Consider the following 121,896-nt stretch of genomic DNA (forward strand, 5'->3'; position numbering starts at 1 on the left):
TGTTTGTTTGTTTTTTAAATTAATAGGTGTGTTAGATTTGCTTGTTTTTGCCCAAACGTGGGTTTTACAGCTGAACTGTTTACTCGATTGTTTAATGTCGGCCAAAGAGATTGTGTGTTTGATTTGCTTCAGAGAAGCAGAGTGGAGCTGTAAACGTCTGTAAAGCTGTTCAGGTCAGGTTGGTGAAGCTGGACAGATGAAAAGTGTTGATAATAAAATAAAAAATAATGTCAAATTGAACCTGCTGTTTGTGTCCAAAGAGCAGCCGACCAAATGTTAACGGCCCTGTTACATCCTGGACTTCCCACATTGTGACCGATGGGCCAGAGTCCAGACACAACAACCTGTTATTGCTCTTCCACAAACAGTTGCAGCTCCTTTTCTCCATCCTTCATCCCCCATTTCTGCAATTTTCTTAAGTTTCAGTTTTACTTCAATCTTCCCCTCCTGTTTCTGCTTCACCTCAGATTATTTTCCTCCTTTTTACCCTTTTCTCTCCATCATCTATCCCTCGTTTTGGTTCACCTTACTCTCTGCCGTCAACCACTTCAACACTTCTCCTAGTTTCACTCCCACTTGTCTCCCTTTTTGTTTTATTCTTTACTGATTATATCCACTGCTGTCATTCCACCTGATAACCACAGTCTCCTCTCTCTCTCTTACATATCGACAAAAATGAAAGCTCATCACCTCCAACTATAAACCCTTCGAAAACTTCTTCCAGCTTACCCCACCGTACTCCACAATATCTGAATCCCGATATCTTGCATATGAACACTGGGCTGTCATGATTGAAGACCAGCTGACGTTTAAAGATCATGTTGCCTCCGTCTCTCGTTTGTGCCGCTTCGCACCGTTAAACGCGAGAAAAGAATCGGGCCTCACTACACATGACATGCCACCCAGCCGTCTGCGCTCATCTCCCACCTCGACTCCTCCGACGCTCCGCCATCCGGTCTCCAAATCTGTACTGTGAAAATGTCCAGACGTCTTCAATCAGCCTAAAAGAGTACGATGTTCATGAAGCTCCACCCGCAGCTGCCTGCGTCAGATTCAAATCTTCGATGTTGGCCTTCAAGGACTTGCGTTACGACTCGGTCACTCCGGTCATGAACGGATTGTCGGCTAGCACCGTCCTGAAGTGGTGTACGGTTCAGACTCTTGACAATGCATCTACCAGAAGCGAGGCTTTCCTGTCCGTCTTCCTCAAGAAACGCTTGAAGACCCGGTTTGTCAGAACATCTCCTACTTTTAGCAACCACTGAACTTGCCTCTTTGTCTCCCCTCGCTTGCTACTCCGTCAACTCTGACAGAATTCACATTCAGTACAGAAAATTCAAAAGTACATTTGCTTTGTCTCGTGCTGTTGGCAATCTGATGAAAACACTCATGGTGTTTTTAACCGCGCCTCAAAGTTGAAACTGACGGTGGAGGCGCAGAACTCTCCCAGACGTCTAGAGGAAAAAATAATAGGATATTTTACAACTTTATTCTTGTAAAAGTACAAGAATAACTTTGCATGAGAATAAAGTCACTTAAGAGAATAAATTTGAATTCTAATGTATTATTTAGACTTTATTCTCAAAATGGGCTTTATTGTTGTATTTTTTTTTTTTTTTTTTTTACATTTCTAAGCGTAACCCTAATACTCTATCATAATATTCCACAGTAACATTTCCTGGGTGACAAAATGAGTTGTCAGCAAGCACTGCTAATCCACCTCATTTGCTTTTGCCCTTCCTTTTTAAATCTCTGATTGGGCGCTATGAACCTGAATATCTTCCTTTTAAGTAGCTTATTGTTACCTCTGATATTAACCGCGTAACGTCGTCCCTATTGGCAAATCCCTTTGGCTGAAAGCGTCTAAATATATAAACATCTTCTCATTTCCACTTGTGTTACCTCTTGTTTAATCTCGGTTTCTCTACTTGTGTTGCGTCTTTGTTTCTTTTCTTGCTCACATTCAACCTTTGTTGCTTTCTCCTGCCGTCTTATCCTCTCAACTCTTTCTCATTCTCTGCTTTTGATTTCAGCCCTTAGTTGTTTTTTTCCCTCCCAGCCTCCGTACCAACAGAACAGAGTGAACCTCCTACATCTTTCTTCCCTCACCTCCATTTGCCTCCTCCTCTCTGGATCTCCTTTAACAACAGTGATGACTCATGCCGTCCCCTGTTGCTCCTGTGCGTTGCCATGGGGACACCCCCACCTCTAATTGACTCCTCCAGGGGGACTGAACGGACAGACAGAGACGGCCGACTCACCGGAAGGTAGAAAAAAAAATCAAATAAATCCCTGATGTCATTCTGTATGGGACGTTTAGCGCCGCAGCTTCTTTAATTTACTCCCTTAACGAGGTGACTGCTGTTTTCCAGCAGGTCGTCTTGAGAAGCCTAATCAAAGAGCGGCCGCTTCCCACCAGGGTGAAGAGCACTTTGTTAAAGCAGGACGGATTCTAAGAGGCTTATCAAAAGCTGATTTCATTTGAGAAACGCCGCCAGGACAGGTGCAGGGTGAACAAACTCTGAGGAAATAAAACGCACTAAAAAGCCTTGAGCTTTTATAAATACCTTATCCATGTCATAGTGACTAAAAAAATATATATATATTTTAAAGCTTTGAAAAATTATTTCTTACGCCTTGAATTTTTTTTTTTTTCGACATTATGTGGAAACTTAAATCCACACAATCGCACCGAAAATAGCAATCGCCACAGCAGAGCACGGCGGTGGAAGCACCATGACGTGGGGAAGTGAAGCAGTTCCAGGCAAACCCGGAAGAGAACCTGCTGGAGACTGAAAAACATCATTAGAGTAAATGGCATTGTTAGAATGGCCGACAAAAGAAAAACAAAAAGTGGCAAACGTTTAAGATCGATGGTGTGGGTCTCCATCCAGACTGACTGAGCTGGAGTTGTTTCCCAAGAACTACGTTCAAGCTGGTTGTTTGAAACTCTGCACCATCACCTGCGTTTCCATTACAAACCTGCACAAAACCGATATTCTGCTAATGTTGGATAAAACACAAAAACAATTTCACAATTGAGGTGTTTCCATTTATTGAGAACATCAATTAAAACCTGAATAAGTTATAAGTTAACAAAAAATAAAATGAAACCTGCTGCGCCATCCTCCTCCTACCACTTCCTGTCATCTTCTTCGTCTTTTCCGCCACTACTAACATCCGGTTGTTGATCATGCGACTCGTGCGAGGCTTAAAAAAAGTTTGCTGATTAGACTAAATTTGGCCGAAAAACCACCTCATTCTGGCGAAAACGCTTTCATCAGTAATTTTGTTAAATTGTCATTAAGCAGATTTATTTTTGAAAACGTCAAACTGCGCAGCGACATGATCAGTGGGAACGCTGCTCTGAAACGCGTTAAAGTTTGTGTTTGTAACCTGGTAAAACGATCAGAGATTCTCTGATGGGTGGCCATCAGAAAATGTCACACAATCCTTTAACTGTCGGCAGCAACTAAAGACGTAAAACCCTAAATTGAGAAATTTCTCCACATCTGAGCCAGTTCCTCTCAGTCTCCCCTCACAGCCGCTCTCTCTGTTATTATAAAGTTAAAATGTTTTTGTTTTTTTTCTCCTCTTCGGCCACTAAACTATTACAGAGTTATAGACAATGATGGAAAAGTAAAATTATTCTTCAGCCTGTTGAATTTCATTAAAAGCTCCCTCTCAACTTTTATCTCCATCCTTTGTTTCACTGGAGCATAAAAATTTTATTTTTTTTATTTAAGAGGCAATTATGTCTTAAACTCTTGACTTTCATTCTGTCTGGTGAATTAACTGAGGAGGAGGAGGAGGAGGAGGAGGAAGCATTAAATGGGAGCCGCTGCTCGTCATTCTGATGAGTTCTTTCCCCTGGACAGTTTGACGTTAAGTCATGCAGTCCTGGCACCAGTCAGGGTTTCCTCACGGTACTTCATTTAAATGTACGGGAGAGGAAAAGTTTTTCATTACAGACTTCACACACAAAACAAACAGACATTCAAATGGGAGGCTTTAGTAAAATCTTGACCGAGCGCTCTGTAGAACACGCAAACATGGCGTATTCTACATCCAGAACCGTGTTTCCTGATCCGCTTCGTCTCATCCCTTAGATCAGGGGTCTCAAACTCCAGTCCTCGAGGGCCGCTGTCCTGCAACTTTTAGATGTGCCTCTGCTGCACCACACCTGAATAGAATAATTAGGTCGTTAGCAAGGCTGGGAGAACTGATCTACACAAGGAGGAGGTAATTAAGACATTTCATTTCAGTGTTTTGTAGCTGTGGCACATCTAAAAACTGCAGGACTGCGGCCCTCAAGGACTGGAGTTTGACACCTGTGCCTTAGATGATCGGATGAAAATACAGATGGTGTTTTTACGGCTCCACAACGGGGCTGGAGCTGATGCTGCAGGCACAGAACCGCTGCATATGTCTAGGGAACAGGACTCGATTCAGTTCACAAAAACTTTACCATTAATGGCGTCTTGATCAATGTATCTTCAGAGTCGTCGACGATGTCCTGGATGATACTATCGGTTGCTAATCCTCATCATTTACTTTAAATCTCTGTGTAGCTAAACGGTTAGAAACCCGGGCAATGAGATGTTGGGACTCGAGTTTGTGATTAGGGCGGCTGAAAAAGAATATTTTCGTAATCAAGTACTCTATAGAATATTTTTGCGATTAATCGAGGAATTGGATCTCTCTCTCTCTCTTTCTTTCTGCGCTATCCAAATCGTTCGCTCCAAAACCGTCATGGCGCGGTTCCGGCAACAGAAAATCTCTCGTAGTCCAACCATCGCGCCACGCAATTCAACAATGCTTATCTGCCCCAAACTCTGACAAAACGCCGAACAATTCAACCTCATCCTGCTGGCACTTCACAACAACTCATAGGCAGAAGTGAGAGCGCTGCCCACCACAAATAATGATCCAGGCGGAACACGGTGCGCTACATAATAAAACACAATTTAACGAAGCTTCCAGGCAGATGTTAGTCGAGGAATTTTAATAATCGACCTACTCCAATCATTCGAGGAATCGTTGTAGCCCTAGATGTGATCCTTTGGACGGAAGAGACGGTTTGAACCTCCTCCTCTCTCTGGTCTGCATCCGCGGAGCCTCATTTCAGCTCCTCTCCGTTGCTTTGGGGTTGTAGTTCAGTTACTATCTGAGCTTTTGAGATGCTAATCAGCTGCTCCCAGTGGTAACAACAATACCTCGTGGCCGTGGTTACGCATGGCACGGCCAGGAACGCAGCAGTGGATGGAAAAACCCATTTGGCGGACCAAAATAGAACAATGATTATCTTCTCTGGAATTTGTTTATCCAGATTTTTCCAATGGAGCAAGCGGCGGGATCTGGTTCCAGTGCGACGAGGGCGGGCCTCAAGGAAAGAGTCGACCAAGTCAATGTCAGAGGAGCTACAGCAGATGAGTGGGCTCTTTTTTTCCCCCCACCTTGAAATTACTTTTAAAAACTCAGTTCCTGTGTATGACCTCTCCTTAGACGTATAAGAAAAGGGGCGGTCCAACAGAACAGATGGAGACACGGATTAGATTTCAATGCAGTTTAATTGATGATCACCAGGCTGTTTCCCTTTTACAATGGAGCTGCAGTAGTTCTAGTTTTACCAGTCAGAGTTAAAGAGACAGAGAGATATTTGATATTGCACATAGGAAGAAAGAAACTGAATCAAGATTAATACAATGCAATCCCCCCAGCATCCCCAAAAAGAAAAACAGAGAGAGAAAGAGAATCAAACAGAACTACCAATACAGCGTCTTCTTAACAACATGTTATAGGGCAAACAATAAAAGCACAGCCCGAGATTATATTACTGTAATTCATGTCAGTACCAGTTAAGACAATAAGCATTTTTTTTTCTCAAATATACCTCTTTAAAATAGCGCTGTCTTTTTTTTTTTTTTAATTATTATTATTATCTTCATGTTAAACAGTTACATTCAGGATTATAACTAAATAAATCACATGCAGAGAGATTAGATGGACAGATGACACCAGATGCTGTTTCTGAAATCTCCTAGCGCAGCTATGGACATGACCCGGAACCGAAAGACGCACTTTGTTCGTCCTTTCTGTAGCTTGACGGTATTTTTGTGTTGTTTCAGGAGTTTGTATGAGCTTGTCACTGAAGTTGGTTTCATAAGACAGGGTAGTTTAGTTTTCTGTCAGGTCTGTTCGTTCGGAGCGATCTGTAAAGGTTAATAGAACCATGTGGCTCTTCTGTTTCCGTCTGTATGGGTTTGGAGTCTGCATGTGTTTCAAGTCATATTCAGGAAAAAGTTGCAGCTGCAGTTATTTATCTGTTATTTATTTTTGTGTAGTTCACATGTTTGTAGTGGGAAAAGAAACAAGTTTAAAGGTTTTGTTGTTCCTGAACCAGAAAAAAAAAAATCTATTGTCCACCTTTAATTTTTATCTAAACTGGTGGGGAAAAAAACTTTTTTTTTTTCCCTTTTTCTTTTGCCCATTTTTGTTTTTAATCCAGCAGCATTCATGTGGTCGTACCAACTCTACATTCAGAAAAAGGAAACGGATCTCCTGTGCAGAACATTTTACCTCCTGTGAGGGCGAACAGTTCATTATTGAGCATTTCACAGCATTCTCTTGCGGCCTGGAGAACCCCAAGGCCGAGTATTTGGAATCTGCCAACTTAAAACACAACATTTTCACAACAAATCATTGCAACAACTCAAACCATCCATATTACCTAATGCACGCATTGAAAAAAACAACAACAAAAAAAAAGCAGCTTTCTCTTCCTAACTGACCACATTTTCAAAACAAGCAGTGAAAACGACCTTTTCTCAGACATTCAGGTATTGGTTTTGACCCGTCACTACGCCCTCCAGTAAACCAGCTCCTTCCAAACTAAGACAGTTTGTTTGTGCGTTCCCAGCTTTTTTTTTTTTTCTTTTTCTTTTTCTTTCCCCCCCCCCAACCGGCATCAAAATAACAAATTCATCAACAGCGGGATAAAATAAGCTGTCTTTTTTTCCTGAAGCATCACAAGTAGAGACAAAGGTTACAATGAATAGACATGAGCTTCTGCACCAGCCATCTTTGATTTACGACTAAAGGACAGCAGATGGAGCACACGGGTTTGGAAGATGAGGTGTGCAGTGCTGTCATGAGCCAGTTTTACAGCAAAAGAAATTGGCGCTGGTATCCTGCTAGCATGAGGTAGCAACGATGCCTTGCCTTCTGTGGAGTCGTTTCAAAATTTGCAAGCCAAGAATAGTTTCTTGTTCATAAATTGTAAAAGCCTGTGACAACAACAAGGTTGCTTAAATAATAGCTCTTGATGGCAGCAGAGGTTTTTGATCAGGGTGATGTGGCTGTCCACCCAGGGTAATATGGCGTGGGGATGCCTAAAGCACATAACAAAAAACAAAAAAGTTTTCTTGTGCTTATTTGCTTATCCAGTCAATGGAGAGTGGGGACCCCGTAGTGTTCATGCAACGCCAGAAAGTTGCTCATACTTTCTGGCGTTGGTTGGTGACAGGTTTTTAAATTGAAAGGTTAATTCATTGTTTTTAAAAGACCTGTTATCATATTTGATCATAGTCATTCAAAACACTTTGATCAAATCTATTGAAGAACATAATTTGCGGTACATGAAACTTTTTTATTACATTTGTGAGGACAGTTATCCTTCCAATGCTTTTGTTGGCGTCAGGATTCCCTTTGACTGAGACAAATCTGGAAAACATGATGCATAAAAATTCAACTTGTGACGCCCAAGGCTATCGCCACCAATGATTTTACTTCCTGGAGGGTTACAAAATGAAATACTGGGTTTGCAGAATTGTTTATATGGAGTTTGGGGGCTTGTCCGGGGTGACGCTAGAGCCAGTTCAAAGCTCAGGATTGAATCAATCAACAACAAATGATAGACAAAAGGACAAAAATCTAAACAAAGGAAGGCAAAAATATTGGCTGAAATGTAATTCTTATTTAAGCAAAAAAATAAAATTAAATGCCTCTTTAACTCTCCAAACAACTTTCATATCCGTTAAAATTATGCTATTCTGAGAAATCTGCAGTGCTCTAACAGAAATGTAATCGCCTATAAAGAAGAAAAATCATTTAGTGTAATTAAAAATGTCCGGCCTATGCTCACACACACAGTCCTACACCTAACACATCCCTGCATTTCAAAAGCCACAGAAAAATCATTCATGCTCAGGCTTTATAACATTTCCTGGGAATTACAACACGCGGTTATTTTCTACAGATTTTGCTCCGTGTCGTTACGGTCGGGGGGGAGGGAAGGTCTGGTTCTTGCATATTCTTTGACTCTACAAATGAATTATCTCCTGTGACGGCACTGACAACTTGCACCTCCACGGCAGACAAAACTCAACATTTAAACTCTCCTCTCCCGCTTCAGAAAAGTGCGTTTGTATTTGGCCTGACGTTCCTCTCCACGACGACGTGGATCCAACCTGATTTTCCCGGGTTCAAAAGTAAATGATGGGCTGGAAACTTCAGCTCTTTTGTTTTAGAAAAGTGTGTGCAGTCAACTCCGTACGATATTTTCCAACTGCGGCTTCAGTGTGTGTTGAATCATTTTTTTTATTTGAAAATTGTGTCGGTTTGACTCGCCCTTGTTTGTGGCTCTACTTCAAAATGGCTGACACGTCCCTAAAATATCCCCCGCTCTCTGAAAGCCCCACCTAAAGGCACGTAGAGTAAGAGCAGCCTCCCACAGCACCCTTCACACATTTGTTTTTCTCGTAAAATAAACCCAATCATACAAATATTGCAGTTTCCAGCGCCATATCGTTCCCAGTGATGGGGCCGCGCAGAAGAGCTTTGCTACATTTGTCACAGGTCACCGCCTGTCCCCCTAAATTCACTTTGCTGTTGTATTGACAGAAATGGCTTAATGTGACTGAACATAAGGAGACGACGACAATGTTTCACCTTCTTCTCACTTCGTTTGAAATTTACTGCGCTGATAAACAATAAGTCTTAACGCGTACTGGAGAAATACGGCAACAAAGACAACGGCGTAGATTTAACGAAGCGTCACGTGAATCACGTCGAAGCGTTCCTCTGCCTGCCGCCTACACCGAGTTCACTTGAGCACGGACAGCCGAAGACTGAAGTAAGCTGTCAACGCCCGAGGGTTGACTAAAGAGAGAATTAACCCTACGCAGCTCACGGAAACCATCAGAGCTACAAATGCAAGCATCATGCAGCGGATAAGCTGTGAAAGCCGAGAAGAAGAAAAACAGTTTCAAACAGAGCCGACAGAGGGCGGAACCTCCTACAACTTCAACCACAGAGGACGGGTAGGAGCGGTTTTAGTCACAAAACATCTATTTGTGTCGTTATTAAGATCATACAAATGCTACTGAGCTGAGAGCTGGATTGGAAAAGGATGCGTTGTGTTGTGGAGAGACAAGAGAGCTTTGAATGATGTGTTCATGGTAACGGTGGCTGTGCAGTCTGTTAGCAGGTCACTGTTTAAGCAAGTCATGTTGGAAAATTCTGATTTCATTTAGATCTCAAAGGTGTTTTTTTGGGGGGGGAGCAGATTTCCAATCGGTGCTTGTCAGTGGTTGGGTTTTTAAATGCTCTTGAATGGGATTGAAGCTCAAAAACCGTGTCAAGGTCAGCGAAGAAACTCACAAGCGTTATTTTGCGCGCTAACCCCAACTATTACAAATCACAGGCCTAGGAGTTTTCAGCGACTGATCGATACAGTAAGAAGCGTTTGAAGGAGCGTCGAGCGCTGCTTGCTCTCGCTCAAAATCCGGACGATGAGACGGGCGGTGGTGATGGAGGAGTGGGTCGGGGGAAGGATGGAGCTCAGAACTCGATCTTGCAGGCGGGGAACGACTCGTCCTGCATGACGACGGTGCTGCTGGAGGCCAGAACCATGATGTTTAGGTCCTGCTGTCTCTCGTGGGTCTGCTGGTACCAGTCCCGGGTAACCTCTGTGTCATGAGTCGGTATCACCGTCACCTGTCACAGCACAATTGGGTTGTTTAATGAGAGCGACAGGAGGGAATGTTCGGCGCTTTGCAAAGTATCTGGATGTTTTAGTCAAAATTACAACCAATAATTTCAATGAATTAAAATGTCCTTGAGTCCAATCACTCAAAATGCAGCTGCAAATGTCGATATCTATGGATTAGGGATGCACTGACCCATATTTTTCACTTTCGATACTGATACACATATCTGGGGTTTAGCATCGGCCCATAGCGATCCGATACAGGAAAAACTCTGCTGAATTGAATTACATTTTTTTCTTTTTCAACACAGACATAAATGCACTCAATTACTGATTTGTTTGCTAACTCTGCACCAGAGGATCACCCTGAAATACACCCATAGCTTCACAAGCTTGGTCAAACATGTAAAAACAACTTCAATTTGTTCAGTCAGTGCAATTAGGAATATAACGGATAATGCAAAAAGAAATAGAGAAAATGAAACAAAAACAATAGGTTTGGTCAAACATGTTAAAAATAAACGGCCACCAAACTGCTTTCAGAAAGTGCAATGAAGAATTGTAAACATAATGTAAAATAAATAATAAAGCATGATGTCGCTCAGAGTACAAAGCGTAAAATTAGACTGAAAAGATCTGCCCTTATGGATCAGGCACCGTGTCACCGATATTCGATCTAGAATATTTTTTTAATATCAGGACCGATACAGATATTAATATCGGATCAGTGCGTCTCTACTACAGACTGAAGGTATTGTCTCTCTGAGATGGGCTCAATAAGCTTTTAGCAAAAAAAAAAAAAAGGTTGTCATTTCACTTTCAAGTTCAAATCATGCTCTACTCTGTTGGTTTATCACATAAGACACTTTGAGATTTGAGGCTATTACATGACGACATGTGAAGGAGTTTAACTGTTGTAAACACTGCAGTCTCCATGTGTTCATGTGAACATGTGAAGGTTTCAGGTACCTGTAAATTGGAGCCCCACTGAGCTTTCCCCTCCAGCAGAGCATCCAGAACTCCACGGCTGGGCTCTCCGCTTCCCGGGTCATTCCCGCTCACCACGTAGTACGCGGCCCGCACTCTCTTGAAGAACTCCTGGTCCACGTTCTTGGCACTGCAGTGGTTGGGCACATAGGCCAGGTCTACATACACGGGCGGTCCCGGGGGAACAGCTGTACTAGTTTTCTGGGAGCTGTTTCCTGGATATGAGGGAAGACACACAGTGGTGGAACGAAGGAGAGCAGCTCATTTATCAACTGAACTAATTACTTCCAATTTGCACATAAACCTCAGCAAAATACGTCATATAATCTACATTACTACCAAGCCAATGAGACTTTCTGAGTCACTGCAGCCAAATAGACAACTTCCAACCTTTTGAGAAGTTTAAATTTAAACATTTTATATTCAACCAATAAGATTCTCTCTGACAGGAAATGAGACGGCCATCTCTCAAAAGATCATAAAACATAAAAGTAGTATACATTTTTAAAGGAAAAAAATATAAAGTAGCCTTCTAAAATGGCATGTCAAACATTATTTATTTACTTCTTAATGTCAATGAAAAAATCCTTATTGGGATTACAGCGTCAGCTTCTGATTGCTGACCAGCTTTTACACATCTTTGGTGATGAGCTCCAGGGTTAGAAGACCTCCATACATCACCCTAATCTTTAACTCACTGCATACATTCTCTGGTGGTTTCAAATCAGCACTGTGGCTGGGCCACTCTGAAGCATGAATGTCACTTCCAGTCAGAAGACAGATATTGGTCAAATCTAAATCTGTTGGAGGTATAAATAAGTTCGAGGTTCATATGTGTAGAAATAATTCTGTTATTCTATTTTGTGAATGCTGTATACTTCCTATATGTGTTTATAAACAATAAGAGTACTCTTTGAGTAACTATTTACTGATGATAGTGATAATGTATTGTAAAATAAACATGTTCTTGCTTTTGAGTGCCAAATGAAAATGTCTGAATCAAACATTGCTGTGTAAGGCAGTTAATCTGACTCATTCACAATGAAAACGAGACGGGCATCTCTACAAAGACCGCAAAAAATGTAAAAGAATCCGTTTTGAAATATGAACTACTTTAGTTGTTTATACATATTTAAATATAAAATGGCATGTCAAAAGTATAAACCCTTTGCAGTTGCAGAAAAAAAATCACAGTATTATGAGGTTCTTATAGTAGAAGCTTGAAAGTCTTCTGTTTGTAAAGATTCACTGAAGACATACTAAAATGGATGTTGTTGAAGTGTTTTACCAAAGACTTCTTCAAGAACCCTTTTATACTTCACAGGGTTGGTGTAGCAGCAATCTGTGCTTACTGATACCGAAAGACTGCTGGAATAAGTTGAATGAAAAACCAGTTGATATAATTTTGCCTTTAATGGCGTGACAATCGGCACTTCACAATGTAGAGAGTTTCGGGGAAAGGTCTTGTGTCCTAATTCAGTACTTTGAAATCACAAATCGGATTTACTTATCAAAAGACATGAACAGAAAACAGTATTCAACTCTGCCTGGGAAATTATTTGTGCGTCCACTATATCTAACATAACATGTGAATCAGATTTAAGTCAGTCTGGGATCTGCATATTTTTCATGGTGATGCTATGTTGAATGAAATGTGGACTTTAACACACCTGAACTGCTCTTGATGCCGTTGACCAACCCTTTCCCAGGGTTCAGGAGCTCACTCCTCGAGCCTTGCGTCTCAGACATTTTGATCAGTCTAGAGCTTCTGTCTGTGTCCTTTCTCCTGAGGGAGGCGGAACGAGGTGAGCCGGAGTCCTTGGACTTCACCGGAGTAGTAGACCTCTTCCTGGCATCACCCTTACGAGCAGGAGAGGCTGACTTTGGTTTGCCCTTTCTGAGGCCTTTCTTCTTCAGAAGTTTCTCTGTGCCGCTGTGGTCGTTGAGAAGAGCCTCTGGGTCGACCATGCAGACATCTGGATGGGGCGGATGGGGCAGGGGGTCTTTTATAGGGGCCGGGAGGGGATCGTGGGGTTTCTGAGACGAGCGTGGTGAAGATCCATGGTGGCTGCTTCCAACTCCAGAGGCAGATTTGTCCACTGGCAGATGCTCTGCATCTTCATCAGAGTCCAGATTTCCCTCAGCAGTTATAGATGGACACTCCTCTGTTTCCGGAGGGACATCAGAGTCTGACTGTGAAGGTAATGACTCACTGACTGACGTCGGAGGCGTCTCTTCCCCGGCTAATGTGACAGCCAAACCAGAGGACATTGCTCCCGTCACCTGGTGTGTCCCCTGTCCAGCTTCACCATGGTGACTCTGAGCGTGATGGCGTCTGTGCTTGTGCGACCTCCTTTTCACTGAGTGTTGCTCGTGCTCGTCCTCGTCTCCTTCCTGGGAGCGGTCACTGTGTCCGTCCTCTTCACCCTCGTCGCTGGAGAGGTGGTGAAGACTGGGGTTGATGAAGGAGGGAGAAAGCTCACCCTTGCGGTGTTTATACTCGCAGGACGAGTAAGCCTCAGGGTAGGCAGAAGAAGTTGCTCCAGTGTTCAGGTCAAAGGGACGACCAGTCTTTATGTCTGCTTTGCTAGGTGCTTCTGTGTGGTAAGAGTCTGACGTAGTATGAGAAGTGGCCCCCCATTCCTTAGTTTCCTCATCTGCTACTTCGTCTCCATCATCGTAGTCTGGTGGAGGGGTGCCTGGATAGTCCTCAGGCCTCTGCAAAAGCTCCCAGTCTGATAAGCTGCTCTTTCTCCTTACTTCTAACCTCACTGATGGCTTCTCTAAGAAGCTTTTGTCCTCCCATTTTTCTGCCTCCACTTGTTTCCCAGTTTCTATGTTTTCGCTCACCTTAGGGTCAGTTGTTTCTTTCCTATCTTCTATACTTCCATCTTTACAAGTCTTTTCATCCAGTTTCTTCTCTTCTGTCTTCTGTTTGGTGCCTATGTCGCTAATTGTTTCTGTCTTTTCATCTTTTCCACTTATTTCTTTTTCCTCTATATGGACGTCTTCCTTCATATGTTCAGTAGCTCCTTTTGTCGTCTTATCCTTTAAATCTGTTGTGGCACATGAGGTTTGAGTGGCTCCAATGTCACTTGGTGGAGTTACTGAGGCTGCATGTTGAGTTGTTTCTGTTGTCACGGCAAGTTGAGACTCGGTACTGGTAGAGGTGATGGTGATGGTCTTTTCCTCTGTGAACTGAACTGTACTCTCTGCTGAATACATTTCAGTCTTTGAGGAAAAAGCCTCCTTTGGGTCAGACACTTGGATTTTTTGACATTCAATGCGGCATGGCAGGGTGCTGTCCTCCAGTTCAAGTGTTTCAGGCTCCTTGTTCTTGGACCCCTGGTCAGAGGAGTCAGCCCTTTGGAGAGGAGAGACATCAAAGTGAATTTCTGATATAGATGGACTGTCGGGGAAAGCTACTGGTTTTATGTTTGGTTGGGAAGTTGCAGGGATGGAGGTTGATATCTCAGTACTCTGCTTTATATCAGCGTTTTGCTCTTGATCCTCAGGCTTCTTGGGAGTGGCAGATGAGTCCACAGACGATGGCTTGGACATTTCTCCTGCTGGCTTTGTCATCACCTCCAGGTATTCGTCCCTCTTTAAACCTCCGAAACACGAGCCTGTGGACGCCGCTTTAAATGGAAGTTCCTCCTTGGCCAAAGATACCTCAGAAGTTGGTTGAGGTAAAGTTGCAACTTTCTCCTGGTTGAAAAGAGCAGATGTTGAGGCAGAAGATGAGTAACTGTATGATGTAGAGGAGTATGTTGAAGAAGAGTTTGTTAGGGTGGTGTAGGAGATATCTGATGAAGTAGTTTCATGTTCTGTCATGACGTCTGTGCACTGAAGATTTCGACTTTGGCTGAAATACCTAACGTCACTTGACTCGGACTGTCCAGAGGCATCTGGGAGGCCAGAGGTTTCTTTCTTTTCCACATTCAGCCCAACTTGGCTGTCCTCAGAAAAATCTCCAGATTTGCTCAGCCCACTGTCAGAAAGCGGAGGACTAGATGTAGGTTTGGGCATTTCCTCAGAATGACCAGATGTCAAAGAGCAGCTTATCAGTGTTCTCGTAGATGTTGCTTCTGTTGTTTCTTTTGTCACAAACTGAGACTCTGGTGGATGTAAAATGTTGGTGTCATCTTCCTTTAGCGCTTCAGATGAAACATGATCTATAGGTGGCGACCTTGTTGTCGGATCAAATAAATAATCTACTTCGTCTTTGTGTTCTATTTTTGTTTCATCAGAATGTTTTTGAGTATCTTCTGCTGTGATACCGCCTTCATCTGTTTTAGGTGTTCTGTCTAAATCTTGACTTTTTGTCTCAGGTTTTGAAGCTGTTGTGTCTCTAATTGTGCTCTCCTGTTTGTCACCTCCATCTGTTTTGCCCATGTCTATGACTTGTGAAGCTGAGCCAACATCAGGAGTTGTTTTACAGGCTGACTGCTCTTTGAGGAAACCTGATTCAGACAACTGGGACATTTTATTTGAGTCCTCTGTCTCCTCCAACTTAGTGCTGTCATTAGAACCGCGTCGGCACATTTCTTTTTCTGACTGCTCCCTCGCTCCCTTTTCCATATCTATATCACTCGACATGTCCTCTTCTTCCTCCTCTTCGTCTTCCTCGTCATCATCGTCAACACTGAAATCCTCTCCCTCTACCAGCAGCCTTTTGTCCACGAGGATTTCTTTTCTCTCTGGAAAATGTAAAGACTTACAAGGAACAGAGCTGCTAATTTTACTGAAATCAGATGCCAGGACATTGTCATCGATATCAGCTCCCACACATGCGGCTGTAGCGCCGCTCCTTGAATCAACTGGAGGATCTTGTCTCACTGAAGACGACATGCGTTGAGGTAAAATGTCTTTTTCTGCAGGTGAATGCCGACCAGATGGAGAGCCATCTTCCTCCTTCGGACGATCAGAACTTCCCTCTTTATATTTGAATGACCCAGCATACTTTTCTTTCTGTTCTTCCGTCTTCTCCTTCTCTGTGATTTCTCCAAATGTTCCACCGGTCGCCCCTAGGTCTGCGTGACCCCTTAGAGCTGAAACCGTTTCCTCTCTTAAAGAGATGGCTGCAGGCTGAATGTCAGCAATGTCACCCTCTTGTGTTGGTTGTATCTGAGAAGTTGAAGCACCTCCTTCCATCATTTCTTCTTTCTCTTTCTCTGATTTTTCAGGTTTGTCTTCTTTGGTAGTAAATGAGTATGACTCGGCAGCTTGGGATGTTTTGTTGTCTTGCATGTTTGTGGAGAAATAGCTCTTGTCAACACAAGGTGAATCTGCTCTTTCTTCTCTCTGACTCTCTTCCTCTTGGCCTTTCTCTCTGTCTTCGTCTCTAGGGGAGGCACTTCGGCTGTGGTGGCTGCTCTTCTCGCTCTCTGTGAGGGACACCGGGCTGTAGTCGACTCTGCTGAAGGACAGCGGTTCTTCTTTGTACTGATCATCTAATAGAAACATGGCTCCTCCACTTTCTGCCTGGCTCGCTCTTCGGTTATCATCAATGCACATATCAGAAGTGGTATCAAAGCCTGGAGAAATCTCAGCATCTTCTCTTCTCTCTGGATCTTGGCCTTTAGGGATGGGCTTTTCATCTGGATCATACTTAGATGCACCAAAAGTTTCTGTCTCATCTCCGAGGCTTTCACTTATAATCTCTGTTTTTAAGCTCATTTTTTCACTTGAATCTGTTTTTACACTGCTGGTGGTGTCTCTAGCATATTCAGATTCTTTATCAATCAGGAAATATGAACAGGGTTGTGACAGTCCTGGAGATACCACCTCCCTTTCTCCTTCCATCTCCCGTTCTGCTTCTTTTGCTTGTTTCTCATCTGGCCTGTTCTTTTCTGAGCCACATATACTTGAGCTCAGCTCAGACGGTATGCGTTTCTCTTGTTGGAATGTTTCGTCCACACTGGACTGGCTCTCTGTGCTCGAAAGTGTGCTGCTCCTTGGTTGGCTGTCGGTACTAGATACTGTTGACAACATGGGCTTTGTCTCAGTGGCTTGTGATGCCGGTTCTGCTTTGACAGCTGCACTACTGCAAACTGCTTCCTCCTCCTTTGATGTAACAATATCAAGAGTCGACTCCGGCTTGGCGAGTGGAGCAGCTGTGGTTTCTGTTTTCACAACATCTTTGTCAACTTCAGGTGCAAGTCTGCTTTCTTCTTTTCCAGAGTCTTTGATGTCCTCATCCAGGGAGGGTTCCTGCATCGTCAGAGTGGGTATGATCACCGCGGGAAGCTGAAATGCAGCAGGCGTAGTTTGGTCACTTGTTTGGGGAGTCTGCGTTAGAGTCACACACACAGAGGAAATATCATGGTCAGATTTTCTTGACTCTACTGACAAAGGTCGGGAACCCGCTCCTCCCATGCAGATGTCCTCCTCTTCTTCATCCTCTCTGTCTTCATCTGATGACTGGACCACAAATGCAGGTTTGTGATCTGACTTGGGGGTCAACATTGCTTCTCCTGATATTTCCTGAGAAGGTTGTTTGATGCCTTTGTCCTGGTCTTTCTCCTGCACTTCCTCTTTCTCCCATTTTTCCTCTTTAGTTTGATCTGCTTCAATGTAGTCGGGCTTTGCTTTCTCTGTGACATCGACTTTTATGCATACAGCATCCTTTTCTTGAACCATCTTCACATCTTCAGCTGGTTTTGGTTTTTCTTCCTTAATGTCCTCGGTCTCATAAGTGTAGTCCTTCTCTTGCTCTTTCTCCATTTTCTGTTCTTTGCTCAGCTCGGCAACATGCGCATCGTCTTTTTCTCTCTCCATCCTCTCTTCTGAACTAATGACCTTCAATTCTTCCTCTTGTTCTTGTGGCTCCCCTTGGATTTCTCGGAAAGACATACCAATGTCATCTTTCAGCACAAATCCCTGTTGTGTTCCTTCTGAGAAAGTTTCCTTCCCTGGATGGATTCCAGACAGTTTATCAGAACCTTCTTCAAGTGCATTTTCATCACCAACACTTGTTTCTTTTTTATCATCCATCTTGGATTCTGACAGAATGGGATACTTATCGTTCTCCTCTGTGATGCTAGTTGTTGGAATGTGCGTCTCCTTGATGACCTGACTCTCCTGCTTCATTTCACCTTTTTCTTCTTTAAGAGCTTCAACCTTAGATGACTCCTTGTCTTTTGTGTCAGAGAGTGGTTCAGTGGTGTCCTTCATTTGTTCTGACATGAGTTTTTGGTCAGTAACGTCCTCCTGGGGTTGTTTCACAGAAACATCTCCTTTATCCTCCACCTTTCCATCCTTAGAAATTTCAGCAGCGTCCTTTTCTTTCTCCTTTTTATCAGTAACACATTCAATAACATCAATCTTTTCATCCTCTTTCTTAACCTTAACTACTTCAACATCAGGTTCTTCTATCATCGTCTTATTTGTCTCCTCTTTGTCCAGTTTTAAATCTGATGCACCATCCTTGGTTTCAACCTTCTTCTGCTCCTCTGCCTCTGCCGTTTTTTCAGTTTCCTGCTCTTTGCTGGGTTTCATGTCAGAAATTGTGTCCGTAGCTGTATCTTTCTCCTCCTTGGAGTGCAGGATATCTACACCATGATCGTGAGCTGTCGCTTGTTCTTCTTTGGACAGTTTGATAGGGATTGCCTCCTCTTTCTCTGCTACTGTCTCTTTTGCTCCCTCTGCTGTTCTGTCAACTCCACAAAGATCTTTACTGACTTCTTTGTCTTGTTCATCTCGTATCGTGGGAGTAGCCTCATTACCAACGTCCTTTGGGGTTGCTTCATCTTTGATTGTTTTGACATCTGGTACATGCTCACTTATTATTGCGTCGTCTTCTACTATTGGAGGTGCTTTGACAGCAGATGTGACATTTTCATGTGCTTTCTGCTGCTGCTCTTCTCCTGTGATGGGTCTTTCAGGTTGAAGCGTCTCTTTTGCTTCTTTGCTTGTTGTTGTAGTGGAGGATTCAGCATCTTTACCTATATTTTTAGGCACTTTGTCCATTTTGGTAACTTTGACTGCATCTTCAGTGTCTTTACTTTCTTTGTGCTCTCTTTTTTCTTCAGTTGTTGGCTTACCGACAGGAGTTTCCTTACTTGGTTCCTTTTCCTCAAACGTACTGGACTGAACAGCCATAGTATCTTCTATCTTCATGGCCTGCTTATTGTCTTCTTCTACCGTAGGTTTAAATAGGGATGCATCATCTTTGAGTGTAGTTAGATCCTTATTTTCTTCCTGGCAAGGCTCAGAGCATGGAATATTTTCCTTCTTTGAGATTTTCTCTTCCTGTTCAGTTGCTGACCTGTCTGCAGTGATCTCTTGACTCACTGTTATGTCTTTCTCTACTTGGGTGTGGCTGAATGTCAAGATTGCATCTGTACTAATTTCTTGCTCATCATCTTCTTTCTTGGTAAAAGGGGCTTTGTGTGCATCACTAATTTCTTCATCTTTTTTCGTCTCTTCTTCTCCTTGATCTGTAAGGGGCTTAGTGGGTGACACATCTTGTTTTACCACTTCTTTTTCCTCCTCCTGCTCTTCTTGTAGTTTGATGTCTGAGTCTTTCTCCTTTTTCGTCTCTTCTTTGGAAGACTCAGAAAATAGCACATCATCTGTCTTTCCCTCCCCCTGGCTCTCTTCCTTAACATCACTGATATCTGATGGCTGAACCTTTTCAACATCTTTTTCATGGGTCTTAATATGAAAAGTATCCATCTCTTTCTTCTCATTATCTTTTAAAATCTCTGCATCAGAAATATCACCCTTTTCCACCTCTATTTCCTTTAAGTCACCACCAATTTTGAGGTCAAGTTTATGCTGTTGTTTTCCATCTTCCTCTGTCTGTTCATCTTTGACTTGTTTGCCCTCAGAAGGCACAGCTTCTTTCTGTACTGGCTCATTGGTTTTGGTCTTATCTTTTTCTGTCTCTTTGTGATCATATTTAATAGCTTCCTCAATAGCTCCAGTATCCTTTGCTCCTTCTTTAGTAGGTGTAGTGTCATAAATATCCTCCTTTGTGGATATTTTCTCTGCCTTCTCATCCATGACGGACGTCACGGTTGAAACCGATTCCTGAATGACAGATTTCTGATTTTCTTCTTCCTTGGGTTCTTTGCGACCGGGGATCTCATCCGTATCTTTTTCATGCACAACACTGGTGACTTTAATAGCACATTTATTGTCATCATCATCATCATTGTCATCATCATCTTTTTTATCGTGAGCTAAGGAACTACTTTTCTCCTCTGGGAATTTACTTGACCCAGGCACTTTAGGTTCCTCCTCTCCGGCACGGCTGAAAGGATCCTCTTTGTCAGATGATGGGAGGGAATCCTCTTTGGCCCCAACAGGTAGTTTAGTTTCTGTTAAAGACGATGCAACTGCAGACATTAATTCTGCCTGTTTTCCTTCTACTTTTGGCACTGACGTAACATCTTTTTCTGTCTCTTTTACCACTACAGCCTCTTTAATGTCCCTTTCAAATGATTCATCCTCAGATCTTCCAGACATTTCTTCAAACTGGCCTACTTTCTGTCTCTCTACTTCTTTCTGCTTTTCACTTTCCTGGTCATCCTTCATTTTGGTTTGGCTGTCCTTTGTGGTGACTTCTTCAGAAAGTGCCTCCTCCTTAAGCAACTCAGAATCCAGGAAAACAGTTGTCTTGGTTTCTACTGGAGACTGATGAATTGGAGATTGAGCAGCACTCGAGGGTCCGGACTGTGGAGGAGACGCCATTTTCACAGTGATGTCATCCGGACTGAAGCAGCGCTCTTCGCTCTCTGAGGTTACTGAGTCAGATCCAAAGGGTCTTGTAGGCACAACAGAGGAAATGTCTTTAGGAGCTACTGCATCGATGTTTTCCTCCTCCACTGGTAGATGGTCTGGTTTGATGTCATGGCGAGTCTTTTCTGGAGATCTACTGCCAGAAACCTCCTCGTTGTCTGTTTTTTTGCTCTGCAGTATTTGAGATGCAGCATAACCCTCTTGAAGTTTTTCAAGAGAAATGTCAACGTTAGGGGTTTGGTCTTCTTCTTCCTCTTCGTCATCTTCTTCCTCCTCCTCTTCTGTCTTGTCAGGAGCTTCAGTTACCATCTTGTCCTCTGCAATAGGGAGCTGTAAATCATTAGACGGAGACTTGGACAGTTTGTCCTCTTCTAAGGAAGGTGGTGACAGACTTCCTGCAGAGGGTGGCTGCTCTTTGCCTTGGCATGTGCTTACTGCCGTTGAAGAAGAAGCCGGGGTCTTGAGCATTTCCTCAGCATGGGGTGCGACAACAGATGCCACTGATTGATCGTCCGCAATAGATGTAGGAAAGGAGGACATTTTGTCATATTCTGTGATGGACGTTGCAGAGGACACATGCTCCTCCTCTGCAAGGGGAGCAGTGATGATGTTGGTGAAAACAGAGACTTGCTCCTGCACACCTGGAATGAAACCTTTCTCTACCATGGCAGCTGCCTGCATCTCTCGCATTCCATGAATGTCCACAAAGGAATCCGTCTGATCTGGAACAGAGATATCGTAGACACCAACGTCATACTGGAGGTGAGGGATTCTCTCTTCTGCCTCCTCGTGGATCTCCTCATCAGAGATGGTCTGCTCTGTCTCAGAGTAGCCAGGGATCATCTCGTCCTGGATGTAGAAGACGGGTTCAGCTGCAGCGGCTCCTTCCATAGGCACCGCAGAGGGAATCTCACCTGTTTTGTTTTCGGCCTCATCTTCAGGCTTGACTTTGATCTCTTCATCTGCTATCACGTCTAAGTCCTCTACCTCTTCCAGTTCAGGTTTCTCCAGCCCCTCTTCTTCTTCCTCCTCCATCCCTGCTTCTTTTTCCTCCTCTTCTTTCCTGGATGGAGTCGTTTGGAACTGCTGTGCTGTCAAAGCTTTGTTGGACAAATATTCTGATTTCTCCATTTCTTCTGTCTCGTGTTTCCTGTCAAGTCCATCGTCCTTTGCCTCTGTCCACTTAGATTCATCTTCATCCACACCTATTCCCATGTCCTCCTCCTCTTCTTCCTCCAGGGCTTTCTTTTCTGCAGCGGGGGACTCTTCCTCCAACTCTTCCTCATCCTGAGATGCAGCTCCCTCATCCTCAAATATTTGCGCTTCTTCTAGTTCTTTCTCTTGAGCTGACTCTTTGTCTTTCCCTTCAGCTTTTGCTTCTGCATCTGGAGCTGACGCTGCCTTTTCAGGGGACTTTGGTTTCTGTGGGATTTCTGAAACTGCATCTGGCGCTTTGGCCTTCTCTTGGATTAGACTTTCTGCTATTGGCCCAGGGGAAACCTTATCACTCACAGGTAGCTCTGCTGATACAGCTTTTCCTTCATCTTTTTTCAGTTCTTCGAAATCCTTGCTGAGGTCTTCAGGTGTGGATACAGCTGTTGTACCCCCAACAGCAGCTTTTTTCTCACTGGGTTCGGGTTTAACAACCACAGGCTTTACTCCGTCTGCTTTGGGCTCAGCAGGTTCAGCCTTTGTGGCTTTGCTTTTTATTGTCTTGGTTTTACTTGACGCTTTCGCTTTATGTAAGGTCTTTCTGACTTCGGGTGTGAGAGGTTTCAGGTCAGGTTTGGTGATTTTTCTCAGCTCAAGTTTGGATCCATCCTTCTTCTTGTCCTCTTTGGACTTGGCCTCTTTCTTGTCATCTTTTTTGCCAGAATCATCTTTCTTTATTTTCTTTATCTCTTTCTTCTCTTTGTCTTTCTTCTCATCCATCTTTGACGCCCTTTCCTTTGAATGCTTTTTCACAGTTTTCTCTTTCAGTTTTTTCTTTTCTGGCACTTCAGTTTTAGATTTTATTGTTTTGGTTGGCTTCTTTTCCTCTTTTTTCTCTACAATATTTTCCTTTACAGAGTCACTTTTTGCTTCTGTTGCATTTGACACATCATCCTGTCCATCAGTTTCTTTCTTTGAGGTCTTTGCTGTGGTCTTAGGGGAAGATTTGAGACTTTCTTTGCTATCTGTTCTTTGTTTTAACTTTGTTTGTTTAATAACCGATGGAGGAGCTCCTGAAGCAATGTCCTTTTGCGTGGCTACAGGATACCTCAAGTAGTCGAGATGTTTTAGTTTTTCCAGCCCCTCTAAGATCTTGTTTTGTGGTGCATTCCCAGGGAACAACACTCTGATGATCTTTTCTGTAGGGCTGGCAGGTAGCCACACAACTAAGGCTGTAACTGATGTCAGGTAGGGCACAGATATTTCTCCTTCCTTCCCACTGGGCAGCACAATGCCAGTTTTGGCCTTGCTATTGCCAGCCCACTTCTGCATTAAAAATTGCATCTCTTTGCTATCTTTTACTGGGTTAAGAATATACATATCTAACCTCCCAACTCCCATCTTATGAAAAAGTGTAATGGGCTCGATGGTGTTGCTGACCACTCGATACAGGGGCTCTGGCTTGATTCCTAGTTTACTAAGGTACTGCAGAGTAAGCGAGGCCTCTTCGATGCTGCGTTTCACTTTGAGATTAGACTCTGGTAAACGGAGCTTCTCTGGCACGTTGAAGAAGACTACACCAAGCTCTGGAGAAATCAGGTTTTTCATCCAGTCGCTGTAGTTTGTGGAGCCTTGTGACTGCTCCTCCTCCTGTTCTGCGATCTTTCTCTGAAGAAGCCCATTGATACCCGGGAGGTTGTCGGCGCCGATGTGAGTGAGCAGAATCGAGTCGATGCGGTCCAGGTGACGGACCAGTTTCCAGAAGCAGGATTTCCTTTCAGAGCCTCCGTCCACTAGGATGTTGAAGCCGTTCACAGCAAAGAGCGCCGAGTCTCCCCGTCCTCCGGGAAAGATGTAGCAACATGGCTTCGACAGTTTCAGGAAGCCTCCGGAGGTGGGGGGCTCTAGCAGGTCGAAAGGCGAGGGGACATCTACAGTTTCAGAGACATACTCTGTGAACTCTGTGACACCCTCCATCTTGGGGAGAACAAGCTCTGGGTTTAGCTTGTACTCCAGGAACTCCCGCAGGGTCTGCTGCTGTCCCACGGAGCTCCAGCCCACCTCCCCACGGCAGGACACGGTGAGTGTTGCCTGCTGCTTGGGGGCTGCTGTTCCCAGCAATTCACTGACCTGCAGAAAAGACACCAGAGCATATTGTAGTCAGTGTTGGCATACATTAACGCGGAAAATTACTGATAGACTGCTGCATCCTAAATGCACAAAGGAGCATTACCGCAGGTGCTTCCTCCCAGCAGCTGTCGGACTCTATAACCATCACTCCTCCCAACAAACTCAAAAAGTCTTTACACATGCTGGAGTTTTCACAATCACCCACTCTGTTTTTACCTATTTTCTAAATAACATTTTCGCTGTTATTGCACAGCTGTTTTTCTGCACTGATATACTGTATTCTAAATTGTCTGTCTTTTGAAATGTTAAATACAAGTGTACCTTATTTACATTTTTAAAAAAGTGATTATTTCTTCTTTGTTCTTTGTATTGTAACGAATCTAAAATTAATAATAATAAAAATAATAATTTTAAAAAGTGATCCAACGCACTTGCACATCGCTTGAATTGTGAGTCTGATATGTCTATTCTTAATAAATGCACAGTTTTCCTGTTACATTCTTGTACAGGGTCTGGGAGTACCAGTCTTCAAATCTGTACACAAATTCCTTATTCAAAGGATTTATGTCTTTTTATTACATGAGCATACTATAACTTAAACCATTCCATTGTTATGTCATCCCAAACAGCGTGGTCTTGCCACCACCTTGCTGCGTGAGGATGGTGTGTTCAGGGTAATGTGCAGTAGAATTTATTCTGCTATAATACGACAATGTGAATATTTTTGCATATGACTAAATGTCTTTCAGTCTGCCAAAGCCGAGACCTTTTATTTGTGTTCTAACAGAGTTATTTTTGTTTTCATCCTGGGACGCCTGTCCTGGTCATATTTCACAAATCAAATATTTAATTTAAGGTAGATTGCGTTCATTCAGCTGATAGTTGGTGCTGAATGAATCTGTCCTTGTGTTGATGTAGGATATATAGTCTCACCATCCAGACAGAATAATGATAAGTTTGGCTCCTGTTGAGTTCGCTTGCTCCTTTTCTCCGTTCAGCCAGTGTCCCTCAGAAGGAGTCAATTAAATGCGATGGTGTCACCATGGCAACGCAGAGGAGCACCAGGGTCGCTTTTCCTTCCAGGGTCGCTCTGTTTTTAGCTTCATCCGTCATCCGATCAGTTTTCTGCAGCTGATTTGCCCCCATCAAGAAGAACTTCCCCATAGCATTATGCTGCCACTACTGTATTTCAATGTATTTCATTATACTATAAATTATACTGTATTTCAGGGCATGTGAAATACAGCTGTAGCAAGGTCGTCAATACAAAGTAGGGCTAATCTCTTGACTGTATTGGATTAATTAATTATTGATTGAAAAACAAAAGATGTATTTTTTTTAGAGAATTTGAACCAGGTGAAACTTAAACTGTGCCACTGTCTGTCCAAACTGTAGGGTTGGGCAGAATGTATTTACAAAGTTCTTTGTATATTTGTATATATTTTTTGTACAGTTTTGACTTAATTACTGCTCTGAATATGTTCTTTCAGCAAAAAAAAAAGACTAAAAATGATTAATTGATCACTAAATTAGTTGAGGATTATTTCAATAATTGTTTCGGCACGATTAATCCGATTAATCGTTTCAGCCCTGTTACCATGGACTTGCTATTACTTGAATTTCTAAAAGTTGTACAACTTTGAGTTGGCCTATTGCATAAAATCTCCCAAAAACACGTTGACGGTTGAGGTTGCAGTCATAAAAATGGTGCAAACGCTGCGACAGAGACTCACTGAAGGATCAGCAAAGATCTGTGAAAAGGTCTGATGGGTGAAAACTCCGGTCTGGAGAAGAAGGCCACCGTGATCCGAGCTCTGGCCGCTCAAGACCAGCAGCTTGTGTCCTGCAGAATCTGTCACGAGAGACTTGATCTGGGGTGAAGAGAAAGAAATGGAGAGAAAGCGACAGTGAGGACAGTTAAAGAAGTAGTGGCACGATAACCGTGTCAGGATTAATGAGATCTAGCAGAAGCGTCAAGAAAATTAGGAGTGCTTGGTTTTGTTCTAAAACTTCTTCGTCGTCAGGAAGAGTCCATCTCACCTCTGATACAACAGTGTCGTCTGACGGGTTCACAAGCACCACGATCTCTAGGACATCACTTTTATGGTGCAGAGTCCGCTCTCCTGTAAGATGAGAAGCAAAACATGGCGTTATTGTTTCAGGGTGACAGACCGGAAGCAGCACAGGCCTGATGGCGAACAATCTGCCTGGCAGGTTGTCAGACCTTAGCCTGTGTGGGGTGTAGACTTCCTGTTGGAGCACATCCAGCCATGAGTGTGAGGAAGATTTACTATACTGGCATTTCCACCTTATGTGGGGCAATCCCTATAAAGAGGCAATCAACCCACTTGTGCCTCAGTGCTAGAAAAGAAGCAGGAAAGAGGTCACTGGTTGGTTACTCCACACCAGAAAGACGTTTACACACTTTGCATCCAGTTAAACTGCATATAATTAGAGATGCAAATCTTTCAGTGTGTAGCGATTCGAATCAGAAATGATTTCCAATTCAGAAACCAATTTTTCTGTTCAAACCGTCTTATGGCACTGACGAGAGGAGAAGACAGTGGAAACAAATAGAACAGTTATTTAAAACAATTCCATAATGTTCCACATACTGTACCAAATTCAATCAGTTTGAGCAAAAATAGGTTTGTGCACCAAATTCTGTAACTTAAATTACCAGCCTTAAGCTAATCTGGCTGCCTGGCTGTTTCTTAACCCTCTTGTGGTCTTAGCGTGATGCTAGGGAGAAGCACAGCAAATCTCACAGTAGGACAGCAGGTGAAGCGGGGGAGAGTGTCCCGTCAGACCGCCAGTTTCCGAAACAACACACAAAAAAACCTTGTAAAAGTGCGGTTCAGTGAACCGCGCACCGGGTAAAAAGCTGGCAGTGTCCAATGGACCTGTCTCTTAAGACCGCAGGATGGTTAAATAAAGTATGAAAGCATTTTTCAAAATGCATACAGTGGGCAAGGCGTCCTTCTATGGTGACCAAGTGGATGTTAATGTGATATCCAGTATGCGACCAGCAAAGTTGTACAATTTAAACGTATTTTAAAATGGATTTTTCAGCATTTTGGATCGATTTGGAATTCCCAGGACTAGCAATTGCGATTCTCTATAGAATAATTTTTTTCTGTACCTCTCTATAGCTCTCTATATAGCTATTTTAAAAACTTCATCCCTTTAGGGCTAAAAGAGTTGAGATGAAGTAACCTTTTTAACTCTCCTAAGCTTCAGCACAATCTAGATATTAAGAAGAGTTCATTGACGACATTCAGCACTTTCCTTGAGTTGGCAGCTCTAGAGTTTGTCTGAAATGTCTATTCTCAGCACCGATGTTGAAAGCATGTTGTATATTATTTCATCAGATCGGGCATTTCCAAAGAGCTATAGCTAATGATGACAGCCTGAGAAAATAAAAAATCAGTCTTTTGAAAAAATGAGGACAATCAGCAGTTTGGGGCTCACTGAACCTTTTCAGAAGTAATTTCATCCATGAAAGAAATGATTTCGCACTCAATCGGTTACCGTCTCTGACTTATGAGTGTCTCAATAAATTGCAGATTAGCAGATGATTATCACTTTGCGTTTGTCTGTCATACAAAATCCTAATTAAATACACCTTAAAACCATCATGTCTGACAAAAAAAAAGATTTTTAATCTGCTGGCTTGTGCATAGCGTGGTTAATGAGAGCTGATCTAATCACAGTGATGGTCAAAGAGTGAACAGAAGAAGCAGGACCTGCAGATACTGATACTTCAGCAGAAATAGGGCCACAGATGTGTCTGGTTTCACAGTATGTATGCTTTTAAAGCAGGGCTTCTCAAACACCATTAGACTCAGGCCTGGGACCCCCTTAGCAAAAAAAAACAAAAAACAAAACAAGAATGTGTCTTTTCTTACTTTTTTTTTTTACTATTCAATAATTATAAAAAAAATCTTAAACATAATGCTGCATCATACTTTCCCGTGAGTTCTTAGGTTTCCTTCAGCAGAGTCCTCCACAGCAGGGCTGCAGGACGGCTCCTTCTGTCTGTCCCTTGTCAGAAACTTGTCCATTTCGCACTTGCTAGCTGTGCTTGTCATGCTAGCTTGACGAACAGAGCAGCTTGATAAAGAAATAAATTATATTTTATAATATTGATTGGAAAACAGAGTATTTTATGACTAAAAGATATAATAAAAAATGTATGATTAAAAAAAATACTACTAGTTAGTATTTTTATTCGTGCATTTTTCTTTCTCTTCTTCTCTCCAACATTCTGAGCCCCTGATATCGCCCCCTGCTGGCTCCCACTTTGAAAAACACTGATTTAGACAACAAAGACTAGAAAACCGGAAGAAAAAGTTCATCTTTACGCGCCCCCCGGCTATGTGAGGATCAGTTCATTTTACCCCAGCGACAGAATGGCCCTCTGACTCCCTGATGTGCTTTCTCAGGTGAACTGAGGGAGAAGAGACCGCATTAGCTCCTGCTGATGGCTGCCTGCTGGGCGGCTGGGCTGACTGGTACAAGAGGACACGACAGCAACAATGGCGCTCTGTCTGAAACGCTGCTGTTTCCACCAGCCGTGGCCACCGGAGGGGACTGACTGCTCTCAGATCAGGTTCATATTCACTTCCACTTAAAATGAATGCGCCAACACACTTTCTGTGCAGCTGAATAGCGACAGAGGAGATCAAAAAGGTCTGGTAACGTTGATTTCTTAGTAACCGGGCTGACAGAGCGGCAAACAGCTGCGTTTTGAATTGAAATTATATTTTTAAAAGTTATTTTTAAGTTAAGTTAAATAATAACGGTTCAATATTTTTAAGTCATTTTTTAAAACTTTTTTTCTTTATGAAATAGTTTTTTTTAGATAATTAGTGAGTTTTTTTGAAACAACTCTACTGCTGAAAATGTAATTAATTGACCATCAGCAGGTGCAGACCATGTCTAATTCTGTATTTATTTATTATATAATCTAAAATCCTGCGATTTAACAGTTTAATTTATTGGTAGAGACTTTATTAATATGTCTTTTATATATACTTTATTATATTCAATGGGGTATATTTAGTTACTGTGCTGTAACAAGTGAATTTCCTCACTGTGGGATTAATTAAGGACTTTTCAATTCTTTTTCATAAAATTGGAGTTTTAGTACTTTGCGTGTTAACACAATGCCAAAGTACAAAGACTTCAGCAATGCAATTGTTGCCATCCATCAATCAAAAGAAAAGCATCATAAGACTGTTATTCCAACTTATTTGCCGCCCGTCACTCTGCCAGTAAATGAATAATTTACAGTTGGAAAATATTTAAAACTGGTGCAAATCTTCGTAGAAGTAGACACCACAACAATTTCTCTCCAGGTTTAGATCACGCAACCTTCAAACCCAGAGCTCAACGTCAGAATCATCACCAAATTACAATAAGTACCTTCAACATCGAAGCTTCGGCTTTCTGAACTAACTTCTGAATAACAGGGTTGTGATGGTAACAAGGGCTGAAATGATTCCTTCTTACTGAATCAGTTGAAGATTAATTGCATCTACTACGATTATTCGCTAACTGGATGATTCACTCTAAAAAAAACAAAGGCTATTTGCTTAAAGAACAACATATTCGTAGCAGTAATTAAGCCAAAACTGTACAAACATGTACACATTTTGCATTTAAGATGAAAGAAAACGTCTTCATCTGTAGATATCTTTTACCCAGATCTCCTCAGGTGACATTTTTAGCTTCAACCAGTTCAAATTCTGTAAAATAAATTCCTATTATGCTCCTTTTGCTATCCAATTAATAACTGGCTTATCCAAAAAAAAATAATGAAAGTAATCGGTCCTACACTATATTGATGTTGAATCGAGGAGAACATGTTGACGTGAAAAAATATCCCGCTTCTGGAAAGCTTTGTCTGTCTTATTATAACAACTTTGGTGGCGCGCATGATTCTGGATGCGATCTGCCCCGCTTCTGTCAGCGGCTGTGAGCTGAACTCTTCGCTGTCTTCCCGGCGTCGCCCTCAGCCCCGCTCGCATCGCGGCCAGGCCCAGAGGAAGAAGGTCGTTCGTCAGACGGAGCTGGGTGTTTGTGCTCATTTTGGCTCTTCCTCAGCTGACCCGTTTGATATAAATACCCACGTCTGAACTCCCAAAACGAGAACGCTTGGTTTTAAAAAAAAAAAAGAAAAAGAAAACCCAAAGCTGAAAGGGAACGCTGGCTGAAGGAGGGCCGGCCGTTGCGCTGCTCCAGATAACGCGCTCCAAAACGAGAGCAGCGGGGCGCGCGGTTCAAGGAATTTTAAGACCTCAGGTTAAAGAAATTCATCCAGATGCTAAATCTAGAGTCACCAGAGTCCCACCATCTAGGGCAGAGTTGAGATGTTCATCGAGGTTTGACTGACTGAGACAAAAAAACCGGATGATCTAGCAAATTCCAGATTAAAATGCAAAAGCTTAATAACAAAAAGTAGGTTGTTTTTAAATGTGAAACAACAGAGGTTAACGATGCATCTCATTTTGCTAAAGTGACACCAATGTCAGCACGAGGTCAAAACCTGTGCGGCTGCTTTAATGTTAGCGTTGGAGTTGCACAATCAGGAATATTGGAAAGGTTATTTGTTGCAGGTAAAATAATGACTCGTTCAGTTTGCTGATAAATGTGTTTCGCAGAGGTCAGGAGCAAAAGATTTATTCAAATGATCTCAGCTGCCTGGCAGTAAATGCATTTTTTGGACACAGCGACTTTCCGGTTGCAAGAGGAAGCCTCGCGTTCGGGGCGTCCGAAAGTAACGCGTGATGTCATAAGAAACTTGATACACTTTGAAATATGTAGCAGGTTTAACTGAGATTTAACTCATCTAACAAAAACAAATATTAAATATAAAGTTTAGTGAGAAAAAAACTGCTTAGAATATACAAGATTAATCATGCAACGGCAAAATTTAAGACCTATTTTTAATGTTTAAGGCCAAGTTACTTAAAAAAAAAGAATTTATTACATTTTAAGGATTTGATTTTAGATACAGTACAGACCAAAAGTTTGGACACACCTTCTCATTGAATTCAATGGGAAAGTGTGTCCAAACTTTTGGTCTGTACTGTATATCAATATAAGACACTTTACGGAGGCACAGACACCTTGTAAATATTACCTCTAGCAATAAAATCATTTTTTCAAGTATAAAATGGAAGGCAAGAAATGAATGGAAAAACAGTGTCTGCTATTTTTACCCAATCGACAGTCACGTTGTGAAACACGGACACAGAGATCTTCACCTAGAACAAAATCAAATATCCAGAGGGCGCTTCTGGATGTCCTCCTGCTTTAGCAGTTTATGTTCCCTAAGGTTAAATCGCATAAAAGTGAAGTTAAGTTAACCAATCTGTGAGTCAATGGAGTTGAACTGATGGCCTTTTACACCCGTCAGACCAATAGAGGTTGACTTGGGGCCGACATGAAAAACTTATTATCCTGTTCCTAAACTCATTTGCCTAATGTGAGCTCATTCCTCTGCTAGGACGGCTAATATTGTGTGTGCTTAGAGATAAAACAGGGTAAAGTGGCTCGGAAAATTAAAGGCGCTAATACAGACGTGAACGTCTCCATTTTCATTTCGGCGGCCCGTTCCTAGAGGACGGCAAGTCGAATCTATAAGTCCGGCTGGTTGTTTTTTTTGTTGTTTTTTTTATCTAGAAGTGCTGAATGAGTCACAATCCAAGACGAGCATGAGGAGCACTCACAGAAAAGTAATTAGTGCTACGTAAATGTTTCTAGTTGTTTCTCATATACATATATCACTTTCACACGTCTCACATCCCCGGGTCTGCTGCAGCTGCTCAGCTGAAACCATAAACACCACATCCGTCCGCCGTGATTGGCTCTCGTCTGATTATTGTCTATTTATCTCATCCGCAAGTAACAAAAACGGCCAGATTCTTGGGACTGCAGCTGATTCACAACAGCAGCAGGAAGCCGACGCTCCTGACGCTAATCCTGGTCCTGTGATTTAAAACACTAAGCTGCTAAGCCAGCTAAAGCTCTGCTATGTCAGTAACAGCTAGCTGTCGTCCTCTCCAGGAAAATAAAAGATAATAGCATACTGAGACCCTGCTGAGTCGGTGTGCTCGTCGGTAGTGTCAACAAGTTACTTAGTTCATTTGAGTAATGGTTCCTGGAGATCACCGTCTGATTAATTGATTTCTTCAAAATGACGTAAAAATAACAAGATGTCACAAAAGTCAAACAAAAATGTAAGAGAAATGTGCAATGTTTTCACCTTTCTACTCCGGTTTACATGTGTTTCTGATTTCAGCTTATTATTCTTTCCCCCCAAAGTGACTTAGGTATGGGGCGGGTTCCTAGAGCGCCCTGACAGCACTAGCTTCTGGAAGCTAACCCCCATTGCAAATAAACACCGTCTCTTTAAGAAGCTCCTGCTCTTTCTGAAACTCCGCCTTCAGGAAGTCATCAAAACATGGCTCCTCTATTAACCCTTTAGCAACGTTTTTAACAGAGTTTCACTGAGAAGTAGCTCCTACAATGAGCTCAGCAGATGCTCAGTTCCACCATTGTTTGCTAATTGCTGCTGGCTAGTCTGAAGGAGCTGAGTGGGGGAGTTGCAGTTTATTCTGCAGCTGCGATCTATTTTTATTCGTAGCTACTGTGTTTCGTCTCATGATCACTTGGTAGACTTTCTGTTGGGTTCTGTTCAAACATTAAGACTTTTATTTTTTAACTTGCTTCTAGTTGCTATAGTGACATGTGCTTCACTGACGATACATCTCCAAAGATACCTCAACACCAGTATGGATATTACATATCACATATATGTGTTATATGGAGGATTTGATGGCTGTCACGATAAATTGCTCTACTTACATGTGGATGTATACAGTTTTTTTAACAATATATTCGGCCGCCAAAATGGTAGTTTTTTGTAACTTACCAGAATGGGAAGACGCACACAAAAATCACAATTAATACAAGACACACCAGAAATCTATTCAACTTCTAAATCCTTTAAAAAAGATTTACATTTTAAAACAGTGAGCAGATTTAGATAACTGTTCCTTTACATTAAGTCACGAAGCCGGGCTCTGCCAAAGCCCCGCGTGCGTCGTTATCTCTATGTAAGCCACTGCCTCATAAATCCGGACAGGAGTCTCAGCCTAAACACTGTCAAGCACTTTGCTAACTTTTACTGTCATAGGTGGAGAATTTTCCACCTGGTTGAACAAAAGACTCATTATCAATCCCAGAACAGAAAGAAAACGAGGGAGGCGAGGAAAAGACAGGAGAGCAAGAACCGCCGTCGAATGAGCGGTGTGCTATTTCAGGAAGTTTGTGTTTATAGGAGGATGGAAAAAAAAAAAATCAGAAGTTTTCCAGTTTCAGAATGACTGAACATCCCCACGTTTCTCTGAGTTCGGGCCCTTTTGGCCTTTAAGAGCTAAATGTTTGTCCCTCAGTGTCTGTTGCTGCTGGCGCCAAACATCCACACACAGCTTCACGCTCACATCTCTATATTCATCACGTACCAAAGCTCAGCCATGTTATTACACCAGAATGATGTCATTGTTTTGCAGTAATTCTTTACTTAAAAAAAAAGAAAAAAGTTCTTCAGAATGAAGGAAGATAACGCTTATGCTTGCCTTTCAAAAATAAATCTTAAACAGGCGTTTACATATAAAAACCATAAAATGCTGTAGTTTAGATTATTCATTTGCAAATTTAAAGTAAAGGTCTTGCTGACCTAAAGCGTAAATGCGCTCTTCAAAATAAAAGCCCTAAAATGTCAAAGGAGATACTGCACAATTAATAAAACTAAACCAGTGACACAAAATTATGTTGGCCCTTAAAAATAAAGCCTACAAATACTAAAACCTGCCTTAATATTTGATAAATAAAAATGCAATTAAATTTTAAAAAAGTATTATTCCATTTCTAGTTTCTGCATTAATAATCAGCTAAGAATGCTTTTTGTAAATGTTTTACATTTTTTACTAACTTTTTTCAGTATATGCATGTTTTAACAGAACATGCATATACTGTATATAGGTATATATATACAATATAATTATATATTATACATACATATACATATATATATTATACATGTACTGTGTATGTATGTTCTGTGTTCATATTTAAAAAACAAGCTGAAATAGTTATGAAAGATGGTTGTCAGCCTTTCAGATTAAAGTTTATGAGTTAATCATCAAAATAAAAGCCTTTTTTTTATTATTCATTGTATTACTGCAGTTTTATCTTTGTTATGTGGACCCGCACCAGGTGTGATTAGTTCCAATATAACTGTGATGCATGCTTTCCAAAATAAAAGTAGCTTTTTATGGTTTGTTCCATATTCCTGATGGGCTAAACACGTAAAGTGATGTCAGGCCCGACAACTCATGTTTTATTTATTATTCCCACCAAGTTAAAGAAACCATGACTTCATGAATTCCTCTGGTTTAATTTTAAGCTTTGAAGGAACAGTAAATAATTTGAGCCACAGCAAGAGAAAACACACAGACCAACTGGGCTTGACTGACCGCCGTGAAAGAGAGGAGAAGCATGGAGATGCAGAAAGGGAGCTGGTAAAAAGAGGAGAGGTGGGTAGAATGGGAATATTGGCAAAGTGTCATGGTCTCTTAGAGTCTGGGCCGCCGCATGCCAAGAATGACATCACCACCAGTTCCTCACAATATCTGGTCCTCACACAGTCTGAAGGCCCAAAGAACGACTACGGAGGGAGAAATGACACAACTTTACTTCTACTGCCAAACAAACCCAGAATGCATCAAATCTATTTTAACTTGGGGATTCCAGCCTGTCCAAAATGGATGTCTTGATGGTACATCTTTAAAAAGCGTCTTTTCAAGATCATCACCATTTTGGTTCACCAGGGATAAAAGTGTCAGTTTTATCTTTTAACTCTTATTACTCCAAAAAAATAATAATGCGTGAAAATCAAAGTTACTATTAATTTTCTACCTAATCAAGGCTAAAACACACACATAAAAAATATTCTACTTTAGAGGGTTTTTTTTAAATATTACATATTGTCAGTTTTTCACCTTGTTGTTTTTTTTTATTTTACAAAAATGGTGTAAAAACATAAAGATTTAGAAAATATAAAAAACGTAATATTTCTGGATAGGTCTGAAGCTGATGAATAGATTTAATGTGAAAACTTTGGGGGTAAAAAATGTAATATTACATTTTTATAACAGTCTGAAAAGATGTACCATTTTGGAACACGAAGGTGTAAAGTGTTTAGTCAGTTTTAAGAATCCCCAAAGGGTTAAACGTTAAAGAAAAAAATATTTATTATCAAGACCTCACATGAAATGTACATTTCTAACATTTCTCTTAAAGGGGCAGTATTGTGAGCTTCACATCCTGTTATATTGTTATTCTCTCATCAAAAACATACCTGGAGTGTTGCTTTGATTCTTTCATGCATGTTTGAGAAATCCTTTCATCTCCATGGCAACCATTCAGCTGTGCAAAACGCCTGGTTGGACCTAGCCCCGCCTTCGAGGACAAAGCTCCTCCTTATTGGAGAAACTTCAGCAGCTGAAGTTTCCAAGCTTCTGCCTCACAAAGCAGCCCTCCTGCTCTCAGCTCCTTCAGACTAGCCAGAAGCAATTAGCAAACACCTGGTGGAACTGAGCACCTGCTGGGCTCATTATAGGAGCTACTTCTCAGTGAAACGCTGGTAAGAACGTTGTTAAAGGTCAACAATAGGTGGAGGTGAAGGTGGTGTTTCACAAAGAAAATAAGTTTCTTAAGGTGACAGAGCCCCAATTTCAAGGCGCTGAATTACAATGTCAAACTTCTTTTAAGTAATATTTGATATATACAACATTTTTACAAGAACTGAAGTTAATATAGTTATTTAATTGTACTATAAAATAGGACTATTTGCCTGAAAAACATGTAAACCTGCCCCTTTAGTATTCTTTTCAGGGGAGCAAATTCCAAACATCATTTTTTCCCATATTTGGACCGTCTGCTGTAGCTTTGTTTTAACCACAATGCAATACACAAGCAGACACGCCGGTTAAAAGGACAGTTCTCATTTTCATGAGGCAGAATTGTTGTAAACTGGCTGTCAAAAACACATCGACCAACAGAAGGACCTCATTCATCACCGCGACAGACACAAGTCGGGGTCTAAGGGTCGACCGCATCCAGGCGAAGGAGAGGACGGCTCTGAATAATACCTGTCTGACCCCCGCAACACACACACACACACACACGCAAGGACAGCATATTCTATCCTTCAGTGTTGGGAGACCTAAAAACGGTGGACGGATGCTTTAAGAGAGAGTGACAGAACAAGTGGAAATGTGCAGGAGATGCCCTTTAAAATCCGTAGGCTTATATACCGGCAGGATGTTTTTTTTCTCCTTCGGTTCTAGTCGTCTGCGGCTCCTGTGAGAGACGTGTTGGCCTTCGGTGATTTATTTCCAGCTTTAGGTGGCGTTCGGGGTGCAACTTTATGTTCCTGGCTTGGTTTGCTTGGTAATAACTTATTCTAAAAGCAGGCAGAGGGGCTGATCAACTCTGACACAAAGCAAAGCCGTAGCTCACCCTCTGACCAGATGAACATGCTGCAACGAAGCCCGTTGGAGCCAAACGCCAAATGCTTCTAGATACACAAATGTGTCATAAATAATTAAAAGAACAAAACGTAAGTAAGTTTCAAACAGACTTTTCCATTGTTTTTACTGCATATAAGCAATTATAAAATGCACTTTTATTACTCGGAGGACCCTTTGAAGATATGAAGGCACTACTTTACATAGAAAGTAACTTATCTTCTACTGTAAAACCAGAATGGACGAGCATATTCTTGACAGAAAAAGACTTTTCTAAGGGAACTATGTTGAATGATTGTGTAGTAGCTAACGGAGAACAGAAAAAAAGATGGAGTCAGCACTGTCATTTTCCTTTTAGACAGAATATGTGGGTCTCACACTGGAAGCTTGTCTCCAAGGGAAAGAGTAACCTGAGACGTACTGACAGCCATGGCTGTAGTTTGTCAGGTCAGAAAATGCTTTTTTTTCCCAGTAGTTTTGACTTTTGAAAACATTCTCTGTCAATGCCAAACATCTGCTGACATAGGGTAATTATATTATTGAAGTTAATCCGTAACTTCTTTAACTTTCCTTCAAACAACAACATGTATATCCAAAAGACTAAAACAAAGCATCCAAAACAGAAATGATAGCCTACTTACAGCCGTAAAATCACACGTGGCATTCCTCAAGGGCGTGTTCTCAGTCCATTTCTATTTCTAATCGCTGTGCTTCCCCAGCTCAGTTTACAGAGAATTACAACATCTCTTTCTGTATAAACTGATGACGAAACTTCATATCTGCATCACATGATGACAGTGCTGAAGAGTAGATTTCTGCAATACTGCATATTTTGGAATCAATGCGATACCAAGTAAATACAGGGTCTGTATCGCCTTTACCGATACTGATACGTCTTGGTATGTCATCAGACTTTTGATCATTAGGCATTTTGTGTTTTGTTTTTTTTTCCTTTGAATTACTTTGCTTAAACCTACAAAGTCTCTATGTATCTACAAAATACTTTAATAATATAGTAACATGATTTTGTTATTTTTTCCTAAAAAAAGTGCAGATTATTATCATTTAAGAGCTAGTCAAAACAAATTTTTGAGGTAGAATTGAGAAACAACAGTACAAAAATACAATAACATTTCAAGATCTGAAACTATAGTATCAATCTTGGCACGACAGTATCGATCCAATACCGGCTTAGTGTCGGTATTACCAATATTTTGGATTGATCCGTCCACCTCTACTTTACAGTAACACATTAAGAGTATCCACAACAACAGTGAGTGGACTGCAACCGTGAATGTTTCAATATGGAGTCGATACGTTCAAAATAATTACATTTTTATACTTTAAAAAAAAAAGTTTCTTTGTTTTGATCAACTTGTCAATGATTGTGTTCTATAAGATGGGGATACATTGTCAACACACAATACCGCAGCTTCTAGTCGTTAAAATAATGAAGCACCGATGCAAAACAAGCTGTGATGTCTGCGGATTTATATCAATTTGTCAGCTTACCTCTGAAAAGCAGCCATGCAAACAAAGGCATTCAGTTTTAACGAGAATTCAGATTATAAATCACTTCCAGCTTGCCAGACCAGCTGCACTGCTTACGGTGCACAACAAGCAGCGCAGGCCACACTACGGCCGTTTACCGATTACAAATGTCACCGACGCTTATTGCCGCATGGATTTTCTTAAAGCAGCGTGCTGGAATGTCAACGGTAAATGTGAAGTGAAAAAAAACAACAAAATAAATCGGTTCGGCTCGGCCCATCCCTTTGAGGACTGGGTGTGTCGGGGACACTGGATGCACCGACATCCCTGTCAGCATACGGCTGGGGGCTTTGGGAATAACTCTTGATGAAGAGATCAATATCAGCTGCCGCTCTGCACCATCTGAAGGGAGCAGCAGCAGACATCGAGGCATCGACCCCATCCCCACCCATTGAGGCATTGTTACCCCCCCTCGGCTCGGCTCAATATGGCCGCACTCAGCACAAACCGGCTGTGTGACTACTCTCTCTGTGGGCTCGGTGTGTTTATCTTTTGCCTATCAGACGCTCTTTCTGCACATTTCTCTCTGAATCAGATTTATAGTTTGTCATTTGTTGTTGTCACCGTTTTGTGTGTAAAAAATGAACCTACATGGTTGACTTTTGAGAGAAGGGGTAGACTTTTTCTTCAAACTACTCATTGTGTCATGCGACGTGCTCATTTTAAGCCAGTAAATAAAAGGAATAAACAAAAATTTTACTTGGGTTTTGCATTTCACAGTGTCTCAAATTTTTGGGGGGGGAGACTATGTGGAAATGTCTCGCTGTCCTCGCCCCCCACAACGTGCCAGCTGTGCACCTTGCAGTTTTGGAGAAAACAAATAGTTTCCCCAACCGTCTCCGAATGTAGAATCACAGAAGGCGCAGAGGGCACACCTGGGCCTTTCGCAAAAATGAAACCGTCTCTCCACTGTCAAGAAGACGGAGAGGGGACATCTGCGGAGACGGCCGGCTTGTCATGCAGAACGCAGCGGAGATAGAAACCGCACAGGCCGTGACAGAGCTGCTTCACCGCCTCACTGCTGGATCTTTTCCTCTGAAAAACACTGAGTGATCTCAGCTTAGAGTAGGTGGGGTGAGGAGTAGTTAACGAAGCAGCCCTGCTCCACATGAATTAAAACACTGTGTGGATTTTTTTTGTTTTTTTTCTGCACATGCGTATCTTTTCTCCCTCTCTGTGTCTGGAGAAAGGCAGCAGAAACAAACAGGGAGGCGCAGAAACACTGCAAAGACACCTCACTGCTGCATTCTCCGAGCCAGAACCGCCCTTCTCCGCTCTCCATTGTTGTCGACCAATCCCAGGACTGTTGGCTCCGGCAGCCGCTCTCTCTGTGCCCTTCTGGGCTTTCAGACAAACTCGACAAAGATATAAGAGACATAGTTTTGATGTTAAGGCAGAAATATCCAGCTGTAATGGTCCGTTTCTTGCTTTGACAAAGTTAAGGCTATCGTTGATTTAACTATGACAGCTTTTATCTTATCTTGGAATAGCAAGGCATTGTTTATGGTAACTAAGTTGTATGTTAGTGTAATTTCATACCTTGTATTTCGGTAGACTGAGGAACAAAGTTGTGACATTTGTTAGGTTTTCAGCTGCTGCGCTTCTCTTTCAAATAGTTTCCCCAACCGTGAACTGTCACCTTTTGAAAAACCTGTTCCCCTCCTTGCCTGTGGTGGCGCTGCGCCAAGAACCTCTGAAGGAATCCACACATCAACATCTGAAGAAGACATGAGCGCAAATTCCTTCTTCACAAAATATAAACAAAATGGTGTAGCATCAGATTTTAGCGGTTGTAGGATTTCTCTTTTGTCTTTGGCAAAAGACTGGTAGCCATTTCTCCCGCTAACGTTAGCCTCGTACCTTTGCTTTGGTTGTATTTACCCAGAATGCCCTACTCTACAGTCCGCTTCCTACTTTTGGAGCGGTCTCTAGTCCGGTCCGCTTGGCGTTCACATATACATTCAAACTGCATCAGATTTCACTTCAACCAAATCTGTATCTTGGTTTGTATTCGGTGAGTTTTAAAAAAAAATTTTATTTAGTAATTAAACCTTTGAGAGATTAATACACGCTTCCATTAGCCCTTAACTTGCTGACGGCTCAGCTGAATATTGAATCTGGTCCTCTCTGCTAATATACTTTAGGCTTTAAGGGAAGGAAACACTGTAGCAATATCAGCAGCTCAGAACACTGAAATACTCCACTAGAGCCCACAGTCCAAATAAAGGTGAAATGGCTGAGATTAGTGTTTTTCCTCCCAGGCTGCATCAGAAGCAGTCTAGCTTCACGGCACAGTGAAAATATATAAGGGGTTTGTAGATACAAAGCTACTCAGAGAACATAGTCAACCAAACAGAGTCTGTTTTTTCACGTTTATCTTAAATATTAAGACAACTGTTCAAATAGTTCTATTTTTTTTCCTGCGTGGAGTTTACTCTTTCTGTGACTAAATTCAATCAAAGCACAACAATGACTGTGAGAGGCAGACAAAGGGTTGCCAGTCATGATAGTAACGCTACTCACACACAACTTTACCTTTTAGCTAAGAGATATCGCAACGACACAAATATCTTTCTTACGTCATTTAACACCTTGGACGCTAACGTATAGATGATTTAGGAATAGACTGACATATTACCCCAGAGAAAAATGAATTGAAATGATGGCATTCTCAAAACAACATAAAATGTCTAAAAATGTGAAAACACCTACATAAAGACATTTACTTATTTTTAAATTGGGTCAAACAGATGTTAGCATTGATTGGACCGTCTAGCCAAGCCTAATTTTTTGTATCTGTATGATTGTAGTCTACAGTTTTAGTTTAAGCTAAACATATTCTTTTAAAAATCTAATTTTTTACATTCTTTCCTGGGCTAAGTATAAACAAAAACTAGCTAGTTAGATTTGTTCCAAAAGATTTTCCTCAAACTTTAGACGCAAGTTAAAAGTTTGTGAAGAGTCGCAGTGAAGAGTTGATGTGGCTAAATCATTAAGCTAATATGCTAAGTTAGATTTGTTGTGTACGCCAGCCCTCTCTGCAACTTTAAAACTACATTAACATGGAGAGTACGTCCAGAAAGAGGAGTCTTTCAACCATTTTTAGTAGCAAATCTTGCGGCAAAAGCTTTATGCAGAGATATTTCTACAAACAGAAGAAGGTGAAGGATGCTACAAAAAAACAGCCTCAACCTGGAGAGACAAAGCTGAGTCCTATGACAGTCGCAGTGAAACATCTTACAGACCAAAACTCTGATGCTTCAGAAGGATTTGAAAAGGTAAGTAAAGCTCCTGTGTCCTGGAAGTAGTAAGCACGTTGTACAGCATGAGCACATTTTATCCATTTAATTATTAGCATCACAGGAGTAGCCCTGTGATAGCGTCACTCTGACTTTTGTAGAAAAAGAAAGGAAAGAAGCTCTTTTACAAAACAAAACTTCTGTTTTCCTATTAATTGTAGTTTCAATTAGGATATTATCCTGTTTTGCTAAATAGGAAAGGCTTACTGAAAAGCCTTTCTAAATGTGTGCTGAATTGCCTACTTCTAACAGCTTTTGCCTAATTATTACAGCTAAAATAGTGTCGCTCTAATCTTCCATTCTTCATGAGAAAGAACCACATGCCTTCAAAAAGTAAACAACCAGCCAACTCATGGGAACATAAGATATGACATAGGGATGGACAGTTACTGTATCCTTTATCCTTACCATGAAAAGTAAAATACTGTGATAATTATTTATCCTGTGCTTATAAGTAATAATGTTTGCAAACACCCAACGTGAAAGAAAGACTGGGATTGTTTTGACTTTTGTCCACTGCAGTTTCCATGAGAACATCAATAAGTACCCTGTTTACTTTTCAAGATGCCACTGAATTCAATAATTGTGTAATATTTAGCTGTGCAGTATCATTACATAATTTAACCTTTGTTCCAAAGTAGCCGTTTTGATAATGGATAAGAGTTGTTTTTACCTTTTGAGATCACAGAAGTCTGCTTTGGTCTTGGTTAGTATATCAAACGAGCTGATCGCAATTAGCTGCTAGCTTTAGCCTCTTGGTCCACGCAGTCTGAACTTAAACTGTAAGAAGATGACAAGAGGTTTTTTTGTTGCATGCAAGATGTTCACTATTCATAACTTATTCTTTTACTGAACCACATTTACAAAACTCTACACTATTTCTTATGATAGAAACAATGAGTTTTGTAGCAGGTAAACAACATGGAGACATTGAGCAGACAACTCGGTGAGGTCTGTTCCTTAAAAAGTTTTTTGTTCTCCTGGTCCTTCTTACAATGTAAGCACTGCCGAACACTGCTGCCAGTGTTTGGAAACTCAGTTTGGCTGAGGTGATTCTCTTGTTTCCACTGGGCAGGAACTCGGCGTCTGGTGGCAACATGGAAGCCACCGTCAAAGTCACAACCTTCCCGCTAGATGTCGGCCCCTGCTCCGGGGTCTGTGGAGTGCAGATAATGGCCTCCAGACTTCTCGGTTTAACTGACAGGTTTAAGGGAGGAGAGAGTCTTATTATGTCTGTATGTGAAGAGCTGTGGGGTAATTATATTTGTGCAGTGAGCAGAGGCAGTAGTACTCCTAGCAGTAAACAAACTGATTAGAGAACTTTGTTACCTAATAAAGTAGTAACTTTTTTTTTTTCTTTCCACGGCAAATCAGTGTAACTTCTGTAGTGTTAAAGATGCCGGTTCAAGCAGATTCCAAGTGCTGCATTTACATAATCTGGCTGGTTTACAGATTGGCAAGCCGTCTAATGGCCCCATTCAAGTGTTTACCCCATGACATAAGACGGCTAAGACTTTAATGAGACGACCTAATGAAGAATGAGAACAGTCGAGGAGGTCCGTAGTCTCCAGCTATGACAAGTGGTCGTAGGAGAGTCGTGAGGGTGGCAACGTCTTTGTAATGGTCAGCGGCTTCACCAGTTGGATAGTAAAAAGTGTTGTGTGTGCTGGAAACCTTGTGCTCGTCATTAACCCCTCAATTCCTCTAAATCACTTCCTCAGACGCATGTAAAGCTGGACAGCAGCTAATCTGTCACAACTTCCATGTTCTCTTTTACAGCCCATAACTCCTGTAGTTTCAACAAAAAGCTCCTGCTGCAGTTCAGTTAATTGTGGGGAGCATGAGGCCACAACAGGTTGCAGAAAATGTTGAAGTGGGTCTGCCGGGCCAATCTGACATAACGACATAAGAAGCACCAAACGGCACAGGGTTCGGTGTTTGTGAGAGCGAGGCACATGCAGAATAGAGAGAACAAAAACTCGGTGTCTTCAAATTTATACATTCTGGTCTCCCAAGATGCCAAAACGACAAAAAACCTTTGCAGGTACACCTACAATTGTCTCTGTGTGGACGAGGTCTTGAATTATCAACTGGAAAAAGGAAAAGCAGATAATTATTGTTCCTTCCTTAAACCACTTTTGATCATGACTGACCAGTGCACTTTGGCTACCCTAGTGGTTTTATAGAAATAAAGTTGATTGATTGATGCAGATCAGGAACGACCCACAACAGCTGCAGATGTCCTGAGACAATCGTCCAGCTACCACAATGTGACTCTAGTCAAACTCAGTCACATTCATATGCTTGCCTTTGTTTCCTGCAAGTAAAACATCAACTTTCAGGAAAGCTGCAGACGCTTTAATCGTGTTCGCTTGCATAGAAAGTCCTGTTCATTTTGGGGAGGTGTGAACGCACAAGCGAACTCAGCTGCAGACCAAAAAGGCCGGTTCGGTTGAAGTGAACTCCGGCGCGGTTCGAATGCACATGCGACTGCATGCTGACCGAAAACCGCTCCAAAGGCAGGAAGTAGACTACAGCACACGGCATTCTGGGAAAATACAACCAAGACAACACATAGTCTAGCGCTAACAAGAGAAAGGACTAAAGGTATTTTGCCAACGATGAAAGAGAAATCCTACAACCATTAAAATCTGACGCCACTACATTTTTGTTTACATTTCGTTCAATACCGCTCAGCGTCTTCTTCAGATGTTTTATGGTCGTTCTCTTCAGTGTTTTTTGGTGCAGAGCCGCCACAGGAGAGGGATCAGGTTCTTCACAGAATTTGGTTTGTTAGACATGGTGCAAGAGAATGTTATGTTACAGTAATCAATCCTGTGTTTTAGTTTAAGCTGCCAGCTAAACTAAAACATGGATAAGAGAAGCCTGCAAACTGTTTCAGCATCTGCAGCAAGGAAGGAAGGGGCTACAGCTAATACGGAAGGCCCTTCCTTCTTGAAACTTTACAAAACGTTTCAAGACTTTTACGTCATTAGAGAACTCATTTGTAGAGATTTTTTTCTATTGTACAGAGAGCTAAATGTTACTCATTTGAGTGAAAAGTGAGGTTTCACAGAGCGACGTGAGAATAGGCCACAGCAACACATAAGAAAAGTGACTCAGCAACATCTCCTGCCAACAGGTGATGCTTCAGCGGCCATGTTTGAAAAAGACACAGCCATTGATTTAATGAAGAGTGGAGAAAACCCTAGCATGTGCTGCCATTAACAAAACACATCACTTAGCGTAACATCTCAAAGTAGCACTGTCAATGACACTGAGTTTAATTAGAAGCATGTCAGAATAAAATGTTTGCCTCATCAGTGAACATACTGGCATAAACAGGGCCTTTTGTTGAATGTTTAAGAAATATAGTGCATCACGTGACAAAATGCCCCTTTTATCCTCTTTCAGTTCTAGATTTAATATTGTCTTTTTCACACATTTTAATATTATTTTCATTTTCCCTGGCAAACGCAACACAGAGTAAATATTTTATGGAAACTCTACTTTGATCCAGTCAAATTAGCAGTTCAGAGGATGTCAAAAATGAGACAAAGACCAATATTGCAAAACAAACTAACATTTTTTCCCCCTCATCAAGTCTTCAGAGAATTTAACAGTCCGGCTAAATATGTTTACTTCATCCATAACCAAGACTTTTAAGCTGCATCATAGACAGGGATGTAGGGATACATTCAGTGCAACAGATGAGGCAATAAAAACTATTAGGTTCAAGTAAACAAAAGAAAACAATATTACTGGATAAATTTAGAAGTGAAACAAAACGTTTCAATAATGTCAGAGTGTTTGAAGTAATCCACGGTGAGTGAGGAATTCGCCATGCGTTGACATACAGTTGAAACCAGATATTTAAATAGAACGAATAAAAAGACACATTTTTTTCTGTCTGACGTTAAATCAGACCAAACGTTTCATGTTTTAGCTTAGTTTGAATTACCAAAATTATTCCTATTTGCTAAATGCCAGATAAATTTGGCAAGAACATTTTTTGTAACTCATCATTTGCCTCTTTTGTTCACTTGTCTCGCAATACTTTCTATACTGAATACTGAAAACGCTGCCACATGTATGACTTGGGCATAATGAGGCTTTTTCCATCCAATTGCAACAGAATCATCAACTGGTTTGATTTTTTTTAAAAAAGCTTTATTGTTGGACTTTATCAGCATAGCTCAAGAGTTACATTCTTTCCTGTTAATGTCATAAATGTCAATTATAAATGGAATAGGGTGTCAGGCTTAAAGCAGACACCTTTATGCTAAATTCACCAGATAGTTACATGTAGATAGGGCCAGATACCATAAACACTTTCTCCTTTGGTTTAATGTCTTTTTAATAAAATGGCAGAGAAAGTTCTGGAAAGAGTTTGCAGCAGAGATTAGCCGGCCCATTCCCTTCCATGTTTCCGTCTTTGAAACGCTAATACAGCAGAAACGAGAGGACGAAACGAAACAAAACATTTACGTTTTACTGTCCTGGTAATGGTTATAAAGGAGTGCTGTCCATCACCGTTATTACGGTATTGTTTTTATCAGTTTTTTTGTTTGTTTTATATTTTTAAGGAAAGTTAAGATGTTAGGAGCTAGCTAAACTAGCTAGTTAGCCAAGTAACTTGAGGTGTCACTGTTTTCAACAAACAGGTTTATTTAAATTTTGTAAGTCTGCTGGTGTTTATTCCATATTTTACGTCAGTTTTTTTGCACTTTGTGCTGCAATTACATTTCTAAACGACCTAGTGCTTCAGCTGACAGACTAATTTATCCCACTACGTCTCTGTAGCTAAACAACATCTGTACTGTAACAACTGCTGTGTCTTCAAAACCGTAGTCAATAAATATCACAGTCAGTATGATTGTATCTGTAATATTAAGTATGTCACTTTAGCAGCAGCAGCAGAAATTGAATAATTGATGCTTTCCTGTTTTGAAAATAAAAAGCTAATCTCATAAATTTGTGGACAAAATGTTTGGGGCCTATTCGCGGTTCAGTAACTGATTGGCTGAACCCCAAGAGTGAAAATAAGGAAGACTGTAGATGTTAGCTTCTGTGGTAGTGCTAATACCATTTCCACTGTGTGTATTAAAGTAGGTTAAGGTATGCTTATTGTTTGAACTATTAAGCATTTTGAGCGTTCTTAGAGAAGCTCTCAAGTATTTGCAGCAGGTTTAAGCTCTTTACAGGCGGTTTTGTTCCCTAACCCACATGAATAACAGCGGCTCACTACAATAATACCATGCAAAAGTTTTTTTGAGTTTTTCTTTTTTCCACGTTTACCATACTGAAAGAATCTCATTTTGGCTTTTGCCTAGTAAAGTACTGACATCAGGATAGAGATTCCTGAGACAGACAAAAAAAAAAAATCAGCATTTTTAATTCATACCAAACCTCCTCTAATCCTTGTCAAAATAAAATTAGACCTCTACGTTGGAAGACAATTTTTTTCTGGTCTATTTTTAGCCAGAATGTAAAACAATAGGCAGATTTTCTCCAAGAAAAACACCACGTCCAGAACTCATTCATTCACAGTTTTACATGAGATTAAAAATAATCCTGCACACAAACAGACGTTCATTTAGATCCCTAACAAACACACAGAGTCTGGGTCGAAGCACCTTTTGCTGAGTCACTGGAACCGTTCGGTACCAGCAGATCCTGCAAAGGAAACTGGAGCAGCTTCATTATACGACGATAGCTCAAACGCACAGAAGATGGAACACTGACTAATCTGGAAAAATAGCAGCTTTGCTTGGCATCAATCGAACTCTTGCAGACATCCCTATACTCACACACACACACACACACACACACATCACAGACGAGGATGGTGCAACAGCAGCATCCTCCTCAGCATGAATGAATCATCAGAAGAACAGTGATCTGTTTTGGAGTGCATACGATGGCTGCTTGCTTATTTTAACCAAATTGCATACCTCCCACCCTCACGCTCCCACACACACCGTCTCTGTCGTCTCGCGCTGCACCCGGGTCCGGATTTGCACAGTCATTCGTCCTGCCCCGGATAAAAACAAGCGCAGGGAGAGCGACTCTGTCGTTCTGTTGCCAGCGTGCTGCATGGAAACCATGGCAATGGTACAGAGAAAAACACCAGCGAGGGGAGGAGGAGGAAGTCAATGAGTTCATCTGCATCACCTGGATGGGAGTTATCTCCAGAGCCACTCCGATGCCTTACGGGGACCTGGGCTGTGCTTTGATATGCGGGGCCCCATTTTCAGTAAATTTCAACAGCCATCAGAAACCAGATAATGCCAGTTTTCACTGCCAGTCAGCAATAACTGAAAGAAGGCTAACCTGTCCTAATACTAAATTAGGTTGTTTGGAGATATTTTCCGTCGGGCTTTTTAAGATGACACTGATTCCAACCCACAACAGCGTGTCCGTTAAGCAGATGACTGTAGGTTGCTTCGGCGATGATCAACTTTTTGATTCTTGAAGATTACATTTTTCACTACTTGGATTTCCAAAGTTCATAATAGCTCAGTTCGCATTACAAATGTGCGCAAATCTTTAGCGGTATTCTGCTAATGTTGGAAAAAACACAATTTCACAATTGCGACGTTTCCATTAAATAAGAAATGAAATTAAAATCACAAGTGAAGAAGCTTGTTTATGCAATAAGTCATTAAAAATCATGACTTATGATGGCAGCGATGGATGTAAACAATTAAATGAGATATAGTCAAAATTCAGGAATAGCGCTAGCGCTCATCATCTATCAGCTGTCAGAAGAGACATCAGCGTTTTATGCAGGCAATGACAAGCCCCGCCTACTTGGCAGCGACTACGTATGCGGTGTTTTGGGGAAATCGTAGTCTGCAATATTAGAGAAGAACTATGGATTCAACACGTTCGAACGACAACTTCTTATGAACTATGTGATGCTGTGAGGCCTCTGCTGGAACCAGCTGCACATTCCCCGAACCTCCCCCCACCCCAAAACAAAAACAAATCATCTTCCTTCTACGACTTCCTGTTGTCTTCTTTGTCGTTTTTGCCAGTAGTATCGTCCGGTTGTAGATCACGTGACTTTTGTGATGCAGAAAAAATAAAAATAGTTCCATTGCAATTTTGCATAATACATCTATTTTGACACGGCCAAAAAAACCACCTCATACAAAAGATAAAATCTTTTTTATCAAAAAAACATGAATTGGTGTGTTTCCATTAAGCAAGTTTATTTTCATAATTTTGCCCCAATTTTATGGTAAATGGAAATGTGGCCAGTAATGTCAGCATGTCTGATACCGTCTTGTTTGACGAGCGTTGTTTAACAGCTTCTCTTTATTTGTAGTTTGAATTCAGGTCAACTCTATGGCGGGATGTTCGGGTCAAGCTCACATTTTATTATTTTATTAAGAAAAAAAAGTCATATTACCAGAATAAAGTTGTAATATCCGGAGGATAAAGTCGTACTTTTAGTAGAATTTGTATGAGAAAAATCAAAAGACTAATATGAGGAATCCTGAGCATCTTTGGTATGAGTTTTACATATATATATAGTATTTCATGTTTTAACACATCAGCATCAAATTATCAGATGCAGGACTTTGAAAAAACTCGGCAAATGACTATTTCAAAGAAAGATTTACATAAACTGAGTTAGTCTCAGCAGGTCCTGGTAACTTTATTGAAGCTTTTTTTCCTCATTAAAACAACTTTTTTCTTCTAATCTTGAGATTTTTTTTTCCTATTCTGATTTTATTCTACTAATATTGAGACTCTTTCCCCTCAATTTAACAAAGAATCCTCGTTGCCTGGCCCTAATACTCCGCCATACCACTCAGAAGACTGAAATAAAAGCCCCTTTTTGAAAAATAATTTCTGTCATTTGGAAATTGTTTTTTAGAATGGAAGCAAAGAAAATAAAGAGAAATTCCATTAAAATTGGAAATCGGATCTGGTATGGAAAATATCTGAAACTTTAAGCCACATCACCCGGCCCTTTAGGTTCTACCTGAGCAGGTAGCCTGGCTAATTGACTAATATGGTCAATGTTACAAAAAATGATAAAATAATATGAGATTGTTCTGCTGGTGTTGATATTCATCACTGTAAACACATCACACTGCAGCTAAGTGAATTTTATTTTATAAATCAATAATCTAAATAACTGTGATAAACAATAGATTTAATTTAATATATTGTTCCAATAATCATTGCGATAAACGATAATATTGTTGTTTTGAGACCATTTTCCAGCAATATATTGATAACAGCATAGTAATGCAAGTTCAGCCTCTCAGTTCTTTAACTGTGTGAAGAAGATTTAACACTGGAACTGGAAGACATTTTAAATATCTAAAATAAAAATACAACCAAAAACAATAAATTAACATGGAAATGAAAACAACTTACAAAAGAAACAACAAGTAAAATAGATAAACAAAATTGATCTTCAAATAAATAAATAAATAAATAAATAAAAATCATCACAGTGGAAATTATTGAGCTCATTTTAATGTGATTACTTGATTTCTTGCTTATTGCTACAGGCTTAATTGAGCCCTTTATGTTTTAAATAAAAACTATCCAATCAGTTATATGCTGCTTAAAATTGTATGTAAATACCATAAAACCATGATAATAGTTTAAATACTTTTTCTAAAAAGTTTTTTATATATATAAAAAAAGAAGGGGCTCAATCTTCAAAAATTTTACTCCTCTATTCAAAGTTCTGACATGTGTTTGAGAAGTCCTTCACTCCGGGAGAGCGCTCCCTGCTGGCCTGGAGGAACAAAGAAAGCGGCTCGGTTTGCTTGCGCTTTGGGCCGACTCTAGTTATTATCTCTAGTCTGTTCACAGTTTATCTAGTTTAGCTCACAGTGAATACAGCTGGATGGACTCATGTCATGGAATCAAACAGAACGCAGTCAAAAAAAGCACTCCAATCAAACTCCGTTGTTTTTAAATGGCTATATTTTAAAAAATTTAAAAAAAAAATCAGTTGTGCTTTACTAAAAGCTTCCATCATTTGCTATGGAATACGGAGGTATCCAGTATTTTCATAGGGGAAAAATAGGTTAATTACTGTGTTTCTCCATCACCTGCATTAAGTGGATGAAGACGCGACCTGACTAAATCCCTCTGGTTGGCTGAACCTTACTTGCCCGTCCTTATGTCAGGCTAGATTTAAGAGAGCTGAGTGTTTAACGACTTTGTGTTGTCTCATGCCCCAATTTCTTCTATCCAATATAAGAGAGAGGAAGAAAGAAAAAGAAAAAAAGGAACCTCCACTGCGCATAAAAGTAAAAGAGATGCTGGAGAATGTTGCGCAACACAAACAAGCGAAAAGAGACCCGACTGATACGCAGTGCCGGGAGGACAGACGTCATGTCTGTGTGCAGAAAATGGGAGAGAAACCTGAGCGAAAAGAAAAAAGAAAATTTGCACAAAAAAAATACACGCAGCTGTCGTCCCACACGAGAGGCTGTCACAATAAAGGCGGAAGAGTTTCTACGTACCGTTCTAGATGACGATGAGCCACTTTCAGCGGAGAGTTGTGTGTGTGTAGAAGCCGGAGAGAAATGTCGCCGTTACGTGTGGTTGTCAGAGTGTGTGACTGTGTGTGTGTTGGAGACAGAGAGAGGGAAAGAGAGAGAGAGAGACAGTGTGTGGGGTGTGTGTGTGTCAGGGTAGAGACAGGAGGACAGAGGAGATTTGGCAACATTTGGAGAAGAACGCAGCGTAGTGGTGGAGCGCAGCGCGCCGAGATGCGGCAACATCCGTCTGCAGGCAACCGAGCAGCGGCGTGTGGAGCGACCAGGGAGGGGCGCGCCGAGCACACACACACACACACACACACACACACACACACACACACACACACACACACACACACACACACACTGCACCAGGAGTAACTCATTCACTGCTGGGCTGTAAGCGCGAGACTCACAGAGTGGCGGCGTTTATGCGCGACGACGTTATTCCGTGTGCATCTGTCCTCACTTCCATGTTAATATTAAAATATTAGCGGCAACGAGCGTTGACTGTAGCCGAACGCAGTGCAGCAAATTGCTCGGTGAGTACGTAAACTTGAATCTGCAGTGAAAGAGGACTGTGCGGCGTCACATGACTATTAACACTGGATAATTGATAATTGATCATAATAATAATAGCTGGACTTCAGGGGAGTATTTTCTCATAATTCACTAAACACACTTTAGCAGGAAGGGGGTACGAAATGGATTTTAGTGGTAAAACGGGACCAAAGATGTAAGTTTCAGTTCCCACGTTTCTGGGAGAAAAGTCCACTTGCCGCCGCTGTGACTCAGCAGCTCGCTAATGTATTAAATTCACTGTCTATGACAACAAGGCCATACAGGACAGAACTGAAGGAGAAAGTATAGAATCATTCAGAGAATTATGATTCCCACAATTACGATTTTAAAAAGAGGCAGAATTATGTAAAATTGATTATTTAATTTTTTTTTTTTTTTTTTTTAGCTTTACATCATGCTATAATGTAATTCCCTATCAAAAACACCTAGAGTGTCACCTTGATGTATTCATGCACACCTGAGAAAACCTTTAATCTCCATGGTAACCATTCAGCTGTCCGAAATGCCTGGTTGGACCTAGCTCCACCTTAGAGATGCAGCTCCTCCTCTGAGCTACAGTTTCTAAGCTTCTGCCTCACAGAGCAGCCCTCCCCCCGCGACTACAACCGCTCAGCTCCTTCAGACTAGCCAGCAGCAATTAGCAAACAGCTGGTAAAAACGCCGTTAAAAGGGTTAATAGAGGAGCCGTGTTGTGATGACTTCCTGAAGGCGGAGTTTCAGAAGGAGCCCAATTTCCCAATTTTAAGGCGTGAAATTACAAGGTCAAATTTCGTTTAAGTCATATTTGTTCCTATTTGGTTTAACTGCCAACAGTGCATGTCTCTCAGCAACCAAATATTGTCATGAAATGGTGGTGTTGAGGTGGTGAGGCAGACGCAGATGGAACCAGGTAGATGAATAATAATGATTTAATGACGAAAAAGCCAACAGAAAATCCAAAACCAGGCAGCACTGCAGAGCGGAGACCAGGGCTCAACACAGGTAGCACTAGCTATACGGAGGCAGGAACCACGGAGAGACAGCACGCACAAATGAGACAGGACACTGAATTGACAAGGACCCGACGAGGAACAAGGAACACAGGTGGAGTTAAATACACAGCGGGTAATCACAGAACAGGACAACGAAGAGACTCAAGGACACAGAAAACAATAAATAAATACACATAAAAACTCAGAACATGACAAATATGACTAATGGTAATATTTGGTTGTTATTAGGTGACATAGTTGCAAAGGGTCAAGAATAGACCCTTTGCCTAATAGTCAATAGTCATTAGTTTTCCCTTTAGCAAAGAAATTTGTTGAAAAGTGATTTCAGTATTTACTCGTCGTTTTTCATTATCTGAAAGTGTGACAAAAACATTTGTAATGTGGACAATACAAGACAGCACAAGGCACTCATTTAGCACCTTTTACTTGTCTATCACATTTATTTTACTATGATTAGTTTGCACATGAGTAAGTATTTACCCTAAAGCCCCAACAACAAGGCAGTGCAGACACCTGGATGACGATAAGGCCACTCTATGAAGGCACGTTTTACACATGAAGGCACATGTTTCAAATTCAAGGCCCACCGCAGCTATTTGTTTGGCCTTCTAGAGACTAAAAGTTGTAATTGTCAAATCAAAGGAGCTGCTCTTACAGCACGCAGTCACCAGATGCACACTTTCTACCACGCAGTGACAGCAGCCTGCCACCAGAGGGTAGTGTTGTCACATTGACATTCATCTAAAGGACTTTTCTTTTTAGCAAGACCGAAGATTTTTCTTACAAGACTGCTGTCTGGAAACTGCAGGTATTTCCAGATATTTATTGGGGAAAAGTTCCACGTTTATACGGCACAGCCGAGACACCTCGGGTCAGCTGTAGTTGTCATGCCAGGCCGCTATGGGGCGCTGTGATTTTAGCATCGTCAAAATGCTCGCACGCTTTGGCACAAAAGCGGGAGGGATGGAAGGGCGTGTTACCGAAAAGCTGCTCTCCCAGACCGAGGACTGGGACGCATAAAAGAGAGGATGGATCGCAACGAAAATATTACAGCTTCACCGAAAACCAGCTCCGTGTAAACCGTGTAACTTACCGTAGAAACAAGTAAGTTATACTAAAATATCCAAGAAGAAGAAAAATAGACGCTGAAGAAGATTGAATAAGTGCTTGTTCGTGCTTCTGGAAGAAAGAAAAAACAAACAGTGTTTTCTGTTTCAGGGAAGTATCAGCTTACACTGGGTTACTGTTATCCTTACTGTTAAACGTCAGAAGAGGAGTTAAATAAGAGCCTGCAGATTTTATTATGTACTCTTCAAATGCAGAGACAGCTATTTGTTAATATTGTAACAGCTTGTTGATGGGTAGTTTCATCAATACATTTGGCCACTACCGGTCCTTTGAGGACATTCGTGATCTTGATGTGGCTTGAAATTAAAGCAACTTTTGAGTGCAACTCCTGCAACGAGGAGTTGAAGCTGATCAACATTCTGACACGATGTTCTCGTCAGATGACCAGCGTTACACGAGGTTGTATTTAAGGCAGGTCAAGGACTAGATGTGCACATCGGCGCTCTAGTCTCACCTAAAAAAAGCTTCGTCATCCCGCTGTTCGGAAAACGTCCTCCCACCGCACTGTTAATTACATATTAACAAGCCAAATTACTATCACGCTGTGTGACAAAGTACAGCAGCCCACCGAACTTCTCCTAAACCTCTCAGCTGGTTCACATCCGACTAAGATGATTTATGTTTAAATATTTATTAATTTTACCTCTTCCTGCCACACTGATAAATGATGATCAATTATCTTATACTAGAGTGTACTTTCTTTAGTAAGATGTCCTGCATCTAAATAATAATTGAATGCTATTTTGACAGCTTTATGTGTGTGCGTGTGTGTGTGTGTGTGTGTGTGAAAGCAGAGTCATGTGCGTACGGCGGCACCACCTGCTGCGCTGTTGTATCCGGCGATGCAGGAGGGCCTGTGAGCTCAAACACAAAACACACTTGGTCTATTTTTCTGCTCCCTTTTGTAACCTGAATGAATCCAGTCAGCTGATTGGAGTCCATTCGGTGGACGCCGACGCCCCGACCAACCTTGAACTACCAATCAGGAGAAGCCGTGAAAGGTCTGGTTTATATGCGGAGACAACTGAAAGGTTATGGACAGCAGGGTGAAGGAGGTCGTTGTTCTCTGTAAGTAACAAATTTATAGAACATTAAAAAAAAAAATCATACAGGTATTTTTTATTCCTGATTAACTTCGACAAATCAGGAAGAGGTGGGCTATCTTGTGCACATTTACCTGATGTTTAATAATTCATAACTTCACTTGGATTAACAGGCGAAAGTGGCGTTTTAAAATATCTTCGTGTGGTTTGGCCTGATGTCACATCCTGTCTGTCTCCAAAGGGAAGTACTGTATTTCCCTTTCTTCTTTCCCTGTGAAGTAGCTTAGCTCGAAACCGTCCCCGGGGCTATTGTTACGAGTGAAGAAATAGCTAATTATGGAAACGGAGAATCTAAATCTGTTGCCAAGCACCATATGCAGATCTGCATTGTTTCTTGTCAAACTTCTTTATGTGCTATCCCTTTATTTTCTCCACCCAGCAGGTTCGGTTCGCTCCCTCCATATTTTCCTCGTCCTTCTCCTTACATCTCAGTACGCAGCGATGACAAACTCTGGGGTCAATATCAACGCTTTGCATAATTGAACTCCTGCCTTCATTATGTATGAACCACAGTGGAGGGAAGCATCCATCACTTTTCCTTTCTTTCCTTTGCTCTCGTCTTCTGGGTGAAGTGAAGCTCATGTGGTGTTCAAGCAATGGAGGGAAATCAGGTCATGGATATCAGAGGGTTGCTAGTTGAGGATCCTTTAAAAAAGAGGAGATGTGCTCCTACTACGGCAGATATATGTATCGCGATACACGCGATCGATACCTACAGAAAATACGATAGGATTTTGATCATTTCACCAAACTCCGATCCAGAACCGCACAGCATTGTGGGAGATGTAGGCTTAGAAAATAGATCTTAGATCGATACGCTTTAATTCCACCATGTGGAAATTTATGTGTCGCAGCACAAAAAAAAAACAACACAATTGCAATAAACAACAATCAATGAAATCATAATAGAAAACAATATAAAATAACTAAAGGCTACTCAGCATCTATGGGTGGACATTTATCATATCGTTTATCATTTATCACAATAAATGTCTTAAGATTTTATATATTGTTGTCACAATAAATTCCAATCAATGACAAAACCCCATAAAACTGTCTGCATTGTCAGGATTTTACTGTTTTTACTATTTTTCTCCACTGTTCAATAAAACTGCACCAATGAATACAAATGAATTTGAAAATATGATTACTACTCTACTGCAATTTACTGATACAAGTTGCACTTCTTTATGTGGCTGGTGAACTAACAAAGCTTATTACACGTTGAATGTTTTTCTAGAGCAGAACTTGGGTTTGTGGGGCTGCGATTGCTGTGGCATACTGTTTCCTAAAAGAAAACTAATGAATATTTCTCATTGTCAATTTTGTTCTTACCACAATAGTACCACAAAATATCACGATAAAACTGTAGCTCTATTTGAACCACCAAGAACATCATGTGTAAAAAGTAGTTCTTTAAAAAGAATCTGAAAAAAATAAAATGAAAAAAATAATGTATAAGAAATAACTTAAGAAACTATGGTGCTGCACAATGCCTAGATGAGCGAAAACAAAGGCAGTCGTGGTAGGGAGTGGTACAGATATTTTAACAGTTTATCAATGCTTCATTACCTGGTCTAAGTGTTATGCAGTCTGAATAGCCTGTGAAATCTTTCCTTCCTACACCGTGGGTGTATCAGTCTGCTGCTGAAGGAGCTGCTTAAGGCCTCCATAGTCTCATGAAGGGGGTGAGAGGAGTTATCATAATTGCTTTCAGCTTACCTAATGTTCTCCTCTCACCCACCTCCTCAATGCAGTCCAGAGTCCAGAACTAAAGGCTTCTGGCTCTTCAACCTCTCACAGTCAGCTAAAAAGGTTGGTGGTATCAACGTACTCATTTACTCTTTGGTTAGCTAGCAACAACTTGCGAAGTAGCAGTTTCCTGCCCTTTTTCTCTGAACGGGTCAATTTAGCTAAAACCAGAAAACAAAACATACAAGGAACTTTTACCCAGTAAACCAAAGAGATCGCATAAAGACACATCCAAAGCCAGTGTGTAGTACAGGAACAACAGCACTACGCTTTCAACGGATCAAAGACAGCAAAGTGGGGAAACTGCTCAATAAACACAAAATGATTTACCTGAAACGCCCCAATAAAAAGGTTTCCCTTCTCCAATGAGCGGTCCTGGGTTGGAATTAAAAAGTACAAAGTGTCAAAAAGCGTAAATGCATTTTGTAACAGGAGGCTAACGAAATGTTTTAGTCCACATGGGGAGAGCGGAACCATCTCAAAGAGATTACAGGGGAGTAGCACATGATGACAGTGCAGTTTAGGCACAGATGGATTAGCACCAGTACACACGCACGGTGGCCAAGACCGTACAGCAGTTCAATAGGACAACTTCCACCCAGAACAGGCTTGGCCGTGGTCGACCAAAGTGGCTGAGTGCCCGTATTCATGGTCATAGAGGTTGTCTCATTAAAATAGACATATGAGTGCTGCCAGCATTGCTGAAGAGGTTGACTGCTTATGGTTTATGCAGACAGTCAGAGCAGAACCATGTCATGCAGACAGGTATGGTTTATGTTTAAACCATACCTCTCATACCGGATCAATTTGGTCTCCATGGCTTTCATCCCAGAATGAAGTCTCTTCTGAAGATGATGCACAAGAAAGCCCGCAAACAGTTTGGTGAAAGAAAACAGACTAAGGATTACTGAAAACATGTCTTATGGTCGAATAAGAACAAGAGAAACATATTTGGTTCAGATGGTGTGAAGTAAGTGTAGCAGCGATCAGGTGGATTGTACAAAGAGTGTGTCTTGCATACTGTCAAGCCTGGTGGTGGCAGCGTCATAGTTTGTGGGCAAACTGTGGGGAGCTACAGTTTGCTGTATAGTAAAAACTTTTGTTCTATAACAGGTTCGGTTCACGTGTCTTCAAATGCCATTGTTTGTTGAGAGCCACCACCCATTTCCATTCCTCTTGGGAACCATGCATGGATGATCAACAGGGGGCATTGCACAACACGGGAGAAGAGCATAGTAGCAAGATGGAGGACACCTTGCGCCTCTGTGGTCTTTGTTCACTGCCGTATTTATTGTTTCTTTGTCCCCAATTTGACAGGCCCATGGGGTGACACAACTGATTATGCCACTGTTCGCACTGAAGAGCCAGGTATGCCTAATGGCACCAGATTTGGTGTTCAGGAGCCTGGTTCTGGTGGAAACGCAACACGTTTGAGTACTGGAAAGGGTTCCAGTCCGCGATGGTGGAAAAGCCCTGTGAGGGAGTCCAACATGTTGACCAACCCAAACGCACCTCCAAGATGACCACCACCTTGCTAAAGAAGCTGAAGGTTAATGTGTTGGAGGCCAATCATGTCCTCTGACCTAAACTCTATTGACCACCTGTGGGATTTTCAAACAGAAAATGAAGGACAACAATGTCTCTAACATCCACCAGCTCTATTACGTTGTTATGGAGGAGTTAAAGAGGATACCAGTGGCAGCCTGTGAAGCCCTAGTAAAGAGCCCAAGAGTGTTAGGGCAGTGCTGGACAATAAAAACAAAATATTGTTTTTGTGGCCAGCAGATTAGATTAGATTTTCATGGCTGCAAGTGGAGTTACTTTGAGGGAACAGCAAATTTATGCCCTTGTACAAGTTGTACACTGACTACTTTACATCATAGCAAAGTTTATCAAAGACCGTAAGTAGATGACAGAGGATTTTAATCACAAAACAAACAGACCTGCAGAATGGCAAAGGTGTGAAATGACCATGCATTTCTCTTCCGACCAGATTTCACCATGACGGTGGAAAGCTGCGGTATTCTTGAGGTCCATTCAGTTGGTGTCAAGCCTCAAAGTCTGCAATCAAGTGGAAATGATTTTGAAAGAACAAGTCAGTTATAATCGCTACAACGAAACCCTCTCTTGAACCGGACATGAAATTTTTATGTTCCGCTAACCGAGGGAAAGCAACAGCACTCACAAGCTCCTTGCCCCGCTCAATGTCGCAGGGCGCAGAGGGAGCGTTTGCTAGAGAGCACAGGACAAGACAATGTGCAAGGAGGCAGAAGAAGCAGCGTTTCCTCACTTGTTCCACTAGCAGCCGGGGAAATGGAAACCAAAAGCTTCTCACTGGTGGAGTGTGTGAACATAAACACAGTGTCAACACAAAAGCAGTGCGGTTATGAGAGAGGTGTCTGGGGTTGTAGATGTGTTGGGTGCATCATAAACCACAGTCAAATCAAACGATTTGGCACAAAGCGAGGAGTAGTGTTCATAGAAACGTATCCTTTGCATTGTTTATCTTACAGACCAGATCAATGTGGGTTTCTAAGACGACAGATGGTCAATCGTGACGCCTAAGTGCTAATAGGTCGGTGCCTGATTGATTTCTTTAATATGGATGGTAATGGGAACTTTGTGGCAATCAGAGAAATTGATTTTTGGATCCGTTAGTTGTATTTATTTCAAGAATATTTGTCGTCTAAAAAACCAAAAAGAAATTACTATTCAGTTGTCATGGAAATAGTCTACAGTGAAGGACATTCAATACAACTTCTGGCATGCCCAGGTCTACCTGTCTAAGCTAGTTCACCCTGAGATAAGAACACAAAACCCACAAAGAAGTCTCTGGAAAGCTTAAGGTCTCATCATGGGACCTGATGCAAACCCTTGCTTCTTTCAAAGTACATTCCTCCTCTACACAAGACTTCCTTTGGGCCCCACAGGCAGTCCAAATATTTTCCCAGGACAAAATGTATTTTTGTTCTTATATTTTTGTACTTGAAGATGTTCTGTTTTTCATCCCTTTTCAAATAATCTCTTTTTTCCTTTTTCTTTTTTATGGTTTGTCAAAGTGCATCTTTAAGTGTGAGAGTGTTTAAAAACCCTGCCTAGAAAACAAAAACTCAGACCAGATCCGAACGTACAAAATAAATTAAAAGTTAGTTGTTGTTAAGCCTGCATTAATGAACTGCCTTATTTGTTCAGTATTATTACTTAAGTAAGGCTTTTTCTAGGCTTTTTTCCTTTTTACTTTGTATGATTATCACAGCAGTCCCACTGTTTCAATTGTAAATAAAGCAGAGTGGATCGGTTCTGTTAGTACTCCAATTTCTTTTCGAGTAACCGAAAATGCAAGATGTTATAGTACAAAATATATAGGCTACCTAATAGTGAACTAGCTGATGTTTTGTCTGACAGGACGACTTCAGGTGTATCAGGAGGAATTTAGCAGTAATGAAGATACTGGGCTGTAGCCTGTCATTGGACGAAAGCCCTTCAACGTTCCCAGTCATAACGTCTGCGCCGGCTTGTGCTCAGTCACTTTGCTCTAAGCGGTCCAGATGAGCCGCTCGGTGATGAAGATTTCTCCTTCCATTGCTTCCAATACGGAAGACGGAGACACCATTTGTCACAGGAAGTAATATTTCAGCAGCAGAGGGTGATTCGCAGTGAGAGTAAAAAAGAACAATGGTGTCATTAAAGTGAGATAGATAAATGTTAGTGGACCTGTAGCAACTGGCGGTTCTCCAATTTTGAGGTTTGTCCATCAGTAGGTTACTTAATTGAGACTGTCTCTATGTGTGTGTGTTTGTGTGTGTGTGTGTGTGTGTGTGTGTGGGTTCATTACAGTGTTTTACTGTTTAATACTTAACAAGTGGCTTTGTGCTTGTACTGGTTCCTTTAGCAGACGATTTTACTTAAAACAAGACATTTTCCCATGTTATAAGTGAAACAGTCTGCCAATGGAACCAGTACTTTTTCATCAATATTAAGAAATTATTTACTTAAAACAAACTCCTATATCTTGCTGAAAAGCTACTTTTCAAAAATACATTTTTTTCAAATAAAAGTTAAACTGCACCTTCAACAAAGGCAATAATTATATTTAACCAACCGCAAAAAACATAGTTTTGCCTTATTTCAAGTGCAGTAAGATATTTGCACTAAAATCTACACCAAGTGTTTTTGGTGTAGATTGAAACACATGCACTATGTGTTTTAATAGTGCATGAAGCATACTGCTGGTAAATTATGTTCAACACAACTCATATATTCACACATCCTATTTACATTACATGTAGCAGACATACAAATACTAATCAGAGTCCAATCAGACAATAAACATTAAAAAAAACATTAGCATTAACAAGTAGTTGAGTGGAGCCCCAGCATTTGCAAGCCACAGTTAGCCGCAAATAGCTAAAATACTCAAAACTCCCTTCTAAAAACACGTATAGCTACTTATTTTAATAGTTCAAAAACAAAATAATAGGCATTAATACACATACTGAAAACTGTCTTAGAGTTACAGCTTATACTAACACAGTCTTCTTTATCTTTGGTCTTTGGGTTACCTTCGTTGGCGCAGACAGAGTGTCTGCATATTGCAGCATGTGTTATCATTGGATCATTGTTTGTGACATAGAAGTAGCAGTTGTATATGTTTGTTCTTTTTTATGAAATTACTTTTATTATCAATTCTGCATCCAGCATCTCTGCTGCAGAATTTTTCAACATGTCCAATAGTTTGTACAGGCCTGGCACAGGCGGAGATCAAACTACAGGTACAGGCAAAGTAAACGTTACAGCAGGGACTGCACACTCCAACAGAGGCGACTTGGTAATAAAACCTCTCAAAAATCCACCATTCACTTGGAAATGTTCATATAATCCAAACATTGTTTTCTCCGCTTGTTAATTTTGAGATCCGTGTGAGAGAATCACCAGTGGACGAACTTTTAAATCATCTTTTGAAATGATGAAACTGAGGCCGAGTCAGAACCAGAACGCATACGAGTTTGAATGACCGAGAAGGCAGTTTGATTAGATATGACGTCGGTATGATATCTGACACAAATTTGAAGTTAAGCACCTTAAGAGCTCGGCTGAAGATATGGAGCTAATGCTTTGGGATGAGCGTTTCTAAAGTCGACGCTCTCTTTAAAACTGAAAACAAAAGACGGCTCAGAGGAATCTGGAAATCCATCTCCTGCACCTTTCCTGGTTTGCTAATATATCTGTGATGATGTAAAAATACGGTGCTCTGGAAGAGTACACAGCAAAATGAGTTTTTTTTGAAAAAAATTTCTTATTTCATGTAAAATATTTTTCATTAATTGTCATTAGTTTATAGAGTTTAGTTTTCAGTTTAGTCTATAGTGATTGCTTTGCAAAATCGACAGAGTAAAACATCTACGGGGCTGATGTACATGTACCGTATGTCATCTTCTTCAGACTTATTGACATATTTCTGCCCTATGCAGAAAGGGATTTTTTTTTTCCCCCATCAAGTTTTAAATGTAAAACGATGCATTTAGAGCAGAAATTGCAGCTGCATGAATTCTTGATGAGGCTGCTCTGGCTGTGTTGGAAGAGGAGATAAATCACGGCACAGCTGACGGAGCACTTGTGGAAAACGAAGAGGGTGTTGTCCAGAACCCTGCTGACGTACCGACACCAGATTTTATGTTGATGTTTGGGAGAGAACAGCCTTAAAAACAAGTGCTTGGATTTCTACGGAACGTTTTAGAACGGTCGAGAAGACGGCTTCATCAAGAGCGAGGTGTAAATTCTAGTTACGGTCGAAACCAGACATTTACATACACCAAATGATTTCCAAAATTATTTTTATTATTATCCTAAGCAAATAGAAGTCCTGTTGGTAATTCTAGTTAAGCTAAACCAAGACGTTTGGCCGGATTTAACTTCACACGGTGAGAAAAAAGTGCGTCTGTGTGTTTGGTGTATGCAAATATCTGGTTTCGAATATGTTATTCATTGAAAAAATACACTTTTTATTGATTATTTTCTACTTTACTCTCATTTCTAAATGATTTCTGTGCTGTAATAAAGGGGAAAAGTTCAGAGAAAATCTCTTGGGTCAGCATTTTTATACGCCAACAAATCTGCTGAAACTACAGTTGTGTCAAATGTGACATAGTCTGTAAGTTCTATGAAAGTTTGTGTTTTTCTAACATATTTGGACAAATTAATATCTACTTTTTTAAAAAAATTAATAAAGCTGAAAACAAGCAATAAAACACTGCAAACAAAACAACAAACTACCGGTAACTCGGGGGCCCACATCCTTGTAACTCCGGCCCTGCATACTGGAACATTATTTACCTAAAGCCACAAATCTATAAGCATATCTGAGATGAAAACAAGACACACAAACTAGTGAAAAGGTATCAGAATATTATGTACATACTGTAAGAGTATAACAGGCTGACAGCCTCTTTCTACTTATCGTAACAACGTTATAAACATGTCCGCCTGCTGTCGTACCAATGGCGGCCATCTCATCCTCCGCAGCAGGAGAAAGCGCTTGTGTGATTCATAAATCCTGAGGAGTCTCTGATAAGATGTATATGTCATTTTTGAATGATAAAAAATGGAGTGTATTGATAGAAATGATCCGATTTCAATCATATCTCCAGTTATATACCATGAAAGCTGCCCATCCTCCAACAACAACCTTAACTTCACCTTGATTAAATCTAATTTAGGCCTCTTTAACCTTTCATCTCTCACACCTCTAGGGCCTCCTGGGACTCGTCCCGCTCCAGGGTCGCCACGGCAACAGCCATAACCACTATATCCCCTTGACACAGGGAGCAAATTGGGTCCACCAGTGATTGTGAAACTTTAATCAACCCCCCCGAACCCCTCGGGGTTCCTCTCTCTCTGTTACCGTCAGCGGGCGCCATGGAAACAACACTCCGCCACGTTCCTGTTCATAAACGCCACCGAGGTCGGGCTGCAGGTAGCCGATGTTCATCTTGGAAGTGATGAATTATTTGTTTATTCGGCTAAAGAGCAGCGCTTACATAATCGCCATAAATCTGTAAAGCCACAGCGATCCGTTAGGCTCCTTTAAGCATCGCTGACGGCCAAAATTAATCAGAGGAATTGAAAAAGTTCCCGAGCAACGAAGCTCTTTATTCAGCAAGCGAGCGCAGACGACGTAGATCAACCCGGAGCTCTTCAAACACACGACTGCTTCCAGTTGGCTGCAATGTTTCTTAACTGAATATTTATGTGAAGTCAAGGGAAAATAAGACATGGTTTTCATTTTGTTTCCCCAAATAAACACTTGAAGAGTATGGCCTACTTCTTAATTAAGCTCCTTTTACACTGCTACCCCCACACAAAACTAAAATCCTGTGGAACCAATCAGAAGTCATCCAGTCGTCTGCCTGAACATGTTTTAATGGCGGACAGTCTAAGCTGAAAGGCTGGGGAGAGAAATGGTCAATAAATCTGACCTTCACGACAGAGTAATACTTCATTTTGTTTAATTGGATTTAACTTTATTTTATAGTTTGTTTCCTTTATGCAATACTTGTAAAACGTTTGACAGGACAAGCGTCTTGCGTGCGAATAAACGTTGATTTGAGGTACGAGCTGCGATGAAACGGTCCAGATTCATGCGTTAGAACGGCCCAGTCAAAGTCCAGACCTACACACGACTGAGAATCCGTGGCAAGACCGTAAGGTTGGTGTGCAGAGAAGCTTTCCGTGCTTCTTTGTAAGCTCCGCATTTTGTTGTAATGAAACTAAAATCTGTTTTTATTATCGTTATTGATCCAATGAAGCTTGAGCTGTTTTGCAAATATGTGCACAAATTGTGAAAAAAAATAAAAACTTGTTAAAAAAGAAGGATGACGTTTTACCACCATTTTATGTTTTTGCACTATGACATAAACACCAACAAAATCCATCGAAGCTCATCGTTGCAAAGTGACAAAATGCAAAAAAGGGTCAAAGGGGGGCATGAGTTATTTTTAAAACGACTTCTGACAATTACTATAACTACAAGAAAACCTGTCGCAATAATCAACAAACCAATAAATTGGACCATATATTGAAAAGATGATTCGTAGGTTTTGAAGGACGATTTTGTTGCAGAGTCTTCACAATCGTAACGATTGCTCTGGGTTTATTCTCACATATTTTCTCCCTCTTCCCGCCCCCGCCTCCCCCCGGCCCGGTGTAGGGAGAGCAGGAGAAGGACTTGATGCTACTTCACTTCAAAGGCTGTGGGACCTTTGGGACGCTCAGAGCTCCCTTCTTACCACAAACCAACAGGAATGTTCACCAATCTGCTCAGGAACAACTCTAAGGAATCGCTGCACTGAAATGCTAACATAACATTGCTATGCTAACATGTGGTGAAATATTAACGCTGCCGTACGTAACTTTCAATAAAAAAAGGAAAAATTTCTGTGTTGTTTTAGGTGTTTGTTGAAATTGTCACCATGCCGTGACGGTGTAATACAAGACAGGTCATCCGTGGAAAAATCCCAGTGCTAACTAGAAAGAGCCAATCAGAGGCCAGGAGGACGGCCTTAGCGCTGTCAATCAACCTCGTGTATGTGCTGCTCACACATTCTGCTGTTCTGTCTGCTACGCTGCAGCTGCTTCACCACAACGAAGTCTAACGCTAGTTAGCATAGCATATTGACAGCACTAACACCCTCCCCCTGGCTCTGATTGGTTGGATTTGACCAATCACATTGCTGTCATTTCTTCAGACAGTAATAGCTCTAAAAGGAGGTGATGGGGATCTTCCTTTTTTTTTTTTAGCAGGTTATCTGTCTTATATTATACTGTCATGACACGGTGACACTTCTATCAGACATGGGTGAAACATATTTTGGTAACTTACATACTGTTTTTATTCACGCCGATTATATTTGGATTTTCCGCGCGCTCTCACAGGAACTGACGAGGTTCTGCCCTGCGAGGCATTTTCAAAAGATTAGCAGCCGGTGAACAATACAAATATATTAATGTGCGCATAGGAAACAGGTCTCTGAACAAACTAACCGTTAAAATCAGGAGCAAACTCTGAAACATGAGCACATTTTACTTCTCTTTCATTCACCTGTTTTCAGGCAACACACTAACACATAAAAGTACAGTAGTTCTGTCTTAAAACACGTCTCTGAGCTAAATCCAAACACACACACACACACACACACACACACACACACACACACACACACCTGTGAGATTAGTGTGGGCGGGTTAACCAGAGTAAATCGCTGACACTAATCCAAGGCCCGTCTCACCCGCTCTGTGTGGGAGCGGCCTGAGCGCGGCTTTTCGGCCTATAGAGACGGAGAGCGGAGAAAATATGAAGTCATTGCTGCATTACACGGTTTCTACACTAGAGGGAGGGCAACTCTTACTGTAGAGCAGGGGTCTCAAACTCCAGTTCTCGAGGGCCGCAGTCCTGCGACTTTTAGATGCGTCTCTGCTGCACCACCTGAATAGAATAATTAGGTCATTAAGGCTCTGGAGAACTGATCTACACAAGGAGGAGGAAATTCAGCCATTTCATTCCAGTGTTTTGTACCTGTGGCACATCTAAAAACTGCAGGACAGCGACCCTCCAGGACTGGAGTTTGAGACCCCTGCTTTAGAGGAAAGCGATGACTGCATTTCTCTCTGCGTGGCTCGCTCCACCGATCAGCAGTGTCGTCACTCTGACTGAATGTGGCCATTAAAAGAGAAATGATCACAGTGGAAAACTCCAAGAGGAATTTCAAACCTGAGATCGATCAACTCCGCCGGCGCGCTTCTTTGGCTATATTTGTTTCTGCTGCTTTGCAGTAATATCTCCATGTGGACGCACCACGGAGACTAAAGAAGTTAGAGGAATAAATAAAAGAGTGTGTCGGTCGAGTTTCTGGTTTAAGATTACATGTGCAACCTTTTAATGTCAATACATGCCGACCACACTGCTGAAATATGGCCTGGTGTTTGGTTTTTAGTGTCCAAAGTTTTATTTTGCAACGAAGGCCAAAACGCTCGTGGGTCACGAAAAGCTATCTTTAATTAAAAATACAAAAAATAAACTTCTTGCTTATTTTCTGTAACTAACTGAAAATGCAAGATTTTATTGAAAATAACAGGGGTCTTTAATTCTTTGTTTCAAAACATTGTCACCTTGTTAAATAATTTAGGTTATTAAAAAAAAAAGATGACTCTTGCTATTATTTTGAGAAGGTAGAAAGAAAGAGAATCGGCCGTACAGTTTCAGTCATTTCTGCTTCTGGCAAAAATGCTCCTGGTTCTACTAAGTAGAAAATGAAAATAAAAGTAGAACCAGGTTAATAAATGAGTATTAGCCGGGTTAAAATGTCACCTTGAACAATAAGAAAATTGTTTATCGGAATCAACCGCTGGCGCTTGAAGGCCAGAATTACTACATTCTGGGTAAATAAAACCAAAACAAACACGGGAGTTTTGCGCTGGCGGCAGAAACGGATCGTTGTCTTTTACCAAAAACAAAAAATAAATCCTACAACCGCTAAAATCTGACGTAGCCCCATTATATTTTATATTAGGTTTACATTTCATGAAGAAGGAAAATGCGCTGATGTCTTCTTTGGAGGTTTTCATGTCGCTTCCTTCAGTGTTTTTTTGGCGCAGCGCCCCCACAGGTGAGGAGGGGAACATGTTTTTCCAAAAAGTTCTGGCATGTATTTACTGGATGGAACGTCTCTCGTTTCATGATGCATCAAACTCCTACAGACCATTTTATTCTTTACCCGGTTTAAATGATTCTGAGTAGTACCGCAAAACCTGAATGAAAAAAATGTCAAGAGAGTTTAAAACGAAATTCTGTTCAGAAAGGACTGCCTCTAATTTCTCTGCTAAAAACTCTCATGATTCAGGTGGTAAATAACTTCGGTGAAACAAAATATTCCTCTTAACGCCTTCATCCACATTTCATCTAAACTGCCTTTTGAGAGAACAACACACACACACACACACACACACACATGAAACAACAGAAACCAAGGACAAGCTGACAGAGATATCAAATCAATGGCCTCAGCACAGATGGAAGCTAATAGCTTAGCATAGAAAGTGATGGGAGCAGAAAGAGTGATGATAGGCAGAAAGATGTTTAGTCTGACTTCGTTACTTTTTCTTTTAGCAGCTGCTTCACATTTACATAAAGGTTCAGCAGAAGTCGCCTCCAGTCTGTGAGAAAGTCCAGTTCGTCTCTCCGTCGCCTGGTTCTGAGACCCAGCCGAGCCGACGGTGGGCGTCCAACGCTGCTGGTTTCCCACAGTGGACACTTCTCTGTCGCCCCAACGGCAACAAGATTCTCTTATCCAGTTCTACGCTGCGGCCGATGGATTTTCCTCCAGCGTGGCGATATTGATCTGGGAGGCAGATGGGTGATCAAAGATAATCAATACTGTGAGTCTCCATCGTGGTTCCGTCCACCTCAGCTATCTGCAGAGCTAGACAGGAAGGATCGGCAGCGGTCGCTCCAATCAGACGGAGACGCCACGGCGTGACTTTTAAAAACAGAATCAAAAACAAAAAGAGTAATCTGTTAGGAAAGCAGAGTTTGAATAAAGTGGCGTTCAGATGAATCTTTTACACCTTAAGACGCAATAAGTGGATTTAGGTGGAAAAAAACTTTTGCAAACTCGTTGCCTGATAAAAAAATTTAAAAAAAAATCAAGTTTTCAAAACTTCAAAGTGTGAGCATGTGCAAGCTGTGCATCTTAAGTTAACACAACTCCACTTGATCATGTTGAGCTGGTTCTACTAGTACACATAACTCTACTGTTGAACCGAATTAGTTTTTGGGTTTTTTTAGTGTTCATTAAATTAACTGATTAACTAACTATTTTAGTAAATGTAACTTTTTTTTCAATTTTTGTATGTAACCAGGTAAAAAGAACCTCATTGAGATCCAGATCTTGTTGTCAGGAGGAAACTGGGCAGAAATCAGCAACAAACGACAACCTGGTTACACAAAACGAAAGCAAATTAATTACCAAACGGTTTGAAAGCAATGACACCGACTGATAAAAATCACGATGCAACTTAGGTTGACTTTAATAAATCTGACGAAGCTGTGTGGTCTACATTTTCAGCTTAAAACTACTTTATGTGATAGATTAAAAAAAGCACTTAAATTAGTTGCTGCTGGCGATAGCACGATGCATTGTGGGATAGATGCATACCCCTTCACATTACTTCAAATTAAATAAATCAATTTTTAGGATCTCTATTTATTTAAAGGAAGTGGTTAGTATAATTATGTAAAAAAATTATTTTAAAAAAAAGCAGTTAAATCCAATTAATTCAATAAAAGTCACCCAAAAACTCACTGGACTATATATAAACATTAACAATGCATTAATGTCCCTTGTATAGTTTTCACACAGTACATAGTGTTACTGTTGTGTTTGTTGCTTACATATTTAAAAGTGTTAAACTCGTGTTGTCTAAAAGCTCTTTCAAAAACATGCAGCTCACTTTTTTTCTTTTGGCTGAAGATGAATAAAACCTTTTAGGAAATAAATCCTTTAGTGAGGTGAATCACAATTCGTGTTGCCATAGCGACATTTTTCTGGACTCCTCATCACATCTGTCAGGAGGAGGCTCGCGGTCGTTGGATTTTATTATCCCTGCAGGGAAATTCTGGGGCCCAGGTGCCAGTTTTCCTAACATGGTAATCACCTTCAAATGAATACTCCGCGACAGAGACCAATACGAGTAAAATGCCACAACTGTCCGAAATAAGTACCTTCTAAAACGATTGTTAAAGGGGTGAAATACATTTAAAAAAAAATTTTTTTAAAAGGTGGGTAATCAGGATTTTAGCAGACAATTTTGATTTTCTCCTAGAAACCAATTGAAGCTCAATTGAAGAAACTCTGCTTTAATTAGAGAAAGAGAGAGAAAAAATGATCAGGTTGGTTTGGTTGTTATTGAATGAAAATAATATTCAATAACAAATGAGGAATCATTTAGTTCTGCTGCCTTCAGGGACCAAACACAGCCTGATCTCACCATTCAGAAAGCCACTTTCCTCATCAGCTGCAAGCAATTTCAACTCCAACATGTAAAGCATGGATATGTGGAGCGTGAGCGAGCTGTTTGTGTCGGCTGTGGGCCTGCCGAAAAGCATCATGGGAGTAGCATGTTGGTAGAATAATGCAGTAGTAATCGTACAATAAGTCCTACATGACTTGCCGTACAATTAGGACTTATCGTAATTGTGCAATAAGTCCTAAACAAATGGGATATATTTAATCTTTTAGCAAAACAGCATCAAATTTATCCGCAGAAGAACTTTGAAACAATTCTTTAAAATAGACACAGTAGTTTGAACAAAGAATCACCTCAGATCTAAATAACTCTATCACAGCTTTTTTTCTAGTAACTTTACGGCTTTCTTCTGGTAATATTGTGTTAATATGACTTTATTCTTGTAAAACAAAAAGTCTCTCAGTCTGGGCCTAACACTGAGGGAAAAAATATCAGATTTTACTGTTCGACTCAGTGACACTTTGCCAGATTTAACGCGGTTCTGACTGAGGAAAGCGGAGGAACACAATCAGCTGCTGTAGCCATGAGTCACTGTGACTGGGAGCAGAGTGGGAGTGTGTCTCCACACAGAGGAGTCCACAGGAAAACAGAAAGGACGGAGGGTACCGGTCAAATGTTTGAAGGAAAACTTCTGTCTGCTTTTTTCAGTCTTTCTGTTGGACAACGTGTAAGTTCAGCCTCTTATGGAGGAAGAGAGGGTGTGAGTTTTTTTTTTTTGAGTTAGACAGGTGTGTGACTGGACTCTTTATACAGTCCAGTCACTGTAACACCGCTGTTACAGTGAGGAGAAGACTCCAAGCTGGCTATTTTCAGTATCAGGGAGGCGTCTGAAATGAAGTCAGAGGAAGCGCAAAGAGGGCAGCTAGCCAAAGGGAAGCTATTTTCTACGACATCTCGAGAAACGTCTGTGGCACAGTCAGGCTGTGAGAGAGAAACACTGAACAGAGACCAGCAAAGTTGCTACTATATGTTTTCTCATTGGGAGCTTTTCACACGTCTGTTTCAGGACAGGCAGGATTCAGAAATGTTTACCTATATTACCGTCTGGAAATATCAGAGTTAAGATAAATTGCCTACATTTTCTAGGGGAAAACACAGCCACTACTATTTCAGTAATGCTAGCCATGCTAAGCACAATAAATGCTAACACTAGGCTATCTCTAGTTTTAACCAAACACTGAGTCAAACATTTTGGAGGTTTGAGAAGAGCCATACTTCACAGGCCACCACTTTCAAACATACAACAACCTCCTCAGACTTCACTAAACCTTTTTCCAGAGAATGCTACATTAAGAAAGCTAATGTCTCTGGTTTCTGTTCAACACTTAAGTTCACACTAGAGAGTGCGTTTTTTAAATTTTAGATAACATAGGGCTGTTTTTCTTCAAAGTAGGATTGGCTATACTGCTCTGAAAGTCTAAAACTGTCAATGTGAGGTGAAAGGTCATTAGTATTACATCTGTCATTAATGTAACTTCTTCAATATTCTGCTAATGTTGAAAAAACACAATTTTGCGATTGCGGCGTTCTCTCCTGTGTGGGCGCTGCATCAGGAACCACGAAATGAAACAACATGACAACCTCTTAAGAAGACACTGAGCGCAGCGTCCTTCTTCACAAAATGTGAACAAAGATGGAGAAGTGCCAGATTTTAGCGGTTGTAGGATTTCTCTTTTGTGGGATCTTCAGTAGGATTTCTCCCGCTAGCGTTAGGCTGTCGCGTTTGTTTAGGTTGTATTTACCCAGAATGCTTCCTGCTTTGGAGCGGTCTCCAGTCCGCTAGGCATTCACATACGCATTCGAACCGCACCAGAGTTCACGTCGACCGAACCGAGACCGAGGTTTTTAGGCGGATCAGGGTTCGCTGGTTCGTAACCAAGTTTCATTACAAATTCCCACCTCCTCAAACAAACCGGTCTTTCTAGGCAATCAAACTAGAGTTTGATTAAAGCGGACTAAACAGGACTGGTGCGAATGAACCCAACGTCTGTACACACAATAAGTCCTGAAAATCATGACAACAACGGATGAGATTAATATTTCAGCCACGTCACCAGCCCTCATCATCAGCCATCAGAGACGTCAGCGTCTTACTCAGGCGTTGGAGTAACAAGGCCCTCAGAGTGGTGAGGTTTGGGAAACTGTAGTCAGTGATTTTTACAGAAGAGCAATGGATTCAATATGTTCGAATGACAAACTCAGCTTTTGATGAATCATGCGATGCGTGAGACCTTTTGTGGAGCCGACTGCACATTGTCCAAAGAGGTCGTTGCCTATTGGCTCAATCCTGCTACATGCAAACTGGCAAGACTAGCGAGACGCGAAAAAAGTGTTTCCATTCCAACTTTGAGAAATACACAAATTTTGATATGCGTATTTCAAAGTTTACCACCACATATTATCGAGGTTTTTTTTATTTTATTGCAGTGTTTCAAATAAGCAAATTTATTTCCGTAAGTCCAATATGTGCAATTTTATGGTGAATGGAAGCGCAGCATCAAAAGTACAATGAGCATGTTGTAAAAGCACATTTTCCCCAAATTTGACAGGGCTGGACAAGAGAAAAACATATGTGCAAGATTGTAAGATAATCGCTCACAAACGTCTACCATGTTTGGGAAAATTTGTGAATTTTTGACTTCCACTAATGTTCATCGAAAACCAACCCTAGTTGTCAAGCGTCCTTCGTGTTGGTTGGTAATTAATCATCATATGGTTGAACTGAACTATTGATATCTGAAATTCAAGACCTGTGGAAGGAGAGAAGTTGTAAAAATTCACCCAGCTGAACAGATGTGTGAAAAAATGCTGTGTCATTTACTGCAGCTTCTGCATAGCAATGTCTTTCCAGTGCAGTTACAGTCAGTCCTGAGTCTGTCGTCACGCCTCTGAGTGTGTGTGTGTGTGGGGTGTGTATGTGGGTGTGAGATGGGGTGCGAGTGTGTGTGTGAAAGATCCCATGAACCCCTTATCTGACAGATGATTCAGCGTCTTTAGTATTTTCATAGTGCTTTCTGAGCCTTGAGTTATTCCTGTAGACAGAGAGAACACACCCAGAGACACTGCAGCGCTCATTCAGCTGTCTACTTGATATATGACACATGAACACAGTCAAAATACTATGAAATATGGTGAAAATGGATCAAAATGTGACATTTTCTTTCATTTTCCATCATATTTGTTGGCTTTTTCAACTAATAATTGTGGGGCGCGGGGGGGGGGGGGGGGGGGGGGGGGGGGTTTACAAGAAAGTAGCCGCATCTCCATTACAAATGTGCGCAATTTATGTCAATATTCTGTTACTGTAGAAAATAACACAATTTCGCAATTCACAATCAAAAATCACATTTATGATAAGTAATGATAAGTCATTAAAAAACCATGACGCGCCATCCTCCTCCTGCCACTTCCTGTTTTCTTTGTCGTTTCGACCAGTAGTAACATCTGGAAACTGGTGGAAAATCGCAGCTTTCTTTCCGAAATACACTAATGTCGATACAGACGACAAGCCACCTCACCCTAGCGCAAAACTATTTTTATCGAAAAGTGAGTTTTATTTATTTTGATTGTTGTAATTCCTATTTGCGCAAATACATGGTCAATGGGAACGGAGCTAGCAGGCTGAACTAGTTTACTAAAACCATTCCTGCTCGGACATGTTGGCCAGGCAGGTGCGCCGTCACCTTTTCATTTACCTCACATGGTGCTAATAAATATAGAAACCCAGGTGATGACACTCTTATATCACTTTCTCTATCGCTTCCTCCAGGTTTAAAGATAATAAAGTCTAATTACAGCCAGCGCTCCAGCTGATCATTTCCTGCCGCGTAAATTTCTCACCCAGAAGTGATGTGATGTGAAAAAACTGAGACAAGCTCCGCAGGACGATCAGCAACACACTGGAACCAACAGGATAACAATAAAATGATGTTCCAAACTCTCAACATGAATATTTCAGAAAGTCAAGACAAAACCAATCAAATGTATTTGTGGGACACATTTGAAGCAGGAATGCACCGATCCACATTTTGCAAACTCGGTGCAGAAAGACCCCGAGCCGGGAATCAAACCCAGGACCTTCTGGCTGCAAGGCAACTGTGCTACCTACTGCGCCACTGTGCAGCAATAAACACAGACGTAACGGCACTTAAAAATGTATTTGATAACGCGAATACATCGGTATAGCACCGAGAAATATGCAACTAGCTTCACAAGCTGGGTCAAACATGTCAGAACACAATTCCTTTGTTCAGTCACTGCAATTAAGAGTCAATGCAAAATAAATAATAGAGAAAATGGAGCTGACAAAAACAATGTTTGACTGCCGTGGTCTTAAAAATAAACTGCAACAAACCTTCTTTCAGGTGGTTCAGAAAGTGAAATTAGGAATTCAAAATATAATGTTAAAAAAAAAAGAAGATAAATCATGACACTGCTCAGAGTTAGACTGAATAGATCTGTCCTTCGATACCCAATCTAGAATTTTTATGAATATCGGAACCGAAACAGAGGTCAATAATGGATCGGTGCATCTCTAATCTAAAGTCGCTCTCTTTTATTTAATGAGGGAGCGGAACAGAAACATGGTCTGAATTCTGATCATGTAACAATGTCGTATTTCAAATTGGATACTTAGACACAGATTTAAAGCCGCAGACGGTCGCTCTGATATAGATTTCTGATATATTCAGAAAAATCAAAACATTCAACTTCATTTTCATTTTGCATTTTCTGTTTCTATTTTTACTTGCAAAACTACATGAAAACCAAACGAAATTTTCGCGCTCGTAGTTTCTCACATAAAATCCCCGCAAAACACATTGACATGTTTGGTTGCCACGGAAACATGTGGAAAAGTTCAAAAGGTAGGACAACTTTTGCTGAGAACTTAGGCTTCTTGCTGAATGCCATTACTAAAGTTGTCTTATTTCATTTCTTGCTGCTTTCCGAATCCACCAGAAAAAGCAGCACTAAGTGGTTTCCAGCAAGTCATCACCAGTTCCCCAGCTTACAGGGGGGGGAGGGAGCACATCCAACTGACCTCTGACCTTGGAGGAAAAATGGGCCGAGTGGCGAGTTATAAACAGCGGCAGCTGCTGGTCAAGGTCGCAGCACTTCAAATTGACGTCCCAGGATCGAATTCCTGCAGGGAAGGAAAAGAAAAGAGCTTTTAAGGTCAAACAAAGTACTGAAGGGCAGATGTGAAGATAATAATAATAAAAACATCTCTGGGATTTTTAATGATCCTGAACAAAAATCCTTTGCAGGTTATCAAAGAAGCCGCCTTTGGTTTGTTGTTTTTCTATACACGAGGTCACACTTCACCATCTGTTGCTGCAGCTAATTCACCTTCCTCCTGCTTCCTCCCTTCAACACTTTAATGCTACGAGTTACAAAACTAATCGTTTCCTACAGTAATTAAAGACCTGAGCAAGCTCCATTTCTCACACTGTGACGCCGTGCTAAGAAAATGAAAAAAATGAAAAATAAATCACAAGAATAAAGTCACAACATTACGACTTCATTCTCGTAATGGTATGACTTTATTATTGTCATTTCGTTTTATTTTCTGCTATGTATGGTCTTAATACTCTGCAGCATAGAACAACTTTGTTCTCATATTATCATGACTTTTATCCTTATAATTTTATTACTTCATTCTCATAATTCTATTACTTTATCCTAATTTTATTTATTTTCGCTAGCATAGCCCTAACGCTGCAGTATTGAACGACTTCTTTCTCGTAGCACTGTACCTTTATTCTCTTATTTCAATTTTATTCTTGTATTATTTTCACTTTATTCTCATAATATTACAACTTTACTCTTGTAATACTGACTTTATTCTCATATGACTTTATTCTTGTAATATTTCAACTCTACTCTGGTAACATTACAACTTTCTTCTTGCGGTACCACGACTTTATTTTCGCATCAGTTCAACTTTATTGTCATATGACTTCATTCTCGTATTATTTTATCTTTATTGTTGTACAATTTTATCCTTACAACATTACGACTTTATTCCCGTAATTTTATTTTTTGGGGGTGTTTTTTTTTCTTAGAATTACCCTGATATTCTGCCTACTAAGAATATATTTGATTACAAATATCAGCCTATCAGCAGCAACGACATGAGAAATCAGACGTGACTCGGCAACGCACAACCACCAATCAGACCGCTCCGTTTCTAACCAATCCACACCGACACGTTCTTCAGAAGTTCACCGAGTCGGACGCATTTCATCCAGATCTACTCTGCAGATCTCCAACAACGGCAAAAACGTGCAAATATGACCTATTTCAGGATAGAAACGTTGCACTTTGATGTAAAAAAAAAAAAATTAAATAAGTAAATAAAATCTTTCGTCTGTGGGTAGCAGTGTGTGTTTTAAAACACCTTCAGCCAAAGCAGAGCGAGGTGTGAAAAGTCACAGTTTCACGTCAGCACATATGCTGATGGAGGAGCTTTCATCTTCTTAACTTTAGAACCACAGAGCTCATTCTACATGGAGACGCTCCGTGTGCGAAATGGAGGAAATTCACATTTTCTGATGTGATTTGGTCGAAATTATCAGGAATACTACTAAGGCTTGTAGGGTTTAGTAGAAAATGGAAACATTATTTATTGTTTATTGTGCTTTCTGGGGGCTGCACAGTGGCGCAGTTGGTAGCACTGTTGCCTTGCAGCAAGAAGGTCCTGGGTCCGATTCCCGGCCGGGGTCTTTCTGCATGGAGTTTGCATGTTCTCCCTGTGCATGCGTGGGTTCTCTCCGGGTACTCCGGCTTCCTCCCACAGTCCAAAAACATGACTGTTAGGTTAATTGGTCTTTCTAAATTCTCCCTAGGTGTGAGTGTGAATGATTGTATGTCTCTGTGTTGCCCTGCGACAGACTGGCGACCTGTCCAGGGTGACCCCGCCTCCCGCCTGGAACGTAGCTGGAGATAGACACCAGCAACCCTCCCGACCCCATTAGGGACAAAGGGTGAACAGAAAATGGATGGATGGATGTGCTTTCTGGTTTTCAATGAGTGTTATTGCAGCAGCTGCTTAGATGGTGTTGAAAATTCAGGTTACTTCGGAGGTGTCACAAAGTGTGTGACACCTCATTTGTGTCCCGACTACGATTCATACGAATCCAAATTTGACCCGTCTAGAACAGGCGGTTGATGCCAAAATCAGCTTTTATATAGTTTGTTAAACTTGGTTAAATATTAGCAAGCGTTTTGAAAGAAAGTGACCTGAATTCTGTTTTTATAACGGGGAATAAGTTAGTTCAGCTGAGAAAAAATGTTCAACACTAGATGCTTTTAATACAACAAATGTGCAACATCTTTTAAAAAAAAATTAACTGATCTACAATCAATAAAATCCCCCTCCTGCAAAAAAAAGAAAAGGAAAAAAGTTGGACTATTTTATTTGCTTAATTTTAATTATTTTTCTTTGACTGTGAGTACTTTGTTCAGATTTTTTTTAGTCATTGCATGTTTGGATAAATAGTCCCTATTTGGATGCTGTGAAACTGGAAGCACTTTACCTCTTACTTTTTTCTTTTTTTTTTTACCTTTGGACCGTTGCTAAGACTCTGTAACTGTGGCAACAGGGGATTGTTTTTAAAACTGGGAGCTGTTAGCAAGATTGTCTAGCAGAACGAAGTTCCCGAATCATAGGCTGCGTTCACACTGCAGCCTGATTTTTTGTCAATGCGTGGCCGTTCACGCTTCCAAATATATGAGACCTGTATCTCCAGTGTGAACGGGCAAACGACCTGAAGGTGTCGAATTACTTTTTTTTTTTTCTTTAATTCAAAATAGGGTCACTTCAGGCTGCAGTGTGAAAGCAGCTGTAGACTGGGGTTACCTCCCACAATGCATAACGCTAAGCTAATCAGTTATTCTAAATTACCCTTGGATATAAGTGTGTGTCTATGTACATGCATAATGGATGACTGTATGGATTTCACATTGGTTGAAACGAGCACAGCCAGCAGACGCCCAGAACCAAACCGTACCGCATTAGGAGTTTCCAGTTCACTATTCTTTATTGTAAACATGTCCAAATTTAAAACAGTAGGAAAAAGATCCATAGTCGAAGAACCTCTATAGCATCGGGCAGAAAGATTCATACCTCATACCAGATTTTAGGCCCATTGCTACCAACAACTTAAAAAAAGCAAATTCAAAATTACTTTACTTCAACAGCAGTCAGTCATGCAACAAATCTGAACAGGCCTCTGACGGGAGATGCAAATCTTTCCCAATTTTTAGCGTCACGATTCGATCCAGACACAATTTTCAATTCAGAAACCAATTTTTCTACTCAAAACAGCCTAGAGATTCTGTTTGAATTATGCGACTGACAAGAGGAAAAGCCAATGTTGCACAGAAAACTTTAGCTTCAGGAGGCTTGAGGAGCCAGCTAAATCTGTGCAGACTGTTACGTACTCGGTGTGTACGTAAAAGCAGCTCACACACACACACACACACACACACACACACACACACACACACACGCCGAGTCATTCTGAAAACACCAGGCGGGGTGAAACTATCCGTGCTTTAATAAGCTGAGTGGGTGTGAGCCTGCAAATACACGAGCTGATCCGTCAGCTCCCAGGGGTCCGAACAGCAACGCGGAGGTCAGGGGGGACGGAGGGAGTCGGTGTGGCGTTGCGCCGCCATCTTACACCCTAATCTGGACCAGAGGACAAGCAGCCTGTGACAGCGGCTCCGCGGGAAATCGCTGACAGGCGTTTTTTCTGGAAATGCAAGCGTTTAAAAATCCATGCAGTTAACTTATAGCAGGTGTCAGGCTGCGTGAGGAGGAGCAGCGATGAACACAGGTCTGTGACAAAGTGGCATGTCTTCCTTTAACCCTGTGAAGATGACTTTACAAGAAGAAGATTCTGGTTCAAATATTCTGGGATATCCAGGGTGGGGCTGAAACGATTAGTCGACTTAATCGCGATGAATTGATTATCGAAATAATCGTCAGCTAGTTTAGTGATCGATTAATCGTTAGCTGGAGTATAGGTTCTCAAAAAATGGTTTTGGCTTCACCCAGTTCAAATTCACCGGATTTTGTGATAATTTGCATCATCATCGCACTTTAAACCTGTGGAGACAAAATTACAATACGAAAATTGTATTTCAAAAATTCTGCATTATCCAGACCAGGACAGAAATGATTGAAATAACTGTCAATTAACTGAGTATAGAGAAAAAGGAGTTTTTACTGGAAAAATCGACATATTCAGAGCAGTAATTAAGCCAAAACTGCACAAAAATATTTAGACATTTTGTGTTTAATATAAAAGCACTGTTGTTTGTAAAAATGTTTTCCCCAAAACTCCTCAAGTGGCAGTTTTAGCTTCACTAAATTCACAAAAGGAATGACATCCATCCATCCATTTTCTTCCGCTTATCTGGGGTCGGGTCGCGGGGGTAGCAGCTTCAGAAGGGAGGCCCAGACTTCCCTCTCCCCGGCCACTTCTTCCAGCTCTTCCAGGGGAATCCCGAGGCGTTCCCAGGCCAGCCGAGAGACATAGTCCCTCCAGCGTGTCCTGGGTCTTCCCCGGGGCCTCCTCCCGGTGGGACGTGGCCGGAACACCTCACCAGGGAGGCGTCCAGGAGGCATCCTGACCAGATGCCCGAGCCTCAATTGGGTCCTCTCGATGTGAAGGAGCAGCGGCTCTACTCTGAGTCCCTCCCGGATGACTGAGCTTCTATCTCTAAGAGAGAGCTCAGACACCCTACAGAGAAAACCCATTTCGGCCGCTTGTATCCGCGATCTCGTTCTTTCGGTCATGACCCAAAGCTCATGACCATAGATGAGGGTGGGAACGTAGATCGACCGGTAAATCGAGAGCTTCGCTTTTTCGCTCAGCTCTCTCTTCACCACGACGGACTGGTACAGCACCCGCTTAACGGCAGACGCTGCACTAATCCGCCTGTCGATCTCCCGCTCCCTTCTTCCCCCATTCGTGAACAAGATCCAGAGATACTTGAACTCCTACACTTGGGGCAGGACACCCCCCCTGACCCGGAGAAGGCACTCTACCCTTGACATGTTATTGTATTTTAGTAAATAAGATGGGGGTTTTTTATATTTGAAAAGGAATTTGTGAACATGGGCTGGAAAGTGAGCAGATCATGACTGACATAATTGTTTGTTGCGGGCGGTACGGTCTTCTGCCACAACTGATAAAAAGGTTTTGGACCTCAAGGTTTGACCGTGGACTTAACGATCTCGCCAACGACTACGGTCTCTAAATGGATTGAAAATGGCCGTCGAAATGTCGTTGTTGATGTTCATCCCCATGGTCAATCAATATGTACCGCTCCCGACCAAAAACAACCAATCAGAGCCAGGAGGAGCAAGGTCTTAACGCTGTCAATCACCCTCATGTACTCGCTGCTCAACAATGGCAGCGAAACAATATATTGTTACAAGAAAACCATGGGCATGCTAACTAGCCTGAGCATTCCCAACAGCATCTGCTAGCTGCAGCGCCACACTGAGTGTGATTGACAGCACTAAGACCTGCCTCCTGACTCTGATTGGTTGTTTCTAGCACTTGGAGAGGATGGAGGAGACTCTACATAGTGACAGTTTCAACAAATATGTAAAGAAAAAGAAAGTTACGGACTACAACTTGAATAATTCATACCCAGTGAGTTATTATAGCTAGCAGCTCTTCCTAGCCTCAGAAAGAATCTGAAATGGACAGAACACAGATCACTTTTGTGCCTCATTGTAATGTACTCAACTTAAACTTAAAAAAAGTGCTCCCTCTTTTGTGTACTTTCTACAAACTTTGGAAAAGCTTAGAAGGAGTGGTGTTTTTCTTGTCTGTGAACATTGGTTAGAGGAAGAAGTACACAGTTGGGTAATATCTTTACAGTCCTCTCAAACAATAATAATGCGGTGAAGCCACGCTTTATCACTAGCAGTACAGCTAGGAAATAACAAGCATATTTTGTAGCTCGTAGCTCGAATGATAGCATCACATTTGGTGAAAATGATTGCTTTAGTCCCATGGTGCAATGCTGCAGCAACTGCCATCCTGTTCAATGCGTCAAACCATTTGTCCCCCGCTGATGTTGCCCAGCTCCAAACCTTTCCTCTCGACTTTTAATCCCTAAACGCGCAGCAGTTGAACGCGAGCTGCCAAAAAAAAAAAAAAGCTATTAAAAAAAAAATAACAATAATAATAATAAAGTGCCTTTAGAGCTCCGTTCGGGTCCAGCAGTACTCACCCCGCTCTATCTGCGCTCTGGCGGCGTCCAGCTGCTGCTCCGTGCCGATCTGCCCGATCACTATCAGCGTGTAGTAGCCGCTCCGGTTGAACGGCAGCCCGCGTCGCTGCCTGCCTCCTCTGCGGCGGTGCTGTAGCCTCTCCTCGGACCCCGGAGCGCCCGTGTCCTCGTCCTCCTCCACCACCGGGAGCGCACCTCGCGCGGGCATCTCCATGGCAACAGCCCCCGGAGCCGACGCCGGGGCCGACTCCATCGCCATGACAACTGTCGTGTGTGTGTGTGTGCGTGTGTGAGAAGGGAGGCGCGTGGAAGGGCTGGAGGAGGGGTGAGGAGGGCGGCGTGGACAGATGCAGAGCGGTGAGGGAGCGGGCTGGAGGGGGGGCGCCACAGAAAATCACAAATCAGCATTATTTCAAACAAGTTTTTAAAATAATGTGTTGATATATGTATATATATATATATATAGGTCCACTTATAGGTGCCATATATATATATATATATATATATATATACAAAAAAATAAAGGGAACACTTAAACAACACAATATAACTCCAAGTAAATCAAACTTCTGTGAAATCAAACTGTCCACTTAGGAAGCAACACTGATTGACAATCAATTTCACCTGCTGTTGTGCAAATGGAACTTTGTACAGAACAAAGTATTCATTGAGAATATTTCTTTCATTCAGATCTAGGATGTGTTATTTGAGTGTTCCCTTTTTTTTTGAGCAGTGTATATATATATGTATATATATGTATATGTACTTCGTTCTTTTATACTCGTGTACTAGTTATTTATTTATGTTTGTTGCTGGGATTCTTGAACTGGGACCTAAGTCCAGATTTCGTGCCATAAACTTGCCAATGTTAGCTGGTATGACAATTTGTAAAACTTGGAAACTGTCGAACTGGGCTGCAAAAAAAATGATGGCAATCCACTTATAGGTGAATTGTAGGTCTGACTGGCTAAAATCCCTCCACACATTCTCACTATCAAGTGAGAATGTGTGGAGGGATCGTCCTCAGATCAGGTTACAAACTGCACTTAGTTTGTCCATATCAGGTTTTCAACAATTTCAAAACTTTGTTCAATGGCGTCTAATACGACCTCTCTTAAATTCCACAGACGCAAGCTTAAAGGGGCAGTATTATGTGTTTTCCAGGCACATGGTGCCATTTTATAGCATAATCAAGTAGCTGTCAACGCTCTAAAAATCTCATATATATATACATATATATATGTATATATTTATATATATATATATATATATATAACTTAAACATATATAACTTCCCAATTTAGCACCTTGAAATTGGGCCTCCATCTCTTTCTGAAATGGTGCGTTGACACCAAATGCGTTACGCGCGTCAAAAATGCGTCTCATGCTTCAAGTTTGATGGTGTGCACTTTTGGTGCGTTCACACCAAACGCATTTTGAGCATCAGGCGCATCTGGTGTATATTCAAAGTCTATGTGGAGGCAAGTGGAGGGAGCGTCGAGGTGCGTTTTGAGCTTCTAGCGCAGCGCAATTCGAATGCACCAACAGTCAATGTGGAGTGTTGGACGCGCTTGACGCATCAAACGTCCTGAAGGGTTCAAATTGCACCGCACTAGACGCTCGAAACACGCCGCAAAGGCCCTTGACGCGCCCTCTATGCGTCTCCACAAAACACGTTTGGTTTGAACTCACTGAAACTCCGCTTTCAGAAAGTCATCACAGCATGGCTCCTCTATTAACTCTTTGACAACACTTTTACCAGCGTTACACTGAGAAGCTGGTCTAGTGAGCTCAGCAGCTGCACAGGTGTTTGCTAATTGCTGCTGGCTAGTTTGAAGGAGCTGAGAGGGGGAGTCACTGTGGAGGGGTGCTCTGTCCCTTTAAACAGGAGATGGAGGAGGGAGGAAGATGGAAGAGGGGGCCAGAGGGAGGGACCAACACACATGTTGCACAAAATGAAATCCCACAGTGGGAGCATTTTAATAAACTGTGACATTCTAGATGAAATGCTACGACTGCTTTAAGTAGGATTTATTATTAAACCTGGATCAGACTGCCAGGCATTAGAAACGCCCTCAGTCTTCATTTAGGATTCAGACGATGTATGAATGTAGCCGCTGCTGCGCGATGAATACACAGGGCTTAATGATGGGGAGAAAATTGGGGGAAAGAAAACACTCTGTCCTGACTTCAAATGTCTTTTCACGCACACTGAGGGACACACTGACAAAAGAAGAAAGAGACGATGCATGGGACTTTAAATAGCCTCCTGGCTCTCAGGAAATGAGCCCTCATCAGCTTCTCTCCTGGCTGATTTGACCTTGGAAAAGTTCGGCTTCCCTGAATAAACCGCCAGCGCCACACAGAGAGGATGAGGATCGGAAGTTGCTCTATTCAGTCATAATTTTTCTAACAAAACAGGGGCGACAAGGGAATGTTGAGGACGTATGTTTAATTAATATGTTTGATTATGTCTGATTTATATATATATATATATATATATATATATATATATATATATATATATATATATATATATGTGTGTGTGTGTGTGTGTGTGTGTGCGTGTGTGTGTGTGTGTGTGTGTGGGTGTGTGTATAAACTATTAATATGCAGAATAGATGGTCTGTAAATTAGGTATGATTCATCAACTTAGATATTCAGCTCAGCTGCTTTTGCAAGAGCTCCGTGGAAAGGCAAAAATAAACAATCTATAAAGTCCTGCTGTAGCAGTATGAAGATACCTTGTATGGATTTTTTTTCTTTGCCTCAGTCCTTTCTTTCTGTCAGTGAGTCAGCACTTCGCTCTGTGGGAGCGGCATTGCACAGCAGTGCTGCCATCTAGTGGTGGCGGTGTGTATGAACGCTCTGTCCCAGTGGAGCTCTTAGATCAGTGGTGCCCAAAGTGGGCCCTCGAGGGCCGGCGTGTTTTAGTTCTCTCCCTGGTTTAACGCACCTGGATCAAATGATGGCTCGTTAGAAGGCCTAAGAAGAACATTGACCTGCTGAAAAGGTTGTTACTACCAGCAGGGAGGGAACTAAACCATGCAGGATGCCGGCCAAAGAGGACCGACCTTGGGCACCCCTGTTTAGATGATGTAACTACAGCACATCTGTGGGTTAGCGCTGATTCACCACAGCATACAGCGACCTCTGGTGGCCACCATTAAGGCCACTGTACAAAAAAGGGACAAGTTCCGCCACAAAAAGCTCTCAAATTATTAGATTGATCTAATAAATTCATAAAAACATTTTTTTTTCTGAAATACTTCATTTTTTTCAAAAAAGTATTCTGAGATTTTTGAAGCAAGTTTTAAACATCTAAAACTTAGAAAATGTATGTAAAAAACAAAATCTGCAAAACAAATTTCTAGGTTTTGAGAAAGTAAGACATTTTCTTGTCAAAATACATTTATTTTCCTGAAATTTGTAAAAAAAATAAATAAATAAATAAATAAATAAATAAAAATAAAATAAAAATTCTAAAAAAAAAAAGTTTTTTGTGCCAAAATTCCTTACGATGTCAGAAACTTTTTTTTTAATCAAAATTTGTTTCTGAAAAATATCTGAGATACTGAGATTTTCATATTCTGAAATATAGAAATTTTTTTTTCTTTTTTTACAAAAATGATCTAGGCTTTCAGAAACTAAGAGTTTTTGTTCCAAAAAAACTTTTTTTTTTTTTCTCAAAAGATTCTTTTTTTTTCTAGAAACAAAAAATGTTTTTTTTTGGACAAATTCTCATCAAAAATTTTGAAATTCGTGTTGTGAAAAAAGAATTTACAAACATTTTGTAGTTTTGAGAAACATGGAACTTTTTGTGAACATTTTGAATATATATATATATATATATATATATATATATATATATATATATATATACATATTTATTTTTTTCTCAGGAATTTTTAGATGTCTAAATCTTAGAAATGTTTTGGTCAAATATCCCTTTAAAAAGACTCGAAAAGACTTGAAAGGAGAAGGACTCCTTTCTAAAGCCATATTGAGAAACTTCAGAGTTAACTAATAAACATTTTTATATTGCAGGGTTGTCTGCAAGCTGCAATTAATCAATAATTATCTATCAACAGGGGGGGGGGGGGGAAATGCCTTTCTGCCCAGAAAGCTGAGCAGTCTGAGTGATGGTTGTGTCTGACATGCAAGAAAAAAATAGGAGTGTACAGGCCGGAATGACAGACAGAGAGCTGAGGTGGCAGGTCTGGTTAAATTGATATTCCTCCACAGACTCACAGCAGACACCAAGGTCACAAAGCTCTGGCAATGAACAAAAAGTGTTGGAAATATTCTGAGTTACAGCAACACGGTTAAACATGATGCTCTGATCCGTTTCTCGGTGGATGACCATTATGGTAATATACTGTATGCACTTAGGGTAAAATGAGGCTTTGGATATTATCTCATAACCCAACTCTGCTTTAAAGAGTGGGGATTATACAACGTCATATTTGGGTCGTTGTAGATAATAATAATAATAATAATAATAATAATAATAATAATAATAATAATAATAATAATAATAATAATAATAATAATAATAAATGGAAGAGTAAACTCTCAATTAATCTCAGAAATTTTCTAGAAAAAAAAATGCTGAGTTTGAAAAGTCAAAGATTTGGTCGAAAATACTGAAAAATCTTTAGATTAATCACAGAAATTGATTTTCAGCTAAGAAAATGTTTGACTTTTGAATCTCAGAAATGTCCAACTTTTTGGCAGAATATTTCTGAGATCATTCTGAAAATGTTTGGTGAAAATTTACTCCTCTTTTTTCCCCCCTATGTGCAATGGCCCTGGTATGTTGTACTATTATATTTCCAGGCACGAAGAGCCATTTTGTAGCACAATCATACTTTGTATCGAAATAAAAGAAATTTGACTTCACATCTGAATTGGCTGCTTCTTTAAAAAAAGCTTCTCCTCTTTGACCACAGCAATGCTCCTCCGTGAGTTAACATGAGCGACGTATGGTGAGCTAATTGATGCTAATGCTAGCATGGAGGCGCGTGGGACTTGCGCTCTGTGGGGCGGGAACTCTACGTCAACCACCTACGTATGAAACGCCGCTAAATGACTACTACTACAAAAAATTAATAACATGATATAAAGTTTTAAAAAAGTAGACAGATAAACTTGTGGCAAATTCTAAAGGCGGGGTATTATATAGCTTCCTATTATTTACTCGTACTTTCCTGGTCTTCATAGAAATTTTTCAGTTACAATGTTATGTGAAAAATAATATGGCATGGATACTTTTGGAAAGCAGTTTAAACAAAACCTCAATTTTAAATGAGAGCAAAGCATTTTTATTAGAGACAATATTTACTATTGAAATACAAAAGGGACAGAGTTGTGTTTTCCCAGAACAATTCATCCATGTCGAACAAAATGACGAAAAATCAAATCTTGTATCAGCCACTCGTTTAGTGGAAGAAAAAAACAATTAGAAATCTGCAAATATTTAGAAAAAAAAAATACGTACAAAAGTTACATCTCAATTGAGGTTTTTAAACACTACATTAAATAACACACACGCATGCTTTTTAATCTAGGAAATGTGAGAAATGTACAGCGGACTATATGAGCTGCTGTCAGTGCAGCTGGGAATATTTCATACTTTTCTATAATCCAGCCAAAGTTGCTTCAAAAAAATGGTGAAATGATGCTTAAAAATTAATAAACATAATCGGAAAAATCAATCCTAAAGTTAAAAAAATAAATCGCATTAGAGTCTGAAACTACGTCAAGGCTCTGGCAACTCTGCTTTCTGTTGCCAAGTTACATTCATGTAAAACCCCCACAGAGCAGAGCGAGTTTGCCGACCGATTCAAAATCAATATGTACAGTAATGTCCATGTTGAAGCAAATACAACAAAACACGACTTATTTTCCATAATTCTGCAGATTCTGAGACAAAACACAAGTCAGATCAATGACAAGACAAAACACTTCATCTCAGTTATATTCACCCTGCTCCCACACGGAACCGGCCTGACTCACACACACACGCACACACACACACACACACACGCACACACACACACACACACACACATAAGAGCATTGTCAAGAAAAGGCATTGAAACAACATATACAAAGCAGAGACATGCTGAAATGGACATTGTTAATCTTCTTTTGTGTCTTCCTTTCTAGTTTTCATTTGATGAGTGACTTTCCACTCAGCTGCTCTTCTCGCCCGCACACACACCCACACACAGCTGGACGTCGTCACTCGGCTGCAGACGTAGAAACCAGAAAATACGGTGAGCGTTGATTTGAGGCTCAATCGGCCTTTTAGTTGTTTCCCTGGAAGGTTCCGCGGGCGGCAGCGGACGCTGCTCCGGTGGCTGCCGTCTGGAAGCCCTTGCTGGTGACCACGCCCTGGGAGAACTCCTGCTGGGCCTTCTGGAAACTGGCCCCGGTGCGGCGGTACAGGCTGTGGACCTGAGGACGGGAGAGGGACGGCTTAACTGGAGGTACAACATTAATTACGTAGCTACACAACAGAAAACCTGCATCGAATCATTTCCTCAGACTCCCCATTTGTTGTATCGTTTATCGTTTATCATTTATCGTGAAAACTTTCTTGCCATGATAAGATATTTGATGTATCGTTTTCATGAAAACATTTATATATATATATATATTTATATATATATATATATATATATATATATATATATATATATATATCAGTAAATTTGAAATATACAATTAAGTACAGTCTCTATGTGCACATAGAGACTGTGTCTCTAACTGGTGTCTTGAAGGTTCAAATAAGAACAGAATTTGTTTGTGGAGCGATGAAGGGTGTGGATTGCAGTCCCAACCATACAGATGCCTGAAAAAATTATATAGTTGATTTAGTCATCATTTATCGCTGTAGGTGCGGCCTCCTACAAACGCGTTAGCACTGGACAATATCACGATAAAATTCTAAGTCAGTATCGCCCGTCCCTACCTCCAATCTGCGGCGCGAGGCAGCGGGGAATGTTTGTGTTGAGGGACGGAGATCTCAGCTACTGACAAAAGCTAACGTTTCCATAGAAACCACCATGGAAATCTGTTAAATCTTTTCACAACTTTTTCATGACGCTGTTTGTTCACCAATGTTTGTCAGAATAAATCGTATTCAGTCTTTTGAAAAAAAAATTTTTCTGGCATTTTTTTTGTTGCTTTGTTTTGTTGAGTTTCTCCATATCGAAAAAAGTGATATTAAATCTGCGCCTGTCCAAATATGTTCCAACAACATGCGGTTATCGTATGGTGGCCTAGTTCTTTTCACCTGACTGGAAGTTGTTCAACAATGGGAAGAAATGAAACAAAAAAACAGCAAATACGACACAAATGCAATTTTTTTTTTCTTCCCCGTATGCGACCAATATCCGACTTTTTCCTGGCAGGCTGAACGGCCCAACTCCGATCTTTTGACCCCTTCCAAAAAATCCGATTTGAGCCAAGCCCATATGCGGTACTAAATCGCTTACGTGTTCAAAGCGTGTGCAGCCTGAACGGTCATTTCATCCGACTATCACGTTGCACGTAATAGTCGGACAGTTGGAATGTTCAAAGAAAAATATTGCTGATACGGTAAAGCAGAACTGTCCAAAATAAACCGAGCTCTTACCATCTTCAGCAGGACGACGGACATCACGGCCCCGATCGTGAAGAGGCAGGCCACGATCATCATGATGCCTCCCACCGCCTTTTTGCCGTTGCCGATCTCAGTGAAGGCAGAAATCCAACCGCTGGATCAACCAAACAAACAACGGCTGTTATGTCTTAAGTGACAGCTTCACTTTTAGCACAGAAACATCAACAAGCAGTACATATACTAAACATGTGTATCTTAGCTTTTATATATATATTTTTTTTTAAAGCTGCAATTACCTCACAAAAAATTATGCAAAAAAGTAAAACAACAAGCATCAATTTAATCAGATTTTAAGACATTAGAAGTAGAGAAACAAAAACAGGTTAAATTAAAATGTTGGACGTTTTTTTAGAGTTAATTTCAAGTGAAAAACCTTGAAAATGTATCCAATTAGTCAACCTGGTGTGCACAATGCAGGCTATAGTGACAGAAATACAATCTACATGTGAAAATGAAACACTAGGACGTTTGACAGACATCATTAAAACAGACTAAGGACAAAGATGTAGGGAAGCAATTTTGGTCAATTATGGGTTTGTAAAGTAATATTTCGTTTTCCTTTTGTAATGTTGATAATTTGCCAAAATAAAGTGAAGCAAACTGAACTGATTTACAGTGAAAACAAGAGAAAATGTCAGAAAAAAACCCTCATACATAAGAAGCAAAACTTTCATATCCAGTTTGGAATAGGAGAAGGAAGAATCAATTCGGTCCAGACTCCAAATATGTCCCAGGTTTTTACGCCACAATATAGATCCAACAAAAACTCCCAAAAATAGAGAAAACACACAAAGAAGCAGCAGAAACTTACAGGGTTACCAGGAGACACAGAGACTGAAGAAAGAAAAGAGTCTGTCAGAAAACATAAAACAACAAGGTGAGGAAGAGGAGGGAGAAGACGACGAGGAGGGACAAATGAGTGAACTGGAGTTAGTCAGAAAACCATTAAAACATGGTTAATGCAGCAATTAAACATTATTTGACTTTATACATTTGAGTTATATGGACCTGTGTGAATATGTGTATCAAAAGCAAAACTATTACTCTTGTCTTCTGAACATTTGGTGAAATCTTAAATAGCTAAGAAAAAAAACACTCAAAGACAGTAAAGTTGATGACAATTTACTTTTTAAAAGCTTCATAAACCTGGCAGATGTTGGAATAAACAAATGAGAGAATCTCAACAGCTGCGGTGTTCGGTCAGAATATCATCTGTATTAGTTTCAGACTATTTTGGTACTTGATTGTTGTATCAGTTATTTTATCGATTAATCAATTAATCGGATTTTTAAAATTCTGCAGGTTTTCCAGTTGAGCCTTTTTTTTTGTACAAAATTAAAAATACACAGAGATGTAAATAAATAATTCAATTCCTTGTTTAGATGAGAAAATAAACATTTTATTGCCTAAAACAGAAATAACAGCTTTCCTTTAGGTAACGATTAATCGTTTGTAGGGAAGGAGGCCCCTGCAGCTAAAGAACTCTGAACATCAACATGTGAAACGCTCGGCTCTTTCTGCTTCACGTAATGTCAATAAAATGTAGAGCTAACAGGTTTTTAATAACTGACAGCAAAATGTGCTCAATAGAAGATTTTATTTACAGAATTTGAACCGGGTGAAGCTAAAATTACCGAGAGGAGTTCTGGGTAGAGAGTGTTTACAGACAAAAAAGGTTTTTTATCTTAAATGCAAAATGTGGACATTTTTTGTCAAACTGGACAGTTTTGGCTTCATTACTGCTCTGAGTTTGTTGTTCTTAAGTCTTTAATCAGTTAACGATTAATCGATTAATAAATTAGTTGACGATTAATTCACCAACCAATTAATCACGACTAATCATTTTAGCACCAATTCATTTCAGTGACTTATACAAAAACATTCACCTAATTTCAAAAAGATCCAACATACTAAGCTTTTATTTTGTCAGAATGAGAATGAAACATTTCAGTTTTCATGAAAGTTATGTTTGTAAAGCTAAGTTAGTAATTTAATTTAGCCTGAACACGACTGTCAGGCAGCAGCCATGAAAATGTTTCATCAGTTTCATCCGACTATAACTGCGGTTTTCGCGGTTCCTCACCTGTTTCCCCAGTAGGGGATGCCCACAGCCTGGATGATGACGATGATCACATGGCAGAAAAACACAAAGAAGAAGAAGAAGAAGTTGAAGGAGCTGTCGTTCCTAGACAACGAGAAGACAAAAAAAAAAAACAAACAGTTATCTTAAATCTTAGTGCTTTGCGTTCAGAAGACAATTTAAGAAACATCATTTTACTTGTTATATGAGCAAAATACAGGAATGTAGCCTAGAAGGACCCCAAAAATTTTACACGAAAAATTCAAATGTTTGCCAGAGAGAAAAATTCTGCAAGGGGAAAAAAAAAAAAAAAAATACACATGAAAGATTAAATAGTCCTGCTACGACAAAAAAATGAGATTTGTGATTAATGAACTTCATTTAAGATAGATGAATATAATATTAAAGTCTTCAAGTTACATGAATTAAAGACATTTTGGGATCTTCATTTATGATACACGAATTTAATACTTTTTAAGGATGCGCCGACATCTGCGACAGAGAGATTATGGTTTGATTCTCCAACATGTTGGAAGTCTGTGACCTCCTGGCGAGAGAGTCTGGAGAATTCTGCCGTTCTTCTGCGTTGCTGATTGTTGATGATAACCTCGGGGTTTCGCGTGCCAGTGGTCAAGCTTACCTGAAGGCCTTGTAGACTGGCCGGTACCAGCAGATGAAGGAGCAGGGCGTGAAGAGAACGAGCCAGAGGATGGAGAAGCCGAAGTCCATGCCATGATTCGGGTCATCGATGAAGTAAGCCAGACACGCCAGCAGGTTGAGGAACAGAGTCACACAGTTGACTGAAGGAAACAGGCAGCAAGGTGAGCAAACAACGAACGCGTAAAACATTCAATGTTAACCATGAGCATCAACACGGCAGGACAGATTTCTACAATGAGTGACTCCACACACATAAGGGACTTTTATGTGTTAATTTCAATTCATTAACTGCATTGATTTTAACACATAACATTTTTTTACGCAATGCTTTTTTCTTTTCTTGTAAACCAGAACTTTTGTATTCCGTTTCTAATGTGCCTGTAAATCTGACGCACAAGCGACATCCGCCAACGACAGCGATGGACGACAAAGTCGCTTCTCTTGGCTCGCTGGACGTTCATTTATGCTTCAAAAAAATGACCTGATTGGATGCTGGGAAAGGCTTTTGTTGAGTGTAACGTGTGCTAAAAGGAGTTAGCTTATTAGCCTAGAATAGCATCTCAATGTGGCAGCAGCACACGTCCCCAGTGCTAATGTCAGCGTCCACAGTGCTAATGTCAGCGTCCCCAGTGCTAATGTCAGCGTCCCCAGTGCTAATGTCAGCGTCCACAGTGCTAATGTCAGCGTCCCCAGTGCTAATGTCAGCGTCCACAGTGCTAATGTCAGCGTCCCCAGTGCTAATGTCAGCGTCCACAGTGCTAATGTCAGCGTCCCCAGTGCTAATGTCAGCGTCCCCAGTGCTAATGTCAGCGTCCCCAGTGCTAATGTCAGCGTCCCCAGTGCTAATGTCAGCGTCCCCAGTGCTAATGTCAGCGTCCCCAGTGCTAATGTCAGCGTCCCCAGTGCTAATGTCAGCGTCCCCAGTGCTAATGTCAGCGTCCCCAGTGCTAATGTCAGCGTCCCCAGTGCTAATGTCAGCGTCCACAGTGCTAATGTCAGCGTCCCCAGTGCTAATGTCAGCGTCCCCAGTGCTATTGTCAGCGTCCACAGTGCACGTTTCTAAAGACGCAGTTTTTAAAATTAGTTCCAGGAGTGAAAAACTTTGAAGCTGAATGAGTATAATAACTTTGAGCCAATCTGATGGTTGGACAACCTAAATAATAGATTAAAATCACTAAATATCTTTGCTGTTGAGCTCACACGTCTATTCATTCAACAATTTAGCATCAAAAAGGGGTTTGGAATCGAAAACGTTGCTTATTTTTGTCGATTTCTACGATTAAAAGGGGTTTACTTTATTACAGACCCTAAAATTAACTAATCGAGCCCCACCTTTAATAAAAACATAAAACACTTACACATCCAGAGGTAGTACATCATTTTGCAGACTCTCTGGTACTCGGCAGGGATTTCCTCTGAGAAGTCCTGATAGAAACAAGGTGTGATGGGGAAGAACTTGGGAAGCGGAGGCCAGTTGTTCTCTTTACCTGTCAACACAGAATAAAGTCAATCTAACCAGCAGATGGGCTACTGAACACAAAGCTGCACTGGGTTGCCTTTGTACCAAATACTTTTTACTTTTACTGGAGCAAAAATATGCTGAAGTACTGCTACTGTCACTAGAGGACAATTTTTATGCTCCTCTACCCATCCCTGCTCCTGACAACCTTTTTTAAAAACCCATTTAAACACTTCACATGCATGTAGGACAAATTTTAGACACTAGAGGGTGCAAACCTTAAGATTGGCAAACCCAAAAAAGCTTTGTACAGAAAAACTAATATAATACAGGTGAGCATTAAGACAACAGACATGCAATAGTGGTGACTATGACAGGGTGATAGGGCTGAAAAAGAAAAAGGAGGAGAATATTTCAGGCAAAAGAAAAACAATTTGAAACTTTGAGATTGATTTTTATTTCCAAAAATCTAACATTTTTGACATTTGGAAACTAAAACTTGCAAGACTTTTCCAGAAATCTTTTTTTCTTTTTTGCAGAAAATTTCTCCCATTTCTTTTCTCTTTTTAGATCTACGATGACCCTAATACGCCGTCGTCTTGAAACGGGTGGATTATTTATTCCGTTCCTTATGTCTAAGTGGGAACTTCATGACGCCGCTCAGAGAGCAGCTCTTCGTATCCTGAGCTCAGGTGTGACAGATATCTCAAGCATCCTCTCTGCAGCAGAATGCAGACGCTGCACAACGTCTTCCTGTCTCGGTAAAACTGCGCCGCTTGCAATGCTGCTGTGGGGAGGCTGCGTCTGTACGGACCTGTGGGGGCCCGGTTCTGCAGCTCCTGCTCCCTGCGGTCCAGTTCGGCTGCTTTCCTCTCCAGCTCCTCCTGCTGCCTCAGCAGGTTGGCCTGAGCTGCGGTGGCGGACGCCTGGAGGAAATGGAGAGAGAGAGAAAGAAGAAAAGAACAAAGAAAGGAAGAAAGAAAATACAGAGGGGATTAATATCTTGAGTCTACAAACACGACAAGAGGCAAAAAGGAAAGTGGATTTTGGTGATAATTGAGGGTAACTGCAGCTTGTGTGTGAAATTTCACATGCATCTGGTGCAAACAGGAGGTTTTACAAGCAACAATGTGAAACGGATGATCGACTTGTCATTCAGACTTGTGTGATGATTCAGAACCGACTTAGTCAGAGGGAAGAACTGAAAAATGAAACCAAAGACAACTAAAGACAGCACATCTTGGTAGGCAGCAGAGGTAACGGACCGTTGTTTTGGTTTTTTAAACGACGGGAACATTTGAAGCCCGTCCTTCATTTGACAGGTTATAATTAACACCTTGACTGGTGCACATGAGAGGACAATACAGACACAACTAAAACCAATCAATACAAAAAATTCTTCCTGAATATCATCTCATGGACTCGGAACTAAATGCGTCTTCCTCACCAGGAGCTGACAGCGTGTTGAAGAGTTATGGACAGGAAGCTTTGGAGCGTCCGGTTCAGAGGCGCATTTCAAACCTTTGGTAGAAATGGCGCGTTTAATTCCAGTCTCCGTTACAGACCAGAGAAAACTAAAGAGAATGCAATGTTGTCTTAATCCATTTATAGACTAAACAGAGGAGCCAACAGTTTATCTTGAGGAAATAAATAAAAGTGCAGAAGTTAATTAGACCATAATATACGCAGTGCGCTGCACAACCAATGCGGACGCGGCTCCGCCGCTGCGAAGAATTAAACTTAACTCACCCTGCGAAGAGTTAAACTTAACTCACCCTGCGGTTTCAACAAGTGGAGCTGGAAGACGTTGCCCTCCCGTGCCCAGAGGGAGACCGGCGCTCAGAAGCGCGGCAGACGTAACACCTGTCCGTTTCGGAGACGCGAAACCACGCAAAAAAAAAAAAAAATCCTGGTAGAAGCGCAACGCCCGGACATCGCACGGGGTAAAAACTTTAAGAGTTCAATTGATCGGTTTGGATCAGACGGAGCCAACTGACTGATGAACCAGCGCTGATTTCTCTATAGATGCGACCAGGAGGAATTTGTGAGGCACTGTGCGCTCAGACCACAGCGGGTGAAGTGCTGCTAATTTAAGTGGATTCGTTTAATTTAATATATTTTAAGTTATTAGGGTCACAGTCAGTGGTTTGTGTCACTACAGAGAAAAAGTTAGATGCTTTTATCTGCTTTATGTGCGATGAGATCTGGATTGACGGTTCAACTAGGTGAATATTAACTAAACCACAAAACAAACATAAATAGCTTACTGTATGTTAATATGATTATAAATTAACGGGTAAGAATGGTATATGACCGATTTATTTTAATACTGCCCGTCACGATGACGGAGAACAAAAAAGTCTAGTGCGACCTCTGGTAAGCGGATTGATCCAACATATCAATATACCAAATCAGTATCTGTATTGGATCGATAACAGTGTGGCAAGATTGGTACTTTACTTTTAGATTCCGTTTCTATTTAATTTTATCTTTGTGTTGTAGCTTAAAAAATAAGATTGTTTTGATTTTTTTCTCAAATTATAATTGTATTTTTACTTTGTTCATTTAAGGAAAAACAGAAATCAGTTTTGTTCTATTATTTATCATTACATTGGAAGGGCTTTTTTGTTTAAATCATTTTTCACCAACAACATTCCACTGTTCCCATGTTTTTTTGGTTTGTTTGTTTGTTTGTTTTAAAACCTAAAAACAGAAATTAAATGTTGGTTCTTTAAAAGTGACCATATATCTTCGATAGTAGATACTTATTTGAAAGAAAAAAAAAGAACATTTAAAATGGCTCTTTGGTTTGTAATGGTTGCAAACTTTTACAAACTAAAGTAAAGGTTTGTAAAATTGCACCAACAGTTAATGTTTATAAACCAAAGAAAGGGTTTGCAAAGGTTTACAAACCTTTAATTTACAAACATTAGTGAAGGTTTACGAACCTTTACTTTGTAAACCAAAGAAAAGGTTTACAAAACGTTACTGTGTTTACCAGAGTAATATTATACTAACACACAACCTTTACTTTGTTTGTAAAGGTTTTTTAAACCCTTACAAACCTTTACAATGGATTTACAAACTTTTATAAACAATCTTTTGTAAACTTTGGTTTACAAACCTTTACCTTGGTAAACGAAGGTTTACTTGGACTGTAACCTGCACATGTGACAAGCAACATGTGAAGTTTGTGACGATAAGGTGAGACATTGTTGACATCATCTCACCATTACTGTTTTGCAACACCATGTTCTCTCTATTCACTTTATTGTCTCCGGTGTTTGTTTTGGAGTGGCTTTGGTTTGTGATAAAGCTGAAGCAGCTGCACAGAAACAATTAGAGTGTTAATAAACTGTGGACGACACGTGAACAGGAACAGGACCGAGGGAAGTCAGCAAGCTCCGGCTAACGCGACAACGTGTCCCCACCTGTGGACTGGGTTCTGTGGACGGCTGCAGCACGGCTGGCTGGTAGGGGGAGGTGGAGGCCGGCGTGGTCTGGGCGCCGGCAAAGTCCTGACAGAAAAAAAAAAAGAAGAAATAAAAATCAGATGAAAAGATATAAACAGCTGATGCAAAGAGAAAAGATTGAAGCCAAGGGGTGGGATGGAAAAAAAAGTTCGAAAGTGAAGGCAAATATAAGAAAGAAGCAGAGAAGAGAAGGAAGAAGAGAGCAGCTCATTTTTACTGAATGATGAGGAAACGCAAAGTCAAGCAAAATTCAAAAAATAAGACACAGAATGTTGAAAAATAATCTGAACAAAAACGCAGAGAAATGTGAAACGGATCAGCGATTTATATTCTTTCGGGTTCCAGGAGGCAGGAGAGTGTTTTCGGGAATTATAGAATTTAAATCCTACAACATCTCATGTATAAATTATTTTTTAATGTACGCAATTTTAAGAGAAACTTCATGTTACATTCTATTTCTCATTAATTCTACAGTCATCAAGACACATTTCCTTACAGTGAATGATGAACAGAATTTGGATACGAAACAATCAAAATGGAGGAGGAGGAGCAATAATCGCATTGTTACCACATTTTTACTGACAGTCATCTACTCTTAACTTTCAGGGGACATTGAAGAAAAAACAAACAAACAAACAAAAAGAAAACTTAACAAAACTAAAAAAAAAAAGAAAGAAAAGATGTCTTACATCGGACGGGGGGAAGGGGTTGTACTGGTCGACCGGTTCAATGCTGGAGTTTGTCACCTGAGTGACTGAAGGATCCTGAAAAAGACATGAAGAGAGACGTCACTGCGCATCAACGACAAAGACACAAAACCGATCACTGTGCTGTGCAATCACCAAATAGATCCGACTAGAGAAGGCTTGACCAGAACAAGGTGAAATCAAACTGAAAGCATGAGGCCAAAAAGATGAAAAAGAACAACATATTTTTACATCTTATCTAGAGGGGATAAAAACACCAAATGGCAGATTGATTTCTATTTGTGACCATCAGAGCCTCTTGCTGTTGTAGCCTGAACCTGCGGAGGCTCAGGTCAATCATTAGCTTTGGCAGAAGTATCGGCAATCATTAAATGGCTTTTGTCTCAGGGTTGGCCAAACGCAAAACAAAAGGGCCGAAAGGCCCTTCGTCTGAGTTGGAGAAAATTTCATCGTTTAAGTTTGAATTTGGTGAAATTTCTGGAACAAACACAAAAGCTTTATATATAAAAAAACAAACTAAAGGTTTTTGTTCATTATTTTTGTTGCATTCTTTAAGTCAATGTGAAATGTTTTGTTTTTGCGCTTCATCCCCCCCCCCATAATTCAAACTGGAGGCTAAAGTGACGTTTGAGTCGTATTGCAAAATAAGAGATTAAATATTTTCTTATTTTAAAAAAAGGAAAAAAGAACTTAATTGTTTTTACTAGCATTTTACTACTAGCTTAAGTTGCCATCACAATACTGGACAATGTTTTTATTCGATTACTAGATTAATTGTCAAAATAAACCAATCAATGAAAACAAAAGCTTACAACAGCCTTACTATGAAGTGGTGGCTTACTGATATTTTGCTTATGTGTATGTATTAAATCTACAAATTATGTCCTATTATAAAATAATATCATTTGTCAGCTCTCCAAATAATTATTTGATTTTCTGTTTTAAATGACAAAAATCATTTGATGGATACCTGTTTTTTTTTTTTTAATTCAAGATCACATCCTGTGATGATCTCATAGCACATTATGGATCCAAAATTATTCATGAGAAGAATCTTTCTGCGGTGACCCCTTGACCTCTGGTATTCTGGGGGAGTTGGGGAGTTTAAATGTTCTTAGCACTCCCAGTTAGTCACACCCTTAAAACTCACACTATGACACGTTGATGATGGAGCCATTAGTCTGAGTCAGGGTATGATCAGTGTATGATCAGCCTGGCGGGGCACCAGGCTTGAATCCAGTCATGTTACGACGGCAGCGTCACACTTTATGGCATCCATAAAGTGGAGGGCCGGCTGTGATGTCAGCGGTGACCTGCGTTTGTGGATGGGCGGAGAAGCGGCTGAATAAACAGCGGCCGGCGTAGGTAACAGAATTACTGAGCTGGTACATACAAGCTATTTTATGCTTTTATATTGTCTTCCATTAACATTTCATCCGAGAAAATCCACATTTCTCTCCCTTAAAGCCTAAAACTAGTCATGTCATTCCACCATCGCTCGACTGCTGTAGGTTTACAGCATAAAGACGTAAATAACAGAGATATCCTACTGTAGTGCTGAACTGGGAACAGCCACACCCTGATTATAAGCATTATCAAAACCATCCCTGCTTCCTGGTGCGGGGATGTTTGGATATCAGCCCGTCTCGTTCAAGGAGAGGTTTATGTATTTTAGCATCCAGTAAAGTTGCAGTCTTTGCAGTTTGTGGGGAGTTTTTTTGTTGTTGTTGTTGTTTTCACATGCCTCACATTAGTCCTCATTTAAAGAGGATTGGCTACCGTGTTCATCTGGTTCCTCACCGTTTCCGTCTGAGCCCTGTAATCACACAACAAGAGCATGCCCAGTTTCTTTTTTTTTCTTTTTTCTTTCTACTTCAATACTATTTAACACAGTTAACACTGTTGATAACGGCTCTAAAGTACAGCGTTTACACAATATAAGTTATTGACTCTAGTTTTGGGAATCATTTTATACTTTAACTTTTCTTTACTGGTAAAAGCTTGAAAACTTTGACCTTAATTTGTTAGCTCTCGGCTTGAATTCGCATTATTCTGGAATTGCTACATATTTTTTCATTTAATCCATGTTGGGATCATTTCACATGGACGCCTTGGTCCAAAAACGATAGGCTCACTCTAAAAACAAAAAGAAGCCAAACAATGTTGCGTTGTTGTTTTTTTTTTTTTTTTCCTTTTGCCACACTCCCATCTGCATGACGTTCCACACACATGGAGGGAGGGACGAACTGCTCCCGTTCCCGGTGGGAATGTTTACAGGTGTGTCAGCTGCAGCGAGCTGTGAGCTCATGCTTACAGTCACATGGCCAGTGAGTGACGTGTCGGCTTTGTCTTGTGATTTAGTCATTTTTCACACATTTCTGAGGAGGAAAATTGATGTGGATAACAGAAACTGAACTGAACCGCCTCCTCCCTGAAAAACAAACAAAAAAAGAAAGAAAATGAAGCAGAGCCTCCTGGATGTTGTGATGTGTTTATGTGATTGCTGCGGCCTAAAACGACGGATTTTATGGTAGCTTTTTCAACAAGGTTGTGCTTTTTTTCTTTTGCTTTATTTTTAGGTTTTTAAAAAAAAAAAAAAAAAAAAGTTAATATTTAAAGTGTAAATTACATTATCTTCTTGAGATGACTGACAAATAAAATCGTGTTCTGAGGAGTTGTCAAAGTGCAAAAGAAGAGTTCAGTATTTGTCACGTTAGCGCAGTGGCATCCGAACTTTTTGCAATTAGGGCCAAAATTGTTACCTTTTTTTTCTGAACATATTACTAACTAATATACTACACAGACAATATTTTAATAAAGTAAAAATAGTCTGACGTTTGCAGAAAAGGAATCTGTATGCATCTCACAGAGTTGCTGCATTAAAACTTTCGAAAACATTTTTCGGGGTTTATCGTCTTGGTTTTATCTGTGATCGTGGACTGAGTGGCCAAACAAAATCCTCCAGAGGCCTGAAAATGGTCTGAGGGCCACACTTTGAACATCTCTAGTTTAGCGTCACACGTGTTTTTATTTTGCAGGCTCGTCTTTCGAGAGGCGTCGTGAAACAGGAAGTTAAATAAATATCGGGACTTGTCAAAATTCAGCCGAGTTGCAGTGACTGGTCAGAAAAGAAGGAAATACCAATCACCGTAGTATTTTCTGTGAGATTTGCGGAAAAGTTGCGATGACTGGTGAAAATTGTGCATGCTGATGTGCTTAAAGGCCAACAATATGGGAAGTTTTCAGTTTTGGTACATAGGGGGAAAAAAGAACCGTATTCTTCCCCATTTCAACTACTGCTGACCAATCGCAGCTGGTCTACTAAGACCCTGGACGATTAATTCGTACATCCCTACATATATATATACCAACCCTTAAATCAAATAAAACCTTACCACAAAACGAGAAGAAGCTGGTTGTTAAAGGTAGTCAGTGAAACCTGAAAAATGTGTGTGATTTTACATAACAGCACCATGTATCATGGCAACCCCTATGTAGCCAAAATGTCTGTGGAGTCCAACGCATACAAAGCAACGCAAGAAACCTTTTTTTTTACTGGTCTCACAATCCCTACAGAATGTAGAATATGCATTAGAACGTGGAACACATGCAACATAAATTGGGGAGTTCACAATGTCAGGACCAAGCCTGACTCCCTGGTTAATCATTTATGTTGCTAGCAGTCTAAACAATGTAATATTCAATCACCAGTTCCCTTTAAAAGACTTCTTTACATGGCATAAGCAATGGGGGAAAAAAGCTTTACACTGTTATTAAAAAGTTACATTAATAATAAATGATGTTATTGGACTAGTTTCCTGTGATAAGTACACTTCCATACACAAAAAAACTCTTCCTTTGGTTAACACTGATGGGTTTATTGATCTACTTCTGATCAACAGGTAATAATACAATTCAGAACATCTGGAGAGAGGTTATAGTCAACCTGTTTAATTCTACACAAATATACCAACATTTAAATATTATTTTTTGAGCAGTGAATTAACCTGCATGTTACATCCTGTTTGCTAGAAACTCACTTCATGGAGAAAATGAGGCTGATAATTAATACATTTCAAAATGAAAAAAAAAACAAAACGTAATTCGTGTTAAAGCTGCAAATACTTATAGAATTCGACTTGAAACTAAAGAGTAATAGTGGCAACGAATTTTAAAATACCCTGACACACATTCTCGGTTGACTACACTTTAACTTCCTGAAAGTCAACTCTGAGGGTAAACCGCCTTCTCCGGCGACGTACCGCGCTGATTGGCTAAGCCACTGTCAATCCTGCGGGGTTGGCCAATGGCTTTCCAGAAGCGGGGAAATACGTCCCTCCCCCCCCCCGTCACCCGCCCAGCTACAGTTGCGTTTCCTGGCGTGCTGGCAGCCTTGTAACGAAAGAGCTCCCTGCAACAGCCCCCCGACAGCACTTCGTCTAGCAACAAACAATTAAACCGCTCACTTACATTGAATGGGTTAATGTTGCTGGGTTCCGCGAAGGGGTTGATGTCAAACTCCGACATTTTGGAAGAACGACGAGGCGTTTATCCTCTGGAAAAAAAGTAAACAACAAACTCTTTTCTGTCGCTTCAGAATCTGCCCGTCCCAGCCACTTCCTCGAATGAACTTGAACGCGCAGGCGCACTGAGATTTCGGCACAATGACGTGTCCCGCGTCATGTGTCATAAGTGCGCCTCCTTAAAAACTGTATGTAAAACTGTATTGTATGATAAAGAAAAATAAGTGCAGTTCTTTATTGTTATAAATATTTGTTCAACTAATGTATTCTTAAGAAATAGAGAACATTTGTTTATCTTTCGAGTGTGCACCAGTGACTAGTATTACGGTAAAATGGAGGATTATTTACACAATTTTGATTTGCCTGACTTTTAGATTTCCTAATAAATATGTAAACCTTACAAAGATGACGCTGATCGGTCTTATTCCGATGAGAGGAAACATACTTGAAAAATACGAAGTAGAAATTTAAGCAAAAATGATAAAGACTTAAAATTTCGGCCACCATGTGTCACTAAAACTGTTTCAAGTCTCACCACAAAATGACATGCCGTAGATTCCAATATGGCTTTATTTATTGAACAAACAAATTGAAAAGTAAGCCCAGAGAAACTTTATATATATGCAAAATATTACACGAAGAGGAGCCACTATGTTTTTTATTACCATCCTTGACACACCGTACTGTTCACGCATAAATAGGATCTGAACAGATTTATGGAACAGCTTGCTTTTATCAAAATATGACCAAAGTAAATCTTGAAGAAATGTTTTAATCTTTGCGTAAACAATATAATTATGTGCTAGAAACATTGTGTTGTGAATTGCGTCTTATTGATTATCACAATTTCTGCCTTAAAGTCTTCCTTTTCTCTAGTTTTCATAGCAACGATCAGTTGGGGGCACAGGATTTTAGTACAAGCTTAATCAAGAAACACCTAACTTTTATATATTTATAACTGTATTTGTATACATATATACAATGTTGAAAGTACGTGAAAGTAGTGGACCAGTGGCTCAGACGCTTTTAACAACTTGAATTTTCCCCAATTTCTTTTATTATCCCCCCCCCCCCCCTAATATTTTATTTATCAACATATACTATGTAAGTGCGTGTCAACATAACTGACTCTAATAAGAAAAAAATCCATTAATTATATTAAATGCAGGGAGAATGTACAAGTTGTCATTTTAACAAATAAGAACCAAATAAAGCGTAATAACGCCAAGAATAAATAAATAAATAAATAAATAAATAAATAAATAAATAAATAAATAAATAAGCCACGGAGGCGGTCATTGAGAGGTGACGTCAGCAACGTGCTGCCTCTCGACGTCGCAGCCATGGAGGAAGTAAGAGGTGAGGTGGATTGTCCTCATTCAAATCAAATCTGCTTCAAATCATCGCGTTTCTATATTTATGTTGAGGTTGCTGTGTCTGTTTTTAAACCACGCAATACTGAAGGCGGGTTGTGTTATTTAACGTGCGTCATTTTGTTAAGTCGGCGTTTTGTGTTTTATCGTAAGGCAGGCAGACATAGGCTACTCCTGTGTGAAACCGACTCTGGTAGCACTTAAACAAAAACACAATAATAGATATCGCGGCTCCATATTGTGAAGCGGGTGTGTTGGGGACATTTAGCGACGCGACGTAAATCTGAGACATGCTCGCGCCTCTCAAAGACCCCCTTTATTACTGCTCGGTGTTTTATCGACTTACGTACCCCCGTTAAATCAGTTCTCTTGATCAGCGGAAGGAGAACATCAGCTTATGGAATCCAGTCGATATTAGAAACGTTGCCTTCTTGTTGCCAATTAATTGTCAAAAAATAATTTTGGTATTTGTTTCTTGTTAGAGAGGTTAAAACCTAAAGAAAGACGTCGAAAGAGGAGCTGAAAATGATGAAACTTTGTTGTTTTTTTTTAAATGCCCACTCCTGTAAAGAATGGTAATGAAGAAATGAAATAATTTTAGGAACTGTTGAGGAATCATGGCTATTTTTGATGGTTTAATATAGGTAAGCTAATGCCATGTGTGTTTAAGTAGACCAACATTCCTTTGGACAAAAGCAGATGCAAGCAGGAGTTCACAGATAAACATTTTTCTGGCAAGGTTGTAACTTAGAGCAGCCATAAAACACTATGCTCTTGAAAGGTTTTAAATTAGGAGGCCATAAAGAATATCTTCCCCGGCTCGCAGGTCAGAGGTCGGGGGTTTCCCAAGAGCTCAAAGTTGCATCTGGAGTTGATCACAACTTAGGAATCTTGGAAACACTGAGGTTTAATTTCTGATACACCTTTTTAATATTAATAGCAATAGTGTGTTAGATTAAAATATATTACCCAAGTTACAAGTACTAATCTAGTTAAATGGAATGTATTTGAAAAATGTACTAACTATGACAATATCGGAAACCAAAAGGGAATGGTTTGAATGTTATGTTTTACAGGATGAAAAAGACTTCTATCTCATTATTGTTTGTGATAAGATAAAGATTCAAATCTTTGGAGAAGCTGACTGCAGAGGAGCAAGATAGGTTTTGTGAAAATAACTTATAATTTTAATAACTAAAATGACTCTTGATATTTGTCATTAAAACTCAGGGGAAGGTCTAAGTTTTTTCCAAGGTAGCTCTTGGTTGGTCAAAACAGAGGTACGCCCTATTTGCATATATTAACAAAGAGAAACGCCTTCACTAGAAAAGGGAATGCTCAATAATAAGAATTCAGACAGCTGCCCTGTTTTGCTTTTATGCATCAGCTGTCTCCAAAAGCGCTTTTGTTCTTTTTCTTTTAATTCTTTTGTCTCAGGTAAAGAATGTACTTCTGTGTACTCTGAAGTTTTCTTGTTAAATTCATACGGTGTTTTCTATTGAATTAAACTCTGCATTTCTGTGACGTCATTGTGCCTCGCCGTCTCCTTGCCAGCCGTGACGACATCCGCTCGACCCGGCTAACAGGAGGAAAAGGAGAGCCATGCTTTTCCAAAACTTAAGCTAACCTAATAACTTTCCTCCTTAATAGAACCTAAAGTATAAAGAAAGCTCAAAAATATTTGTTTAAATCTATGGTTAAAATGAGTAGAAAACTTGTTAAAAGACATTTAAAATAAACACCAGAAGCAATTTGGATTTGCACTAACTGAGGAAAACACGTACAACACTACAAGTATTACTGAACATTGCAATGATTATACTGATACATATTTCCTTCCTCTTTTGTTTCATCAGTGTTATTACACAAAATAACAGTAGTGCACAGTTACTGTGTGCACTAAAATGCACACAGTAACTGCATTTAATTATATTTTCACTGCTAGATTTAGCACTTCAATCTTTAAAAAATGTACATCAGACTTGAGTATTGAGGGCTATGAAAGTGCACCCAGCATCTCAAATATATTATTGCCTTGCAGCATTTGTACAAGCCAATAACATAATTGAAAAAGCTAACGAAAGTGGGTTCTTTAGCTGCTAGAAGTGTTTGGCCTTTTAGTCTCAGATAGAACCAATAAATATTGGACTTTAGAGTAAAATAGACGATGTTCTCTCCTCAGTGTTCCCCCTGACCTGTGCAGTTCAAAACTATGCATGGGGAAAGATTGGGCTGGACAGTGAGGTGGCCAAACTGGTGGTTGGCGGAGACCCCCTGGCAGTCATAGAGGGGGACAAACCCTATGCAGAGGTAAGAAGGGCTTAATGGAAAAAGGAAATGTTTTTATGTAAACAAAATTTAATTTTTTTTTTTTTTTTAAAAACCCAGATTTTAATTAACTGTCTTGCTGGGTTTTCACGGGTTTTCATTTCAATGTGAGGAATATCACTTGCAATTTGGCACTGACACTTAGAAAATGTGTTGTTGTTCCCTGAGTGTGTTGGTAGAACAGCTGCTTTTCCTTGTGCCATTCAGAGGTCTTTATTTAGCTCCCGCTGCTCTGCAGGGTGTGTTGACAAGGTCATTAGTTCATGTGGTGACATTTCCACCTTCTACAGACCACGCTGTTCCTGTCCGGGTTAGTTTTCATGTCTACAGAGTTAAAGTTTTGTCATGATATTTTGTAGCACTATTGCGATAACGGTAAAAGTGACGATAAGAACTATTTATTGCTTCTTTTTTTTAGGTAACTGTATGGGAGTGAGTGCATGGTACAGCAGTCACAGCCGTAAACACAAATACTGATCTTGAGAAACACATCATGTGAGATACACTTCTTTAGGAGACCACTCGCATAAAGAAGTGTGACATGTGCATTTAATTATATTTTAAAATTTATTGGTATGTTTTAAAAATGTTTTTTTAATGAAAAAACAGTGGAGCAAATAGAATAGTAAAACTAACACGAAAATATTATTATGATAAGAAATTCATCAGGGTAAGTTACAAACGATAGGATAAATGCCCACCCCTGTGCTGAATTATAATTGACAGTTTGTCTATGTTCCTACCCGAGTCAACTTGCTGGCTATCAATCATTTTAGATCACATCATTTAGCATTTTGAAATTCACTTTAATTTATAGGAGTTTTCTTTCTGGAATTTGCTTCTTACACAAAATAAAAATCACTTTTAAATCTGAAATGCATTCCCAAAGACTGTCCCACCCTCTCTGGGGTGTCCAGAACATTTCCAGGGGTGGCCATGGCCCCCATGTGCCCACCCCTTAGGGTCGCCACTGCAAAACGTATGAATCTCAGGTTTTTTTAGCATTCCTTTACAACATTATAGTTACTAATGTTCACTCCAGCTGTGGATGGGTGCCCACCCCAAAGGCGATGCTCAGATCAAAGACAACAGGATCGCCCAGACCACCTTGGGCCAGTGGATAGCCCACTACCCCGCCTGCCTGGGCTCCAAGGTGAAAGATGCCTTCCAGGGTCAGCTGCCGTTCCTCTTCAAAGTCCTGTCGGTCAATACGGCTTTGTCCATACAGGCCCACCCCAACAAGGTGAGTGCGCAGGCAGGCACACATCCAGTTTTCAGGCCGACCTCGGTTACATTTAGCATGGATCACTTTATATCAGTCCAGACTGCGGCTTGCTGGAACAGACTTTTGTGTCAGGCCAACTTCTGTATGTAAACAGACCTGATAAAATTCAGACCAGAAGGATTTCAGGAGTTCAGCAAACACACAGCATTTGAGGTGTGATCAGCATTTCATAAGGGATTAAGAAAGGAAGTTTAAAACTGTGTTTTATAGTCTCTGACCCAATGTAGTTAAATGTATGATTAAATTTCTTACTTTACTACGATTTTTTTTTTTGGTTAACTTAGGAGCTAGCTGCCACCCTACATGCTCAGTTTCCAGAGCACTATCCAGACAACAACCACAAACCAGAAATGGCAATCGCTCTCACGCGCTTCCAGGGGCTTTGTGGCTTCAGACCAGTGGACGAGATCCTGGGCTTCCTTCAAGGTGAGTCCCTAAATAACAAGAACAAAAGAAACTGGACGTAAACGTTCCACTTACGGTGAATCCATAACTCTTTGTGTGTGTTTATCCTTCAGCTGTCCCAGAGTTCCATGCTCTCGTTGGCTGGGATGCAGCAGAAGAGCTACGGAGCAGTGTCGGAGATGAGGTTCGGACCGGACGGGCCTTGAAGAAGTGCTTCACAAAAATGATGAGCTGTGAGAAGAAGGTGTTTGTGGACGAGCTGAACGAGCTGGTTAAAAGAGTCACGCAGGAAGGTGAGGACGCCATCAGCGGAATTCCAAATTAAATGAACCCTTCAAGCTCTTTTAAAATGTTTTAGGATGTGTGGTAGAGTTGGTCCATTGGGGGACCAAAGTTTCAACACTTGTTGCATTTTCAGCTGGTGAGGTTCGCTTTATACACGGCATTGTAAAACAAACCAAACCAATGTTTGGTTCCCCTCCTCACCTGCGGTGGTGCTGCACCAAGAACTACTGGAGGAAACAACATGAAAACCTCTGAAGAGGACACTTAGCCCAATTTTCTTCTTCATAAAATGTAAACAAAAATTGAGTAGTGTCAAATTTTGTCGTTGGTAAAAAAAAAAAAAAAGTGAGGTATTTCCTCTGCAAGCATTAGCCTGGCGCTCTTGTTTTGGTTGTATTTACCCAGAATCCCATACATTGTAGTTCACTTCCTGCTTTTGGAGCGGTCTCCAGTCTGCTTTGCGTTCACATTTGCATTCAGACTGTGCCAGAGTTCATTTTCACCAAACTAAGACCTAGGTTTGTAGGCTGGCCAGAGTTTGCGTTTTTTGTCCGTATCAGAATTTGATTGTGCATTCACATCTTCCAAATGAATTGGAGGGTACACTACACACTGGGGGGATTTGCATCTAATATGTCAGATTGTTCGCTCTATACATAGTAGCTGCATTTCCATTGTCCATCATCCATCCATTTTCTTTACACTCTTATCCCATTGGGGTCCGGAGGGGTGCTGGTTGCCTATCTCCATAGAGGTGTTTTGGGTACACCCTCGACAGGTCGCCAGTCTGTTGGAGGCATTGTCCATCAAACTGTGCAAATTGGAAGCATGGAAATAAATTTGCTTAATGGAAACGTGTCAAAGTTGAAAAAATTCAAGTTTTTAAATGAAAAGTATTTGAGCTGGAATGTTTTTGGTTGTATAGAAATTAGTGTATTTTGCAAAACTGCAATTGAAACACTTATTTTGGCATCACACGAGTCACATGGTCAGCGACCTGATGCTACTACTGCCAGAAACGACAAAGACGAAGACAGGAAGTAGGAGGACGATGGCGCGGCATAATGTTTTATTGCATCAACAAACTTAACGTGTTTTAATTGTGATTTTAATAATGGAAACAACACAATTGTGAAATTGTGTTTCTTTTAACAGCTAGTGTGAATGTTCACCAGGAACCAAGCAAAGATGGATTTATCCAAGCAAAATCATTTCACACAGGTTGATGATGACTCGAGAAAGGCAGACTAACCTGTTTGCACCACTTGGGGTCACCATGTAGTTCTTCACCGTACCCAAATCTCCAGCAAACAGTGTTATTAACTGCATTTAGAAAAAGTAACCCTTATCCTCCTGAACATGGCTGTTTGTCCATAGGTGCAGCAGGGAAGGACACATCAAGCAGCAACGGCGACCTGTTGCTCCGCCTACATTCCCAATACCCAGGAGACATCGGCTGCTTCTCCATATACTTCCTAAACTATGTGGTCCTGGAGCCAGGCCAGGCCATGTTCCTGGGGGCCAATGAGCCTCACGCGTACATCTATGGAGGTCAGAGAGAGCTTTCCGTTTCCATATATGTGCCGTTTATCAGTGTGTTTTCTTACCTGTTTAACCTTTGCTCATTTCATCATCGGGATTTTATGCGGATCAATAGCCCATAATGGTGAAGTGAAAGGAAAGCGATGGATGGATTTCCAAATGTTGTGCGAATAAAAAACTGAAAAGTGAGGCTGTATTTGTATTGTAACATATCAGTGCAATTCACAAAATTGTTGAGGAAAATTGGAGAGGAATTGTTGAGGAAAACGACAAAGAAGACTACAGGAAGTGGGAGGACGATGGCGAGGCATAACGATTTATTGCGTCAACAAACTTAGGTGTTTTAATTGTGATTCTTATATAATGGAAACATTATATAAGAACTTTTCGCCGGGGGTTTGTGACAAGAAGGGGTGGACGACATGAGGCGGAGAACAAAGTGACACAATTCTCTTCCACATCAATGAGTACGGATTTTGTCAGTTCGACTCGATCATGCAGAGCCCATTAGTGTTTGTCCAGTTAAATGCCAGGCTATCTAGGAGTTGATGTTGCATTTGAAGGTCTGCCACTGCCACTGTCTGCCACTCTGCCAACCTGATCTGTTTTTCTGGTTCTCTGTCCTTCTAGATTGCATCGAGTGCATGGCCTGCTCAGACAACACCGTCAGAGCTGGGCTGACGCGTAAATACATCGACGTAAACACGCTGTGTGAGATGTTGAACTACAAGCCGGCGTCTGCCTCCTCCAAAATCTTCCCGTGTGTCTCGGACCCCACGGACCCCTGTGTGACCCTGTATGACCCCCCGGTGCCAGACTTCACAGTCATGAAGATACAGGTTGGAAGTTTGTTTTTTTTTTTTTTTAATCCTGTTGTGTTGTGACTCACATAAGAGTGGTGAGTGAGCATATTCTGAGGTGCTGATCTGCTAATAACAGAGCTGATTTTTCACTTAGCATGATAGCATTTTTGCTAACTTTGAAAACATTTAGCCCAGTTAGCTTCCTCCAAGTTATTTTTCTGATCAATTTATTTGGCTGCTTTACTTTCAGTTGAATAAAGTTTGACGTCCATATTGAGGTTTTTGTTCTCGTCTGTTAAGAGTTCTTGAAGTAGTTAGACGTTTATATTCTACTTTTCATAATTATTCTCTAATTTTGAAGTAGGTGACGACTGTTCATCTTCCTCTTCTCACATTCTTGTTTTAATTTTTTTTTTAAAGAAATAATACACCATATTTCCAACCTTCTGGCATTTAATGATTCTAAAACCACAAACTTCACTGCAATTTATTTGATTGTTATGAGAAACATAACAGAACAAACTGGTAGCTAATTGCAAGGTGAAAGGGGAGGTTTGCAACATTTATTCAGGTCTTGATACAAATTTGCAATTGGATTTAGATTTGGACTTTGATTACAATGTTCTTTTTCTCTACACAAGGAGTGAAATAATTAATTTGAGCAATAGCAACTGAATAAACCAAAATGGTTTCCTAGCTTTACAATTTACATAAAGGTATTTTGTTTTCTCTGCTTTTTATCCAATGTCTGGCTCTTTTTCTTTAAGAAACTTATTAGCACTTGGTGTGCATTGGCTTGTGTATGGTGCGAGTTTAATTTGCAAAATGTGAACTTAATACAGGGAGGCTGATGGAACTCCCCTCATTTGTACAGAATCACCCAAACACAGTGACTACCCTCTAATCGGGGCGTCTCTACCGGTCTGTAGGTGCCAGCCTCGGTGAAGGACTACACTGTTGCCTCAGTTGACAGCGCCAGCATCTTGCTGGTCATCGAAGGTGACGCCACTGCGACCTCCACCGCGGCCTTCTCCGACGTCACCATGACGCGGGGAGGCGTCCTGTTCGTCTCGGCCAACGAGAGCGTGTCTCTGCACGTCATGTCGCAGTCAGGGATGACCCTGTTCCGAGCCTGCAGCCTCCTGTAGCTCCTACCAAGCACCTAATGCCGCCACCGTCTCTTAGGAAGTTCTTCGTTCTGAATTGGGCCTCGGATTTCTGGTGTTCACTACTTGGTAGGTGGTATTAAGAACTTAAAGAGGGTTTTCCTCTGGTCTGGTTTTTCTTACTGAGTCTGTTGCTCCTTTTTTAACCGTAAGCCCCCAGCAGACTGCTCTGAGGATTCTGACGGTGTTTCTTACAAATCCAGGATCATCCTGCAGGGTAATAGTCATCTTTAACTAGTAGTGTCGACGCAGCTTATAAATAAAGAAATTGTGCACAACCCAAGTTCTGTATCGGTGCTGGACATTTAATTTGATGAAGCAGGCTCAAACAGAACACTTGTACCGTTTTAAATATTTCTAATAAATTAGCCACCGGAAGGTTTTTAAACGTTTCCATAACTTCATTCAGTTCCCGTTTATAAAATCTTTTCTTTTTCTTGACATTAAAGGCAATCAGGTTACATCTGCTCCTTGATGTGCTCAGATAAAAAAAAGACTCTCATTTTAAATATGTTTGAGCATCATTTCCTCCTACAGAGGTTTAATTAACTAAAAATCCTGTAACAGCCAGAAAACAACAGTTTTATCATCAGGTATCGCTGCATTACAAAACGTTTACACCACCTACTGGTCCTGTGAGGTACTACAATCACTGAGCAACTAGTTTTCTTCTCTGGGATCACTGATGATGCGTTTCCAGAAAGTCTCTCCTTTTTTTTTTTTTTTTACCTGATCTATAAACATTGTAATGACAGTCTAAGATGACGTAGCGCGATAACAACAATGCGATTCCTGTGCATGCTGAATGGAGAGCTGTCGCCCATCTGACTGGCCAGTTTTCTGCTGGTATCCAGGCTGACCCGCAAGTGGAAGTGAAGCCGAGCCTGCCGGTTGTGATGCTTTTTACCATTAACATTGCATGCATACATTTTTGGAAATGTCCTAATATTTGAACAGTGATTGAATATAAAAAGAATAGCTACAGGGTTGGACAAGACGTTGGCCCCAAGCTGTCTCCATCCTACAAGGCATGTGTGTTTTGAATTTTAGCGTCTTGTTTGGTTTGACTAAATATGCAGTGTCTGTGCTCGTACAACAAAACGCTGCATGCCTGAGGGGGTTGCCGAGTTTGCCAGTCTTTAAGTAACTCAATACAAGACGAGGTTCCTTTATGTTTTCCATCTCAAAATTCCACAAATTTTCCAAGTCAAAATAAGTCCAGTTTTCTATGAGTTTGGGACCCAGAATGTTCCACATTTTACCATCTAGAAGAGTCATTTCTCATTATCCTTGAGATGACAAAATGTAGAGCTTTTTTTTTTTTTAGAACAATTTCTAACCAATTTTATATTGAAGTATTCATCATCTGACTAGATTACAATGAGTTTCTTTTTTTGGTGTTACCATAAGCCGCATTTCCATCAAGGCTTGACGTGCCCAGATAGATTTGCTTTAAACCAGAAGGTGGAAACAGGCCTAATTTGCATTTCCTTTTTTGTTGAAATTTAAAAGTTTTGCATCACAATTGGATTGAAACATGCCTGTAGTCTAAATTACTTTAAGAATACCCTTGATTTTACATGAATTTCTCGTCAACGAAACCTTGAGCATTTACTCATGTTCGAACAGAGTAATTAGCTCACCATTTCAAAATTAAATCATATATATATTTTAATTATTATTCAATAATCTCAGTATTTTGAGCTGATTCGGTGAGAATTTTCCCTTGCTGGTCAATCCATTACGGTGCTAATCCCCAGGTGCCATGGCAGCAACACCGAAGGACTTGACGTTGATAAACGATAATTACCCATTTATGTGCAGTATTAATTTAGTCATCTCAAGAATAAGATGAGATCATTCAAAGACAGCCTCAACTTCTATCCATCTTTCACGCAAAGTTCAGTCTGAAAACTGCTTCACTTTGGAGTAAGTTGTCGAGTTTATGGAAGTCGGATCATGTGGGGAAAAATTTGGAAATTCAAATTGCTTGAAGGGAAAACCCAAAACGAGTATTTCAACATGAATGCTGTCATCCTGCCTACCTCCCAATAAAAAAATCACTTCTCTGAATAAATAAAGCTGCTTCTACATGCAGGTTTTTTGTTAAACACGTCTCTACTTAGCTGCTCTCATGTCTCAGCTCTTTGTTACTGAAATAAGAGAAGGATGGGACTACCTCATGTCAGTGTTTCTCCTAAAAACGTTTTACCGTCTTATGTTCTGTAATTCTAACGACATAATCGTTTCATCAACAGTTCTTGTATATTTTTGAAGTTGCCTCTGTTACTGATCTTGTCTGAAGACGCCTCTCTGTTTTGAACACTGTAGATCGAGGGCTGTGCAATGTTTCTGTCGGAGCAGCTGTGTGGGGAAAAAAATGTCTTGGATTCCAGTTAGCCTCTAGTAGTTTTGTTGACCGTTGTATGGGAATGCAGAAAATATGAATGTGACGTTTAATAAAGTCTTGATATGCTACTGAAAAACCCATTTGGGCTCTATATTTTACTTTTACCTCCACTAATAAAATGTCTTTCATATTTTTGTCACATTAAAACCACAAACATTGAGTGTTGAATATCTGAAGGGGAAGGAAAGCGGTTAATGGTTTTCAAAATTTGTTTTACAAATGCATTCAAAACACTTGAATTTGTTGTAAACAGGACTTCTCGGCAGCTTTCTTGAAACAATGACGTTCTCGCTACTTTTCTCGTATACCAAGACGTAAACTCACCGGCTAGGAAACCAAAATTCAGATAAACAACCAAACTGCCCGTATTAGGAGTCTGGAGGAGAGGCTAAGGCTAACGAGCCAAGACAAACGACCCCTATAGAGAGAATTCGGGGGGAAAAAAATCCTGTTTATAGTTTCCTGGAAGCCAAGTTGGAAGTTCACCTTCAAGTAGAACAAAGAGACTAAACATACAAACAGAGGAAGGGTAGCCTGGTAAAACCAGCCCCTTGTTATATGCTATTAGCTTCGTACAGAGGGCCTGGATGTTCAGCTATTGAAAAACGACTGCTTGCTGGAAGCGCAGACTCTGTTGAAGTTTTAAATGTTACCCAATCCCAAACACTTGGCCGTGATGTATGTTCAAGAGCACAGCTTTGTACTTTCTGAGGTGTACTACTTATTCACACATGCACAAACAGCTGTTAAATACAGAAAATTATGACTAGAAATTATTTTAAGCCATTTTTGGCAAATTGCACTGCACCAGTTCGATGCTATGAAGCTAACCAAACAAGACGGATGTTGATATTTATTCAATATCTGGAGACATGGCCAATGCAGACTTCACTTCCTGTGGTGCATACATATCAAGTCTCCCATTTTGGCTGGGAAACTACCGTTTTTTACCCCTTTTCCAGCTGTGCTCCCGCATTAGTATTTTCCTGTAAAGATGCCATATCTAGTCATAGTCATCAGAATATTGTCTAATATCGTGCAGCCCTAATATGGATTGAACTCATCACCTTCTAAGATTAAAAAGATGTACCTGTTAAAAGGTTTGAATGCATCTGCTGCTCAAAAATCCACGCTACCGCTTGAAATTCTCTCCTGTACTTCAGGTTTATTTTATCTAAGTTTAAGAAAAACTTCTCGTCACAAATAAAACAGTAAAACGTCAGGTAGATAATGCTGATTCTGCACGAGCTGCTGACTGAACGTCAAAGTGTGACCTATTTAGGTGTCAGATTTCAAAGAAAAACAACTGGATGTGAGGGAATCTATTCAACAATTACACTATTCATGAAAACTGTCCCACTTTCAGTTAGCGTTTCAGATCACCTACGTTTTGTCTAAGTTTTATATGTTTGTATGTTGACGTGTATCGGCTTCTCCGTTATGTCGTTTCTTTACTTTCCCCGTTTGTCTGAAATTCTCCAGCAGACGGCGACGTCCTTTTTGTCCTTTTGTTCCATGGTACAGTTGGTCTGCTGTCCATAGTACCCAAAGTGAACATATGCCTGCGGACAACTTCTGTTGTCGGCTGAAGGAAGCCATAGAGAGTCTTTAATGCTCTCACGTCCTCCAAAGCATCATGGGCCTTGTAGTTTATCCCCAGCAGCTCCCTGACAAGGTTCTCCTGGCCAAAGCTCTGCAGGCCACGGTCCCTCAGCAGCTCCCGAGCCAGAGGAAGAGTGTCCACGCAACCCGAAACTGAACCCTCAAACTGCGCTCTCAGGTCCAACTCGTCGAGAGCCCGAGCCAGCAGGGGGCAGTCGAAGTTTCGGATGTTATGGCCGACAACAAGGGGTCGACCGAGCATTTGAAGAAAAGCGATGAAGGAGACCACGACCTCTCTGAGGGTGTTGGTGAAGACGAGGCGACGATCTAGGTAGAGTCTCTGTCCGCGGACCTTGAAGCCCGTGACTCTGGCCGCTCCTCGCTCAATGCGACAGCGGGGGACGACGTACAGGTTGAGCGAGTGGCCGCCGCTTACTGCGGCCAGTTGGATGATCTCGCAGTGTTGACCTGGACATTAGAAAGCATGCAGAGGTCAGGGCATGGCATCATTTGCTCTGGATTAGAAAGCTGAGATTCCATTAACCAGAAAACTGCGGCAATTAAAATTATGGAAATACATTTGCTTAATGGAAACATGGCAATATCGAAAAGACTCACGTTTTTTGATAACGTGTAGTCGGTTTTTTTTTGGCCCATTAAAAACAATAATGTTATACTGAAACGTTTCACATCACACGAGTCACGTGATCAACAATCGGATGTTAGTACTGGCGAAACGACAAAAACAATGGCTGACGGAAGCAGTAGGAGGATGATGTGTTTTGTGTTCTTACTGTGAAACAGTTCATACAAAGCAGTTCATACATAGATCTTCTGTCAAAATCGCAGACTACAATTTCCCCAAAACGGCACATACACAGCTGCTCCCAAGTCTAAGGGGCTTATCGCGCCATCGCCTGAATGAGACACCAATGTCTTCGCTTAAGGCTGATAGATGATGAGCGCCAGGACCACGGTTGAATTCTGGATATATTTCATGTAACCATTTCCATCCATTGCTGCCCCAACTTCTTTATTACTTATCGTAACAAGGTTAGGGAACTGAGAAACCCTTCACTGTTGAAGGAAGGAAGTGCTTTGGCCTTCTTGCCCTTTGGTGACCCATACATCATAAAAATAAATGGATAGATAGGATAAATTAAATTAAATTAAATTAGATTAGGCACACCTTTGTGTGTAAGGAACTTAACTTTATGAATCGTCTTCGTTTAGCTAAATAAATAAAGCTGATTCTGACAGCAGTAAAGTTAAAAATCAGACGTCTGCTTCAATGTTGTTCGGGCAGATTAAATCTTCGTAACACATCCAGGTCCCTCTTGAAAATGAGCTCTAGATTTCAACGGGGTTTACCTGGTTAAATAAAGGAAATAAATAATAGTAATAATAAAAAACATCCTAAAGGATTTACCCTGCAGGCGACTGAAAGAGTCACACAACTTCACAGCTAGTTTTCATAAACCTATTAGGTGCCAATTATCCCGGAGAAGTGTCACTTTTTGCAGACATTTTCTCGTCTTTTTGGTCATTTTTAGACGATTAAAGAAGAACCAGGAAGTCTGAGCTTAGTATCTCAGTAAGACTTACTTTGTGTGACGCTACGGGTTGTGTGCGTACAACTTGATCTTTACCATTTAATCCATTATTACAATAAGTTATCGTACCCAGGCCTGTAGTCTCCAGGTCGAAGAAAACTAGCGGATGTTGCTTGAAGTTTTCCTCTTCGTCTGTTTCTGGTTGCATCACGCGGAGACCAAAGTAAAGACATTCATTACTAAATATAAACCTGACCGCTGCTCCGACATTTAGCTGCTGGAAAGGGTTGAATTAAAGCCTTACTGTAGTCGGGAAGCGCAGTTCTAACACCGACAGGCTACATTTCCCCGTCCGTGTTTTTTGTTTTTACTTTTAAATTTCGCACCCGGAAACGGAAAGGGTTTCAAAATAAAGCCCTTGTTATTAAACTTCCGGCAGATTACAAATAAAAATCTTTTTTACGTTTGTCTTAGAGTATTGCTGTAGTAAAATACTTTGTATTTTTTTTTTGTACTACAAAGTAGTAAAATATGAATGAAAATAACAATGATAAAAAAAAAAGTTTAAACATCTTCAGCCTACATCAATGTGACATATCCTGAAAAATTTAAGTGAAAATAAGTTAATAAGACTTCTTCAATAACCCATACACAATTTAATTTACTTTAATTTGCTTTCAAGCAAAATATGAATGACAAAAAAAGAATTTCAAAACTTTTTCAGAACATTTCATCCTGTGCAGTATAAATGAACATAAGAAACCTTTCTGTTTACATATTTGTACACCATTAGATGCATGATTTGTCACTCTTTTAGGTAAAATATGAATAAACTAAAAAAAATCTGTTCAAAACTTGCATCTTGTGTAAGATAAATATAAATTAATAAATACATAAATAAATAAATAAACCTAGTACCCTTCACATACAGATGTACACCTTTAAACTCATTCTTTGTTGATTCAGTTTTAATGACTTCATTGAAAGAAAAAAAAACAAAACTGTCGTGAATTTATTATGCTGCTTTTGACCTACCTGATTTTCCTGTTATCAGAAAGAATAATTAGGATGATAACATCAGCATATTTGCAAAAGTGGGCAGAGTACCTAAAAATTAGACTCAAGAGTAGCAATACTTCAACCTATTTGTATTCAAGTAAAAGAAAAAAGACATTCTGGAAGGAAGAGTAAAAGTGTGTTTAGTAAAAAATATATTAACTGAGCAACATCTTATTTAATACTTTAAAATGATGTCATCACACAGACCAAAAATAACCAGACCAGAAGTTAAAAACACATACAAACAGATAACTACACATTATAAGAAAACAAAAATACTTCCCAAATATTTTGTTTTGAATATAAAACTGATCAAACTACAAACCCAATTCCAATGAAGTTGGGCGATTGCACAAAACAAGCGAAAACAGAATACAAAGATCCGCAAACACTTTTCAACCTCTATTCAATTCAACACTACAAAGACAAGATATTTAATAGTCGAATGATCATATTTTGGATTTCATAATAGTGATATTTGATACCATTGATTTTCTTTCCGATCCAATACTTAGTAAAATTAAAGCTGGTATTGGCAATACCGATATTTTGTGCAAACAATTTGTCTGCAGTAGCAAAAAGTGGGTGGCACTGTATGCAACACATAACGGCGCTGCTCTAGAAGGAGCACAAAGACTTTGTGGGGAATTTTTTTCTAGTTGGTACTTTCTGTACTTAACAGCTGTTTGTGGATGTATGAAATGATCAATAACAGAGGAACGGCACTGATTAGACGCCCCTCCGCTACTTCACGCTCCCTCAGCTGAGTGAAGCTGACACCCCACCCACGTCAAAAAGTTCAGCAAATAGTCTGAGTGGTTAGTGCTCCGTTTGTGCAGCTTTGGTTTCTGAAATATTAAAAATTATTTTTTAGGTCATCCAGAGTTCACCATCCCCCCATGTTGCCCCCAAAAAACCAAGCTGGGCTACTTCGTTATTGCTCCGTTAGTGCAGGTTTGTGCCGTTAAAATGGTCGTTTGTGCAGCTTTGGTTTTCAAGATATTAAAAATTATTTTTTAGGTTATCCAGAGTTCACCATCTCCCCATGTTGCTCCAAAACAAACCTAAGTGTGGGCTACTGCTCATTATGAGATATTACATAATTTTCTTTCATATGCCAACTGACTTCACCTAAATTGATGACTGTGGCCTGCTCTGGACATAACCACAAAGCCAGCAGTTATTAATTTCGTATGTTATTGTGTAAGTTAAATTCTGCAGATTTTCAGCTGTTGTACAATGTGTACCTTCTTTTGTTTTGAACTTCAATAAAGATTTAGAACAAGAAGAAATTTCTCTCAGTGTTTTGCACCAAACAGTTTTTACTATTAACAAGTTTTTATTATTAAAAACACGACAAACTAATGATGGTAAAGGACCGCACTGGATTAACTCGGGGAATCTCATCTGTCCGTGTATCAATCAACTCCAAACCTTTTCTTTGTTCTGTCACAATTATCGATTTATTCCATTTTGATGATGATGCTCCAAACTTTCCTAATACACACAAAGCCAGTATCCTTCCCATTCATACCTGGTGACGTCACTCCCACGTCGACACACTTAAGTGTCAAAGCCTCCTGCTCCTGTCATATCAATAATTACTTATTTCATTCATATGGCTCTTACAGAGCCTCAGTGAAAACTTGTCTATTATTATTAACTGTTTGGTGCAAAACACTGATTGAAAATCAATTTTTTACTGTATGTTTATGTCTGTTAAGGCTAAGATGGAGCGGCACTGAAAGCAGCTCTTTAAACCATTCAGACTACGAACACAACAGAGACACAATCAAAACTGTCAGATGACTTATTACCCGCGATAATAACTCAGAAATAATCCAAATTATAATGTGTTTTTATTTCTTTCCTACTTACGGAAAGTTTCTGTTTATATCGTAGGTTTGTGGTGCCTTTCTATCCTAAAGAAAGATGTAAAACTTCAGATATTTCACAAAAAGATTCTAACATTCATGGAAAAACCTCACATAACCTTATATTAAAGCATAAAGTACGGCGCCCACGTAAGAAAGGCTTGCAGTGCTGCATGACTGACCAGTACAGTATTGCGAGGGAACGCAAAAGAAAAAAAAAAATCCCCATGTCCCCTAGGGGGCTCCGTACCGTAAGAACGTGCTGAAGCGCGTTTTTAAAAAAAAAAAAAAAAAAAAAATTTTATTTGAATGGGAGTAGTGGACTCGTCAACAACGAGCTACAGATGGTACGGCAGAAAAAATCCCTCTGAGGAACAAAACAGAAAACGGAAGAGGGGGAGGAATAAAGAAAAGCTTTTCAAAGTGGTTGAAAGACAGCAGGTAAGTAATGTCAGTGTATCAACAGGAGGGTTGTAAATATTCAAGTTAGCTTAAACTAGCCTAAAATGACAGGAGACTGTAGTTGTATTGAACCGATACAGGACACGATTTGTTCCCTTTTCCTATAAACGTCTGAGAGACACGCTTATCACACACATCTCAACAATACGTGTAAATAAAATTGACCAAAATAAAACAGGAAATATTAAGGTCAGCTAAGTTGGTGTAGCTGGAGCTACAAAGGACCCCCTCCCCCACCCCTCCCGTTACGGTTGCCTAGAGACGGACACGGCGCAGCCGCGGTGAGCTGCTATCAGCCCGCGTCTTTTTAAAATGTCCACCCGATACTTAACCGTCCTTAGAAGCAAAACCTCTGGCAAAAATACAGATTTGAGTGGGAAGACACACATCCCAGACCCAGGCTGAACAATTTCAGAGAAGTTGAATACGGGCAGAGGCGAATCTAGAGGGGTGGCAGTTGCCACCCCAACTGAGAGCCTTTCCACCCCAGCTGGCGACTATGAATTCAAAAAATAGTTATAGCAAATCGGACATTAAGAGTATGAATCTCTTCTTTTCCTGCAAAATTGAATGCGACGCAACGTAACCTGACACTTACTCCTAAATAGTGGCAAGGGCAAGAGAAGCTGCTGCCTTGACATATATCAAGGCAGCAGCATTGATATATATGGATATTACCGGATTGGACATTATGCGAAATATCGTGCGCCATTGCTGTCCATTGAGTCAGGAATGTTGGTGGTCAGGAAAATACCACAATCACGCAAAGAATCTGAACAAAAGGATGCAATGTTTTGGTGTTAATTCAACACTATGACATATGCCATAGATAACAAGGGTTTCACATTTAATTTGTTTTTAATTTGTCTTAGATTGAAGTGATTTCATAAGCATAATTTTGTATTTTTGTTTTTACAGTTTTATCACTGCTTCCTGCTGTCCTTTAGAGCTTGATTTTCTTTATTTTTGTTAGTCCACCCAGGGTTTGGATTGTTTGTCTTCCACTACTGTATGTGAGGGCAGGTTAACGATTTTACATTTATTTTGTGTTTATTTTGTCCTCCGTCTCGTCTTTGGGTCACTTTCCTGAATACACACCTTCCATGTGGCTGTTAATCTTAAATATCTGAGACTTGATCCTGTTTGGAGTGTGATCTTTTGTTTGGATTGCATGTAAATCATTCTGCAGTGAATCAAGTGCATTATAAATTTGCAGTGAACAATTGTAGTGTTTTATGCGGGTTTGTCTGCCTGAAGTGGTGTTTGAATTTTGGTCGAATGTTATCACTTTGACAACGAATGGATGAAATTAACGGGAAATCCCCATATTTATGTAACAACATATATTGTGAACTTTATTCTGGTTGCTGTTTATTACCCTTCGGCTTGACAGTCGTAACATTTGGTGTTTGGCGAACAAGTACGGGAAGTGACCTTTTTTTTTTCTTTTTAATTTATTATTGTATGGTTTAAGTTGTAAAGGACAGCAAAGGCAGCAGGGTCGAGAGTTTCCGCTGGTGACAAGAGGCATAAATATGGACGTATCCAGTGACGCTGGAGCCAGGGATGAGCTCGATGAGCTCCGCCATGTCGCAGCGAATAAAAGATCTGGAACGGCAGCTGGCGGCTTTTGACAGCAGCGGGCTCGGAAAGACCGTCAACGTCTTCAGGAGCTACAGAAACTGTAAGTGCAGCAGGACAAGAAACTGCCACTATTTTCAGGGAAACTGGACAGTGCAGAGTCGCTAACTTTCTACGAATGGATTGAATTGATGAGAGAGTAATCCAGATCAGAAGGGTGTTGAAATGAAGTGTACAACAATAGTCTAAAATTTTACCCACTGTTCAGTTTTTATTTCATTTATTTATTTACTTTTAAAGAAATCTTAAGTTACTAGAATGAACATTTATGTCTTTTTTTTTGTTTGTTTAGTTTCCCCACATGTGACTACAGAGATTACCTGGTTGACACTGCAAAACTCAATCTGGACTGTAAAATTTTGACAGAATGATCTGGATATGGTTTTATAGATCATTCAGTAATGCAGGCTTTTCACTCACTACACCTGTATTGTTTTGTCTTAACTGTTATGCACATTACTTAACATGGTTGAACATGACAAAATGATCAGATTCATGGATTAGTGATGTCTCTTGAGCTTCATTTGACTTGTTTTTATGTCTTAATAGGACAAACAAAGCACAGGCAGAACATTTTTCCCCTATCTGCATAGGCTAAGCTGTTATTTTATAATAGCGGCAAGACTAATGCTAACGTCAAACGTGCTAGCAAGTTTAGCTT

General features: G+C 40.6%; 4 protein-coding genes across 4 annotated transcripts; 1 reads left to right on the top strand and 3 right to left on the bottom strand.

The window, feature by feature from the left end:
• Positions 1–5,551: 5,551 nt before the first annotated feature.
• LOC102223486 (microtubule-associated protein 1B-like) lies at positions 5,552–81,154 on the bottom strand. The gene is made up of 7 exons (XM_014471882.2): positions 80,874–81,154; positions 74,656–74,757; positions 26,045–26,127; positions 25,738–25,875; positions 12,646–24,004; positions 10,958–11,190; positions 5,552–9,996 (listed from the first exon to the last, which is right to left on the bottom strand). The coding sequence occupies exons 1-7, from the start codon at positions 81,130–81,132 to the stop codon at positions 9,841–9,843; spliced, it is 12,330 nt and encodes a 4,109-aa protein (XP_014327368.2). The 5' UTR covers positions 81,133–81,154; the 3' UTR covers positions 5,552–9,840.
• Positions 81,155–86,174: 5,020 nt separating this feature from the next.
• On the bottom strand, positions 86,175–101,570 carry LOC102223223 (secretory carrier-associated membrane protein 2). Its single transcript, XM_014471877.2, has 9 exons — positions 101,395–101,570; positions 96,907–96,981; positions 96,176–96,262; positions 93,559–93,670; positions 92,644–92,772; positions 91,266–91,425; positions 90,629–90,730; positions 88,519–88,639; positions 86,175–87,335 (listed from the first exon to the last, which is right to left on the bottom strand). Exons 1-9 carry the CDS (start codon positions 101,449–101,451, stop codon positions 87,186–87,188), a joined length of 993 nt encoding a protein of 330 aa, XP_014327363.1. The 5' UTR covers positions 101,452–101,570; the 3' UTR covers positions 86,175–87,185.
• Positions 101,571–102,755: 1,185 nt separating this feature from the next.
• On the top strand, positions 102,756–113,120 carry mpi (mannose phosphate isomerase). Its single transcript, XM_005807446.2, has 8 exons — positions 102,756–102,806; positions 105,003–105,130; positions 106,191–106,391; positions 106,718–106,859; positions 106,952–107,131; positions 108,501–108,674; positions 109,296–109,504; positions 110,398–113,120. Exons 1-8 carry the CDS (start codon positions 102,791–102,793, stop codon positions 110,614–110,616), a joined length of 1,269 nt encoding a protein of 422 aa, XP_005807503.1. The 5' UTR covers positions 102,756–102,790; the 3' UTR covers positions 110,617–113,120.
• Positions 113,121–113,895: 775 nt separating this feature from the next.
• Positions 113,896–116,611, bottom strand: LOC111612254. The gene is made up of 2 exons (XM_023352855.1): positions 116,329–116,611; positions 113,896–115,114 (listed from the first exon to the last, which is right to left on the bottom strand). Exons 1-2 carry the CDS (start codon positions 116,405–116,407, stop codon positions 114,483–114,485), a joined length of 711 nt encoding a protein of 236 aa, XP_023208623.1. The 5' UTR covers positions 116,408–116,611; the 3' UTR covers positions 113,896–114,482.
• Between the last annotated feature and the right edge of the window lie 5,285 nt (positions 116,612–121,896).

This window comes from Xiphophorus maculatus, chromosome 2 (assembly GCF_002775205.1).
Source record: "Xiphophorus maculatus strain JP 163 A chromosome 2, X_maculatus-5.0-male, whole genome shotgun sequence".
Classification (NCBI taxonomy): Eukaryota; Metazoa; Chordata; class Actinopteri; order Cyprinodontiformes; family Poeciliidae; genus Xiphophorus; species Xiphophorus maculatus.

Coding starts and splice junctions, on each gene's coding strand:
- LOC102223223 (XM_014471877.2), bottom strand. CDS start 101,451: ATGTCGGAGTTTGACATCAACCCCTTCGCGGAACCCAGCAACATTAAC. Junction 96,263..96,906: donor ACCCCTTCCCCCCGTCCGAT/GTAAGACATCTT, acceptor TTTTTCTGTCAG/GACTTTGCCGGCGCCCAGAC. Junction 93,671..96,175: donor CCACAGAACCCAGTCCACAG/GTGGGGACACGT, acceptor CATTTCCTCCAG/GCGTCCGCCACCGCAGCTCA.
- LOC111612254 (XM_023352855.1), bottom strand. CDS start 116,407: ATGCAACCAGAAACAGACGAAGAGGAAAACTTCAAGCAACATCCGCTA. Junction 115,115..116,328: donor CCTGGAGACTACAGGCCTGG/GTACGATAACTT, acceptor TCTAATGTCCAG/GTCAACACTGCGAGATCATC.
- LOC102223486 (XM_014471882.2), bottom strand. CDS start 81,132: ATGGCGATGGAGTCGGCCCCGGCGTCGGCTCCGGGGGCTGTTGCCATG. Junction 74,758..80,873: donor CAGAGCGCAGATAGAGCGGG/GTGAGTACTGCT, acceptor CCTTCCCTGCAG/GAATTCGATCCTGGGACGTC. Junction 9,997..10,957: donor AGTGGGGCTCCAATTTACAG/GTACCTGAAACC, acceptor GTGCTGTGACAG/GTGACGGTGATACCGACTCA.
- mpi (XM_005807446.2), top strand. Junction 107,132..108,500: donor TAAAAGAGTCACGCAGGAAG/GTGAGGACGCCA, acceptor GTTTGTCCATAG/GTGCAGCAGGGAAGGACACA. Junction 108,675..109,295: donor TCACGCGTACATCTATGGAG/GTCAGAGAGAGC, acceptor CTGTCCTTCTAG/ATTGCATCGAGTGCATGGCC.